The sequence below is a fragment of the Pinus tabuliformis genome, chromosome 9 (genome assembly GCF_031772625.1).
Source record: "Pinus tabuliformis cultivar Carrire ecotype Pingquan chromosome 9, CPIR1, whole genome shotgun sequence".
NCBI classification, from domain to species: Eukaryota; Viridiplantae; Streptophyta; class Pinopsida; order Pinales; family Pinaceae; genus Pinus; species Pinus tabuliformis.
In genome coordinates, this window is record NC_142307.1 from 722,108,463 (window position 1) to 722,252,641 (window position 144,179).

Consider the following 144,179-nt stretch of genomic DNA (forward strand, 5'->3'; position numbering starts at 1 on the left):
TCCATTCATTTACAAGTAAAAACATGATGAGAGCCATGCATAGCCATTGTCATAAAACACATACATAACCAACAAAACAGTAGCAGGAATACCAATGAAATCACAACCATATGATCAACATATTAACCAATATAATACTCATAGAAATACAAGAAGAAATTACATTTCATTAATGATGCAAAATCCAAACCCGGGATGGGACTACAAAGTCTCACCCAACCATAGAATGGTTGAGCCAAATCTCTCTTCAGTATTTCACCCTCATGCTATATTCCAAGCATGAATGTGGGAATCAAACCAAATGAGCCAACTAGGGCGTACCGACAATAAACTGGGCTTTACTGTAATCAATTTGCGATAACTAGACCAAAACAATAAACATGTCATAACATGTTTTACCTTGATCTCCACCTGATCACTAGGCCAAACAAGCATGGATGCCACCAGATTTATCCACCTACATTGTGAGGAATTTTCCTATTTCCTAGTCTCTCAGGCTTTACCACAATCGAAACATGGATCACTAGGCCCTAAAATGAGACCCACTATGTAGGCCCTAAACTGAACCTGATATTTCTAGGCCCAACAAAGAGAAAACATCCTCTTGGATTTAGCACATATCCCGCCATTTACTGGAAAGGATTCCTAGGCACACCAAGGAAAAACAATCCTAGTTTTACTACAATCCACAATCTTATTCGATGGTCACAAAGCCAATGGCTTTACCGTGATACACAGTCCCATTCAGGGACCACCAAGACATGTTCTCTATCATTGAAAGATCTGCCTCACTCAACTTCTAATACATTAAAAAATCTAGCTCAACCAAAACATGAGAACCCCCATCACAGCATGGCTAACAGGAAATGGCAAGCTAGGCTTAAAACACTATTACACCTGGTAAAACCCATGCCATAACAACAAAATAACCACATGTAGTACCATACATTCCAAATATAGTAAGGAAAATACACATGCAAATCGATACCTACAAAGAATCATGTTGTAACTGCTTGATCCTATGCTTCCATGCCTAATATTTTCTTCCTCTTGCCTTCCTTCCCTTTCTTAATCTAATTCCAAAATGCTCCAAGAAAACTCTAAGTGTCCAAGAGTGAGAGAGAGAGAGAGAATAATGAGAGAACTCCAAAACTAAAATGAAAAAAGGTTACCAGCAGTTCGTCAAAATCCTTTTTATCAATTAGGCCTCTATTTTCTTCAATCTTTTTTATTTTCCTTCAAATTCCTCCTCCCATGAAACTTGTGACCTTTCACATCCCTTTTCTCCTAATTTGCATTATTTTCATCAATAGGTTTGTTAAAAAAATCCATTTTTCCTTTCCAAATCCTTAGTCATTGCCTTTTCTGATTTACTTAGCCATAATAAACTGATGAACACCTACACTAAGATGTCTTTCCCAACGTTTAGTTTGGAATAATTGTCCCATCAAGAGTGATTATTATTTTTTCCTTTATTAACCTTTATTACATGGAATTTTCAACAAGGTTGTTAAAAAACCCTCCCCCTTAGGGGACAACATCCTCGATGTTCAACCACACTTATACCTCAACAAAACCCTTGGAAAACAAACATACCTCCCATGGAGCTTTATAATATAGCTCGATGCAGTATTTACAATGATCACCCTGTTAAAAATAAAACCAACATAACAACATAACCTCATAACGAAATGACACCCATACCTTTTATCAGAGCTTTATAACATAGCTCATGGAGGTATTTACATCCATATACATGTAAATATACCAAAAAGTCATCAACCATGTACCAAAACATATACCAACCTCAATTGAAAAACAAAGAAGGATACATAGCCCGCATCTGAGCCTCCATCTCCCATGTAGCTTCATCAGGCCCAAAGTGCTTACGCTGTAATTTAATTTGCTCAATTTCTCAATTCCAAAGCATGAGCACCTTTTTCTGCAATATACACTAGGCTCCAGCTAGAGTTCGCCATCTAGTTCCTCCTCCAATACAAACCAGTCAATCACCTCATCAACATCTTTAACATACTTCTTAAGAAATGATACATGGAAAACATCATGGAATTTCACTGTTAGAGGAAATGCATGTTGATAGGCTACTGGCTGAATCCTCTCAATGATACTAAAGGGCCCAAAAAATGTGGAGCTATCTTGGCACATGATCCAATGTGTTAGGATCTCTTCTTTGGTTTGATGCACAAGTAAACCTTTTCAACAACTTGGAACTCCCTTAAAAACATGTGTTGATCTAGATAGATCTTCTGCATATCTTTTGTTGCATTTGGATTCTTCTTTATAACCTAAATTTCATGTTCCATGTCTGCCAACATTTATAGTGCAATGAACAGCCTATTAATAGGAACATTTTAACCCATGGGAGTATTGCAACTGTGCCCATACAATGCCTCAAATGGACTCATCCTCAAATATTCTTGAAAGCCATTGCTTTAAGCGAACTCTACCAGTGAGAGATACTATTCCCACTTTCAGTACTGATGCATCACATACATCCTCAACCTCTCCTCCAATATCCTATTGACCCTCTCTGTCTGTCAATCTATCTATGAATAATAAGCTATATTGAAGGCCAAATGTATGCCCAAACCTATGAACAACTCCTTCCAAAACTTGGAAGTGAACATTGCATTAGTGTCTGACACAATATTCTTTGGAACACAATGAAATCGAACCACATCTCTAATGAATACTTATGCCACATGGCAAGTTGAGAATGTAGACTTTGCTAGAATGAAGTGTGCAACCTTTGTTACGCTGTCCACCACTACCATGACAGAATCGTGTTCTCTCATTTTCCTCAGTAAACATGTGATGAAGTCCATGGAAATGACCTCCCATTTCCACTCTGGAATTGAAATCGGCTATAGGAGTCCACCTGGATGCTTACACTTTGCCTTTACATGCTGACAATTGAAACACCTAGCCACAAAGTCTGCTACATCATTCCTGATATTCGGCCAGTAATAAAAATTATTTACTACAGTCAATGTTTTCTGATAACCTAGATGACCTGAACATGGTTTCGTGTGGAACTCTCTCAACATCACCTTTTTGAGCTCACTACTATTTGGCACATATATCTTGTCTCTACATCTAACCAATCCATCCATTGTAAGACAATAATGCACATCTTGTGCACCTGCAGTTGTACTTGTACCTGTCCTACTACGTGTACCTATACTACTACATGTACCTGTAATGCTACCTGTACCTGTACCACCACACGTACTCATACATGTACTCTGCTACAACCTATGCATACTCTCCATATACCTAACATCCTGCTGACCTTCCTGCAAGATCCTATCCTGTAAGTCTGTCCCATAGGATCTCAGAGTTGCTAAGTGATTTTCCTGTATCCACCTACTGAGAGGATTTTCCACCTTGTTCACTTTATCTTTGATGCATATGATCTTGAAATTCGAACTCACTCATCATGGAAAACCATCTAGCTTTCCTTGTGTTTAGATTCAGTTGTTCAAAGAAGTACCTCAGGCCAATGTGATCACTCATTAGTACAAACCTCCTGCCAAGACGATAGTGCCTCCACATCTCCAATGCATGTATGGTTGTTGCTAAATCCAAATCATGTGTCGGGTAGTTATTCTTGTTCTCATATAGTTTTCATGACTCATAGAATACCACCTTCCCATACTTCTTAATGGTTCCATCGAGTCCTCTCTTCTAAGCATCTATGTATACCACAAATTCATTTAATGGATATGCAATCTATAGCACTCGTGCATGTGTCAACAACTGCTTAAGTTTCTCAAAACTAGCCTCACACTCCTCTGTCCATTCGAACTTCTTACCTTTCCTCTGCAATGAAGTAGTCGAATAAGTGATCTATGAGAAGTTCCTAATGAACCGCCTATAATAGCCTTCTAACCCGATGAAAGATCTCATCTCATCTACATTTATGGGAGCTAGCCACTTCATGATGGCCCTTATCTATTCTAGATCTACTATAATGCTTTCCTTGGTGAAAACATGTCCCAACCAATGTACATCAATCTAAAAGAGACTACAGTTGTTGGGTTTAGCATACAACTAATTCTCTCTCAACATCCTCATCACTACTGCTAAATTCTCGACATGCTCTTCCTCATTTTTAGAATATACCAATATATCATGAATGAACATAACAAAAAATTTATCCAAATAAGGACGCATGACACTATTCATCAAAAACATAAATGTAGCCGGAGCATTAGTCAAACTGAATGGAACTACAACAAACTCATAATCCCCATACGTGGTCTGGAAAGTTGTCTTGTAAATGTCCTCCTCTTTGATGTATACTTGATGGTATCCAAATCTCAAGTCGATCTTAGAGAACATTGCTTCTCCCTTCAGCTGATCAAACAAATCATTAATCCTTGGTAATGGGTACATGTTCTTAATGGTCACTTTATTCAACTAACTATATTTAATGCATAATCTTATCATTCCATGTTTGTTCATCACAAACAATACTAGTGTGCCCCAAGCTTACACACTTGGTTTCATGTATCCCTTGTCCAACATTTCCTTTGACTACAACTTCAAATCAACCAACTCAATTGTGATCATCCTGTAAGTTTTTTTTATACTAGAGATACCCCTAGAACGAACTCAATATAAACGTCTACCTCCCTGTGAGATGGAAACTTTGAAATGTCCTCAGGAAATACATCCTTTATCTGTTGTACAACTGGGTACCTGCTCAAAACAACTCCATCCTAAACTTTTTTACCCTTATCGCTAGAAATTCCCTTTAAATAACTTATACCATTTCTTGTGACTACCCTTTTCCTACGTAGCTATCACCATCCTAACTGATGTGGCTTTCTTCTTTCCCTGTAAAAATCTTGGTTCCCCATTATCATCAACCCACTAAATGGCTTTGTCATAACAATCTACCTTGGTTCTATGGATACAACTAATCCACGCCCAACAACATATTGTATGATCTGAACGGTAATATATTAAAATGTGTTGTGGTAGGAATACCATTCAAAACAAATGCACAAGCTCCTACCCAATAGTGAACTCACTTCTTTGTATCTATAGGCAACTGCACTAACCAAGATTCTACATGAAATTCCTTACTCAAACCACACTTATCCACCAAGTTAGGACTAACATAGCTACAAGTATATCTAGGGTAAATAAAAATAGAAATAACTTGATAAAAATGCTTACCATCCATCTCAATGATAGATTCTTAATGGTCTGCCTATTTATTATCCAATGCTGCATAAATACAAGGAAAACTCTAACCAGCATCCTCAACCATATGTGCCTCTTACGCAATATATATTTGAGGCATGCCACTCTGATTCTATGGAAAAAATCTCCCTTAAAGTGCTCCTTACCGCATGTACAACACTCTAACTGAGTAGTACCCTCACTTCTATGTTGGTGTTATCACCCATGTCCCTATCTTGGTGCATTGAACCTCTTTTGTGGTGCCACATTTTCTTTCTCATCTGCATGCTGAGGCCTTTTGGTTTTCAGCTACCTTTTAACTTTACCTTTGTATTTCCCTTTTCATCCTTGCTAAGGTTCATTCTTATGCCTTTACTATTCATAACAATGTTTTGATTTCCCAATAACTTCCTCAAGTGACTAAGGCTCATCATACGCAATTTGATCTCTAAATTATAATGGAAACCCATTAACAAATCGTTGAACCTTGGCCTTCTGATCTTTAAGATAAAGTACATACCTCAATAGCTCTAAGAACTTAGTTGTGTCCTCTTCATTTGTCATTGATCCCATATTTAGCTCATAGAATTCTTTAGCCTTACTATTGTAGTACCTTTCTGACAAGTATCTCATCCTGAAAATCCTCTTGAACTTGTACTAACTCAAGTCATCTGTCCTGATGTCTCTAACTCGCTTCACATCTTGCCATCAAATGTCTGCTTTACCTTTCAAGATGAAAATAACTACTATGGCCTTCATGTTTTTTGTGTACTTGTGCAATTACAAGAATTTTTTCATCCCAAGTATCCAAGCCTCTGCATCTTCTGTGTTATTCAAGTCTCTATTAGAAGTAGGTGGCTTTGATTTCTTAATCTCATTTTCCAAGTGTCCCCTATCACTCCTCCTATAAGGATGATAACGATGATGATCATGATGTCTATCCAAACCAGAATTATAATAGTACTTATATCCATCACCTCTCCTATTAGGAGTATCCAACAACCTTCCATCTCTAATAGTTTCATCTTTATCTGAAATATGACCACCATGAGACCAACTCCCATATGTCGCATTAGTTATGTCCTCCTCTCCATGGTTGATCTGAGGTGAGACTTGTTGCTGCAAGTTTGAAAAAACCTAAAGAAGTATAGCATTAACCTCTACTTGTTTCTCTTGTGCCTGTATGATCTTGTCATGGTCCGTCTTACAACCCCTTATTTCTTCCTTGAAGATTCTCAATTTGTCAGCTAAATCATAAGAGTGTTCAACACCATGCTTCTCATCTAACTCATAGGGAGAGTCATTATAATCTACCATCTTTCTAGCCATTTGATCTCTTTCCTGAAAGGCATACTATGTCATTTAAACTAAGTCACGATAAACCAACATACCTTAGCATAATCCAGGGACAATACCTCATCTGCAAGATCATCGAGTTAGTGTGGCACATGTATAACATAAACATAACATCATATAAACATATAACAAATAAGTGCATCAACACATAAACATCATTCCAGCTAGAGTCCACTGATCAATACATGACCATATCACCCACACATACCATCACCTCATGCATGACAACAACCTTTACATCACTATACACTTGATCACATGCAAACATTAGCATCCATAAGAAATATGTAATCAAGTAGATGCATACATAAACACATATAATCAAACATAAACAAACCATACCTGAAACCAAACGTACAAGAATGATACATGTAATCAAACATACAATAATGTAAACAAGGATACAAGAATCATACATTTAAGTGACAAATAACAACACGTAACCATTCATACACCCATGATGATGCATCTGACAACAACAACAACAACTTCCACAAGGCGATATCACTGCAACCATGATCAACACCATGCAATGAAACAAGCACATGCAATGCAAGCATAAGAGATGCACATGCAACTGAAATGAATGCATGAACAACAAACACAACCCATATAGTCTAAGGAGTGAACCATGTTCTAGTACCACTCTGTAACACCCTCCTCTGGCATGTACCCACATAACTAGACAATGGGGGTAAACATGCAATGATACATGTAACCAAACATACAATAATGTAAACAAGGATACAAGAATCATACATTTAAGTGACATATAACAACATGTAACCATTCATACACTCATGATGATGCATCCGAAAATAACAACATCAACTTCCACAAGGTGACATCACTGCAACCATGATCAACACCATGCAATGCAACAAGCACATGGAATACAAGCATAAGATATGCACATGCAACTGAAATGAATGCATGAACAACCAACACAACCAGTATAGTCTAAGGAGTGAACGATGTTCTAATACCACTCTGTAACACCCTCCTCTGGCATGTACCCACATAACTCGACAATGGGGGTAAACATGGAATGAGAGACTAAGAGACTACTATGATTAGATTCAACCTCCTATGTGACCTTAAGGAAATTGAATCAATGGAAACACAACATACAAACCTTCCACATCAGCTAGAGGACCCCTGAGAACCATCCCAAGACTTCAGGAAGCTATCCCCTGGGTCCCACTGATTTTTTTTATCACTTGACCTATGGACAATCTCATACTATAAGCTTGCTAGTGTCTACGAGGCTTTGTATGCTCTCATGCCATAGGTATGTCAGTGCCGAGGGACTATTTTGTCTAGTTCTATGCCAGTGTCCTCAGGATTTAAGCAACTTTTTCAGGATGAGAGCCCAGGTCACTGCCAAAAATGGAATGAAATATCGAGAACAGTAAAGTAATAGTGAAATAATGATGAAAAATAAAATAGTTGAACAAGCCCTTATGCGGACCCCTACTAGCCATAATAGGCATTTCATCAAACATATCACAAATATGTAATCTACAAGTGTAAACGATAGATTTAAGCATAAGGATCTCATACTTATATGAGAATCCCTAAGAACTATTGTTCCCTCATATCATTTGTTGCATTATCGTCTATTAGGTCATCTATTAGGCCGTTCATTTACAGGTAAAAACATGTTGAGAGCCATACATAGCCACTGTCATAAAACACATACATAACCAAAACAATAGCAACATAAATACCAATGAAATCATAGCCATATCATCCATATATAAACCAATATAATGCTCATAGAAATACAAGGATAAATAACCTTTCATTAATGATGAAAAGTCCAAACCTGAGATGGGACTACCAGGTTCCACTCGACCATGGGATTAAGTTTAGAGAAATGCAACTTAATATGGTCAACTCAACAATAATATTTCCATTATTCATTTACTTCATCCAAATTATCATTATTCATCTTATCATCACTAGTCGCAACATCATCATCTCCATCATCAAGTTGTGTCTTCTTAACTTCAAATAAATTGCATGCAACTAGAAATTGTGATTAGGAAACCATGTTTCGGTGAATGTTTAGCTGTGGAGTAGATAAGAATATGAAGGAATTCAAACTCATCCTTTTCACAACCCAAGCCATGTTCATTACTCTTGAACTGCAACTCCTACCGATGTATAATGATGCCAATTTCCATACCCTCAAATGTATACTTAGTTTTTATTTCAATTCATCCATGCCATCCTTAATTTTGTGTTGCTTGAATTATTCTTATTCATTGTCAATAATTGTAAATATTAAGGAGTTGGATCAAATAATTGAATTATATCATGATTCCAAAGATATATTGATTCATCTATTATAACCGACTTTGAGTTTCGAAGTAGACCAATCATTTTTCACATTATGTATAGACATATAGCCACATTACTTGTTTAAGTTTTACTAATTTGAATAGGTGATCCTATTGTAGTGTGACTTAATGTTTGTAGAAGACTTAATAAGCCTATGATACTATCCATCCTAATCCAAGAAAGTGCTCAAATCTCGCAATGCCAAAAATAATGTGCCATAATGAAAAGGTACCAAGTGTCACAAATAAGAAAAAATTCCAAGCATCATAGAAAGTAAAATATCATGAGATGCTTTTGATACATTTGTTAAATTTTAGGATAAATTAAATGACACAAACTACAATTTTTGGTGCTTAAATATGGAAATCGATTTGTGGAAATTATGGAAGTCCCATTTCCAAATCCACTTGTATGCATATTGTTGCATAAAATTATAATTTCCTTTTTGGCAATGCTTTGTTTAAATATTGGCCAAATTTGTTTCGAAACTCCTTGAAGGGGAATTTTCCCCAAAAATCAATGTAACATGAGGTAATTTGACCCACACTTGTGTTGTTGAAATATCTAGTTTTTGGTTCAAAACCAAGCATCCATAGAAAGGGATACATTCCTTTGGAACCTATGAAGTATGGGCCATATATAAATATTATACCTCTCTCTTACTTGTTTTGAAATATAAAAGTATAGAACCTGCAATGAAAGGTGAAAGGTATTCACTCTCCATTTTTCTTGGATGATTAATTCTTTTCCAACCACCCTTCCAAAACTTTTGGAACATGCCAAAGATGTATAAATGTTCCAACGAAAGGCCACTTGGATAGAATGAGGGCATTCTTTCTGTTGAAAAATGTGCAACAAGAAATGCTAAATTTAGAATGTGCTAAAAATAGCATGTCTAAAAATAGTAGTTTGGCCAGTGAGGTCATTGGCCACATTGGGTGAGAGGTGAAACCGCTAAAAATAGAAAGTTCTAAAATTAGCATTTCTGGGTCCCTTCCTATTTATAGCAGTCGCTAGTCTATCTATAGGAAGTAAAATTAATTTTGGTCTTGACAGCAGTTGGAAATATTAATTAATTAATTCTCCATGAGTTAATTAGTTAAGGAAAAGCAAACTTAAAGTCTTTGTGAGAACATGCAATTATTTCTCCACTAATTGGGGAATGTGTCCTTGATTTGCTCCACTGATTGAGGAATTAAGGATGAGTTCTATAACGAGAGAATCAGTTGACCTAGTTCTATCTAGTCAAGTCCAGTTAGATTATCTTAACAAGTTGTTAAAATAATAAAATATATTTTGTTAATGCTTGCATGCATGTGACAACTATTATTTTAGATAACTGAGGATTCACTCATGGATAACTATTGCATGTCAGTTCTGTCAGAGACCTAGTTGAGATCAGATGTGAGACAGTGTACTATCAGATGCTTAACTATTTGTAGTAAGTAGTTTTTGCATGGTTGAGGAACTAGTTTTCTCAAGGAATAAGTAGTTGGACCATTGGTTGTTTTTGGTATATTGGAATTAATACCATATGCTTTTTCTATTATTTCCTAAGAAAACTACATAAGGACCATAGGGAAAGCCTATATAAATAGGGCTTGGGTGGTTCATGAGACATATCTTCATATCTTCATAGTTCATTGAGAACTAAATAGCTTGAGAGCTAATTCTTTTTGTATTGGGAAGAGGATTTCCACTTGATTGATAATACATGGTTGGAGTTTTATGCTGGTGCTGTACCCTGGATATTTCTTGTGTTATGTGTGATTAATTTTCTTGATTAGTTATGCATGTTTCTACTTGATGTTGCTCATGATTTTTATTATGCTTCCACTTAATTTTTTGTAGAAGTAGAACAAGTATTATGCTTTAGGACATTGCATATATTGGTTTGTTCTATAGGTGAAATTTCTACATGGTATCAGAGCTAGCTGACTTGTAGAGAAATTCTACAAAAATCTACATGGTATCAGAGCACATGTGATCAAGCAAGAACAATATACTAGTAGGATAAATTCAAAGATTTTTATTCGGGATATAGATCTCAAGTTCTTATCACATCTATTTCATCGATGGCATTCTATGGTTTGAGGCTTGAGTATGCCCTTGATGGTAGCTCAAACTATATAGCTTGGAAGGATCGCATGGAGACAGTTTTGGAAGATAATTGCCTAAAGAATTTCACTGATCAAGAAATACCTAAGCCTACTTACAAGACTAAGCAGGTGGAATGGAGGAAGTGCGTGGATAGAGCTAGGAGAATTCTCTTGGAGGGAGTGTGAGATGACATTGTCTCAAGCCTCCATGGGAAGGAGTCTCCATTTGCAATGTGGAAAACATTGAAAGATTTATATCATAATAGCAGTGATCAGAGGAAGCTGGCATTGAATGAAAAACTTTGAAAGATCAAGTGTGAAAGGGATGAGACGATCTCTATGTATCTGACCAAGCTCATCACATGCAAGGATGAGCTTGCAAGTGTAGGGGTCGTGACATCGGATGAGGATATGGTCTAGCACTCCTTGGCCTTCTTAAGAGCTAGCATAGCTACCAGGACTCTATGAATGGAAGGTAGAAACTACCAGATTGGGAACAACTATGGTCATATTTGATGCAGGAGGAGATCAAACGAAGCACCAGAGACAATTCTTCATCCATGCATGATGAGGAAAATTGTGCCTTAGTGAGTAAGGCGAAGAAGGGAAAGGAGAAGGTTTCTCTTTCCGAATCTAGTTCTTCCAATGATGGGAAGAAGGCTGACAAATCAAAAGTGTGATGCTTTCATTGTCAAGAGGTGGGCCATTATGCTACAAATTGTACACGAAGGAAATCCAAGAAGGGATCTGGGGAAGGATCTAAAGGTGAGGCACTTTCTTAACAATTTAAGTTCGATTTCACACTCTTCACATGCATGGTTTCATCCATGGTGGGAAGTGGTTGGTTTCTTGACAATGGAGATTCTTTCCACATGACCGGCGGAAATAGTTTGTTTAGTGCTTTGGAGGATAAATATCTCCAGATACTCATAGCGATGGGTAATGATGAGAAGTATAGTGTCTCAGATGTACGCACATTTATATTTAGAGGGAGCATGGATCTCTCATTACCTTGACTGATGTCAAGTATGTATTGAGACTAAAGAGAAACTTGATGTCAATCACGATACTAGAAGACAGAGGCTATGATGTAGTCTTTAGTAAGGGAAAGGTTTTCCTTAGACACATCATCACTAGACAGGTGAAGCAAATTGGTTCACGGGTCAAGAACTTGTATGCCCTTGAGGTTCAAGATTCATGCAAATCCTTGAGTAGCAAGGCAGCTGATGGAGATTTGGTGGTTGAGAGGGAGGGTATATTACCTTTTAACATGTAGAGCCAGAAGAAGTCTCAGATGATTATGGAGGAGCCACGATTGGTGTAGCAGCTTCAGGAGGTTGTGGAGGAGCCACAATAGGGGAAGCTGAGTGGTGATTGTGTAGAGACATCTACTCATGCAGAGACGTCCAGTAGGGGGAAGCATCGATCCAGGTGGGCTGACAGATCACATGTAGCCATACCTCCAGGTAAGAGGTGGGGCGATATAGAGTGATCGTCCCAAGGAGGAGGGGTAGGATCCTTAAGGTACCCAACCTCTTGGATGAGACCTTGCTACAGGAGGCCCGATGTGGAGTAGCAGGAATTGACTAATTGGGTAGATACAAATGCAGATTGAGCGGCAAAGAGAGCAACAGTGTGGGGAATCCCAGGATATCACATAGCTAGCAGGCTACATCAATGTGAGAGGCACAAGTGTTTTGCATAGTGCTAGGTGGCACGGAGAGGTGTGCAATGGTGCGAGATGCATGGAGATGTTGCAGTAGCGCAGATGTCTGAGAGGGAGCACTTGTCAGTAGTAAGTAGAGCTTTAGCATCAGAGTATGTTATAGCCCAACACAGTGGTGAGTTGGGAGTGTTTTTGTTCCCTATGGTACTGGAGCAAGTGGACCAAATAGATGTGTTGCATGAAGAACATTCCAGAGTTACAGGATTGGGTTCGAGAGAAAGCCTTTGTTGTTGAGAGGGAGTGTTGAAAAATGTGCAGCAAGAAATGCTATATTTAGAATGTGCTAAAAATAACATGTCTAAAAATAGCAGTTTGGCCAGTGAGGTCATTGGCACATTGGGTGAGATGGGAAACTGCTAAAAATAGAAATTTCTAAAAATAACATTTTTGGGTCACTTCCTATTTATAGCAGTCCCTAGTCTATCTATAGGAAGTAAAATTAATTTTGGTCTTAACAGCAATTGGAAATATTAATTAATTAATTCTCCATGAGTTAATTAGTTAAGGAAAAACAAACTTGAAGTCTTTGTGAGAACATGCAATTATTTATCCACTAATTGGGGAATGTGTCCTTGATTTTCTCCACTGATTGAGGAATTAAGGATGAGTTATATAATGAGAGAATCAGTTGACTTAGTTCTATCTAGTCAAGTCCAGTTAGATTATTTTAACAAGTTGTTAAAACAATAAAATATAGTTTGTTAATGCTTGCATGCATGTGACAACTATTATTTTAGATAACTAAGGATTCACTCATGGATAACTGTTGCATGTCAGTTCTGTCAGAGACCTAGTTGAGATCAGATGTGGGATAGTGTACTATCAGATGCTTAACTATTTCTAGTAAGTAGTTTTTGCATGGTTGAGGAACTAGTGTTCTCAAGGAATACGTAGTTGGACCATTGGTTGTTTTTGGTATGTTGGAATTAATACCATATGCTTTTTCTATTATTTCCTAAGAAAACTATGTAAGGGCCATAGGGAGAGCCTATATAAATAGGGCTTTGGTGGTTCATGAGACGTATCTTTATATCTTCATAGTTCATTGAGAACTGAATAGCTTGAGAGCTAATTGTTTTTATAATGTGAAGAGGATTTCCACTTGATTGATAATACATGGTTGGGGTTTTATGCTGATGCTTTCCCCTGGATATTTCTTGTGTTATGTGTGATTAATTCTCTTGATTAGTTATGCATGTTTCTACTTGATGTTGCTCATGATTTCGATTATGCTTCCACTTAATTTTTTGTAGAAGTAGAAAAAATATTATGCTTTAGGACATTGCATATATTGGTTTGTTCTACATGTGAAATTTCTACATGGTATCAGAGCACATGTGATCAAGCAAGAACAATATACTAGTAGGAGAAATTGGAAGTTTATTATTTGGGATATGGATCTCAAGTTCTTATCACATCTATTTCATCGATGGCATTCTATGGTTTGAGGCTAGAGTATGCCCTTGATGGAAACTCAAACTATATAGCTTGGAAGGATAGCATGGAGGCAGTTTTGGAAGATAGTGGCCTTAAGGATTTCATTGATCAAGAAATTCCTAAGCCTACTGACAAGACTGAGTAAGTGGAAGGGAGGAAGTGTGTGGCTAGAGCTAGGAGAATTCTCTTGGAGGGACTGCGAGATGACATTGTCTTAAGCCTCCATGGGAAGGAGTCTCCATCTGTAGTGTTGAAAACATTGAAAGATTTATATCAAAATGGCAGTGATCAGAGGAAGCTGGCACAAAAGGAAAAACTTCGAAAGATCAAGTGTGAAATGGATGAGACGATCTCTATGTATCTGACCTAGCTCATCACATGCAGGGATGAGCTTGCAAGTGTAGGGTTTGTGACATCAGATGAGGATATGGTGAGTCTAGCACTCCTTGGCCTTCCTAAGAGCTAGCATAGCTACCAAGACTCTGTGAATGGAAGGGAGAAACTGCTAGATTGGGGACGACTATGGTCGGATTTGATGCAGGAGGAGATCAGACAGAGCACCAGAGAGGGTTCTTCATCCATGCATGATGAGGAGAAGTGTGCCTTAGTGAGTAAGGTGAAGAAGGGGAAGGAGAAGGTTTCTCTTTTTCAATCCAGTTCTTCCAATAATGGGAAGAAGGTTGACAAATCAAAAGTGCGATGCTTTCATTGTCAAGAGGTGGGCGATTATGCTGCAAATTGTCCACGGAGGAAATCCAAGAAGGGATATGTGGAAGAATCTAAAGGTGAGGCACTACCTTCAAAATTTTAGTTGGATTTCACACTCTTCACATGAATGGTTTCATCCATGATGGGAAGTCATTAGTTTTTTGATAGTGGAGCTTCTTTCCACATGACCGACGATAAGAGTTTGTTCAGTACCTTGGAGGAGAAAGATCTCCAGATACTCATAGCGATGGGTAATGATGAGAAGTATAGTGTCTCAGGTGTAGGCACGATTATTTTTCATAGGGAGCATGGATCTCGCATTACCTTGATCGATGTCAAGTATGTACCAGGACTGAAGAGAAACTTGGTGTCAATCGCGATACCGGAAGACAGAGGGTATGATGTAGTCTTCAGTAAGGGAAAGGTTTTCCTTGGACACATCATCACTTGACACGTGAAGCAGATTGTTTCACAGGTCAAGAACTTGTATGTTATTGAGATTCAAGATGCATGCAATGCCTTGAGCAGCAAGGCAAATGATGGAGACTTGGTGGTTGAGAAGGAGGGTATATTACCTTTCAACATGAAGAGCCAGAAGAAGTCCCAAACGATTGTGGAGGGGCCACGATTTGTGCAGTAGCTTGAGGAGGTTGTGGATCAGCCATAACAGGGGAAGCTGAGTGGAGATTGAGTAGACATCTACTCATGCAGAGACCTCTAGGAGGGGGAAACTTCGAGCTAGGTGGGCTGAGGGATCACATGCAGCCATACCTCTAGGTAGGAGGTGGGGGGATATAGAGTGATTGTCCCAAGGAGGAGGGGTAAGATCCTTGAGGTATCGAACCTCTTGGATTAGACCTTGATACAAGAGTCCCGATGTGGAGTAGTGGGAACTAGCTAATTCGGTAGAGATAGATGTGGATGGAGTGGCAGGGAGAGCGATAGTGTAGGCAATCCTAGCACAGTGCATAGCTAGCAGGCCACAACAATGCAAGAGGCACAAGTGTTTTGCACAATTCTAGGTGGCACAGAGAGGTTTGCAATGGTGTGAGATGCATGGAGATGTTGCAGTAGCACAGATGTCAGAGAGGGAGCACTTGTTAGCACCAGGTAGAGCTTCAACACCAGAGTATGTTTCTCGCCCAATAGAGTGGTCAGTTGGGAGTGTTTTTGTTCCAAGTGTTGTTGGAGAAAGTGGACGGGGTAGATGTCTAGGATGCAGAACATTCTAGAGTTATAGGATCGGGTTCGAGAGAAAGCCTTTCTTGTTGAAGTGGAGTGTTGAAAAATGGGAAAAAAATGATTGTGCTAAAAATAGCATGTCTAAAAATAGCAGTTTGGCCAATGAGGTCATTGGCCACATTGGGTGAGAGGTGAAACTTCTAAAAATAACATTTATGGGTCCCTTCCTATTTATAGCAGTCCCTAGTCTATCTATAGGAAGTAAAATTAATTTTGGTCTTAACAGCAGTTGGAAATATTAATTAATTAATTCTCCATGAGTTAATTAGTTAAGGAAAAGCAAACTTGAAGTCTTTGTGAGAACATGCAATTATTTCTCCACAATTGGGGAATGTGTCCTTGATTTGCTCCACTGATTAAGGAATTAAGGATGAGTTCTATAATGAGAGAATCAGTTGACTTAGTTCTATCTAGTCAAGTCCAGTTAGATTATTTTAACAAGTTTTTAAAATAATAAAATATAGTTTGTTAATGCTTGCATGCATGTGACAACTATTATTTTAGATAAATGAGGATTCACTCATGGATAACTGTTGTATGTCAGTTATGTCAAAGACCCAGTTGAGATCAGATGTGAGATTGTGTACTATCAGATGCTTAACTATTTCTAGTAAGTAGTTTTTGCATGGTTGAGGAACTAGTGTTCTCAAGGAATACGTAGTTGTACCATTGGTTGTTTTTGGTTTGTTGTAATTAATAGCATATGCTTTTGCTATTATTTCCTAAGAAAAATACGTAAGGATCAAAAGGAAGGCCTATATAAATAGGGCTTGGGTGGTTCATGAGACATATCTTCATATCTTCATTGTTCATTGAGAACTGAATAGCTTGAGAGCTAATTCTTTTTGTATTGTGAAGAGGATTTCCACTTGATTGATAATACATGGTTGGGGTTTTATGCTGGTGCTTTCCCTTGGATATATCTTGTTTTATGTGTGATTAATTATCTTGATTCGTTATGCATGTTTCTACTTGATGTTGCTCATGATTTTGATTATGCTTCCGCTTAATGTTTTGTAGAAGTAGAACAAGTACTATGCTTTAGGACATTGCATATATCGGTTTGTTCTACAGGTGAAATTTCTACACTTTCTTGGGTTCAAGGAGGGAAGGTGCAAGTGAAGGATGTGTATTATATTTAAAAAAACATTCAGGTTGGATTTGTTTCCTTTGAGTCAAGGACCAAACCAAGGATCTAATGGCTTTAAGAAAACATCTTCCATAGATTCCAACTTCCGTAGAAGGTTACTAGCGATCTCCTTTCATAAGTCTACACAAAAGGTAAGCTAACTAAGTTCTGGATTCTTCCAATTGGTGCATTGTCCTAATCCTACTCACCTTTTTGGCTCGCATGCAGTGAATATGCTCCAATAAATAAGTTTCCCCAACTCAAAAAGTCAACCTTCATATTTGGAACAAGTTTAAAATGATAGTTAGAAAGTGGCAGTGATAGTGCAGAATGAGCTTAGTTATACCTCCATTCTTGCATTTTTTCTGACATACTGAAATATGCTTACAAATAGAAATGGAGATAAACCAGCTATGGAAATGATAGATCATCTCTGAGAAGAGATGTGGTGGATACATGCCTTTGAACTGTCTTACAATGAGGCTTGAAGTCCTATTTATTGTTGAGAAACAATGGAAAACCCTAAACAACCAAAAACCTAACCCTAGAAGATGAAACTCCAAATTGTGGGCCCCATTTGCGTAAATTTGTACATCAACTTCTCGGGGTCGTAAATTTGGCATACGATTTCTATTTGATGCACACAAGATCTCATTAGAAAGAGCTATCTGAGAACTACAATCTTGGATAGAGCCTAGTTTTCCCAAAAAACGTCGCTTAGAGCCTCAAAATGGCTCCTCAATTTTAGGACCTGAAAAACTTCTAAAAATAGTAAACTGTGCTACAATTAAGGAAACTGAACAGTTGAAAGAAACAATGGTGGGGGTCCAAGTGGACTTGGTGGGTGGCCGCCAATATCCACTTGGATAATTCCTCCCCCCTTAGGAAGCAATGGTCCCCATTGCATTGAGTTCCTCCACGAGATGAGGAAATTTCTGCTCAAGTTGGTCTCTGGTGAGCCACTTGCTTCGGAATCGTAGATCTAAGGTTTCACTTATTCTATTTAAACTTTTGCTCAACCTTGACGGCATATCGGAATGCCATGCCAAGAGAGGAGATGTTCAGGAATTCTATTTCTTTGTGAATGTACTTGTGTAGGCAGCCACAATATTTGAGTACCAAATGCTACTCCAAATACTTGTTACCCGACATTGTGCTAAGGGTATGGAAAATATTGGTAAACTCTAGCACATCTTCGTCCCTTCCCTACCGCAGTGTGGTCCACTTTATGTATTGATCTTCATAGCTTCCCACAAGGTAGTACTTCTCCTTGATGGCATCTCGGAATGAGTTCCAAGTGGGTGCGATTGAAAATAGTGAGCCTGTACTTTCATCATTCTACTCACAGTATCTTTCCCACCAGTCCTTGACGTGGGGGGTTGCTTTGAGAAGAGTGAAAATAATCTTTTCTCGACTAAAAAAATCATGAACAAAAAAATAACCCTCTACTAGATTTAACCATTTATCGATGACATCTACATCTATCTGACCCTCGAATATGGGGATTTCAAAATTAACTTGTACCTTAAATGGTGTGGCACTTCTAGAGTAGTTGTTGGAAGCCAATGCATCGCCCTTGGGCAGCCGCTGAAGGATCTAGGAAAAGTTGTCCATCATCACATTACTTTGTCTCTCGAGGGCTTCTTCGAGCAATATTTTGATAGGATCTCCTACCCCCTCGTCTTCCTTTCAACCTCCATGGGAGGCCATCAAGATTTGTGAGGTTGGTCTTGTAAAGGTTTGACCAGTTCAAGCCCTAACCCCTTATATCCTGACGTCGTTGGCGACATGGAAAGAAAAATAGAGAAAAAGAAAACTGCTTTGATACCACTGATCCAGAAGGAGGAACCTAAAGATCCGGAGGAGGATGAGGATCTCTTGCACTCCCAGATGTGAGTAAAGGGCTCCCCGCTATAGTTCATTATCAACAGTGGGAGCCAAAAGAACCTCATTTCAGTAGAGGCCATGAAGCGACTGGCCTTGCCGACCACAACACATCCACAACTGTACACCATCGGGTGGCTACACCAAGGACGAGATCTTCGCGTGAGCTAGCATTGTCACCTTCGATACAACCTCAAACCCTACACGGATGAGGTATTGTGTGACTTTTCTCCCCTTGAAGTTTGTGATGTATTATTAGGAAACCATACTTGTGTAAGCAACATGTTGTGTATGAATCAAGGCCCCATGATGTTATTGTTACTTTTGGAAATAGGTTGTACAGGATACCAGAGGTAGCATCACCTACCGCCATCTTTTTGGTTACTACAAAACAATGCAGTAAGCTCATTTCGAAAACTGGGAAATTTGTTTTCTTGATGATACGCCCTTAAGGAAAGAAGAAGACGATGGCCACGACCTCGAGACAGGGCCCCTCTACACGACAACTATAGATGGACACGGTCATGGAGTAGTATGAGGACATCTTCACCTCCCCCACAGGGGTTCCTCTGCTTTGTTAGGTCAAGCACACCATCGATCTAACCCCAAGTGCACTGCTACCTAATCGATCAATATATCGATGCTCCATTCTAGAGAATGATGAAATCAAGAGAAAGATTCAGGAGCTTCTACAGAAAGGTCACATCCATCTGAGTTCATCACTCTGTGGGAGCCTGGTTGTGTTGGTACAGAAGAAGGATGGGACTTGGAGACTATGTATTGACTATCGGGTGTTGAACAGGATCACTGTCCATAATAGGTACCCGATCCCATGGATTGTGGACATCCTGGACCAACTGAAGGGGGAAAAATATTCAGCAAGATGGGGTTGAAGTTAGGATATCACCAAGTACTAATCGAACACTCTGATGTGTGGAAGATTGCCTTCAAAGCCAAGGAGGGCCTTTTCAAATGGTTGGTTATGCCTTCCGGATCAACAAATTCTCTTGCAACCTTCATGGGGCCAATGAATGAAATCTTGCGGCCATTCAGTAACTCATTTGTAGTGGTATACCTGGATGACATCCTGATCTTCAACCAGAGTCGGGAAGAGCACCTCCACCACATCCGACAGGTTCTCCAAACACTACAGAAACAAAAGTTATGTGCCAATTTGGAGAAATTCACTTTTGGCATGACCCAGGTTCAATATCTGGGATACATTTTTGATGAATAGGGGGTGGATGTGGATCCCGCCAAGATCCAAGTCATTCAGGATTGGCCATCTCCAACCACTCTAATAGAGTTCTGCAGCTTTCTAGGTCTTGCCAACTTCTACTGCAGGTTCGTGTTGGCATTTTCTCATATCACTTAGCCCTTCAGTCAAGTCACCAAGGGAGGAGAGAACGAAAAACTCTTTTGGTCTAAATCTCAACAGAACGCATTTACAAAGTTGAAAGATCCCCTTTGCTCGGCACCAGTTCTCACATTACCAGACTTGCAACAACAATTTGAGGTCAAGATAGATGCCTCTAACTATGCTATTGGGGCAGTCCTTACTCAACACAGCCATCCACTGGCATATCACAGTGCGACACTTTCAGACACAATCTGCAATTATCCCACTTATGACAAAGAGATGTATTCCATTATGTAGGCCTGCTAACAATGGAAGCATTACATTTTGGCGAAGGAAACAGTCATCCACATAAACCACCGACCCCTGTAGTTCATACAGACCCAAGGGAAATTGTAGAATGATTGCCATCGGAAGTGGTCCACATACCTGCAACAATTCCATTTGAATATCTAGCAGAAGAAGGGCAGCACCAATAATGTTGCAGATTGCCTTAGTCAACCACCGATCATGGTGTTAACCACCATGCTCAACTGTTGCGGGCACAAGACTTCTGATTGACCACTTCTCTATAAAAGTGACCCAGAATTTAGCCACACATACTAGACACTCTTGGAGGGTTAGCTTGTTCTAGATTTTCACCTCTAGGATGCCCTATTATGCCACCTAGGTCACCTTTCTATTCCTTCAAGCGAGCATGCCAAAATGATTTGCAAAGCACACTACAATCGAGCTGTTGGACATTTTGGGGTCAAGAAAACGGTGGCAGTAGTAGAGAAGTATTTCTTTGGTCGAATCTTCCACAGGATGTTGGGAAGTACATCAGATCATGCACTTCCTACGCCATTGCCAAACCAACCATCAAGAAGCAAGACCTCTATACCCTGCTACCTATCCCTAATGGACCTTGGGAATCCATCTACATGGATTACATGTCAGGCCTTCCTTCCACTAAGCATGGAAATGACTGTGTTTTTCTGGTCGTCGACAGGTCCTTTTAGATGGCCATTATGGCAGCCCTCAAGAAGAATATCACGGTAGAAGCCACTGCTAAAATCTTCTTTGAACGAGTGTGGGTACACTTCGGAAATCCATAGTGTATCATCTCAGATCGGGACAATAGGTTCCTCAGTATATTTTGGTCCAGTCTTTGGTCGATGTTGGACACCAAACTCACTAAGTCGACGACCTTCCATCCTCAAACTGATGGCTAGACAAAGGTTGTCAACAAGATGATCATATGCATTCTGCGCATGTACAACTCCAAGAATCCACACACATGGGATGAGAGCCTCCCCTATGTTTAGCACAACTACAATCAGGCTCTCCATAGCTTGACTGGCCACAACCCTTTTCAGGTGGGCTTGGGATTCCAACCACTATGTCCCATTGATGTGGCCATGCCATTTGCAACTAGTCATGCAGATTTGACTCATGTCTAGTCCGAAACAGATAAGGCAAACAACTACAATAAATAGATCCAACATATTCACCAATAGGTCTATGACATTCTAGAGAAATCAAATGCCAAGTACAAGCAGTGAGATGATCAACATCGGGTGCCACAGAAAATTCAGGCGGGTGACAAAGTTTAGTTGTATTTGCAAAAGGAATGCCTTACCGGAGCCTATCGAAAGCTCAGACTACTCTTATATGGTCCTTACACCATTACCAACACTGTGGGAGATAATGCATTTGAGCTCAGCACTCCCCCATTCCTTGGCCTGCACCCAGTGTTCAATGTGGACCGCCTTTGGCCATACTTTCCACCATTACTAGACACATCTAACATTGTAGAACAACTCACACCCACATAGTTAAATTTAGATTGCATGGAACAAGCTAAACTGATCGGATAATGGAAAAACAGATCAAGCAAACTCGCTAGTAGAATATCCAACTGTATCGAGTTGTCAAAGAAGGCCAACTCCTTCACAAGTGTAAGTGGCTCACCAGAGGGCAAGTGGCTCACCATAGACCAAGTTCAACCGAAGTTTCCTCATCTCATGGAGGAACTCAATGCAATGGGGACCATTGCTTCCTAAGGGGGGAGGAATGATCCAAGTGGGTATTGGTGGCCACCCGCCAAGTCCACTTGGACCCCCACCATTGTTTCTTTCAACTTTTCAATTTCCTTAATTGTAGCACAATTTACTATTTTTAGCAGTTTTTTGGGTCCTGAACTTCCGGAACCGTTTTGAGGCCATAAACAACGTTTTTTGGGAAAACTGAGAGTAGCATGGGTCTATGCGGATTTGGCAGGTGGCCACCAATATCCACCTGGATCATGAAGGCAAAAAACAAAGTATCTCTTACAGATGATGACAATGTATTTACGTTAAGATAGAGTGAGAGGGATGAATAGATCAAGGATGAATGATGAATGAGATGTCAATGATCAAATCAATAATGTCCATAATACATGAATTCAACCGGGGATTCAATAAGGCATGTTGTCCACAATTTTTTTTAAGTTTTTATTAAGTTTTTATAATTTTGGATATACCAATATGATAGTAGGATGATATAGGCTTTTGTTATATGAGGGATTTAATATTATGGAAGGGTTCACTATACGACTAAATAGATAAGAGCCAATGAACTCAAAATGATTTAATCTTTAAATGTCAAATGCAACTAGTAGTTGCGAAATTCTTACTATTAATCATGAAACACTTTTATCCTTATTTAATATTGATAGGAGGTTTGAACCTCAAATAGCAAGGAATATAGCACACACTTTATTATCAAGAAGATCACCAATTGAAATATAGCATTTTATTATCAAGATGATCACCAATTGGAATATAACACTTATTATCAAGATGATCACCAATTACAATATAGCAGTTTATTATCAAAATGATTACTAATTAAACTACATTTTGTGGGCTAAACCATTAAAACTTATTAAGTTAAAACACCTACAAATATTAAAATAATAACGTTTTGATATGTTTTAGGAGAAAGATTTCTATAAAAAAAATTACAGAGACATCTGTATTTAATAAATTATAAACTACAAGTCCCCACCAAGGTAGATAAATCCTATGTTCAATCTACCCATTGTGAGTTATAGGCAGGTTTGAAAAGCCCGTATTTAGGTAAATCCCATGTCGAGTCTACCCATTTTGAATTATATTTCTAATAATACATGTTTGAATCCCTCGCAAGCGTTCGATTCTAGTTCACCTGACGGAACCTCCCATGTTTATCGGTGGCGAACCCCACCTATATATTTTCATTTTATATCGATTGTGTTACGGCCCAAAACTAATCGATTTCGTTGGCGGTTTTCCTGAAGTTTCCACAGAGAGCCGCAATCCAATCGCAGTCGTAAATAGACAGCCAACCCATTGCGGAAATAGAAGGAAGAAAGCTCGCTAACGTATAAAACATCGGCAAGAGAAAATGTCGACACCGGTTGTAACTACCTACCCTCTGGAAAACTACAGATTGGGTTCCAAAGATCCCAATATGGAGAAAGACACCTCTGTTCCAGACAGGCTTGCTAGAATGAAGGTCAAGTAAGTAAATGCTTCAATTCCGACTCTCTTGTTTTGACTAAAAGTGAAAAGTGATCATGATTACCTCGATAGTTGGTTTTAACATAATCTAAACTCTTTTTTCTGGACATTGATCTGTTATGGTTCCCACGCACGGTTACCAAACCAGAAAAATTATATCCTCCTAATTAGCCCTCCTGAACCGTAACTGGCTTGGACTAGGGTTTACGGTTTTATTTTTAACAGGTTGTTATACTTTGTTGTTTTATTATGTTGATGTATATGAAATTCCGTTTGCACACTCTATTCATGTACCTTTTTTTATAGCCACCAGTGGCGGCTCTTATATATTGAATTAAATTTAAAATATTGAATGGCGAAGGCCGAACAGGTCAATGATGACCCAAAAGTGTTGAAGATATTGGAAGGCGTTGTGCACCCGAAGTCTTCCCCTGGTTCCCCTCTCTATAAAGATATTTACCCAAACAGCCAGCAATCTCGGCTTCTTATGTGAAAAAGATATATACGCGACTGCACGCAACAACCTTTCTCATCCCTCTACTCCGCTGTAAAAGTCTCCCATGATATTCTTTTTTGTTTGCTTGCATTATTATATCATCTACCTGATGATAGACGGGTTATTTTAATTAGACTTCAAATTGGTTTGCCATGTTTTTTTCAGTGGTCCATCTCGATATGATTAATATTGTATCTATCAATTTCACATATTAAATATCGACCAGATAAAAAGAGTCCGTCGAATTTTATTAAATAATGGCGCTACCTTTGTATGAGCAGGCAGAATCCCCACTAAAATCTATTTACTATCGACCAATGATTATTGATGGGTTTGATTTTAAAAAAAAATAACACACCTTAAATTATAATTATTATAAAACATTGGTACAACTTAACACACAAGTGGGCTCCACTCCAAGTCTCTGAGGCGCCACTTTTGCGATGATATCTGGGTTTTTTCAGAGCGCGATGATGTCTGGGTTACAGGGGTTTCGGAGCGCTTAATTGTGGGATCCTTTAATTTTTTCCGCAGCTACAGGTTAGTGGCACTGTGGGATCCTTTAATTTTTTTCGCAGATACATGTCACTGGAGGAGGCCTTTAATTTTTTTTTTGTAGCTAGAGGTTCGACTGTTTACACGTATGGTTATTTGAAGCTTTTTATGCTTACTTGGAAGCGTCCTCATTTTGGGTTGCTGTCCCCACAGTGGACAAATCATTCCCATCACACTGTTATAATTTTAATAGTCGTTTCATTTAAGCAAGTATATCCTTACATGAGAATAGGGCTACTACTCCGTGCGAACCATGAGAATACGGCTACTACTCTGTACGAATCAAGCTGTCCATATCACCATGTCCCTAAAGATAAATATCTTGATATTTTGGATGTCATGGCTGTTGTGGTTTTCAAATTGGAAATTTCAAAAAAATGTGATGATAAAAGTATATATTATTATTCAGATTAGCCAAAATTAATTTTTGAATCTTAATCAGGAGAGTCAATCAGAACTTGTGGAACATACATCAAAATACTATGTGAGAGGCTAATGTGCTTTCCTTTTTAGTGGAAGGTTAATGAAAGAATATGAAATAGATATGATGCGAAAGAAATAATATTAATATAGAGATTGAGATTTAGGTGTCATTCACAATGTTGCTCACGGACCAGATGTAATCTTGAGAAGTATTTAGGATACCCTCTATTTGTATGGTGTAGAACTCGAGATAGATAATTTAGAGATGTGTAAGTTGTCTTAAACCCTTTGTCCCATTAAGGGTGCATGTAGAATTATATTATTCTTTAGATCAACCAAAAATAAATTTGAATAGTATGGGAGTCAACTAGAATTTGTGGAACACACGAAAACAGTATGTTGAAATGTTGAAAGGGAGTTGTCATTCACAAAGTTGCTAAAGGACTATGTAATTTTGAGATTCCTTTAGGATACCCACTACTTGTATGGTGTAGAACTAGTAATATAGTCAACCTATGAATGCATGGAGTTGTCTTTAACCCTTTGTCTCACTAAGTGGACATGTAGGACTACAGAAACATTTAATTGTCTAAGATGTTCCGACATTGAACATAATTTGGCATTTCCATGGAGGATGTGAAGATGGCTCTATGGTTAACCAAATATATCAATTCAATTACGTTGAGAGTCTCAGTATTATGGATACCTCAACATGTACAGGTGGTCTTGAAACCAACCCACAAGAATCCTTTATGATACTTGATAGGTAATAAGAATATCCGTAATATTTCAATAGGGATTCTATCTCCATTTTGTAGCTATGCCATATATAAATCAATGGGTATCAGAAATGTTTTTGTTGTTGTGTGTGCATAGAAGTACATAGGAATGAATATTCTCCAAGGTTGGATCGAATGAAGTCCACTTTTCATTGAAATTAGCAAAAGAAATGTTATTTTTAGATAAATAAAGTCTCGAGAGCCATTGTGTCCTATGTCACCTATAATAGTGAGCGGGTTGGTTTTCGTTAATAGAGATTCTTGAGCACATTGTCACCTTCGTAGTTAGGCTATTAAATTCATTTTACCACATTTAATGTATCATTTTGAATTAAATCTCTAAGTGAATTATATCCATACAATGCTAAAAGTATTCTTCATACACAAGCATAAAGATTAAACTTTAAAAAGAGCACAAAAAGAAAGGGAAAAAATTTCAACACATAATATTCTATTCGACATTCCCTTCCACTTCAAGGGCATGCTCATATAATGTTCATGAATGACCAAGAAATGGTAGTTCTTTGGGAATCAAAGGACGATCCAGTAGTAGCAAAATTTTGGGAGTGCCAAAGCAACTCATATAACCTAAAAGTAACTCAAGAAAAAGTCATGCTTCATATTCTTAGTAGTCTTAATTGCGAATCCAATAACTAGTTGAGTAGAATTAGGGATGTGCTCCATTGAGACTCTCTACGAGCACGTAGACTTTCATTCATTAGTGTAAACGTCTTGGAATAAATTTGTAAGCTTGTAAATTATGAAATTTTCCAAAATTCTAATAGAAGTGTGCCAAAGGGTTGGAGTATTAAGGCATCCAATAGGGTTCAGTTCTTGTTGTGGTTTGCCTGATGCCAATGAAAATTTTAAAGGAGGGATGAGGTTGTTGATGTTAATAGGTCAAGAAGGTACGTTTTTATACACCTAAGTGTTTAGGCATGTAGAAGTTTCCTTAGTAACCCTTAAACTTAGTAATTATTTTAATAATTAAATTGATTAAATTTTATATGAAGGAGTGAGTTAATTTAATGAAATTTGAAGGTTTTTTGCATTAGTGAATTCAGTGAACCTCAATTGTTGGTATAAAGTGATGTTGAAATCTAATCTCAACCATTAATCACTTTGGAGATTATAATTATGGATATGATCAATAGCTCAAACTTATAAAAAGAAGGGTATGCTAAGGGTTAAATCACATCTCAAGCACAAGACATAGTCTGAGTGAGATCTCAATGATTGGGGGGAGACATAATTTAATTAAAGTTTGCTTATTCCTTTTGTACTTTAAAATCCTTCTCGTGTGATTTTCACATATATCTATAATCCATAGTGGATCTTTCACATATGTGAACTAAATGTGAGCATGGTGCACAACTTCAAAATAATATGATAAATAAGTTATATAATAACTTTTTAAATAATAGAAGAACCTCCCTCAAATCGCTCAATGCATTCATGTATCCAATTCACATCTACCCTTAATAACACCTACATGACCTCTATATATGCCTATTCACTCATTACACGTGTTCTTTCATTCGATCAATCACTAGTACATGTATTTACCCCATTACATATACATTTAACCACATATATGCTTTCATTGGGTATATATTGTGTATTCTTCAGCCCCTAATATATGCCTCTCTTGGGGTCATATAATAGTATCTTCATTCAAAACTATTTGTTTGGAAAGTTTTCTAGTAAAGTAACTTACATGTAATGAAACCAAGTAATAGGATTTCCTTAAATTCATGTTTTCATGCTGCCATGAATGCTGATCCATCCATTCAAATTCAATTCTTTTCAATGTTAATACTTGATCACTAGTAGTTGCATGGTTTTATTTCCTTTCATTCCACATGTAATTGTTATGGCTTCTCCAAATTGTTGTAGTAGGTATTCAATCATATTAATTTTTTGTATAATGGTTTTGTCATGTTTTCTATGAATATTGTTGATTATTCCATCCTCTTCCTTGATAATGTTGATGTCAATTTTTTTGTCTTCCTTGAAAAATTTCTTGGTAATAAGGGTGTTGATATGGTTTCACCCATGATGGTTTCTTTTTTTCATTTTTCACATCCATGTCATCCATATTATTTTTAGAGGCATGAAATTGTCTATCTTTTTCACTTGGTATTTAGTACTACCTACCTTTGAAATAATCACATTATATTTTATTTTCATATTTTCAACTTGATATCAACTTGAATTATTTTCTACTCACCTTACAAAATTTTGTCTTTTTTCTCTTTTTTTTGAAGTTAAAATGCAATGCCATTAATCGAATCCTTATGTATTTCCTTAATTTTGGATTTCATTTCTATTTTTATCTCAATGATATTTTGGGTTTCTTTAACTTGTCAAGTATTTTGCTAGTATTCCCTTCAATTGTTTTGTTATTATCTCTATCCCTATTCTTTTATTAAAACTCATGTAGACACTTTTTCGTAATTTTAACATCATTTATAAGTTCTTGATTATGCTTATGAAACCTTTTGATTTTACCATTTCTTTTTAATTTTTAGTTCTTCCCATAATGAATTCTTTCCCCACTTTCCTTTGTCAATATTTTCTTGCCTCAATTTATGAACCTCCTTTACCAGTGATTCATTAAAGGCTTGTACCTTGTACATCTTAACATATTTACTTTTGGTTTCTTATTTCTTAATTTTGAATTTATGCATCTCTTGCAGTGTTGTATTGTTGATTCATTTAGCAAAGAGGAGATAATATAATTCTTCCCATTAGTATTTTCATCAAGACTAGCCTCTTACATAGAAACCCCATCCCAAAAACAACTTTGTACCAAAAGGAAGTTGAGAATTATAATTCTATTTTTAGAAAATTAATTGTATTTTGTGAAATCCAATGCATGATTGAGACTAAGAGAAATATTAAAAATAGATCCTTGCTAAAAGTGTAATGAAAAGAAAGTTTTAATTATTTTCTAATTTAGGAGTTTGTGCAATAGATCTCAGAGAGGGCAGCTGGAGGATATATTTAATGGTGTCTTCAATTTATTATTATAGGAGGTGAGGGTTTCACTCTTAGTAAAGATTAATGATCTCAAAGATATTCTCAAGAATGTTGCAAATTTGTCCACAGATATATAAGACTTGGAAACTAACAACAGAAAGTATGTCAAGGCTAAGCTAATGATATTGTATGTCATGAGAGACCATTTGACCCCTTATCTATTTGAGACGAATACGAAAATAAAGACGTTTGATTCCTTGGTTAGTTTTCTCAATCATAATATAAATATGAAGATAAGTGTTATCACTTAAGAAACAATTTCTAAATTGTTCACATCGGCTTGATTGTAAAGGTTAGGTGTTAGTCCGAGTTCAGTTTTTTTTCCCATCTTTACTTTAGTGTCTAAGTCCTAGGAGTCTTGGTGGTATGGTTAAATAAAGGTCAACAATCCGTTCTCATTCATCACAGGTCCCATAACTCACGTAGATCCCATGTATCAAATTTGTTTCTAGGTTCTTATGCGCTACGAAACTATTTAGGAGTTTTCGTAGCGCACAAACCAAGTCTAGGTGTTTTTGTAGTGCAAAATCCAGATTTTGCACTGGCTGCACTACGAAATCGGGAATTCATGCAGATCCATTACAAATCTCATCTAGTTTTCATATCTGTCAAAATCCGTTATTGTTACATCATCAGTTTTCATTCCACACACTTTGCCTATTACATTCAACCGCTTATCATCATCATTAAGGTCGTTAAATGTCTTGGTACGCTCAGATTGCAAGTTTCAAAAAGAGGCCAAATATTCACAGTCATAATTATGATTGTGTTCATTGCATGAGGAACAAAATGGAAAACATTCAAGTTGAATTTTTTGAACATCAAGCGAGGCAACTATCAAGCGAAGCAGTGATCGAAGATTGAGATAGTACCAGTCTTTCAAATTTTCATTCCGCTGAAGTTTCATGGAGGGGTCTGCAGGAAGAAAGGATCACAGGTCAGGAAAATGTCTAAGGAATGAACTTGAGGGTTTAGATATCCTCCTAAAGAAAGATGAAGTCAAACACGCCTTCAAATAGGTTGGCTGCTGGAGGTTTTGCAAAAAAGTTCAAGGAGGCCATATGCAAGTCACCAAGGAATTTGCTTTAAATTTCACGGGACTGAATTCGAAAGTTGGGGTGCTCGAATTTCCCATCTCTCCAGAAGTTATATCTGTAGTCACTGAGATTCAAAGGTGACAGGAAAGATGGTTTAAAAATTTCAAGTTTGATATGACCCCTTATAAAGAATTTCTGAAGTTGGAGTTCATCGATTCAGACTTAAACAAGTCTGTGCCCAGGAGTTTTGTCAAAGACTCATATGCCAATTTAATTACTTGCATACAGAGGTACTTCACCTGTGAGGGAAGGTATCATAAGGGGTATTCATATCACTTCAAGCTTCTGCTGCATTTCACAGGAAAGATATCTCTTGATTTGCCTTTCTACTTATTTCGTAGCCTAGGCAAAATGTGCGATAAAGTTTAGTTAAAGAAGGAAGCCTGTGAGACCTCATTGTTTCATCAAGGCTTAGTCAAATTGATCATTTTGCATGAGCTCTAGAAAGTAGATAGGGAATGGTCTATGTTTATGTTTATGTCTAGTTTCAAAAATGAAACTGGCGTCAGCCCTCAGGCTACAAAGAGTTCTCCACTGGCAGTTAGTAATCGTGCAGAAACGAGATCGAGGAGATTCGTAAAACTGAAAGCTAGGAAACAGGTAAAGGAGCCCACCAGACCATTATTAATTCAAGGCACACCTCTAAAGTCATAGAAAGAGAAAGCTCAAAGCAAAGAAGGAATACACGAGCAGTCTTCAGGTGATGCAGTTCAAAGAAGAATAACCAGGAGCCAGTTAACTAAAGAAAAAGGCAAGACAGTGGTGATTGAGGAAAGCCCAGTTTCAAAGGGAAGTCTGAATGACTTGCTTCAAGCTATTGATATTGAGGAGTCTCCTCTGGTTCAAGCAGACTTGATAGAATCAGGTAAAGACAAAACCCAGAAGACCAAAGCCTTTAAAAAGCTCAAATTTGATAATCAGGTTTCTAAATTTGTCTTTATGCCAAGAAGACCTGTGACGAGGCATTCAAAAGAGGTACCTCTAGATTTATGTGAAACAGAGGAGGTAGCAAAAACCCATGAAGAACCTCAAGAGGAATATAGTGTTGAAGAGTTGAAGAAGAAGCTGGAATTAACAAACCTTGAAATTGCTAAACTGAAAAAAGCCTCAAGGAAACATGCAATCAAGGAAGCCCATTTTAATAAAATGGAGGCTCTGTGGGAAGACAAAACAATTTCAATACCTGAGGTGGTCAACTGTCATGCACAATACCATACCTAGTCAATCCCTGCAATAAAGGAAGCAAAATTCATCAGAAAGGTTAATATGAGACTGAGAGCTGGGATCAGAATTATGAAGAGGCAAATCGAGGATTTGAAGATACAACTAGGACAGCGGGAAGGATTTCCTTAGCTAAGGAAAATCACACAGCAAGTAAGGTTAAGTCCTAAATTTTGATGATTTACCTTTTTGAAGTTTTCCTTGAAGAATGGTGCCTCTACATTCAGTTTTGAACAATTTTAGGGCAGATGAAAAGGACATTTCAAAATAAAGAAGCTCAAGACAATCAAATTTTGGCATTAAAAACTATGTTTTTGTGATTACAGAGTAGTTTTGTAGCGCGCTGCGAAACCGCTGAAGATGATGCCTAATACACAGCAGTTTCGTAGCGCTTTACGAAACTGCTGTAGCTGCATATTTTGATGAAGTTGACCAAATTTTAGGGACAAAAGGGAAATGTTTTTGAAAAGGAGTTTTTGGAGAAAGATCATTTACACAATACAAGCATCCAGCAAGGGCAAAACGAGCAAAGGAAAAGCATATATGAACCATAAGCCATTTGTTATAAAAGTGATCAAAGCTAGTATTGTTCATCATACTTCAGGCAGCATTAAAGAGGTTTTATCTTCATACAGGTGCATGGGAAAGGTCTACAGTGCATTGAAAACATGATAGTCCAAAACATTTTTGTGTAATCAAAGAAGAATAGTAGGGATAATTGATTTCAAATATCCTTGTGGAGACCAAAAGCAGAAAAATAGGGGCAGTTTCCTACTTTCCAGGAGCAATTAAGAGATGAGACATTGAGGGCCAACAAGCAGTTTCAAACATCCACCAAAGCTAAACTGAAGAAGGCCATCTGTCAGAGAACGAATTTGGATTGTATTTAATGCTACTACCAACATGATGAAGAGTTAGAATCCTAATTGTTTTAGGTATCTAAAAACTGCTAGTTAGCAGTCAGTTGCATTTATTAGTTAGTTTTAAGTGTTAATAGGTGTCATCATAGGAATAATTTAAGTTCCCCTCATGCTGGAGGAGGAATCTCAGTCATGTAAAAAAATCTATATATAGTAGAAGAGCTAATGTACAAAGGGTTGGAAAATTATTCAGAAAAGCTCTCATATTTGGCTTTATGTAAAGACTCTGTTTTTAGTAATGCAGTACTTTGGCTTTGCTTCTCAGGAATCAAAAGGAATTTGATGCTTTGAATGCCTTGTATTGTTCTCTTCCTATTATCTACAGTGGTATGAATGTGCGATTACTTAGAAATCACTAACAGTGCTCTAATTTCCTTCATGCATTTGTAAATTGTGTTGGTCCTTTGTGTTTCTGGTGTATTCTACATGCATTGAGTTCTAAATGCCCTGAATTCTATGTAGAGCTAACCTTATTGTCAATACTAAAGCATATCTGACTCCGTAAACCCAATGGATACTTTCTAATTGTGTTTCCACCACTCACATTTTTACATGTGTTTCGCAAGAGTTAGCCATCTTACTCGCAATCAAGAATCATTAATCCTTTGAGAGATCCCTCTCAGGTTGAGGAGGCTAAGCCTCAGCCAAAAGAAGGTTTGAAATAGTTACTTAAGGTCTACCTGATCAGCAACCTATCAGGAACTGATTTTGAGATAACAATAAGATTGTGTAAAAAACTCATATCCATGCAAGTTATTAGGTTAGACACAATCATCAATTACCTTGTGAAGGTCAACAAATTCTTAATCATTTTGCAATCATTTGTAATAACGTTGTAGATTCATATTTATTGAAACGACACCCAATGGTCTTTTACCTTAATGGGAAAATTTTATAGGTATTTTCCCTTGGGAAAAACGTTTTGACTTGATAGGCTTTGGGATGATAGTTTGTATAAGGATACTGAGATGGAGTCAAATAAAAACAAGAAGGGTGTTAACGAGAACCTAGCTCTAATTTATTAGTCAAATAAGGGTACAAGTAAATGACCCAATCAGGGTAAGGAAAAGAGTGAGGAGTTAGGAAAGGAATTGATCAAAATATAGTGTCTTATTTATTGTAAGAAAAATCCTTATACATCACAGTGTTTAGGGAAGGGTAAAAAAAATTAACAACAAATGAAGATAGTGGTATTTATAAAAATTCAGATGAATGAGTTCATTACAAAAATCGAGAAGGATTCTCGATGATATCTTGCCTTTCTACTAGCATAATTCCAAGGGACATGTGGTATGCGGGAAACGGGGCATCTCAACATATTACATCAACCTAGAAATTATTTTCTAGTTTGAAGAAAAAAGGCTTAGCAGTACAGGTTGAGGTTGGTGATGATTCCAAGTATCCAGCAAATAGAGTTGGCACTATTCCCTTCTAGCTCAAATTAGGAAATCACAGTATTCATATTGAAACGTCACATCATAGCCATTGTCACACATCTAACTAACACTGAGCATATTTTGATTGACACCTTCCACATAGAACACATTTTATGCTTTTGTCCTTTGATCAATACTGACCACTCCTTTTCCCTTGATTGTTGCAAGATCGTTGTTTCCAAAAGTGACATTGCCTCCACTGTCTTTTTCTTTCAGTGACAAAAAATTGCTTTTGTCCCCAATCATATGTTTGGAACAACCACTATTCATATACCATTTGTTCTTCTTATTATGAGCCGATATGGCGAGCCAACATGGCATGCTATTTTTTGTCTTTGGTTTCTAGCTTCCTTTATCCTTTTGGATATGCTTGTGTCCGTCATTTTGATACTCAGACAAGTATTCAAACTTGCTTCTACACTCAATGGACTTGTGCCCAAAATTATTACACTTGAAGCATTCGACTTCACTTAGTAGGGGAGAGAACACATTATGATTCCTAAGTGAGGCATCATGAGAATTAGGAGTCTGTGTGATATCTGAGATTTCCATCGCTTTTAACTTTGACTCTTCTATAATCAATAGATTTGTGTCCGAAGATATGACACTTATAACAATGACCATAAATAAAATAGGGATTCCTATTGTTAAAATAATTATGAGATTGAGCAGGAAAATACCTTCGTCGATTGAATAATTGGTTCATTTTCCATTTACGGTATCCTCTTTGTTTAGTTGATCTCTTGTCTGCATGAAGCCTTTCATGATGTCTTTTTCCTAAGACTTTGTGGTTCTTGAACTCTTGCGAACTTGAATTTTATCTTCTTCCCAATAGAATATTCTTGTGTCTTAGAGTATCCCACTCAAGTTCTGATTCCTAAGGACCTTTGAAAATTAAGGATATGATTTAGTCTTCTTGTCCCTTCAACAAATTTCTCATTTAGACCATTTTTGGTCTTTTATTCATGAAAATTACTTCTTAGGGGTATAACCTTTGCTTCAAGACACTGACAATTTTCTTCCCATTCTTGAATCATATCTTGAAGCACCTCTTCCTTTCTTTTGGAATCCTCCAGCGCAAATTTCAAAGACAAAAATCATCTTTGCATACTTTTGAGGTCGTTTCCCTTTTTATGTTGAGCAACCCTTATTTCAGTTTCTTGTTTTCATCTTCTAGTATCTCATGGTTTCCTTGTTCTCCTTTCAGCAGAATGGCTCAACTATCCTTTCTCTTGATAACTTCTTCAAGATTTTCTTTCTGATAGGTGAACTCCTCATTATCATAGTTATATATTCCTTCTTCTGCAAACTACGGCTATTCCTTTAGCTGCTTATTTTTCTTCCTTTCTTTCTTCAACTCATTAAGGGAACTCATGAGTTCCCCATCAATACATACCACTCCTTCCTCTTCTCCTCTTCAGATTCCATAATACCTTAATGTCTCATTTTCTGATGAGTCTTCAAAGTCTAATTCTGGTGTTGAGTTATCCTCTTTGGAATAAAAGTCCTTCTTGTAGGGTTTCTTCTTTTGATATGTCTCACACATATTTCTAAATTTTAGGTCTTCTTCTCTTTCGACCTTTTTTTTGTAAGGGAATTTGGAAGAGAAATGTCATACTCTTCCACAATCAAAAGACTTAAAGGGAAACTTCCGTTTATATTTTCCTGAGCCACGCTTCAATTTTTTGACTGTTGAGCCACCTCCTGATCATACTCATTGTTGGAGATGTCTTGATGAACATTGTGCTACTTTCCATTACTGGATACTTTGAATGTCTCTTCCTTCAATTTATATTTCTCCATTGCTACTTTCATATCCTAGGTTTTCAGAGTACCATGTAGCTGATCCATTTTGAGATCTTAGAAATTTCATCAATAAATGATAATTTAGCATTAAATCTCATAGGTAGAGACCTCAATACTTTCTGAACTATCATCTCTTCCTTGACTTCTTCACCAAGTCCTGTAATCATGTTAACCACTTCATCAACTTTGATGAAGTATTATGCTATTCTTTCATTACTTATCCTCAACTTCTCAAACCGCATTATGAAAGTCGAAAGTTTCGGTTGCTTGAATTTATCATCTCCTTCATGGCATTGGTTAAGCTTTTCCAACATTTCATAAGGAAACTTACAATGTATAACTTGCATAAGTTCTGATTGACTAAGACCAACAAGAATGGCATACTTAGATTTACCATTTCTTAGTTACAATTTCTTGCCATCTTCATCAGTGGGTGTAATATCAAGGATATTGTAGTTTACTAGTATTGAGGTACAAACATCTACCCCCAGGGACATAAGATATGCCTCCATTCCTACTTTCCTAAAATCATAGTTGACCCCATCAAAGACCGGTACCCTACTTCAATAAACTTCTTGACTCTTTCCTATTCATAATTCCTTATGGATATACCTTCCAGTGTTTAAACTGTTGCTGAAGGAACTTGGCTCTGATACCAGATGTTGGAATAAGGAATTGCTGAGAGGGGGTATGAGTCAATAATTCAAGAAAATGGTAATTTTCTTTCTCTTACACATGTTCCTGGTTCCTTCTTATGTTCTTTCACATGTGAGATAATTCATTCATGAAATAGTGAATCAATAAATTTTTAGACATACATAATCAAGTGATAATCTCATGAGCAACATGCCTTTGACATAGTTTTTTCATCTAGAAACTTAGAGGGAAAAAACCACCAATTTTTTGTTTGTTTTATGATGTAAATTAAGCACTATCTTAATTACATCTGTTTGTTTGTAAGAACCCACCCACTGGAGGCACCGACCCCCTTTTTTTAGAAAGAACCAACTTTCCAAGAGGCGCCTACCTCTTAAGTATGAAGGAACCAACCTACCACAGCCATTGTTCTACTATTTCATACAATTTCCAAACTGAAAATAGAGGCATACAATTTTACAAGTAAAATACCAACTAATGGTTGTCTGCAAATTCAACTTCTGCACTCTGCATTTTATGCTCACTTGTAGTATATCTCCTCATTTTTCTCATAGAAACACTTCCTTTGTACTCTTCCTTCACTATCCAGGGCTCTCCAATGAATGCTCCTTAGCAATACCCTTGCAACATACTGCTTAGATGCACACACTCACTGATTTTCTCTCTCACATATATGTTGACTATTCCCTCTCAGTTCAATGGAGGTTCTACATTTTTTTCCAGTGTTTCACTTTTCTTGATGTATCCAGTGTCACCATAAACACTTCTAAACCATGTACCCCTAGCCTGGCACTCAATTCTTTTATTGTTTCATACTTTCTTTAGTTTTGTCGCTGCATTAAATCATGAGGATGGGCATTGATCACTTCTTTGTCTCACTGCATGACTCTCCATGTTGTATTTAATTTCAGTCCCCTTACACATTTCAAAAGACTCCTCGTGCATATTTATGGCACATAGATATCTAGTTGTACATGCTCATGGTGTCATTATTCTTATTTTACATTTACAATGTCTAAACTTGGGGTCTTCAACCAAAAAATCTACTCCTTCGCATTTAATACCATAACTGTTGATTGATACATCTTTAATGGGTCGATGTACCATCATATCAAATATTTTCCATCATAGTATTGTGTAGTGGTGTAACACTAAGAAACAACTGATTTCCTACCTTTGACTATGTCTAACACCTTTTGATTTATCATTTATAAAACTTCCACCATAGGACAGAGGACAGTAACCGAGGGCTTATCCTTAAGGCGCTAAGACTTTCAGACCCCCGTCCGGGTCTATATTTCCTTTGTTATGCCCTATGCATTTGATTTTGTGTTTGTTCCATAACCAAGTGCTAACACTATCAGAGCCCTTATATTAGGATTTTCACTTATTTCCCATATTCCAGCAACCACAAATCGTCGATCATCAATAATTGATAGGCCCCTCTGTTAAGCCCTAGCCCTTGGTTCCTTAATGCTTCATGACGATGTGATATCCCTCATATCAAAGCCCTCTAATCAATGATTTCCAAGTGTGGCTAACGTGAAAACCATCGCAAACCTTTGATCGTTTATTGCTGATGTCACATCATCGCATGCCATGTGGCACTTTGTGATTGGTGACATGTGTGACTCGAATATGGCCCATTAGTTCATCCAAAACAATTGAAAACACCTTCCATGTGTCCTTCCATACTGCCACATCATGATGTCATCAACAACCACTTGGCCTTACCAAAACCAATTAGATCCTGCTATATGTCCACATCAGAGATCATCTGAGACTATCATCTATCCTTATTGGATACAATGAGATTCCCCCATGTGTCCTGCCTAGAGGAGAGAGAAAGAGGCCTTGCCTTCCTTGGTTTTTCAAAGAATTACTTTATAAATTCCTTTTTGGCCTCCTTAGCAATTTTAATAAAGAAACCTCAATATTGACCATTTAACTCAATCGACGTTCACAGATTACAACATCCCAATGCTTGTCACTTTTGAGAGTGTCGAACACCGATCACCAATAACCATGTTGTTGATCATCGAATATTAAATTGTTGACATCACATAAGACTTATGATATTGAGATATCACTAATAGCTAATCAATGAATTTCTTCGACTGTGCACTGCACCTTGGAACCTTTAATTGCTGATATGCAATATGCTGAGACCTCTGATATTACGATATCAGTAATCATTAATCGACTAATTTCTTCTACTATGCATTGCACCTTGGAACCTCCAATCACCAATATGTGATATGACAGGACCTCCGATCACCGATTAGACACGTGTCTGAAGGACACCAACTCGAACTTGGAATTTCACAAGTTTTTCTTTTGTTTTCTGGTTTGGAGAGGAAAAACATCAACTGGCTCTAACTTTTTTCCCAGAAGTCCCTTCTAGGACTTACACATTTGATTGGAAATATTATTGGAGCACTATCCAATGGATGGGGTCTAATTAGTCATTCATCCCATTGTCTAGCTTAGAGAGGGCTCCAAAGTCTCTTCAGAACTTGAATCAAAACCACCAAGACATGAAGCTTGCAACTACCATGAACTTCCTTTTGGACACCCAATCATCATGTTGAGCCTTGTTTGACATCAATGCCAACACTTGTACAACTAAACACCTAAATGCCATCAAATGTCCAATAGACAATATCTTTATGTTGATTCTAATCATGGATTTGATTCCATTTTGAAGGATAAATATGATGAGCATGGTTTCATGAGAATTTGAGCACTTGCTATTTTCTTTAGTGGTTCCATGTCATGTCTAGTAATATATTTCAATTCCCCATTGAATTCCTAGTGTGCATTAGTGTCCTATTTTATTTCATACTCTCTCATATTTTCCCTACTTTTCTCACATTGCTTTTTCCTCAACACAAAAAAGCATATATATATATTTTTGGCCTAATTCAAATTTTCCAATTTTTCTCAAGGACAATTTTATCCAATTTTGATCTATCCAAATTTATTCAATATTGTTTTTATTTTAGTTTGAAAATTTAAAATTTACCTAAGGATAATTTTGTCACAAGTTGAGTTAATTGAAAATACTCCAAGATGCTTTTACCCAAATCAAATTGGCTATAATTATGCTCAAGGATATTTTTATCACATAATAACTTAGGAATATTTTAGTTAAACTAAAGAATGTTCCACTTCACTCAAATTTTCAGCTTTAATTTAGTTCGTTAGATGGCAACCTAACTCTACATGTTTTTCTGAAGTGCCACTTTTGGGTAATTTGATCTCCTACCTTCCCTATGAACATTAGAGGAATTATAGGGGGGGAGACTCTTAAAAATAGGTAGAAGAGTGCAAGTGATAAGGAAATGGAGTTGTTATACATGTTACAAATCAGCCTCAGCTTGCTCATTTTTATGACTGAAAACTACACTAAAATGCTAGAAGTGGCATACTTTAGCATTGTCATGGAATTCAGGTTATGTTAATTTAGAAAAAATTAGGTTTATTGTACCAAATATTAACATAACAATAATAAGAATAAGACGGGATAATATCCCCATATTTCTTTATTAAAATTGTTCATTAATTGTTTCTTTGATCCATGGTCGACAATGCCACAACATCTGGATAAAATCCTTTCAAGCAGAACTTGACTTCATCCAAAAATAGGATATATATTACATTATAAAGTCTGTAATAGAGGAAATACAACTAAAAATAGGCATGTTGACTTAGTCAAAATGGAATATTTTTACAAGAATTCAGCCTCTAAGAATGGATGCATGTAAAATATAATAAAGTAATGTCCAACCATGAGAATATGCTTAAGGGTTCACTTAGAAGAGCTTGCAAAGTGGTGTCATTCAAGGTGCATGAGAGAAATAATACTCCACATTCTTCCTAGTAAAATGATCCATAATAAACCTCCGAAAATAGCAAGCGGCCCTATTAGCCTAGAAATTTACTCCTTTAGAATCTGAAGATTTTGGTAGATCTATAATAGTCAGCGCAACATCTAGAATAATTTGGTTTGTTGTGTCACATTCATACTTTATTTTTTTGTTTTAGGTGGTTCTTTCCATCCACATCGATGTGTCGCTATTCTTGGATGCAATTTTTTCCTTGTAAATCTACAGAATAAACACCCAAAACAAGAATGCAATGGTTTTCTTTGACCATCAATTTACCGACCAAAATGGTTATAACCAATTTATGGATAAAGTGGTGGAAGTGTCTCCAATGTTAGATTCAGCTGGAGAAAATAAATATATAGAGAGAGAAATTCAAATGATAGACCAAGAAAAATTCTTAGAACTTATAAAGTATTGGACAAGAAATCATCAAAATTCTCACAATCTCAAAATCGATATTTCATTTAAAATCTGGGAGGTTGGTTGCGCTGCAAAGAAAATTACAAAATTGATACAATGATGTTCCTACATAAGAGAATATAATAAATAAATGAGAAAAATCAACAAAGAAATAGAAGAATTTGTTGTTGTTGAAGAGGATCCCTTGTAGTCCAAGAGAAACCTCTCCCTTTTAAAAATGAAGGTGGTAAAATTTCCCACGCAAAACTCTCCCTAAACAAATGTAAAATGATATGAGAAGAGAGTTGAAATGTTCATGCACTTAGGTGAAATAAAATTGATGAAACCTTATCTAATTTGAGGGAAAAGTGGAGTAGATAATTCATATTCTTTTTGGACTAGAGGAAAGGTGGAGTGAAGTGAGGATAGGGTGGAGAGAGAAACTAGTTCACACTAGTCAACTGAGGACGAAGGGGAGTGAAGTAGTAATGCACGAGAAATGAATTGGTAAAGTGATAGGGTGAGTTGGAGATGGAGTAGACATATGCATGGGAAAAGAGGAGATGGTTCTAGTCCAATTTAAATTGAGAGAGAGAGGCAGAGAGTAGATAATGTGGAGCAAAGAGTGAATCCCATAATCATGGATTAGTCTACATACCACCACTTATGACCAAGCTACCATGTGTCACAACTACTCTAATATTATTTTACCCTAAGAATTAATTGAAAATACTCTAAGATGCTTTTACCCAAGTCATTTTAGATATAATTATGCTGAAGGATATTTTTATATCATAATAACATAGGAATACTTTACTTAAACTAAAGAATGTGCGACTTCACTCTGTTTTTCTTCTCCAATTAATTTCATTAGAAGGGAAGCTAAGTCCACATGTTTTTCTTAAGTTCCATGTTTTTGGTAATTTTATCTCCTACCTTGTGAGGACCCTATAATAATAGTGATTCCCCCATTACTATTGTCATTGTATCCCTTACTGTTATTATTATGCCCCTATTGTCCCCATATCGTTATTAGTATGCCCCATAGAAACCCACTATTGTTATTTTTGTGCCTTTCTGTTATTACTGTTATGTCGGCTTGATTATATTGTGACCCCTTAGACTCCTATATATATAAGGGTTGTTTAGTCATTTGTATCATCCAAGAATTTTTCATTTGTGCAATGTAAAGGAGGTTGACCACTCGAAGAGGATGAATTGTAAGGGGTTGATTTATCTTTTCTATCTTTTTGTGAGTTGGTTTCCTAACATAATTTGGCTAAGAAAATTATAAGAATTATAGGGGGAATACTCTTATAAATAGGTAGAAGAGTGCATGTGATTGAAGATGTAGGGAAATGAAAATGTTATACATGCTACAATTCAACCTTAGATTGCTCATTTTTATGGCATAAAACTACACTAGAATGATAGAAGTGACATACTTTACCATTGACATGGAATTCAAGTTATGTTAATTTAAAAGAAATTGGGTTGATTGTACCAAAGGTTAAAATAACAATAATAAGAATAAGATAATTTAAAAGAAATTGGGTTGATTGTACCAAAGGTTAAAATAACAATAATAAGAATAAGACATGATAATATCCTCATATTTCTTTCTCAAAATTTTTCATTAATTGTTTCTTTGATCCATGGTTGACCATGCCACAACATATGGATAAAATCATTTCAACGAGAACTTGAGCTCATCCAAAAATAGGAAATATATTACATTCTCAAGTCTCTAATGGGGATGTGCAACTAAAAATAGGCATGCTTACTTAGTCAAAATGCATTATGTTCACAAGAATTCACCTGCTAAGAATGGATGCATGTAAAGTATAATAAAATAATGCTTAACCTTGGGGAATATGATTAAAGGTCCACTTATAAGAGCTTGCAAAGTGGTATCATTCAAGGTGCATTAGAGAAATAATAATTTACATTCCTCCTAGTAAACTGCTCCATAAGAAACCTTCAAAAATAGAAAGGGATCCTACTAACATAGAAATTTACCCCTTTAGAATGTGAAAAACATGGTAGATTTGTAATAGTCAGTGCAACATCTAGAAGAAGTTGATCTATTGTGTCACATTCATTTTTTTTAAGGTTGTTCTTTTAAACCACAATGGTGTGTCCCTAGCCTAGGATGCAATTTTTTCCTTGTAAATCTACAAAATAAACACCCAAAACAAACATGCAATGGTTTTCTTTGACCATCAATTTAGGTGGCAAAGAGGTTATAACATATTTATGGATAAAGTGGTGTCCAACATTATATTCAAATGGAGAAAACAAATATATAGAGAGGGCACTTCAAATGATAGACCAAGAAAGATTATTAGAACTTATAAAGTATTGCACAAGAAATCATCAAAATGATGAAAAACTCAAAATCGATCTTTCTTTTCAAATCCGACAGGTTTGTTACGCTATGAAGAAAATTACAAAATTGATTCACATATGTTCCTACATAATATAATATAGTAAATAAAAGAGAAAAATCAAGAGGGAAAGAGAACAATTTGTTTTCGTTGAAGAAGATCCCCTATAGTCCAAGATGAACCTCTCCCTTTTCACAATGAAGGAGGTAAAATTACGCATGCAAAATTCTCCCTAAACAAATGAAAAATGATGTTATGAGAAAGTTGAAATGTTCATGTGCTTAGGTCAAACACAAATGAAGAAACCTTATCTAATTCGAGGGAAAAGTGGAATAGATATTTCATATGCTTCGTTGACTGAGGAAAGGAGTGAAGTGAGGATAAGGTGGAGAGAGAAACTAATACACACTAGTCAACTAAGAATAGAGGGGAGTGATGTATTAATGCATGAGAAATAAATTGGTGAAGAGATAGGGTGATGTTGACGGTGCTGGACCCTCCAACATGTCAAGGGGATCTCCCCAGTAAGAAGTCCCAATTAGACCTCAGACCATTTGGTGTAGGAATCCCAACAGTGGGTTGTAAGGTAATGCCTTGACCGTGTTGTCGCACACAGGAAAGTAAGAAAACTTTATCAGTAGCAAGGGTGTGGCTAATGTAGTGACTCAAGGAATGAGTATGAGAGGTTCTGACACATCAAAAGGGGAGGAAGGTGAAGGTGAGTTCCAAGTTGAAAGCGATTGGTCCCAACTCAGCTAGGAACACACAACACAATGGACATGCATGGTATCCGGCAGAGAAGTCGACACAGTTGTGGCATTCCCAACATACAAGGTAAGATAACATGAACAACACTCACGGATCAGTCCGCGACGAGTGTGACGATTGATATAATAAGGTTCAGAGAAAGGTTTGTCTGGTGTCTGGCAGAGTAGTCGACATGGACAGTCACAACATTAACAACTTATGCAACACATTAACAGCAAGATTCATATAATTTCATGTGAATCAGTTTAGATACAAGTACGTAAGTTAAATAACATATATCATTAAGGCAACCGAAGCAGTCCAACTACAATAACAACATATGCATCAAAATTTGTTGGCTTTCATTATAAAAAGAAGCATAAGTCACAATCATACAATACACCATGTAAAGCTACTATCCCTATCAGTAGTACATTACAGCCACATCTTCCTACTCCTCCAAAGAGATGTACTAGCTACATGCAGTGGAGAAGCTAAGACGTATTACAATATTGTCCAAGCCTTCTTCAAGATAGTCTTAGTAGAAGCTTGGTTGACCAAAAGCCTATACAATGAGTTGTGAGAGACTATTTATAGCAAAGGGTGGGGTGACCCTTTACATCCTCCTTTGTGACAATTCAACTACCCTCATGACTCTTCACCTACTCTATGATTGTTACATTCAACTGTTGACACTCAACTTATACTTGACATGACTCAACATTACAATGCATATGTGCTCATGTCAGACAACATGGCTTGAAAAAGCCTTGCAAGGCATCACTAACACTCATTCTACTGTGGTGAGAACAACTCTTTGACATTCTTGTGATGGTGAAGCTGGTGAGCTGATGCAAAGCGTGGTCATTCATGATTTTTTGCATGCACCTCATGGTGACATCTTGCTAAACCAAAGCCTTCGTTGCAACCAGTGTGTTGGTTCAGCCCCTTCATCCAACTCGTCTGCTAACATGCACATGGTCTTCTTGGGTATGATTGAACTGGAAACACACTAATGCATAGTGCCCGCGTTGAACTCAAACTGTGTGTTGGTGATCATACACATCAACTTGACGAAGTACATATTCAGCCCCAATTAGACTTTCTTCTTGTCTTCTACTTGGTGAGTGTGTTGAATGGGTTGGATTGCATGCGTGCACTCAAATACATGCATGTTTTGGATCCTTTGCAAGTGATCAACAACATTGCTCACCATGATTGCTCTATGTCAGCTACTAGGATGGATCCTTAACTTGTGCTGGCACAATTTCATTCGTGATTTCATGTTCTGCCCATTGTTGCTCCTGTTCCTGCTACAATTCATTTTATTATCTGTGCAACTTCATGTTCTTCCTGATTTGTTGCTTCAGCACATGCAACTCCTTCTTTGTTCCATATTCTACCTTCGCGCGATCTTCATGTCGCACCGTGATTCAGATTTAAATAGGAACGCAACAAATTACAGATATAACCATAAATACAAAGATGCAGTAGAAATAACACTTCATTTCATTAATATCAAATACTGAAATATACTTACAAACAAAATGGAAATAAGACTAGCTCAGGTGATGGTAGCTTATCTCTGAGAAGAGTTGTGACAGCTACATGCCTCTGAACTGTGTTACAATGAGGCTCAAGGGCCTTATTATTATTGAACAATGAGAGAAAACACTAAACAACCAAAACCCTAACCCAAGGAGATGTAACACCAAGAGTTTATGGGCCCCATTGGGGTTAGTTCGATAGACAATTTCCTGGGGTCACGACTTGGTCATATTACCTCCATTTGACATGCATGATACCTCGTTGGAAAGATATCTCCAAGGAATGTGAAGGAGAAGATGATTTTAGATACAAGATTGTTGGCAGTAGATTGAAAGAAAAAAAATATTGTTTAGGGCCTCAAAACGACTCCGAATGTTTAGAAACTGAAAAAATGCTAAAAATAACAAATTGTGCTACAATTAAGGAAACTAAAAAATCGAAAGAAAAAATGGTGTGGGTATAAGTGGAATTAGTGGGAAGCATTGTTTAGGACCTCGAAATGACCCCAAAAGTTTAGGACCCAAAAAGGTTCTAATAATAGTAAACTGTGCTATAATTAAGGAAACTAAAAAACTGAAAGAAACAATGGTGGGGGTCCAAGTGGAATTGGTGGGTGGCCACCAATATCCCCTTGGATCATTCCTTCCCCCTCAAGAAGAAATGGTCCCCAATCCATTGATTTCCTCCATAAGATGACAAAAATTCTGTTGAACTTGATCCCTGGTGAGCCACTTGCCTTGGTAAAGGAGTTGGATCTTCTGCTGGAAAGTGTGCTTGATTTGTGTGTCCATGATCTTATTAGTTGTGGCTTGTTCCTTGCAATATGGATTTAAATCTATAGGTGTGAGTTGTTCTCTAATGTCTGAAATATCTAGCAATGGTGGGAAGTATGGTGGAAGAAGGTCCACATTGAACACTGGCTGTAGGCCAAGGAGTGGGGGAATGTTGTGTTCAAATGCATTGTCTCCCACAACCTTGTTAATGGCATAAGGATCATATCGGAGTGGTTTGAGTTTCTGATAGGCTTCGGTAAGGCATTCCTTTTGCAAACGCAACCAGACATTGTTGCCCACCTGAAAACTGTGTGGCACCCAATGTTGATCATGTCACTGCTTGTACTTGGCATTTGATTTCTCAAGAATGTCGTGGACCTACTCATGGATATGTTGGATGTGCTCAATGAAGTTGTTTTCCTTATTAGTTTTGGACTGGACATGAGCCGAATCTACCTAAGTAACTGCAAATGGCATGGCCATATCAATGGGACATAGTCGCTAGAATCCCAAGCCCACCTAAAAAAGCTTGTGTCTAGTCTAGCTATGGAGAGCCCTATTATAGTTGTGATGGACATAGGGATGGCTCTCAACCTATGGGAGTGGATGCTATGAGATGTACATGCATAGAATGTGTATGATCATCCTGTTGATGACCTTTGTTTGGCCATCAGCTTGTGGAGTGAAATCTGTGGACTTAGTGAGCTTGGTGTCCAACATCGACTAGAGACTACACAAAAATGTACTGAGGAACATGCTGTCCCTATCTGAGATGATATACTATGGGATCTTAATGTGTACCCACACTCGTTCAAAGAAGAGTTTAGTAAAGGCTTCCGCTGTGATATTCTTCTTGTAGACAACCATAATGGCCATCTTCGAGAATCTGTCAACGACTACAAAAACCTAGTCGTTTCCCCACTTAGTAGAAGGAAGGCCTGGCATGTAATCCATGGTGATGGATTCCCAAGGTCGACTAGGGGTAGGTAGCGGAGTATAAAGGCCTTGCTTCTTGATGGTCGGCTTTGCAATGGTGCGGGCCGTGCAGGATCTGATGTACTTCTCGACATCTTGTTGAAGATTCGACCAATAGAAATACTTTTGTGGTACTGCCACTGTCTTCTTGACCTCGAAATGCCTAGTGGCCTAATTGTAGTACGCTTCCTAAATCATCTTAGCATGCTCACTTGAAGGAAACCAAAGGTGTCCCATGTATCATAATAACACATCCTGGAGGTGAAAATTGCAAACATGCTAACCCTCTAAGCGCATCTGGCATGTGTGGTCGAATTATGGTTCCCACTTGTAGAGAAGTGGCCAATCAGAAGTCCCATTCCCATAAGAGTTGAGAACAATGGTTAATGCCATGATTGGTGGTCGATTGAGGAAAATTGCAACATTATTGGTGCTACCCTTCTTATACTTCATATTCAAATGTAACTGTTGTAGGCATGTGCGCCACTTCTAATGGTGATCATTCTGCAACTTCCCTTGCATCTATATGAACTGCAGGGGCTAATGGTCTGTGTGGATGACTATTTCCTTCCCCAAAATGTAATGCTTCCATTGATTGTAGGCTTGCATAATGGAATACATCTCTTTGTCATAAGTGGGATACTTTTGAACTGTGTCTCAAAGTGTCCCATTGTGATATGCCATTGGATTCCCCTATTGAGTAAGGACTGCCCTAATAACATAGTCAGAGGCATATGTCTCGATCTCAAATGGTTGTTGCAAGTCTGGTAATGTGAGTACTGGTGCAAAGGAGAGGCCATGTTTCAACTCTGCAAATGCCTTCTATTGAGATTCAGACCAAAAGATTTTTCTTTCGCTCCTCCCTTGGTGACTTGACTCAAGGGCCAAGTGATATGAGAGAATCCCAACATGAAGCTGTGGTAGAAATTTGCAAGACACAGAGAGCAGCAGAGCTTTATTAGAGTACTTGGAGCTGACCAATACCGAATGAATTGGATCTCGGCTGGATCCACATGCACCCCCCGTTCATCAATAATGTATTCCAGATACTGAACTTGGGTCATGCCAAAAGTGCATTTCTCCAAATTAGCACATAGCTTGTGTTGTTGTAGTGTTTGGAGAACGTGTTAGATGTGGTGGAGGTGCTCTTCCTAACTCTGGCTAAAGACCAGGATGTCATCTAAGTATACCACTACAAATGAGTTGGTAAATGGCCACAAGATGTCATCCATCAGCCTCATGAAGGATGCAGGAGCATTCGTTAACCCGAAAGGCATAACCAATCATTTGAAAAGGCCCTCCTTAGCTTTGAATGTAGTCTTCCACACATAGGAGGGTTTGATTGGTACCTGGTGGTATCTTGATTTAAAATCAATCTTGATGAAATATTTGTCCCCCTTCAGTTGGTCCAGAAAGTCATTAATTCATAGGGTTGTGTACCTATTCTGGACAGTGATCTTTTTTAGTGCCTGATAGCCAATACAGAGTCTCCAAGTCCCATTCTTCTTCTATACCAACATGATCAAGCTCCCACAGGGCGATGAACTCGGATGGATGTGACCTCTCTGTAGTAGCTCCTAAATTTGCCTCTTGATTTCATCGTTCTCCAGAGTGGAGCACCGATATATTGGTCCATTGGGCAATGGTGCAACTGGGGTCAGATCAACAGAGTGCTTGACCTAAAAATGCAAAGGAACCCCTGCGGGAAAGGTTAAGATGTCCTCGTACTCCTCCATGACCTTGCCCATCCATTGTTGTCATGTGGAGGGGCCGTGTCTAGAGGTCATGGCCACTGTCTTATTCCTTACCTAGGGCGTATCATCAGGAAATTTTTTTTCCAAGTTTGGAAATGAGCTTACTACATTGTTTTGCAGTCACAAAAGAGATGGCGGTAGTCGATGCTACCTCTGGTATCATATACAACTTATTTACCAAAGTAACAATAACAACATGAGGCTTTGACTCATACACATGTCACTTCTATAAGTATGGTTGGCCTAATAATACATCACAAACATCAAGGGGAGCAATGTCACATAATACTTCATCCATGAAGGGATTGATGTGGTATGGAAGGTGACACTGCTGGCTCATGTGAAGATCCTGTCCTTGGTGAAGCCGCCCAATGGTGTACAGCTATGGATGTGTTGTGGTCAGTAAGCCTAGCTCCTTCATTACCTTTGTCAAAATCAGGTTCTTTTTGCTCCTGCTATCAATAATGAATTGTAGCGGGGAACCCTTTACACACATCAGGGAGAGGAAGAGGCACTCCTTCTCCTCTGGATCTTCTGGTTCCTCCTTCTAGATCTTTGTGGTGGCAACGATGGTGTTGGGCTCCACATCGATAATCTTCCCTTTGTCATTCCCCTTATCAGGTTCTGACTTGGAGTTGGAACATGCATCTGATTTCAAAGCCTTTAGCTCAACCACCAGTCACTGCTTGGCTTGATACTCACTTATGTTCGGAGTGGAGCTCTTATGGAACTCACACCACTTTCCCATGTCCTTCTTCGGATTCACGATGTTGTTCTTTGCTTGTGGCTTTGGCAGGCTGTCTTGGTCTGCCCTGTCTCAGCTTTGTCCTTTGTTCTGTGGTTTGGGGTCACCTTTCCCTTACTTCGAATTCGTAGATCCAAAGTATCGCTTCTTTTGTTTAAACTTTTTCTTGATCTTCACGGCATATCGTTATGTTGTGCCAAGCGAGGACATGTCCAAGAATTCCATCTCGTCCTAGATGTACTTGTGTAGGTAGCCATGGTAGTTGAGAACCTAATGATTCTCAGAATCCTTGATACCCAACTTCATGCGAAGGGTATGAAAAACATTGGTAAAATCTAGCACATCTTCGTTCCCTCCCTGTCGCATCATTGTCCACTTTATGTATTTATCCTCATAGCTCCTGACAGGGTCGTACTGCTCCTTGATGGCATCTTGGAATGAATTCCAAGTGGGTGCGGCTAAAAATAGTGAGTTTTTACTTTCATCCTTTTGCTCACAGTAGGTTTCCCACCAGTCTTTGACATGGCGGTCTGTTTTTAGAAGTGCAAAAGTGATCTTTTCTCAGCTGGAAAAATCATGAATGGAAAAATATCCTTCTAGTAGATTTAGGCATTTATCTATAACATCTGCATCCAGAGTAGTTGCCGGAAGTAGATGCATCACCCTTTGGTATCTGCTGAAGGATGTGGCCAAAGTTGTCCATCATCACGTTCCTTTATCACTCAAGGGCTTTGTCGAGCAAGATTTTGATAGTTTCTCCTACCCCCTTGTCTTTATTTTCATCTACCATGGGAGGTCATCAGGATTTGCAGGGCTAGTCTTGCAAAGGTTCGACCAGTTCAAGCCCTAACTCCTTATATCCCGACCTCATCGGGGACATGCAAAGAAAAAACAAAGAAAGAGAAAATTGCTCTGATACCACTGATCCAGATATAAACAGGAATGCAATAAATTATAGATATAACCATAAATACAAAGATGCAGTAGAAATAACACTTCATTTCATTAATATCAAATACTAAAATATGCTTACAAATAGAATGGAAATGAGACTAGCTCAAGAGATGGTAGCTTATACCTGAGAAGAGATGTGCCAGCTACATGCCTTTGAACTATGTTACAATGAGGCTGAAGGGCCTTATTATTATTGAAAATTAAGAGAAAACCCTAAAAAACCAAAACCCTAACCCGAGGAGATGTAACACTAAGAGTTTATGGGCCCTATTGGGGTTAGTTGGATAACCAAATTCCCTGGCTCACGACTTGGTCATATTATCTCTATTTGACATGCATGATACCTAGTTGGAAAGATCTGTCCAAGGACTACGATGAAAAGGACAAATTTAGCTAGAAAATCATTGGGTAGATTGCCAAAAAAATATCGGTTAAGGCCTCAAGAAGGCTCCAGAAGTTTAGGACCCGAAAAACTGCTAAAAATAGTAAACCATGCTACAATTAAGGAAACTGAAAAATGAAAGAAACAACGGTCAGGGTCCAATTGGAATTGTTGCGTGGCCACCAATATCCACCTAGATCATGTCGTCACTTAATAGCAACTTTGCTTCACCTCTATGTTTTCAAGAACCTTCCTCCTGCATTCACTACGTTTTTTGCATTGGGTGTGTTACCTTCTATAGTTGTTCATGATGATGCTCATTATGATGATGTTACTTGATTTCTTGGTCAATGAACAACTTGATGTCTTCGTGAGTAGGTAAGCCCATGGACACTTAATCGACTACATCCCCAAGCGTTCTTTGAATGATGCCTTCGTCTCTGCTCTCTTGGAGACCATTGTACCTATACTACCCAGAGGCAGAGGAACACCTGTGATACCTAGAGACATGGAAACACTCATAGCAAGCAATCTATCAGTTGAACACAAAAATGAACATGAGAACTGACTTGCAACATACCTTGGGTGAATGATCATGAAGGTTGCACAATTTCATTTGGGAGGTTGAGAGACCAACTACCAAGACTGCACAAGGCACATTTCGGGCTGCCAGGAGACTAATTGATGTTGGAACTACAAAATGTGCAATCTAATTGGGCAGTTGGCTACTGAGATTGAAAAATGCACGATTCCAGTAGGGAAAGACTACCGACACAGGGACTGATTTGTGCAAATTTTTGGTCCAAACAGCCACTGACCTCCAGAAATGCACAATCCATTCTAGGAGGCCAATGCTGGGCCAGAATGCACAAATCTGAATGGGAAGGTGAGCCTTCCTTATCCAGATTGCATAATACAGCCTTGGTGGAGACAGAGACTGGGCCAAGGTTGGCCCAACTAACTGACGGGCAACTGAAAGCAAGTAATTCGATGAAGTTCATGGAGACACTAAGTGATTACAGAAGTGATAAACAACTTATTGAAAGAATGAATGGAGGATTGAGAAAATATATCGACATGCATGTGGGTGAGGCAGTTCGTCGGTTGGACGAACGTCCATGAAAAACAGTTTCATGCATGTGACAACAGTGAGATAGCAACAGAAATTGAAACATAGCTACGAAAAGCTAGAATATATGTAAATGACAACAAGCGTTCAAATAAATAAGGAAAAAAATACTCACACAAGTGAATACACAAAAAGCAACAAAAATGTTGAAAAAGACAAGTTCGGGCCACTTACCCATGAATAGCTTAGACGAATGTGTCAAAGAGTCTTGTATGTGCTATGGAATGTCAGAGCTCAAAGATCGATGTGAATGAATGAGCCTTGAATTGTCATATCACTAATTTTGGTCTCAATACGGGCATGCCAAAAATCTGGGAAAAAGCGACACTTGGAGAGATACTTGGAAAACAACTTTGTATGTAACCCCCGATTGCTAAAAAGAACTCCCTAAATCATGGGATGCCTTTGACATGTTGCCTCTTGCTATTCCCGAAGGATCAAGTCATGCACGCATGCAATTCAAGTTTCCTCGGTCCCAGGTGGTACACTAAGGATTCACTAGCAGAGCAATACCATACCACCTGGGTTCATATTGGGGGATATATATTGAGGAAAATTTGACTTAATATATAGGGGGTAACAGGTTTTTATATTGGCAAGTATAAAAAATGGAATTTAAAGTTAATGAAATAATATAAAGGGGTATAAAAAATATTAATGAAAAAATGGATACTTACAATATCTTGTGAAAGTAGGCATTTTTTAAATTGGGGAGGTGTATTAGGTTCATATTGGTAGGGGGTTAAATAATGTGAATTTTAGAGGTACTTTCCAATATGTAGTCAAATTAGGGGTATTGTTTAATATTCCATGAACATGTGTGATATGTAATAGGTTCATTGAGTGAAGCCCTCTTGGGGTGGAACTGGTCAACAGATTTTCCATGCATGTTAGTGCTACACTCCTTGGAAGAATGTACATTAATGACTGTAAGCTATGCTGACTACCCAAGGGAGTTGCAGAAATTCTGGGCCCAATAGCTAACTACTACCTAGATTTGGCAAATGCTTGGTTGAACTACTTGTTGATGGGAAAAATTATGCAATTCATGCTGGGAGGGTTGGCTGGCAAGATTGCACAATCTTGGAGCCCGACATGTTGTCAGAGGGAATTATGAAATTCTTGGAGGGAAAGGTTGGTTTCCCTTCAGAAATGTGCAAGTTTCTCTAGAAAGCTACTTAGCCTGCAGCTTGACCAAGTCCGGGTGAGTAGCCTATGAAGGGAAGAGATCAAACTATGATCAATAGGCTTCCTTTGAGCAAGAAAGACATTTAAGCTTGAGGACTTGACGAAGCAAAGCAAGCTATTGTGTAAGCTTCATAGGGAGGCTCCAAAATGGGCTAAGGCAAAATTTTGGAGGGTGGTTATAGATGCTACAACACTTGGTGATAGATTGGTAAAACTCCAACCCTTTGTATAGAACTTGTTTGTTAAAAGCAAGTCTAACGCCTTCGGAAGTATTGTTTATTTCTTAGCTCATCTTGGTTTCACACTAACTTGTTTGTAAGATGTAGCATTTGCCAAGCCCTTGGTCAATTGACACACCTTCTAAGCCAAGACAACATAGTTGTTTCAATTGAGGTTGAGGGTATATTGGTGCACAAGTAGTATAGTCATTAGAGTCTTAGTTTCATCTGTGGTATTGCTCCACTGCCAACAGGCGTAGACAATACCTGGTGGAGTCACATAGGAACACAAGCATCGCTCCACTGCCATTGAGCCTGGTCAGTACCCCGATGGAGTTACTTTCATCACCTCCCTGCGCAGGAAGCCTTTCTCTTCTTTCGCCTTATTCATTTTTCATTTTGAATTTTTTGATTTTTGATTTTTTTGATTTTCCATTTTCACTGTGCATAACACTTATTCATTTCAGAGGTGGAAGAGGGATCCTGACTTATTAAGAGTAGAGGAGATTGTTCCAGCAAAGAATCAATTTACTATATCTTTGACTTGCTTCTTAAGGTTTCCCCCCTCCCATTACTCTACTTGACTGAGATGACAAGGGTTAACCAAAAAACAATCAACTAGAGAAGGTGACACTAGTTAGCATGCAAGTGTTTTCTTTTCACTAAGGTTCACTTTGAACAGTACATATTTTCCTTCGATTTATCATGGACTTATGAGTAACAAGCTCATCATACAGATGAAAGATTATAGATAACCAAGTAGTCATAGTTTTACAATCCCTCTTGTACTTTACCCAACTCATTTCATGAGTCACGGATGGTTTCATGCAAACTAACCCACGAACGAACAAAACAAACAACAAATAAAAGCAAGAGCAAAAGCAAAAATGAAATTGAAACAAGTAAATGAACAAACAAGCAAACAAATAAGCAAACAAAGCATGCAATCAAACACTATTCCTACTCCTACACTAGCAGTGCATGGGCTTGATCATGTGAAGTGATACTTCCAATGTAGCCATCGACACATTGGTAGACCCATGTGAGTGAAGGTTTGGTCCGTGAGTAACCCAGTTGTGCGAACCAACATACAAGAAAGATATTATAGTGAAGACAACCACACTTTTTGTTTCAAATGCCCACAGGTCATAAGATAGTGCATGTGCATGATGGAAAGTCTGTTGACTTATCATGGTGTTGTGTGACACTACATGCAAATTTGAAGCAAGAGAAAACTCTTGACAGAGACATTCAAGAAAACGAAAGAAACAAAGATAACTTGTGTCGCACATGAGTGTTTGCAATGTAAGACTCCTCCAATGCATGAGCAATGGGATCATAAAGTTCGAGTGGAGGAAGTGTGGTTTGTGTGTGAGGTGGATTATCAATGCATACAAATGAGTGCAGAGGAGCCTTGGGTGATTGAATAGTTTCATGATCAGAAGTGAGACTAACCCCAAGAGAGTGAGGACCTGACATAACCATTAGCTCGTGTTGAAGTGCCTTGACAGTCTTGGGTGTCTCAAATTCATCATCGGGTAGATCATCATAAACCAATGGCTTCGAAAGATCAAATGTGATAGATTCATGATCATGATAAAAAATGGAAGCAAATGGATCATCACTGCCACGATTAGAAAAATCCATATATTCTTTGACATCCACATGATTAGATATATTCTGTGTTTCCAGAAAGGACAGATGAAGGATCAAGTGGACCTTCAATGAATAAATTATCCTCCTCAATGTCGAATGATGGACTAGCAACCGGTGAGTCTTGCAAGTGATCAAATATGGTTGCATCTGTAGATCAAGACACACTTACAAAATCATGAATGGAAGGTTCACCAAAGAAGCTAGGAAGGAACGGAGGGGGTTCAAACAAAAGGGAAGCATGCTTCGTCGAGTGTTGATGTTCAAGCTCCCACTCATACTCTTCATGAATGACAACACATGTTGGTTGTGCAACACCAACTCCGTCAGTGGGTTGTTCCTTGTTCACAACAAGTGAAGAGTTTGGAATGGACGAACACAAGACAACATCATCTAGAGGAACAACTAGGTGCGAAGATAGAGGTCGAAGAAAATAATACACATGGGGACTCGAAGGACTCACAACCAAATCAACACGAAAATAAAGTGGAGTGATGTCGGGAGGGTGTGAAGAATGAACAGATATGCGAGCATGATCATCATCATCATGGGGTGATGGTGGAAATGTTGAATCAAATCTAGGCAGACAATCCATTGAGACAATGCTTGCTCCCACATGGGATTACACAGCTCCATCAAGGAAGAAGGTTAAGAGAGGCTTGACATCAAGCTTTCTCTAGGGACGAGAAATTTTTTGAAGACAGTCCTCGAACTAGTCCCAGAGATAAGAAAACTTCATCTGCCTCTTCAAAGCTTGAAATTGTAAGTCATGAAAGCGTTGCCAAAAGTCAATAACAGATTCATGCAGGGCCCTCCATTGCTATAATAGTTTCCGGTCAAGATGGTTTGGATCAAAATGATGGAATGTGTCTTCAATAATATCATAGAAGTGCTTACATGATTGCATGGTGTCAACCGATAGGCTGAGCACCCAATGAAATGTGGATTCACGAAGTGTGAATGCAAGAAACAGACCAGCCTGTTCGTCAGTAAACTCATCTTCCTCATAAATCATGGAAAGGAAGTTATGTAAGTGCTCAGGCTAGGCCACTTTGCCTTCTCCATCATATGTGTGAGTGCATAAGAGATTGAAAAGCTTTCTCGAGATGGATATATCTTCACAATTCGAAAAACACCTTAGGGGAAGAACAATGTAAGATTCCATGAAGTACATGTAAAGGTTCAAAACTAGATGAGAGGATAGTGCTTGTCATCGAGCCCTCCTTCTAGCACCAGAAATGTTGATGGTGCTGGACCTGCCAACATGTCAAGGGGATCTACTCGGTAAGAATTCCCAATTAGACCTCAGACTATTTGGTGTAGGGGTCCCAGTAGTGGGTCATAAGGTAATGCTTTGACTGCTATGTCACATAGAGGCAAGTAAGATAACTCAGTTAGTAGCAAGGGTGTGACTGATGGAGTGAGTAAAGGAATGAGTATGAGAGGTTCTGATACTTCAAAGGGGGAGGAAGGTGAAGGTGAGTTCCAGGTTGATATGGATTAGGGCCAACTCATCTAGGAATACACAACACAAACGACATGCACATGTTCTGACACAACAGTCGACATGGATGTGACAGTCCAAACATACAAGCTAAGACAACACAAATGACACTCACAGAATAGTATGACACAGCTGTGATGGTTGATATTACAAGGTTTAGAGAAAGGTCTGTCTGGTGTCTGACAGAGCATTCGACATGACATCATTAACAACATATGCAACACATTAACAATAAGATTCATATAATTCCATGTGAATCAGTTCATATACAAGTATGTAAGTTAAATAAGATATATCATTAAGGCAATCGAATCAGTCTAACTATAATAATACCATATTCATGAAAATGTGTTCGCTTTCACTATATAAAGAAGTGTAAGTCACAATCATACAATACACCACATAAACCTGCTAACCTAATCAGTAGAACAATACAACCACATCTGCCTACTCCTACAAAGAGATATACTAGCTCTAGGCAATGGAGAAGCCAATGTGCATTACAATACTGTCGAAGCCTTCTTCAAGATAGTCATAGTAGAAGCTTAGTTGACCAAAATCCTAAATAATGAGTTATGATAGACTATTTATAGCAAAGGGTGGGGTGACCCTTGACATTCCCCTTTGTGACAGTTCAACTATCCTCATGACTCTTCACCTACTCTATGACAAATTACATTCAACTATTGACACTCTACTTACACTTGACATGACTCAACATTACAATGCACATGTTCTCATGTGAGATGACATGGCTTGAGTAATCCTTGCAAGACATCACTGACACTTGGTCTACTTTGGTGAGACCAACTCTTTGACATGCTTGTGATGGTGAAGGTGGTAAGCTGATGCCAAGCTTGGTAGTCCATGATGGTGTGCATGCATTTCATGGTGACATATTTCTGAAGTGAACTCTTGCCTCTGTTGCAACCGGTGCATTGGTTCGGCCCCTTCATCCAACTCATCTACTAACATGTGCACGGTCTTCTTGGGTATAGTTGAACCGGTAGCACACTGATGCATAGTGCCCGTGCTGATCTCCAAGTGTGTACTGGTGATCATGCGCATCAACTTGCCGATGTACATGTTCATCCCTAGTTGGACTTTCTTCTTCTCTTCACCTTGGTGAGTGTGTTGAATGGGTGGGATTTCATGCATGCACTCAAGGGCATGCATGTTGTTGGATCCTTTTCATGCGATCAAAAAAATTGTTCACCATGTTTGCTCTATGTCAGCGGCTGGGATGGCCTTAACTTGTATTGGTGCAGTTTCATCCGTGAGTGCATTTTGCACCAACTATTGTTCGTATTCCTGCTACAATTCATTGGACTATTTCTGCAACTTCATGTTCTTCCTGAGTTTCTTCTTTAGCACATGTAACTCCTTTGTTCCATCTTCTACCTTCGTGCGATCTTAATGTCGCGTCATCACTTCATAGCCCAAGTCTCCAAGGTTTCTTTCATTATCAGTGGATCTTCTTAATCTTGCAACTTTTATTTGCCTCTATGTTGTCAACAACCTTCTTCTTACATTCGCTACGTTCGGTATGTTGCCTTCAACTACTATTCATGGTGCTTTTCACTGTGATCCTACTTCTTGATGTCCCGGTCCACAAACAACTTGATGTCTTCATGAGTAGGTAAGCTCATGAACACTTGATTGACTACATCCCCAAGCATGCTTTGAACAGTGTCTTCTACTTTGCTCTCTTCGAAACCATTGTACCTTTACTATTGAGAGGTAGTTGAACACATGTGATACCTAGAGACATGGAAACACTCATAACAAGCAATTTGTCAGTTGAAAACCAAAATGAACATGAGAAGTGACTTGCAACATACCTTGGGTGAATGATCATCAAGGTGGTGCAATTTCGGCCGGGAGGTAGGGAGACTGACTACCAAGACTGCACAAGGCACAATCGAGGCTACTGGGAGACTAACTAACTGTTAGAACTAAGAGATGCACAATCCATTTGGGCAGTTAGCTATTGGGATTGTAAAATGCATGATTCTAGCTAGGAAAGACTATTGGCCCATGGACAGATTTGCACAAAGTTTTTAGTCTTCCTTATCTAGATTGTGCAATGCAGCCTTGGTGAAGGCAGAGACTAGGCCAATATTGGCCCAACTCGCCAACGGGCAATTGAAAGCAAGTAATTCGATGAAATCTATGGAAAAGCTATGTGATAGCAGAAGTGATAAAGAGTGCATGCAAATCATGAATGGAGGATTGAGAAAATAGATCAACATGCATGTGGGTGAGGTAGCTCGCCGGTTGGGAGAACATCCATGAAAAATAGTTTCATGCATTCGACAACAGTGAGATAGAAATGGAAATTGTAACAGAGCGAGGACAAGATAGAATATATGTAAATGACAACATGCATTCAAACAAATCAATCAAACAACACTCAAACAAGAGAATACACAAAAAGCAACAGAAATGATTAAAAAGACAAGTTGAGGCCACTTACCCATGAATATATTATCCGAATGTGTCAAAGAGTCTTGGATGTGTTGTGGGATGTTAGAACTCCGAGATTGATGTGAATGAATGAGCTTTGATGCATTGAATAACTAATTTTTGTCTCAAGATGGGCATGCCACAAATCTAGGAAGAAATGACACTTGGAGGGAAACATCTAAAGAAATATTGCATGTTACCCTTGGCTGCTAAAAATAGCTCCATGAATCATGGGATGCCTTTTGCATGTTGCCTCTTGCTATTCCACGAAGATCATGTCATGCATGCATTTAAGTCATGTTTCCCTGGTCCGAGGTGGAACTGGTCATCTGGACTGTCCATGCATGCCAGTGCTCAACTTTATGGAAAAATGCACATTCCTAACTATAAGTTGGGCTAACAGCCCAAGGAGATTGCATAATTTTTGAGCCTAGCAGCTGACTCCTGCCCAAATAAATGTTTCTCTAAATATATCTTTTAATCTCCAACCCAAATGAAATGTGTTGGCATTATGTTGAAGAATGTAACGAGTGTCGGTCTTCATAATTGTATTTGGCAAAGAAAGAAAAATTAATTTTTAGTTTTAAAGATAATAGACTTATTAAGGCATGTGTTTCATGCTTGGTCTATTGTTCAATAGGTCTTGCCTTCATTGAAGGCTTCTAGGCTTGTATCTTGAGTCAAAAACTGAAAATGTACTAGAATCTTCTTGGGAGAAGAATGTTATTTTAATGTCCTATGCTCGTCCATCAAGTCAACCTCCACATCTTTCAAGTTGGACTCAAACAAATATTAAGTTATCCTATTTGAAGGGTCACATCCTCACACAAGAAGAATATATATATATACACTAGTTCTATTTGACCTATTAAGCAATGAATATCATTGATCTGGAATTCATACATCAAGGAAGAAGTTATGTGAAGGTGTCTAAATAGTATCATTTTGTAATATTTATGAAAGAATTAGCACATTGAATGAAGGATAGGTTATTGAAGTTGAAATTTTGTCTCAAATGCAAAGGGAATAATGAAACTAAAATGTCATAGGTACATATTAAGCTTGATAAGTATGGATCATACCAGTACTCTTGTCGACTTATTTAGGAGAAACAAACCTTTGTTGCCTTGTGAAGAAAAGGGAAGGATAGTTTCTTGACTAGGCTACCTGGAAGTTCACTTGGTGGATGTAGAATATATGGTCTGGTTTGTCTCAATTTAACTTGAATCTACTAGTGGAAGAGTTTGAATGGGTATTCCCATTCATAGGTGTCCCTAGCTGAGTTCCTACATCTTGTGTCCTATTTTATTTTCTTCATGTTTTTGGTATTTATTTGATGATAAAAAACACTAATATAATCAAAATAAGAAAGATATAATATCACAAGTAAATTTCATGAAAGAGAAATCAAAATAAAATTTCCCTAATGTTTCCCTAATGGACTTCTCAACATGCTATCAGAGCTAATATCAATGAATAAAGAAACTAAAGATCATTTTTATGTGAAAAGATGAAGGTTTCTAGCTTACTTTTTAAGTAAGAGTTGATTAGAAGGAGGAACAATTTAAAAAATACACATTTTTGGGCACATACCTCTATAATTAGGGCTACAAATCATGACTTAATGACTGAGGAATCAAACTGCCTCATCTCGAAATTTAAATGACTAGACCTCTAGCCTCATCAAATTCCAGTCCTTTGAAATAAAGAACAAAACGTTGGGCATAAATATTAAGATATGAAATGAAAATTAAAATATGGACTTTGTATTATCTCAAAGATACAAAAAAATTCTCAAATCTGATCATCATAGCAAATAATCAATTCAACAAGGAAAGTGTGTGATTGTGAACTAGATGAAGCCTTCTCAAGCCTACATAAAGTTTAGTTCTTGAGTAAGTCAAGGCTGAATTTATTGTAAAACTTATTAGCCTAACTAGAAAGCCAAAATTTGAAGCTACAATCACTTGGGAAAAGGTACGAAAACTTCAATTGAGAAAGGTCAAGAATCTATGCACATATATGTATAAGATATTGGCATCAGTAATCACATAAAAGAAAGTTGAGTCACCAAAATAACTAACCTTCTAGAAAAAGATAGACATTGTTAAGAAATTCATACTGACCTTATTCTGAAAAGCTATATGAGTAGTTTCGTCACACATTAATTAAGAGCAATTAAATCATTTCTATTTTAAGTCTCTTTGAAGGATCTCTTGAAGAAAGATGTTAATATGAAGTGTATTTTAAAACATGTAGCAAACTCATCCTAACTATAATCAAGAGAGAGCATCAACCTTGAAGTCCCCATCTAACTCGAGTAAGTATTGATATTTATCATTTTTTTTTAAAGCCATCTAACGATATGTATTCAGATTGCAAGAGAAGGCCTCAAGGTCTAATGGTATGTTGATCCTTCAATCATCAAATAAAAAAGGTATGTATTTGACACCAATAGAAATCAAAATATCTCATCCTTGGTGTTGGGAGAGATTCCACATTGAATGGGCCACCATGTGAGGTTGTAGGTGTTAGGGAACATATTGGAGGTTGTTGGTGTTCAAGTTCATCAACATGAAGGATGTCATGGTTTTTATGCGTCTTGTTGCCCTTTTTCTCCCTGCTTGTCAGTCTCTCTTGTCATCAGTGTGTGGTTCTCACTGGCTTCAGAGGGGTCATTGGTTTTTATTGATTGGGCTTCATGGCCATTTCAGTTATCAGATCCACTTTGGGCTATGCTTCCATGGTTGTTCTGTTGGTGACCTTGTGCCATTTTCTTAAGTTTATATATTAGGGTTTTTACTCATTTTGTAATGTTGTGATGTCTTTTTTGGGGCTTCCGACTTGTGGTATCTAGGGGTTGTTTTATGTAGGCCTGTGTGCCTAGTTTTTTTTATGAGCTTGTTAGAGCATCTCCAAGCTTTTCCTGCCAATCAAAGCATCTTTGAGTGATTATATGTTTTAGTTGGTCAACATATCTTCTAGAGTTTTTTTACAGTGGGTTAGAGTATCTTCTAGTGTGTCAACTTGTTGGTTACTGATCTGTAAAGTTTCATGGATATTCTACTCGATAGTTCATCACAAGGGATTTGATAATATTATATTAAAAATATGAGATTCTACACTATTACAGTTTTATTTAATTTCTAGATCTGTAAAATTAATTGTAATTAGTGCATGCATTTAAAAGTAAATCAAGAAGAAAAGTAGAAAATGAAAAAATAATATCACACACCCATAATACAAAAGATGTGCTCTTTGGGAAACCCTTTCAGGAGAAAACCCAGCAGGAAGGTGAGGCCACTTTGTTCTCTTTCTATGTCTAGAAATATGGTTGCAGACACAAAGAAATAATGTTTGTGGTCCGTGGGCTGTTAGAGTCCACAGATCCTCTCTGTATGCTCTACCTCCTATCTCTCTTAGCTAACTTTTCTCAACTATAGAGAATACTCTCGAAAGAATTGAATGCCTCTTCCTCCAAGTGGCCTTGTTATAACACAACCCGATAGCCTACTAGTTGTTAAATTTGACTACATGAACACTTAGCTAGAGTTACAATATAGACACTTCTAGGGTGTTTTACATCACAAATACATAGCTAGCGCCTTTTCCATGAATAATGGTATCTGACACAACATCTTCCCGACCTATAGGTGTGAAAACAGGAAGGTCAACTTCTCAGTGGCATAATTTTTGCATATGGACTCCGATTGGCATTATTCTTGTGCCATTGGAAAGATTTTTGTGTGTTAAATAGCATGAAAATGTTTTGCACTTTGGCAGCAAATCTTCACCAAAGGATGTTGTTTGATGCCTCAAAATGCTCCCAAAAGGTTTCAGATCCCATTTTGCCAAACTGGGTCCTGCTAGTAGAAACGGTCCCATGAGCTGATTCCTCCACTTTCCACTCCAAATGCATCGAGATGGATGACAAACAATATAATGATCCAATTCGGATAAGTTAAAGTACTTTCTACTGTTGTTAGTTTACTGAGTGATTGCCCATTGTTTAAGCTATATCCTTATGTGTTTTCATTGAGTGGCATGTATGCCCCTAAGTCATATGTATTTTCAAAGTTATTCAGGTGTGCCTATGCTATATCCATAATCATGTAAACATCTTTTTATACTAGTAGAAAGTCGTTTTTTCTTTCCTGAAAAAAAAAAACATTAAAGAAATCTATCTAGATTACAATATTATATTGACTGAAATAAATGAAAGATTATAAAAGATAATAGAATTGCAATGAGGTGCCAAATAAATACCTAAGCATGTATCTTTGTGTCATGTGCCTTCTCACAAAAAAACAGTCTCTTCATTCAGATGTCTCTTCATTAATGATTAATTATTATTATTATTTTTATTACTAGTACTTATTAGGATGGCTTCCTTCTCACTCATTGCTCCATTCCTCCGAGACCGTAGGTATTTACTACAGCACAACCTTCACACGCTGGGCCAGGGATGCTTCTGTCCGATTTGTTGGAGAGCCACCTCCGTCATTTGCTTTCTCTTTTTCTTTAATATTTGTGATCAGCAGGCATTTTCCTGACATATTGCAGGCAATGTAATTTATAGTCACAGTGGCTCTTATTTTGCAATTTGGACATCATTGTAGTTTATTTCCTTGTAGTTTAAAGATGTCGTAGTTTATATAGTGTTTTATGATTTTTTGTAATTTCTCTTTATTAGGTTTTATTTACTAAACATTGAGGAATCATAACACTTCTTGATGCGAAGTTACCTTTTCGTTAGTTGACCCGGAAAAATAAAATATTTACATCGATATTCAATTCAATAAAATTCAAAGTCATCCCTTTTGACATTAGTAATTTGTAATTCTTATTATGTTCAAACTGGATTACTGGATTATTCATTAGTAACTGCCACTATAGACTTCTAGTAAAAGTTAAAACAGTAACCTTGTAACTCAGGGATTTTTATTATAACATTGAATTGTTGCATAACATCTTGAATTAAGAAACATACCAGAAACACGAACCGTCTTACTTGTAAAAACAAATTATATTTTACCGATTTTGTTCTCACAATAACAATTGACTTGTTGGCTTTTTCTCCAGTTATATGAAAGAAGGCATACGGACAAGCGTGGAAGCTATCCTTGTGGTTAGTTGTCAATGTTGTCGTTGTTTTGTAATTGCAGTTGAATTGGATTAGCATTGGCATCGTTGACGTAGAATAACTAGCTGAGTGATCCCTCTTTCTACATTATAAAAGTTGTCCAGGTTTATTATTCTTGTTTCTTTTTAATATTTATCATTCACCTTTGGGATGTCGAAGTGGTGCTCTCTGGTGCTGCATGTGATTTTTTGCTCCCTTTTTAATGCCTATTGAAAAGCCATTGAAAGCAGAAGAATAGTGTTTTGGTCCATCTTCACTATCAGCAACATGTCGCAACCTTCTATCAAGGTGTGGCAGGTTTAGTTTTAGGTTTGGTTGGGTCTTATTGTTATCAAATAAGGATGCATACTGATTTAAAAGAAAGAACAGAAAGAACACGGCTGAGATTTTTGTAAATGGATTTCGAATCCAAAATTTTAAAAAATTAAGTTGGTGATGGGATTTGCGTTCTTATAACTTGTATCTTCCTATGGACCCTCCATCTTCCTACACTATGGACCCTCCAGGAAAAAGTCAATATTAGATGTAACACTTATACTCTAAATAAATCAAACAAAATTGTGCCTTTCATAGAAGTGGTCTAGGGTAAGTGATCATATTTCTGTGTTTTGATTGCACGTAATTAGCATCAATCTTATCACTAACTATATGGTCCAGATTTTGTAATGGAATCAATCGACCATATGAAATTAGGTGATGCCAATATTTATGAGGTTTTGTCTGCGGATTTTACTAGTCGTGATTTATTCTAATTTTAAGGAAAGCAGGTACATCAGCACAACCATCCGCATATACTATTACTGAAAATAGGAACCTTCTATAAGCTTCCTCGAGGACGCTTAAAGCCTGGTGAAAATGGTAAGAGCCTTAAGCTAACCGACTTATTGTATTTCCAATAAGTAATTGAAATGAAATTGTGAAACAAACTTGCTTTCCTTTTCTAAAGAAACTATAAAATTTAAGTATTGAATTTTTTCATCTCATCATTGAGTTGAGATGGTCTGTTTGGGATTCTTCAGAAATTGAAGGCTTGAAGCGCAAACTTTCGAGCAAACTTTCTTTAAATTCAAGTACTCTTCAACAAGAGTGGCAGGTATGATATGAACTTACAAAGTTTGTGCTAGTTTCTTACGTCGTGCAGTTTATGTTTCTCATTTGCTCAGGATGCTTACATTTTCCTCGGAATGCAATTTATGACTAGTTGATTTATTTTTTCCATGCGTTAAACATGAAAACTTAGTAATACGTTCTTCCTAACTCGAACGAAACATTGGTGACTTCTATGTTTAACGCATGATAAATTTTCATGCTTGTGCAACATTATCAAATACCTGGTATGAATAAAATGTAAAAGCAACGCCTATAAATATTGCAATAGAGTTTTATACGGACATAGATATTATAAGAATAGTCTTGCTATACGTTGGAGATTTTAAACTTAGCAAAATGTTCTTTCTAAGTCGAACCAAACAATGGTTCATCTACCATTGTATCCTTCAAATCTTCTTGAGTCAAGTACACTAGTCTAAATTTACTGATTTCATTGGGACGTTATCCACAAATGTGAGAGACCTCTGATTTAATAGGGACGTTATCCACAAATGTGAGAGACCTTGTGCTTCTCCTGGAGGTTTGTTTATTTATTTATATGGGGAGCCGGGGGCTGGTCTGCGCTGTGGGAAATCAGCTGTATTAGAGAGGAAAATGTGTATTGTTGTTGTGTAGTAATTATATGTTTACTATGTGAGGTTGAAATAATTTTTGAATTTATTTATGGTCTTTCCTTTTTTTCAGTTACTCTTGACCTTTTTTGTTTAGTGATGGAATCATTTCTATGCACCATTTGCACTATGCATGGGTGGTGGTTTTTTTTGGTTATTTCATTCATATTAGCAATTTTTCTACCTCTTCCTTATCTAGAGAGGACAAGTCAAGAACGAATTATTTTCATGACAGATTGGACCGTGTGTTGGTGTATGGTGGAGACCTAATTTTGAGACAGTGATGTATCCTTATTGTCCACCGCACATTACAAAACCAAAGGTAAGGAAATGTTGCAAGTGAATTATTATCTCCTTCACTACTGCCTTGCACTTTACAGCGTTCATACCAAATTGGTTGAATCACCTTTCCTGCAGGAACGCAAGAAGCTTTTCCTTGTTCATCTACCGGAAAAAGAATATTTTGCAGTCCCCAGAAATCTGGATCTGGTCGATGTTCCACTGTTCGAGCTCTACGATAATGTGCAGGTACATCGCTTTGTCATAATCGGTGCCCAAATATGAATGCTTACAAGGTCTACAATTCTTACAGTGTGTTCATTGTTCTGGAATTAAACAAAATTGGATACTTGCAAGCTGACCATGTAAAGCTTACATTTGCTGCCTTTTAGTTCCTAATACAAATACTAATGCTACAGTACCTTCTTGCAGAATTACGGTCCTGTTATCTCAACTATTGCGCTGCAGTTGTCAAGGTTCACGTTTAACATGGTTAAGGATGAACTCCAATGACGGCTTGTTCTGTGAATAAATTATTGAGGACTGCTTTGTTGACGGAAAACAGACTTTGTAATATGGTTTAATTACAAAGGGTCAAAAAAAAATTGGGACACCAATAGAGCCGGGAACTTTGCAATTGGTTGGGAACATAAGGTTTTGCCTGCGTATTATTTATAACTTATGGCCATCAGCATTGTTAATTTTTGGACCGTGTTCTGCTTATTCAATGTTATAATTTTCACTTTTGTTATTCATTATGGCTCTTACTAGTGAGATTTCTAGGGTAGCAATGTTTAAACATTATGACAACAGTATACAGTATAAAGGTGATAACATTATTTGTCACAGATGGAAGTTGTGTTTGGGGGTGTTGGAAGAATCACCATACCTCTATAAAATCCGTAATTTCCACCCTCGAGATCCTAGTTTGGAATGTTTACTAAAACCTGGAGGTTTTGGTGTAATGGAAAACCTCCACAATGGTATGTTGTTATTGGCTACTTTCCTTTCCCCTTGGTATGTTGTTATTGGCTACTTTCCTTTCCCCTTGGTTGACTCTTGCAATAAAAATTCATCCTACATAAGAATTTAGGAAAAGTATCTTCTTGTTTATAATTTGGCTTCGAAATAATTCATTTTGACTCCTATGTTACCAGAAACTGGACGGTTGTCCCGGTAAAAAATGTGTAACGGTCGTTTTAGTTAACCAGTGCATATATTTTACGGGAAATCTTTTACAAGTAGTAGTTGGCTCTTTTGCAGGTCGTTCTCAGCTCTATATTTTCACTCTTTATTGTAGATTTCATGCATGTATTCATTCAATAACCTAGAGGCCTATGCGAAGTATACAGAAAGTTGATTATTTTTGTACTATTGTCCCTTTTTTAGTTGATTTGTTTTCCTTTAACATGTATAGTGTTAAAATTCATAGTTTAAACACTATTCTATATGTGGCTCAAGAAGTTCACATTTAATTGCAAATCTATTTATTGTTTATATATATATATATATATATATATTATTTGGTTTTTTTTTTAAGGAAACAATAATTAGCCGAAGGCCCAAAATGCATAAGAATGTATACACTTAATTGAGGAAGCATAAGAATGTATATATTTAATAGTCAATTTGCTAAGCATAAGTTTAGTATTCAAATTATTTAGTTTTTAAATAAAATTTGGGCTAGAAAATTAGTAGAAACTATATTGAAAATTGAAACTAACTCTGCATTTTTCATTTTTATTTTCATTTTCTCTCTCGTTTCTTGAGTGCAAAACCTCTGAACTCTGTTTCTCGTACCGTTGTCGTTTCTCGTTTCTGGTAACGTAGTTTGACTCCTTAGCTACTGTTGATTTGTATGCTTCTGTTGGTAGAAAACATGTAAAGCTATTTTGTTTTAGATTAACTACTTTGGAATAAGAGGATGAGTTCATTTATTCAGTTTGTTCAAAGCATATTTGTTTTAGATAACTACTTCAAAATTGGAGTATGGGTTCCTTTATTAAACTTCTTGAAGCGTCCTCGTAATATTTCTATTTTAGGCAGTTCACATGGAATCCGCAGTTGGACACTTCAAAATTTGTGTAGCATGCGATTAGATTGTTGGTCGGAGCTTATAGCATTTGCTGCAACGATTTTATAGCTCTACGAGCTTTCAAATATTATCCAGGTGTCTTTTCATATAATTGAAAAACTGCAACTTAACCTTGATTTTTAAGTTGATCAAATGCTATCTTTCTATTTTTGAACTTCACAGGATCACGAAAAAGCATGTTTTCCTGGATCAGGCTGGCATCTCCATATTAGTCTGGCATATCTTGAAACATGGTGTTCTACTATGTATAGCATGGTACTCGGAATAATTTAAAATATGAATGTATTACATTAGAGTATCTATTACTAGTAATTATGTTTTAATTTTGATTGTTCATCTGTAGAGGCTATGGTATTCTCAATAATTTAAAATATGAACGTATTATTTTAGAGTATCTATTACTAGTAATTATATTTTAATTTTGATTGTTGATCTCTAGAGAGGTTAGATCTAATTTAGACAATCAATCACTTTGAGGCTTAGGGATACGGATTTAGCTCAATGAGACGTTATAAAAGCAATGCTAAGGAGACTAGGATGACACACTATATAACAAAACATGACATTGAGAGAATCGTCTTAGGGGTGAGTGGAGAAGGCCTTCCATTCTAGTGTGTCAGCTACGAGGAAGGTGCAAAAGTGTAGCATAGGAGATCCATATCAACGAAGAAGATGAAGAACAAATCTAGGGCTTGATAAGGTGGATCAAATCTAGGATATGTTGTAGTTGTAAATTTCTGCGTTGGCTGATTATCTCAAGAGGAGAGCCCAAGTAAGTTCCGATTTATGAATAATTGATTTTATTGATGTCGTTGAGATTGTTTGTAATTTTTCTTCTATTGAATAATTATGTTAAGAACTTAGTTGTGCATTTATGTAAATAATTTTCCTTGTGCTAGGTTCATGAAATTAGTAGTCCTAGTGTTGTAGCTAGATTCTTGGACATGGGAACCATGGTGGTGGATGGGTGGCATCTCAACATGTTTTTCATCCTCCATTGTTTTCCAATACCAGATTTTATTTAATACTTTCAATAACATTTTTTATACCAAGAAAATTACATTCACTCAATAAATTATTTTTCTCAAAACAGTTGAATAAAAATATACCCATATTTAAATTAAACAATTTGCAATACATATTAAAATAGAAAATCACTCACAAAACATAATAGGAATTGAACCTCAAAATTCTCCTTAACCTTTTTATTACTTAGGAGAATTAGTGTTCCCTTAATAGGGAACATTACCCTCATAGAATACACAAAAAAATATAGCTAAATATCACTTTGATTTTCCACCCCGAAATTTTGGCCTCCTTAAGAATTTGGCCTAGTAGAAATTCTTAGGCTTGGGAAATATTTGCTTCTCCACCTTCGAATAGGCCTTTTCTTACTTGCAATTTTTGACCCCTTGCGCACTCGAGGAAATTATCCTTTTACCCATATGCAAGCCTAGTTGAAAATCTCAACTTTATTCACAAGTGTCATCCTTCAAAATTCTCAGTCTCTCCATTAACCTGGCTCCTTCTAATCCTTCTCCCAAAACATCATTTTTGCACAAATTTGTCTTCTATTGGTTCTTTGAGTCTCTAACTCCCTTGAGATAATTGTTATCCTAAACATTTGACGTGTCTTCCACCTATGCCATAGATCTATTTTATAATTTCTCATTGAGATAGATATTTAACCATATATCTCCAAAATTTTCTTCGGATTAAATCCTAACCCCCTTAGACTAAACTCACTAAAGTAGATTAATTTACTTTTCATTAAAAACATTAGTGGAATAGGCAACATTAATAATGTAATCAATCAATGTGTTTTTCCTAGGTTAGCAAAGAATCATAAAATCACTTAATAAATTAAGGAAGTACCTAAAGATACTTTTGTACCTCATCTACATGCTTCACACCTAGTCTTTGTAGAAAAATAGCCATGAACAACAACATCCATACGGGAATTTTCTAATTATTGTAAAACCAATACTCCATCCCACAAATTATCCCCCTCTAGATTGGGATTATCCAATTTCTCTAAAGCCAATACTCCATCCTCCAAATTATCCTCTATATTATACTCCATCCTCCCAATTATCCCATCAATCTTAAAAGGTGTAAAACTATGAACTCCACTAAATTTTGAATGGGATATGAAATTCTACTTTGTCCATGTGAATTTTGATGTGGTTGGAACTATTCTCAAACATCTTGAAATAATTAATGATAATGCTAAAAATTGAAATAAAAAATAAAAAGGAAAGATAAATATTTAAAATTTAACATTACTATTAGCGAGCACCCATGGATCGCTTACGGAGAATCCAAGGATTTCCTTGGGAGCAAGCATTTATGATCTAGGAGTATAATATGAAGTTACCCATTGTTAAATGAGTAGAAATCATTTCAAATTCATCTAGAATGCGACTTGGGTCGGGTGATGGGGTGTTGGGATGGGGGTTGTATTGTTAGCATTTCCTTGTGTCGCAATAATAAATTCCTAGAAACACATGATTCCTAAACTTTGATACAACTCCAATGGTCACAATGTATAAGTATAAGTTCTAAGTACATATGAACACTAAATCACTATGTCGTAGGCTGCCAACAAAAGCCCTATTGTAATCTAGTATATTGTGCTAATATTTAATCTTCCGAAAGGGAAGAAAGGCTCACCCAAGGTGTAGCAAGACATATTTATGATTTTTAGGGTTTAGATGGTGAGAATATAATTTACATCAATTAAAACATTCATTACAACCATTAACCTTTGAAAAAAATATAAAAATACGCAGTACACAAAGCTTAAGATAGAATCTCAAAAAATTTTATGTGGGCATATGCACACAAACAAATCCATTCATAAATCATAAAAATAAAACAATGTTCCATATAAGATATCCATTTATTATATCATATGGGAGAAAAATTTCATAATATATATCCAACATTTGGGTCCAGAATAAATAAGATATTACAATGGATCTCAATTGATGATCACAATCAACCACAACTGAATGAAAATATATTACTTTTAAATTTTCACAATAACATATCTTTTGAAATATTTCATGTCATGAAATATTGAGGACATTAAGGAAATATATATAGGTACATATGGGAAAATATTTAAATTTTTGTTCGCTACAATTTCATAGATACTCCCTGTGGATGTTATAGTTTTTGAAGTCATAAAGTCAACATCAAACAAGTTAATTTAGAATTTTTGGTATAACTTATTTTCTCTGGAAATTTTAGATACATATGGAGACATATTGGAATACCTAAGGTAAAAAAAAATTACTTTGTTTCATTATATAAGAGATATGCCTTATAGAAGTTAAGTTTTTTGAATGATCTCATGATTGATTTCTAACAGGTCAGCTTGGAATTTTTGTTATAACTTATTTTTTAGGAACTAGAATGTGAAATTTTCAAAGATATGAGAAGACATATGTAAGTAGCTTTAATAAAAAATTCTAAATCATATTTAAAAATTTGGATACATGGGATGTTCTACAAGTTTTTTCTTAGGAAGATGTAAAAAACAAAAAGTTTGGGAAAACAAAACTTGGTGGAGGTGGAAGAAATCAATGGACCTAGTGAAGGTAGAAGAAATGAGTAGACCTGGTGAAGGAAGAAGTAGAGGAAGACTTAGTTAAGTAGGTTGGTTCCTATGAATATTTGTAGCAGTGGGGTTTTGTGTCTTAGTTAGGTTGCTACATATGGATAATTGCAGTGGTGGGGATTTATGCCACTAGTAGGTTAGTTCCTACAAATATTTACAACATTAGGGATTGATGTCTCTATTAGGTTGGTTCCTACAAAGGATTATGAAAAGAAATTTTGTGGTTGTCTCCTGAAAATGATTCTACGTAAATGTTGTATTCCATGTTCTTCAACTGATAGATATCATATATGTGATTATTTTATTATGGTACAAAAATGTTTGAATAAGTAAAATTGTATCATATTGATTCACCCCCTCCCCCCCTTTGAGTTAGCTGGTTCCTTTAAAACTAGTCTAACTTTTGGAAAGTAGATTGTGGGATCATCCATAGCTAGTGAAGAAGATTTCTCCAAAGAAAGAACCCAATATTTTGTGGAAAAAATGATGCATTATGGAGGATAATATGCAAAATTAGTTAATGACTTTTGTGTTCGATATTTGGGAATTAGTTATGACTTCTTATACAATCTAGGAAAATAAATGAATTTCAAAAATAAATATAGGAAAAACTTTAAATTTTTATGAAGGAAACAATAATGCAAAGAAGGTGAAGCTCCAAACTCATAGAAGATAGTTGAATAGTTTGAAAATGAAAGAAATGAAAATGTTGCAACCTATTTTCTCTATGTTGATGAAATTTTCAACATTATCAATGCACATTGTGAGAATGTAGAAGATTGTGAAAGAGGTGCTAAGGTCATGCCCCTAAATATTTGATTACATGTTCTCCACCTTTAACCAAATGAAGGATATAGGGAAACTAACAATGGATGAGTTGTATGGGATTCTATTTGCATATGAAACCACGAAAGAAAAACAAAATACATCATAAGAGTAAGCATTTTTCAAAACATAAAATAAGAAAAAATGACACAAATCCTGTGATTGCTCTACTTTTTATCAAAGTATAAGAATCAATGATTATGAAATAAGTGCTAATGTCATGACCCTAAAGATTTGATTACATGTTCTCCACCATTAGTGAAATGAAGGATCTAGAGAAACTAACAATGGATGAGTTGTATGGGGTTCTCTTTGCATATGAAATGAGGAAAGGAAAACAAAATACATCATAAAAGTAAGCATTTTTCAACGCATGAAATAAGAAAAAATGACACAAATCCTATGATCATTCTTGCCATGAATCATATAAAAAAGAAGCAAAAGTTGTGAAAAAGCTAAAACGAGGATCTAACAAATACAAAGGTAAGCCACTGCTCAATGTTTTAATTATGGTTATTAGACGTCATTTTGTCACATCCAACAAAATGACCCTGAACCCAGATATATCATCATCCATTTACACTCTACAATCAACCTCTACAAATCCAAAGATTCACTTTCCAAAAGTTACAAAATCCTAGATTAGATTGGCTAAAAACCATAATTTTGTGGATCATTGCACCTACTTTTAAGACAAACTGTGATGACTCATGTTGCACACATAGAAACTCTACTGGGAAGCACATGTTTCTTTCCAAAAAAGTGTAATGATAACTAGAAATGAGTAAAAATAAAAATAAAAATTTGGAGTTTCTCTCTCTAGAAACTTCGGAAGTGGTTTTAACCATTTACTATTTGATCATATATCAAACTCCTAATATTGAGGTCTTATCTCTTATCTCCTAGAAATTACCTTGCCCTTATGTGGATCTAATCCCTAGAATGGTAAATCCAAAACCACCTCATTTTTCCTATAAATTCATTGCCTCCCATAAAGTCTGGGTTGGGTTTTGGAGACTCCAAATTATCCCTTATATTTCTCATTTTTGCCTAGAGGTCGATAATCAATCCGTGTGATTGAGGTGTGATTGAAGGCTTATCATTGTGGAAAATAAAGGACAAGGTAGCTAGGAGAGATTCACAATGTCAAGGCCTATAAGGGTTATAGTCATTTCTTACTTTTATTAATACAAACGTGAATTGTTTCTCCTATACTGATGTCTTATTTATGCATATTTAGAACTTGAATCATTGGCTTCTTGTTCATAGTTGTTTGTATATGTGATTTGTATGTTTTGGTTCTCACTTATTTTGGATTATTTGAAAGTTCCACTTATAGAAATTAGAGTTGGAGATGGAGCTAACAAGCTAGGAGAAGGAGTAAGCTTGTATTGGATTCCAAGTAGGTTTTCTTGCCATATTTCAAACATATTTAAGGAAAGCATTGTATTTTTGTGTCTGTTGCTTCTACATTAAGACATTTGGTCTAGGGAGATTACCTTTTTCCACAAAAGGAACTTATCCATAGAACAACTCGGTGACTCTGTTAGGTAACATGATGTTATTTAGTGGTTTTATTTGCCTAGCATTTTAGCACCTTTAAAATTGACTCTATTTGTCTTGTTCAAACTGTCATTAGACCAAGGGAAACCTGATTTCGATCTTGGTTAGGGTTTGATTTGCATCTTTTGAGAAAAAATAACCCCATTACACTTTTTATTCTGAGATAGAGCATCCCAGTGCATTTGCCCAATTCGGTAAGTGTGATTTATCACACTGGTTTCCATACACTACATGAGATGATCCCGTAAGTGCAAAAAAATTGCATTTTCCCTGCCTTGCTTTGAATTATGTTTTGTTTACAATGTCTTCCTAAGTCTATGGTATTTCCAAGGTCTCTGTAAAGTCAATTAGAATAGTAGATTTGGAGATCTTGTTTAGAAGTTATTTTTTTCCACATCATTGTTTGAAAATCCTCACCTTCTTTAGTTAGATATTCATTGAATGAAAAGGTTTTCTTCTCATGCTAGTTTCACTTTAGGAGTTCAAGTGAATTAATTTTGATCCTTAAAATTGAAACCTTAATCAAGATCAACATTAGAATTTATCAAATATTCTAAGGGGCATTAGTAGCATTAAAGACACATTTATTGGTCTAGGCTAGGAGATGTGTTCCAACGTCTCAAAACGTAGGAACAATATTTACCTATTAACGTTACATCCAAGGGATGGTCAGTTTTCCACGTACAATGAGTATATAGGAATTCCCCCACTGTATGGTTACACACTATACAACACTACTGAAGACTACACTTCAAGTACCTTAGGGTATATTTTGGAATTCCCCACTAGGTTACAAACCTACCATAGGTAACTAAGTCGGATGCCTTTTTAACTGTGATACATTGAACACAACATTCTGGGAGATTATCTGCACGTAATTAAATAAATATTGAAATTCACAGTGAATCGATAATCCTTATGTGTGTAGTTAGGCCTATTTACTTTTATTTGTGTTTTTTCTATTCAAAATTAATTAATTAACAGTGGAACAACATCCTCATGGTTTGTGTAGAATGAAAATATTTCACCCATTACCTATTGAGGCAACAACTCGATGTCGTAAAAATAAGAAAAGGAAAGCTACATCCAAAATTAATCAACTAGAATCATCACTTTATATTAGTGTTGAACCTGAAGATACATCTTTGGAAACTAGAGAGTTTGTGACAGTTGAAACTTCTCAACTAGAAATTGATGAGACATCAGACTCTAAAGTTATAGAACTTGAAATTGTAGACTCAAAAACATTACAACCAGAGGTACTTCAACCTGAGGAACCACAAGTTATCCAAATAATCACTTCAAGAACTTATTCTTACACTCTTCCTTTCTCTCATCCGCAACCTTTATCTTCGAGTGCTAAAGAGGAAAAAATTCCACCTGGTTTATTAAGTTGTTGTAGCAGCTACAACCATCCTCCAAAATTTTTCCTTAGCTTCGTTTTGGAGCCTCCCTACCAACCATGCCCATCAACATGTCTTGCACTGTCAAGTACATGATATTTAGTGGTTTTCTAGCAGATTGTCAGCTTATGCAAGATAGCATATTTCACTCCCCTCACAGATTGTTTCTCTGGACTTGATCCAATTGCAAGTTAGGCATCTGCATCAAGAAATTGTGCAATTTTGGAGGGGAACCAGTCTTCCATCCAAAAATTGCGTAATCTTGACTAGCATCCTATTGGGCTTAGTAACTATGCAATCCTGTCAGTCAACCTTCCCAATGAAAACTGCGCAATCTGACCCAGCAGGACAACTCAACCCAAAAATTGCACAATCTTGGGCAATAGTCAGTTGCTCCTCCCAGAAATTACATAATTCCTCTGGGCAACCAACCCAACTCCCTCCCAGAACTACACAAATTTCTCCCTTGGGCAAGTAGGTTGTTGCATGTGCCCTCAGGTTAACCGGTTCAACCTGGGACTGAGAAAACTTGACATGCATGCACGGGCTTCTTTTTCCCAAAATATAAAAAACATGCAAAAATAACTCATAGATTTTAGGGAGCTATTTTTAGCAGCTAGAAGTTACATGCAAAGATCATTTTAGAAACTTCCCTCCAAGTGTAATTTTTTCCTAGACTTGTGGCATGCGCATCATGAGCATCAAGCTTATTTATTTGACGCTTTAGAGCTCACTTCTTCACATTGATATTGGAGCTCTGACATCCCACAACACATCTAGGAGTCTTCGGCACATCCATCTTAGTTATTTCTAGGTAAGTTTTCTTAACTTGTATTTTGCAGCATTTTTATTGCTTTTTGTGTTTTGGCTTGTGTGAGTGTCATATGCTTGATTTCTATTAATGCTTATTTTCATTTGGATGCATATTAACTTTTACTAGCACTACTTCAGTTTTCGTTAGCATCTCACTGTTGTCGTATGCATGACACAATTTTCATGAACAGTCGTTGATTCGACGAATCGCTTCACACACATGCATGTTGTTCAATTCCATGAATCTTGCATTCACTATTTTCATGCATGATCATTCACTCCTACCTACACTTAGTATCCCCACGCATTCACTTCTTCATTTTCATTCAGTTTCCTGTCGGCGGGTCTCGGTAGCCTTGGCCGAGACTCAACCTCACCAAGACAATATTATACAATCCTAAGAAGGAAGGCTCTACCTTCCTCCTGGAAAATATGAATTTATGCCCAGCGAATGTACTCTAGTCTTGCATTGCATAATTCTCAGAGGCAGTGACTGCTAGCCCAAAAAATTATACAATGTAGCCACTAGGCCTACAACCCTTTCCAATTGAAATTGTGCATTACGTAATCCCAGCACCTAGCAGGCTAGTCTAGATTGTGCATTGTGCAATTCTAGCAGCCAACCAGCCTCCCAGTAGTTCAGACTTCATTTTGTGCAGTTTCGACAGCTAATCTCTCCGCCTCCCAAGAAAAATTGTGTAATCCTAGTGAGTTAATCCCCATGTATGTTGCATGTCATTCCTCAAGTTTGCTTTGCTTTTAGCTGACATATTTCTTGCCATGCATGTCGCCATGTCTCCATATCTAGTAGGTATTCGTCCGCTTCTTAGTAATTTAGGATCAATGGCCTCCAAGAGAGTAGGATCAAAGGAAACCAATGGAAGTGCAACTCAAGGAGTACTTGAGCAAGTTTCTACAAGTTTTCCGATCTTTGAAGACATCAAGTTGATTGTAGACAAGGAAATCAAGTTTTAATGGAAAGAGGTCAATGATGCATTTGTAGGCACATTTGAGGAAGACCTTGAAGACCACCAAGTCTATGCAAATAGTCACAAGTCTGGCTTGTACCGGATTGCATGCAGGTAGCCCGCGTTCCCATCTGCAGAAATGACACATTGGATCATCTCGCATATTGATCATGCGATGATGGATATTAACTAGTGTCAGTGGAATGACGATTTCTACCTTCAGGGTAGAGGATTATGAGAAGATGTACCATATGTTGAAGCCAATGATCACAATGGAGACACCCCCCAGCATACTCAGCAGCAATTCCAACTCCAGGGATATCTTGAAGAAATAGGTAAAGGAGCTAGCCAAATTTAGGATGAAACCCTACCAGGTTCACAAGATAAAGATACTATGGAAGGCATATCAATAATTGATCATCTTTGCATATCGTTTGGATGGCCAAGAGAGTGAGGAAACCTTCCCATAGAGTTAGGTGATCACGTTAGACCAACTTAGCAGTGAAGGAAAATCATGAAACTAGTATGACATGTTGGCACACAGGATGAAGGAATAGGTAGCAAGAGCTAGCCAGTCGCCCAATGGTCAACAAGCAAAAATCTACATGTCCACTTACAACTTGGATGCAATCTGTGACCGTCAGGAGCTCTAGGGCTTGAAGTGGGCATGGACATCAGTTGAAACCTCAGTGGACACTTATTGCATAATGTTGTTTGAGTGCAGCTTCAGAGGAGTTATCACACAACTATTAGATCATTTTGTCACCTCAGTGTACAAGATGACATTTGAGCAGAATCCACCTTGTATGTCAAAGGAATAAATGGAGGCATTGATCAATATTGTCGATTGGTATGTCTCAATATTCAAAATCTTCATACGGATGTACAAGGTGAAGAAGCCTCCACATGTTTTGCTAAAGTTTTCCATTGATAAGTTCGTCATGCATGACGTATCATACCACATCTCAGCAGGATTGTCAACCAAGCTGCACTAGAAGAAGAAGGCACGTTGGCCCACTCTTCCATTGTGGATTAGGTTATACGAGATACGAAATTTCAAGCATGTGGATGTCAAAGTAGAGGAGATCAATAAATATCCTTTTGATGCCCGAAGCTACAATCCATATGACCGGCATTGTTTTGTAAGAGATAAATCGATGAGAGTACAATTTCAATGGATCCACAAGGCATGTCATTTGGTGGAGGAAGACCCATGGAGATATTTTTACAACTTCTCCAGGCCTAATGAACCGGTTGACATTGTTGTGGAATGGTTAGTGAAGCAGCATCCAAGAGAACACTAGCAACAACAGAGGTAAACATACATGTGCATGTCAAATACAAGAGGAAGATTATCGATAGCACAGAGGTAGAACAAAGTTACAAGTTTAGAGTAGACCCACTTGTGCAAAAAGTAGCGTTTAGAATAGACGCGAAGAGGCAAAAACATGACAAGAAGAATGCACAAAGGCAAAGAGGAAAATGAAGAATGGAGGAAACAGAGAAGGAGTTGCAGATAGGAGAAGGAAGCGCAGCAGGAACACATACAGTACAGGATGCAACTTGTACTAATAGATGAAGCTTCACCTGTATAGGTAATCGACTCATTCAAACAGCTCGAACCAAATAGACAGGGTGAGCAATCATAGGAGCAGGACTTTGCTCAAGAGATTGATCAAGCACTTAAGCATATGGATACGGATATGGAGCAAGAGGACTGAGAGAAATACATCGACCTCATGCATTACCACCAGGAGGTCGACTTACCAACTTCACCAGATCCGAAAGCGGAGCAAGTCCCAAGCAACCAACGAGACACTAAGATCCTTGGAGACAATCCTGAGGGAGAGATGCATAACATCTCATTCGCTAAGAGAAGAAAGGGTGTGACTGAGTTACTTTGTTTAAATGGAGGACAGAGGCGTTGTGGTGTTGGATGGATCACATATCAGAAATGAGCTACCAAATCTCGAGCGAAGGCTTGAAGTGCACCATCCAGATGAAAAAATCACGACTCTAGAATTCTTAGCCCTAGCAGATGCCGAAGCTTCCTCAATTTTTTTCGACCTTGACTTGCCAGAGAATCTCAGGGCCCTCGTGTTGTAGAGACCATAGTTGATGGACATTGGCTCACTGTAATTTGACAAAAAAATTGTCCTTCACAAGCTCCATGATTATCTTCTCACTCTTGCAGATGAGCTCGAAGTTATGGTTTACCAGTCCTCAGAAACCCAATAGGCCACTGACAATCTGGAACACCTAGTCACCACAACACTATGCATCCCAGGATTTGGTGCAGACTCGGTCACACTGAGCTTGGTGGATTGCAAGGGATCACACATCCGGGCCTCCCTCTGGAAACTGCCAAAGGACAACCCTAAGCCCGCAAGAAAGACTAAGAATGGTAGAAGGCTTGAGGAGTTAATCGATCCTCTATATCAGGACTGGACTACACCACAGAATTTGTTGGGTTTGATATCTACGGTTATGTATTTTCCAATACCGTTGACTGAGGATGATTTCCATTCTACTGACTTGGGCATCAAAGGCATATGGGCAGTTGTGTACAACCTTGCAAGAAAGTAGGCAACCGCTTGCCGGAACCAGAAAATAGGGTATGTAAACACAATGGTAGAATGACCTCTACAATGGTCACAAAGGACTTCCCCCCATCGGATTATCGATGCACCCTACAGATCAGGCCAATGGAAAAATGATGTCGGAAGCCCGAAGGCATATCAATTCATACGATGGCCAGATCTAGCCATCTACAGACCAATCTCCCCTATCTAGCACCTACTAGCAGACCTCGCAATAAGAGGGAAAGATGAACCCTCTCCGATGATCATGACAGTGTAGGGGAAGGTATGGGGCACCTGTCTTGGTGCATATTATATATACCTACCACCACATCAAGAATAGGATCTGGCAAAGAGAGAACTAGACAAAGCATAGATATGCTTAGATCTGTCAGATCTGGGCACAGGGGCAACAGATGGAGCCCCTCCTTAGACAGACCCACACTCAAATGTGGAGGATCTGATTCAAATCTTCATTAAAATAGTGGAAGGCAAGACTATTTGTTGGAGGATCTGGAAAGGGAGGAAGATTCATGAGCTAAGAAACAAAATACAGAACCACCTCAGTATATGAGAATGCCAACAAAATCTAATCTGCTCAGGCCACAACTTAGAGGACAACCTCACACTCTAGGATTATGGAATCACCATAGACTCGACCATCATAATTAACCTGCGTCTGAGGGGTGGATGTGCTGGAACTAGCTCAAAAAACACTATATCATTCAACGAATTAGTCAAAGGTAAGGAAAAAGCACAAGATCATTCAATGAAGAAGTCAAAGGTAAGGAAAAAGCACAAACCAAATCTGTAACACTCCTCGAGCTTCTAGGGCCCTACATTGTAGAAAAAAATCTGAAAATCCTGCTATTACCATTGTAATACCTGAGGTAAAAGACTTGTACAAATATCTTTATTCCAAATCAGTTATTTGCATATTTAATGGGTTTTTACCTAAATATGATGTCTTGCACCAATGGGTTTATGACTCCTGGTCACCAAACTGTGAAATATACTTATGCCCCAAAGGATTTTTCATATTCATATTCAGAACAATACAAGAAAGGGAACATATCATCAATAATAGACCATGGTTTTGGGGCAATACAAGACTATTTATGACCACTTGGTTTATAAAATTCAATGCCAACACAATAGTGGTATAAAAGATGCCAGTATGGATTAGGTCGCACAACCTCCTATTACACTTCTGGCATCACAATGTATTAATCTCCATAGGGAATGTATTGGGAAAATTCATAAATATCGATAATATACAGTGGAAAAAACCACTAGATTATGAAAATACAACCTTCTGAGGCCATGGATGTCTACAAATAGGACACTATCACAGTGCCTATCCTAAATCAAAACAAACTCCCAAATGGAACAAGAAGCAATAAAAACAGCAGAACGAATGGCAATATACAACCCCCTTGGAGGAAGAAGCATAAAAAATAGAAACAACAACATACAAGAGGGGGAGGAAGTCCCCAAAAACGCTATGCAGCACCAAGCATCTCAACTAACAGGAATGGAAATAACAGGCATTAAATGAACTCATGGATCAAAAGGATCTGATTATGAAAAAGACACTCCCACTCATGCAAGTGAAAATCAACTTTCCATTGTAACGGCCACTCCAAACACTGGAGGTTATCGAAAGGTGAAAAAAAAGAAAGGGAGATAAGAACAACAGTTTTTTTTTGTCTGTCTTGTTTCCTATGAAAATACGAACAAGCCATATGCATATGCTTTTGAGCATCTACAAAATGTAATTTTGTCTTTTGAATAAAATTACGATTTTTCCAAATGGAAAAAAACACATCTCATTCGACGAGTTGTAGCATAGGGTTGTGCAATCTCGTAGAGTGTGTACTCCAGATGATCAGACATCTCCTCCACAGTTTGAGCAATGAGTGATCGCGTCTGACGTGTGAAAGCACCCAACAGCATTGGCTGATGCTACCAGAACATATTTCAAAGCCACTAGCTCTAGTGTTCACTTCTTGATAGCTAAGAATGAGCGAATGGCTAAGGAGATACAAATGACTGAGCAAGGAGGAGAACTTGTTACAACATCCACCCAACTAGAGTTAAAGAAGGCAATATTGGATGAAGTATTGTCCCTTGAAGCAATCATGTGGGCATTGTATTCCATGTTTGGCACCGTGCATAAGGAAGTTTTCTCTCTCAATGGTTGGCAACAATGATGTGCTAGGAGAGCACGTATCTTGTCAAATGTCCATGCTGCTATTGACTACATGCAAACATGGAAAATGAGATACAATGGAGCCCCATTACAATTTCCCAAGATGATGAAGGCTAGAGTGGTCGAGCTGAAGGCATGTATCTGCAGTCAGATCTAAAACTTTGAAGACCTCCCACATCTCATCACTAGTCTACAGGCTTCCCATGCACAGGTATTGAGGAGTATGGATGTTGTTCTATGTGCACACATGATCCCATCTATTAGGACACTCACCTAAGAAAATATGAAGGCAGATGTTTGATTGGAGCTTAACTCGTACTTTGATGAGTTGATGTGCATAGACACCAGTGTAGACTTGGTGATTTTTGTAGGCAACATGCATCAGTATGTCACTAGTTCAGCCGCAATGAAGACAATGAAGCGAATGTTATCAGATGAGTTGGACATAGGAGCTCAAGCAGTGTACCCGGATGCTATGGAGGCAATAGTTTGTTTCTAGAAAGATGTCACCTAAAAGTACACAGACACCATCGCAGACTATCGAGCTTGGCATCAGTTCACTATTGTCGACCACCATGAGGATGTTGAAAAGCTGGTCTTTCCACATTTGTCTGATTCATAGTGATGTCTTGCATGGCTTTCTCAAGAATATTTTGTCTCAGATGGCTACATGTGAAAATTGTATGTAATGCCTTGTCAAGTGGAAGCTCAAGTGTCAATAGTTGGATGTAACGGTTAAAGTTTAGATGAAGAGTCATGAGGGTAGATGAACTATCACAAGCGGGAATGTCAAGGGTCACCCACCCTCTGATATATATAGTCCCTCATAACTCATTGTAGAGGCTTTTGGTAAGCCAGGCTTCCAATAGGAGTATCTTAGAGAAAGCTTGGAGAGTATTGTAACGAGCCATGGCTTCTCCACTGTGCAGAGCTAGTATATCTCTTTAGACAAGTAGGTGGAAGCTATTGTAATGTTCCACTGCAAGAACTAGTGGTTGGTCATGGTTGTATTGTCTGATTGGAGCTTACAGTTCTTAATATAATAGAGCCAACACATTTCATGAATATGTCGTATTTTATTTTATCTATCTTGTTTACTCTAAATGATATATGTATCTGTTTACTTACGCATGCATGTGTAGCTATTTTCTGTATATGTATGTATGAATCTTACTAAAATGTGAAGTTGGTTTAATCATCACTTTGGATTGCTAGCTTACTTTCCTTCCATGTTGTGATATATATTTGCTCATGTGTTCCCTTCTTAACTCTGTTCTTTCATAGATTTCGAAGGGGCGCGCTTGCCTTACCCTCCATGTGTTAGAACCACTCATGCACCTTCCTTGACTTGCTGCGTATGTCACACCCTTGCTACCAGCAGGGACATCTTACTTGCCTCTGTGTGAAACTATTGTCAAGGCGATACCGTACGACACACTGTTGGGAATCCTACACCAAACGACCTGAGGTCTAGTTGGGACTTCTTATTGGGGACATCTCCTGACATGTTCGTGGATCTAGCACCGTAAACATAAGTAGAGATGACATTATAGAGGAACAGCCTTCTCGACCTGAAACTCATGTTCACATTATATTAACCCCTCTCTATCAAGATTTTCCTTTGGTTAACCTTGATACTGAAATACAAGCTCCTTTACATCAAACTCTTTGATTTAATTCATTTCTTAACTCCCCTCGACAAACTCATCAATGCACTCCTTTGAGAATTCTAGCTGTGACAAAATGAATGACAATCACCCAACCTGTATCTTCCACTATGAGTGAATCTACTGAAGTTGTAGTGACTTCTATGTTTATGAATTCACTAGAAACTCACCTATGTAGTGGTCCATCAGTGCCACCTAGATATCGGTCGATGTTAGGAACCTTTTCTATTGTGTCTGCTAGTCCTTGGACTTCTCCTTTACCTTCATCATTTGGAATACCATCTAGTTTATCTTTACTGATCACCCCAAAACCTATTCCACTTGTTTCACCTAAAAATACTTTGGTTTAGTATTATGGTGTGTTTCTTAGTGTATTAGGACGCCCAAAACAAGCCACCCCACCTTATATTAGATACCCTATTATTGGGGGTAGTAGTCTTCTTTCACTCATCCTTGAGTTGGGGGGAAACATGTTGATGTAATTTCCCCACTAGTTGATCAGATGTTATAAGTTGGTGTTATGCCTATCACAAATCCTCTTCCTACTATTTCTCTATTTCTATGAATCATTACCACTCCTTGGAATTCTAGCATTCTTGTGTCTGGTCAACCTAGTTATGTCTTAACTCAAGTTCCAACCTCTCAACCTGTCTAGGCTATGCGTCAAGTTCCTACTCGTCGACTTGTCCAATATACATTTCAAACAATTCAACTTGTTCAGACTATATCTCAAATACAAATTATTCAAATAGTCAAAGGGACTTTTCAAATAATTTCTACCCAATGTGTCCAGGGTGTATTACAAACCTCACCTAACCCACTTGGTCATACTGTACAACATGTACACGTTTTCCAACTTGTTCAAGACATGCCACAGTTACAAACTAGTTGGCCTAGTCTAGGAATGATGTAAATTCAATTTGGACAACCTTTACAAGGTATACCATTAATCCATATTGGCTAAACAACAACCATACCATAAACACCTTACCAAGGTCAGTAAATCCAAAGTAAACCTTTCCAACCTTATCAAGTTTTTCCTGGAATTGGGCCACCTGGTATGGGTTATCCTGCTTTTCAAACTCATCTTAACCTGATTGAATGTAAATTCCAGTGGCTTAACCCATTCCATATTATCTATGATATCCCTCACCAGCAGTTAACCTTTATCCACAAGGTTGCCAACAGCCACAAAGAAACTTCAATAGGAAGTTTTCATTTATCATGACATTAATGTAGATTTTTAGTTGTAGATTCAACAACTTATGTGATATGCTAAAAAAATAAGACAAGAATCTACTCTATTCTTCAGTGGAAACCAAAATTGATTGATGAAAACAATAATAAGAAAAGGAAGAGTATCAATCACACATAACATAATATTTCTCTGGGGAAAGCAAGCGCTAAACACCCTGAATATCTATATTTCATTAACCATAATATATGAGAACAAAATACAATTTTTTTTTAACCCAAACAATTCCTGCACAAGTACAATCTAGCTTTCTGCTTCCTATGCTAAATTTTGCCAACACTTAGCCAGTTCACTAGCCTTCTAAGCCCCTACTTGCCTTAAGCACACAATATCCATGCACAAACTTGTGCTCCTAATTACTTGGTCTAACCAACGTGTGCTCACCAAAACAATGATTAAATGTGTGCCTTCATTCCTCCTTTTAAAGGAAATTTCTCTCATTAAGGAATGATTTATTTTAGGCTTTCTCCTGATTTCATGCACCATCTGTGCAACTTGAAAATATATACAACTGATAGTAGACTATCCCTAAACTCTAATATCAACCGGGCCTTCCTCTAAACTGACACATGTGAGTTAATTTGAGTGATCACTACATGTGAATTAATTACAATTTAATTCACTTGACCAGTCACTACTTCCTCCAATAGTTACAACTACTTTAACTGAGTTTAACTTATTTAAATTGAATTAAAAAATTAAAACTCAATAATAACTCAACTTGGGCCCCTAAAATTTTGTGGTCACTCTACATGACTCTAGATAGACTTCCAACTCAAATTTCCTAATTCAATTAAGTCAATTTAACTTAATTAGCTATTACAAGTTGCTATGAAAATAGAACTACAACTTAATTCTCAATTTAATTCAAGGACAAATTAAATTTGAATTTATATAAGCTATTTTTAATATTTCTTCTTGTTATTTTCAACACTCCCTCTCAACAAGAAAGGAATTCAACTCTATCCCAATCTTTTACCTTTGTAATTTTCTGAATGAAACTCTTGCCACTGTTGCATTAAAGAAAAACAAAAGTGCATGAAAAAATACATCATTATATCTCTATTCCTAGGAGTAACTTGAAATTTCACAACTTAAATAACTGTAATCACATCACCAGTAGATCCATCTGCTCCTCAAAATTTTGACTATAAACATGACTCACTTCTAGAAGGTGCATTTTTGTTGCTTAGATGCAAAATCAATACTCCACCATTACAATCCTTATAAGATTTTGGTTGAAATTAGTGTAAAGTCATTCACATGAGGGAATAGCTTAGATTCCTCACAACATCAAAATGGAATATTCTCATAAAATATTCTACCTTTGGAACCCCACTCTGAAGGTTTCGTGTTCAGGGTTCCCTTAACTTTGATTTCTATTGTTTTGTGAACGTTTCATGCCTTTTACATTTCATGCTCCTTTGGCCTCTGCATGTCATTGGTCGAATATAAGGCGTTCCTTTATAATATGACAGGGCCCACATTATTTACAAGGCCAACGCTTGTGGCGTAATGATTGGCATGATTTAAATAATTTGTTTGTTCTCTGATGGGTGGCAGGTTTGAACCCCACTCGCCTATATTTTGTATATAACAATGAGATTCTTTTTACCACTAGATGAGCCATTTGGATGGAACTATTTTGACATAAAAATGTTTCCTCCAATTTAAATGATCTTCCAACATTGGCCATCGATTACTAAAAACAAACCCTTATGATATATATTAATCCCATTCTATGGATAGACAACCATGTTATGTGTTGAACATTGTTCAATAAAAACACCACCCATATGTAATTGTCCCCTCCCACATCTACCCAACTAACTGTCTAACCAGGGTAAACACACGACAATAGGCTACTGTGATTAGATTCAACATCCTATGTGACCTTCAGGAAATGGAATCACCAGAAACACAACTAAAAGACCTTCCACATGAGCTACAGGACCCCTAAAAACCATCACAACACTTTAAGAAGATAGCCCCTGGGTCCCACTGAAGTTTTTGATCATTTGAGCTCTAGACGCTCTCATAGTACAGGCATGCTAGCACCGAGTAGGATCTAGACATTGTGATGCTATAGTCATGCTAGCGTCCATGGACAATTTTCTCCAGTTATGTGCCAGTGTCCCTGGGATTTAAGCCACTTTTTTAGACCTAGAGCCCAAGTCAGTACCGAGAATGGAATGACATCTCTAGAATAGTAAAGTAATAGGGAAACAATGATGAAAATGTAAATATTTTAACAAGCCCTTAGCCGGAACACTAGTAGCCGTAATAGGAATTTCATCAAAATTATCTCAAATATGTAATCTACATGTTTAAATGACATATTTAATCATAGAGATCTCATACTTATCTGAGAAATGCTAGGAACCATTGTTCCCTCATATTATTTGTTGCATTATCATCTATTAGGTCATAGATACATTGTCCATTCATTTACAAGTAAAAACATGATGAGAGCCATGCATAGCCACTTTCATAAAACACATACATAACCAACAAAATAGTAGCAAAAATACCAATTAAATGACAACCATATGATCAACATATAAACCAATATAATACTCATAGAAATATAAGAAGAAGTAACATTTCATTAATGATGCAAAATCCAAACCTAGGATGGGACTACCAAGTCCCACCCAAGCATTGAATGGTTGAGCCAAATATCTCTTCAGTCATTCTCCCTCATGCCATATTCCAAGCATGAATGTGGGAATCAAACCAAAAGAACCAACCAGGGCATACCGATGCTAAACTGGGCTTTAATGTAATCAATTCTTGATAACTAGGCCAACACAATAAACATGTCATAATAGTCTTTACCATGATCTCCACCCGATCACTAGGCCAAACAAGCATGGATGCCACCAGATTTATACACCTACATTGTGAGGAATTTTCCTGTCTCCTAGTCTCTCAGGCTTTACCATAATCGAAACCTGGATCACTAGGTCCTAAACTGAGACCCACTCTCTAGGCTTTATTGCATATCATGAATCCGGTATTTCTAGGCCCAACAGAGAGAAAACCTCCTCTTAGACTTACTACATATCCTGCCATTCACCGGAAAGCATTCCTAGTCCCACCAAGGAAACACAATCCTAGTTTTACCGCAAGCCACAATCATGTTCAAGGGTCACTAAGCCAATGGATTTACCATGATACACAGTCCCACTCAAGGACCAATAAGACATGTTCTCTATCATTCAAAGATGTGCCTCACTCAACTTCTAATCCAGTCAAAAATCCAGCTCAACCAAAACATGAGAATCCCGTTACAACATGGCTAATAGGAAATGGCAAGCTACGCTTAAAACACTATCACACCTGGCAAAATCCATGCTATAACAACAAAATAACCACATGAAATACCATACATTCCAACTATAGTAACGAAAATACACATCCAAATCGATACCTATAAAGAATCATGTTGTAGCTACTTGATCCTACGCTTCCATGCATGATCTTTGCTTCCTCCTGCCTTCTTTCCCTTTCTTAATCTAATTCCAAAATGCTCCAAGAAAACTCTAAGTGTCCAAGAGTGAGATAGAGAGAGAGAGACAATGATGAGAGAACTCCAAAATTGAAATGAAAAAAAGGTTACCAACTGTTCCTAAGAAGCCTTTTTATCAATTAGGCCTCTATTTTCTTGAATCTTTTTTATTTTCCCTCAAATTCCTCCTCGCTTGAAATCTGTGACCTTTCACCTCCCTTTTCTCCTAATTTCCATTATTTTCATAAATAGATTTGCTAAAAAAATCCATTTTGTCTTTCCAAAGCCTTATTCATTGCCTTTGCCAATTTACTTAGCCATAATAAATTGATGAACACCTCCACTAGGATGTCTTTCCCAGCATTCAGTTTGGAATAAGTGTCCCATCAACCGTGGTTATTATTTTTTCTTTTATTAACCTTTATTACATGGAATTTTCACCAGGGTTGTTAAAAAATCCTCGCCCTTAGGGGACACCATCCTCGGTGTTCAACCACACTTATACCTTAGCAAAACCCTTGAAAAGCAAACAACTTCCCATGGAACTTTATAACATAGCTCGATGCAGTATTTACAATGACCACACTATTAAAAAGAAAACCAACATGACAACATAACAAGCATAAAATCATAATGAAATGACACCGATACCTTTTATTGGAGCTTTATAACATAACTCATGGAGGTATTTACATCCATATATATGTAAATATACCAAAACACCATACCAAATCTGCTTTGCCTCAATTGACAAACGAAGACAAATACATAGCCCACATCTGAGCCTCCATCTCCCATGTAGCTTCATCAGGCCCAAATCACTTCCACCGCAATTTAATTTTCTCGATTTCTCAGTTCCGAAGCATCATCATCTTTTCCTACAATATACATTGAGGCTCCAGCTAGAATTCTCCATCTAGTTCCACCAGCAATACAAACCAGTCAATCACCTCATTAACATCTTTAACATACTTCTTTAGAAATGATACATGGAAAACGTCATGGACTTTCACTGTCGGAGGCAGTGCATGTTGATAGACTACTGGCCCAATCCTCTCAATGATACTGAAGGGTCCAAAAAAAGTGCAGCCATATTGGCACATGATCCAATTTTTAAAGATCTCTTCTTTGGTTTGATGCACAAGTAAACCTTTTCCCCAACCTGGAACTCCCTTAAAAACCTATGTTCATCTGGATAGCCATTATGTGTATCTTGTATTTCATTTAGATTCTTATTTATAACCTACATTTCATGTTCCATTTCTGCCAATATTTCTGGTGCAATGAACACCCTATTAATAGGAGCACTCCAACTCATGGGAGTATTGCAACTCTACCCATACAATGCATCAAATTGACTCATCCTCAAATATTCCTGAAAGCCATTGTTGTAAGCAAAGTCAATGATTGAGAGATACTCTTCCTACTTTCACTATTGATGCATCATGTACATCCTCAACCTCTCCTCTAATATCTTGTTGACCCTATCTGTCTGTCAATCTGTCTATAAATGATAAGCTATATTGAAGGCCAACTATATGCCCAAACCTATGAACAACTCCTTCCTAAACTTAGAAGTGAACATTGCACCACTATCTCACACATTACTCTTTGGAACACCATGAAATCTAACCACATATCTAATGAATACGTATGCCACATCACTAGCTGAGAAGGCACACTTCACTCGAATGAAGTGTGCAACCTTTGTCAACCTGTCCACCACTACCATGACAGAATCATGTTGTCTCATTATCCTCAGTAAACATGTGATGAAGTCCATGGAAATTACCTCCCATTTCCAATATAGAATCACAATCGGTTGTAGGAGTCCACCTGTATGCTTACACTTTGCCTTTACACGCTGACAATCGAAACACCTAGCCACAAACGCTACTACATCCTTCTTGAGATTCTGCCAATAATAAAACTTATTTACTGCAGTCAATTTCTTTTGATAACCTAGATGACCTAAATATGATTTCGCGTGTAACTCTCACAACATCACCTTCATGAGCTCACTACTATCTGGCACATATATCTTATCTTTTCATCTAACCAATCCATCCACTGTAAGACAATCATACACATATTATGCACCTACAGTTGTACTTGTACCTGTACTACTAGGTGTACCTATAGTACTACATGTACTTGTACTACTACCTGTACCTGTGCCACCACATGTACTCGTACTTGTACTCTACTGCAACCTATGGCTAATCTCCATGTACCTGACATCCTCCTGACCTGCATACAAGATCCTATCTTGTAAGTTTGTGCCATAGGATCTCACAGTTGCTAAGTGATTCACCTATATCCGCTTTTTGGGTGGATTTTCCACCTTTTTCTCTTTATTTTTGATGTCTCTAATCTCAAAATCCAAAATCACTCATCATGGAAAACCATATAGCCTTCCTTACGCTTAGATTCAGTTGGTCAAAGAAGTACCGCAACCGAATGTGATCACTCATCAATATAAACCTCTTGCTAAGAAGATAATGCCTCCACATCTTCAATGCATGTATGATCATTGCTAACTTCAAATAATGTGTCAGGTAGTTATTCTTGTTCTCATATAGTCTTCATGACACATAGCATACCACCTGTCCATCCTACTTAATGATTCCACCAAGTCCTCTCTTGTAAGCATATATGAATACCACAAATTCATTTAATGGATATGCAATATGTAGCACTCGTGCATGTGTCAAAAATTGCTTAAGCTGCTCACAACTAACCTCACACTCCTTTGTCCATTCAAACCTCTTACCTTTCCTCTGTAATGATGTAGTAGAATAAGTGATCTATGAGAAATTCCTAATGAACCTCCTGTAATAGCCTTCCAACCCCATGAAAGATCTCACCACATCTAAATTTTTTGGAGCTGCCCACTCCATGATGGCCCTTATCTTTTCTGGATCTACTATAATTCCTTCCTTGGAGAAAACATGTCCCAACCAGTGTACCTCATTCTAAACTAAACTATAGTTGTTGAGTTTAGCATACAACTGATTCTCTCTCAATAGCCTCAACATTGCTGCTAAATTCTCGACATGCTCTTCCTCATTTTTAAAATATACCAATATATCATCAATAAATGTAATAAAAAACTTATCCAAATAAGGATGCATCACATCATTCATCAAGAACGTAAATGTAGTTGGAGAATTAGTCAAACTGAATGGAACTACAACAAACTGATAATGCCCATACCTGGTCTAGAAAGTTGTCTTGTAAATGTCCTCTTTAATGCATACCTGATGGTATCCAGATCCCAAGTCGATCTTAGAGAACACTACTTTTCCCTTCAATTGATCAAACAAATCATTAATCCTTGGTAATGTGTACATGTTCTTAGTGGTCACTTTATTCAACTGACTGTAGTTAATGCATAATCTTAGAGTTCCATATTTCTTCATCAAAAACAATACCAATGTGCCCCAATGTGATACACTTGGTCTCATGTATCCCTTGTCCAACATTTCCTTGAACTACAACTTCAACTCAACCAACTTAGGTGTGATCATCCTGTAAGGTTCTTTTGATGCTGGAGATGCCCATAGAACTAACTCAATAGAATCATCTACCTCCCTGTGAGATGGAAACTTTGAAATGTCTTTAGGGAAATACATCCTTTTTCTATTGTACAACTGGGTACCTACTCAAAACAATTCCATCCTCAACTTTCTTACCCTTATCGCTAGAAATGTTCACTATAAATAACTTATACCATTTCCTGTCACTACACTTTTCCTACATAGCGATCACCATCCTAAGTGATGTGGCTTTCTTCTTTCCCTGTGAGAATATTGGTTCCCCATTGTCATCAAGACACTCAATGGCTTTGTCATAACAATCTACCTTGGTTCTATGAAGATACAAATAATCCATGCCCAACAACATATTGTATGAGCCCAATGGTAATATATTAAAATGTGTTGCAGTAGGAATGCCATTCAAATCAAAAGCACAAGCTCCTACCCAATAGTGAACTCACCTCTTTGTACGTATAGCCAACTGCACTAACCAAGATTCTACATGCAATTCCTTACTCAAACCACACTTATCGACCAAGTCAATAAAAATATAAATAACTTGATAAAAACTATTACCATCCATATCAATGATAGATGCTTGATGGTTTGCCTATTTATTATCCAATGATACATAAATACATGGAACACTATGACCAACATCCTCAACCATATGTGCCTCTTGCGCACTATATATTTTAGGCATGCCACTCTCATTCTATGTACAATCTCTCTTAAGGTGCTCCTTACTGCATGTCCAACACTCCAACTGAGTAGTACTCTCACTTCTTATGCTGTTGTTGTGACCCATGTCCCTATCTTAGTGCTTTGAACCTCTTTTGTGGTGCCACATTTTATTTCTCATTTGCATGTTGAGGACTATTTGTTTTCAGCTGCCTTTTAACTTTAACTTTGTATTTCCCTTTCCATCCTTGCGAAGATTCGTTCTTATGCCATGACTATTCAAAACAATGTTTCAATCTCCCAATAACTTTCTCAACTGACTGAGGCTCATCATACTCAATCTGATCTCTAAATTCTAATGGAGGTCCACAGATAAATCATTGAATTTTAGCTTTTTCATCTTTAAGATATGATACATACCTCAATAGCTCAAGGAAATTAGTCATGTCCTCTTCATTTATGATCGATCCCATATTTAACTCATACAATTATTTGGCCTTACTGTCATAGTACCTTTCTGACAAGTATTTCATCCTGAAAATCCTCTTAAACTTGTGCCAACTCAAGTCATCTGCCTTGATGTCTCTAACTCGCTTCACATCTTCCCACCAAATTTCTGCTTTACCTTTCAAGATGAAAATAGCTACTATGGCCTTCATGTTTTCTGTGTACTCATGCAAGTCAAAGAATTTTTTCATCCCAAGTATCCAAGCCTCTGCATATTTTGTATTCTTCAAGTCTCCATTAAAACTAGGTGGCTTTATTTTCTTAATCTCATTTTCCAAGTGTCCCCTATCACTCCTCCTATAGGGACGATAACTATGACAATCATGCTATCTATCTAGACCAAAACTAGAATAGTACCTATATCCATCACCTCTCCTATTGGGAATATCCAACAACCTTCCATCTCTAATAGTTGTGATCTCTGTCTAAAATATGACAACTGTGGGACCTAATCCCATATGCCCCATTAGTTATGTCCTCCTGTCCACGGTTGATCTAAGGTGGCCCTTGTCACTATAAGTTTGAAAAAATCTAAAGAAGTATAGCATTAACCTCTACTTGTTTCTCTTATGCTTGTATGATCTTGTCATTGTCTGTCTTACAACTCCTTATTTCTTCCTTCAAGCTTCTCAATTTGTCTACAAAATCATAAGTGTTCAACGCCACACTTCTCATCTGATTCATAGGGAGAGTCATTATAATCTACCATCCTGCTAGCTATTTGATCTCTTACCTACAATGCATACTATGTCATCTAAACTAAGTCACAATAAACCAATGTACCTTAGCATAATTCGGGGAGAATACCTCATCTGCAAGATCACCAAGTCAACATGATGCATGTATAACATAATCGTAACATCATATAGACATATAACAAATAAGTGCATCAACACATAAACATCATTCTAGCTAGACTTCATTGATCAATACATGACCATATCACCTACATAGACCATGACCTCATGCATGACAACAACCATTGCATCACTATACACTTGATCACATGCAAACATTAACATCCATAAGAAATGCCTAATCAAATAGACGAATCCATAAAAGCATATAATCAAGCATAAATGAACCATACCTGAAACCAGACCTACAATAATGATACATGTAACTAAACATACAATAATGTAAAAAGGATACAAGAATCATAAATGTAAGTGACATATAACAACATGTAACCAATCATACACTCATGAAAATGCATACCACAACAACATCAACTTCCACATGGTGACATCACTACAACCATGATCAACACCATGAAATGAAACAAGCACATGGAATGAAAGCATAAGAGACACACATGCAACCGAAATGAATGCATGAACAGAAAACACAACCCATATAGTCTAAGGGGTGAACCATGTTCTAATACCACTCTGTAACACCCTCCTCCCACACATACCCAAGTAACTGGATAATGGGGGTAAACATGCAACAAGATACCGAGAGACTACTATTATTAGATTCAATGTCCTATGTCACCTTAAGGAAATGGAATCAATGGAAACATGACATACAAACCTTCCACATCAACTAGAGGACCCTTGAGAACCATCCCAACAATACAGGAAGCTAGCCCCTGGGTCCCATTGATGCTTTTTTATCTCCTGACCTCTAGATGTTCTCATACTATAAGCTTGCTAGTGTCTAGGAGGCTTTGGACGCTCTCATGCTATAGGCATGTCAGCGTCCAGGGACTATTTTGTCCAGTTCTATGCCAACATCCTCAGGATTTAAGCCACTTTTTCAGGACAAGAGCCCAGGTCACTGCCAAAAATGGAATGACATCTCGAGAACAGTAAAGTAACAGTGAAACAATGCTGAAAAATAAAATAGTTGAACAAGCCCTTATGCGGACCCCTACTAGCCATAATAGGCAGTTTGTCAACCATATCAAAAATATGTAATCTACATGTGTAAACAACAGATTTAAGCATAGGGATCTCATACTTATCTGAGAATTCCTAAGAACTATTGTTCCCCCATATCATTTGTTGCATTATCATCTATTATGTCATCTACTAGGCCATTCATTTACATGTAAAAACATGTTGAGAGCCATACATAGCCACTATCATAAAACACATACATAACCAAAATAATAGCAATAGAAATACCAATTAAATCATAGCCATATGATCCATATATAAACCAGTATAATTCTCATAGAAATACAAGGATAAATAACCTTTTATTAATGATGAAAAATCAAAACCCAAGATGGGACTACCAGGTTCCACTTAACCATCAAATCATTGAGCCAACTATCTCTTCAGCCATCCACCCCGATGCCATATTCCAAGTATAATTGTGGGACTAAAACCAAAAGAACCAACCAAGGCATACTGAGGTGAAGCCACCTCACCCTCATCAATAAAAACCAATATTACTGTAAATCCATCCCAGATAACTAGGACAATATAATAAACATGTCATAACATGCTTTACCATGATCTCACCCAATCTCTAAGCCAAACAAGCATGGATGCCAAAAGATTTCTCCACCTAAACTATGAGCAATTTTCTTATCTCCTTGTCTCTTGGGCTTTATTGCAATCTAAACCAGGATCAATAGGCCCTAAACTGATATGCACTCTCCAGGCTTTACCACATATCCCAAATCCAGGATTACCAGGCCCAATTGAGAGCAAACCACCTCTTGGCTTTACCTTATATCCTTCCATTCATCAGCAATGATTCTTAGGCCCACTAAGGAAACACAATATCGGCTTTACCGCAACCCATAGTCTGGGTCATGGGTCACTATTCTAGTGGTTTTATAGTGAGAAACAGTCTAGTTCAGGGAACACTAGGCCATGTTATCTATCATTTAGATATCCACCTCACTCATTTTGGAATCCATCCAGAGATCCAGATCAACCAAAACATGAGAACCCCATTACACCATGGATATCTGGAAATGGAAAGGCTAGGCTAAAAATACTGTTACACCTGGAAAAACCCATACCATAATAGAAAAAGAACCACATGAAATAGCATGCATGCCAAATCTAGCAATGAAAATACACATGTAAATTGATACTGCAAAGAATCCTATTGTAGTTGCTTGATCCTACTCTTCTGTGCTTGATCTTTGCTTCATCTTGCCTTCTTTTCATTTCTTGATCCAACCTCAAAATGATCCAAGAAAAATCTAAGTGTCCTAGAGTGTCGTTGACCCAACATTTAACCACCAATGAACCGTTACCACATTTGTCTTTGAGTTTGACTATCTAAACCATTAAGTTGCATCTTTTTAACAAGTTGGTTGGGGGTTCAACTGACTGCAAACCTAATGCCACGTGGTACATTCCAATTGGGCCCCATGGCCCCACACCATTGGGCCTCCAACTTGCCTCCAAACCTAGTGGGTTGTTGTTATACTTTGGTCTTCTACTAAATTTAATGGTGTTTCTATGATTATTTAGTGGTCTTGCTAATTTTAGCTAAACCTGGCCAAATTTGGCTGGATTTCGAAATTTTTCGAAGCTCCTAATCTGTCCCGCGCCATGGTAAATTTATCCATTTTTCCAATTTTCACCAAAACATTGACTGAGCATAACTCCATAATACAATGTTAGATTGAGGCATCATCTGTGATATTGGAAAGCTTGCGATGAGCTTGTCGATTTAGACCTACATTCATAGCAATACAAGGACTTTGATTTTTGGGCCATTAGGGGTCCACCTGGATCACTTATTTTATTTGTGACACCTTTGTAAAAGGTGGTTTGTTTTCCCACAAATACCTTGTCGATTAAGTTCAGAGAAATGCAACTCAATATGGTCAGCGCAATGATAATATTTCCATTATTCATTTACTTCATCCAAATTATCATTATTCATCTTATCATCACTAGTCGCAACATCACCATCCCCGTCATCAAGTTGTGTCTTCTTAACTTCAAATAAATTCCGTGCAACTAGAAATTGTGATCAGCAAACCATGTTTTCGTGAATGTTTACGTGTGGAGTAGATAGGAATATTAAGGTATTCAAACTCATCCTTTTCACAACCCAAGCCATTTTCATTACTCTTGAACCACAACTCTTACCAATGTATAATTATGCCAATTTCCTTACCCTCAAATGTATACTTAGTTTTTCTTTCAATTCATCATGCCATCCTTAATTTTGTGTTGCTTGAATTATTCTTATTCGTTGTCACTAATTGTAAATATATAAGAACCTATGAAGTATTAAGGAATTGGATCAAATAATTGAATTATATCATGATTTTAAAGATATCTTGATTCATCTATTATAACCGAGTTTGAGTTTCAAAGTAGACCAATCATTCTATTATAACCGAGTTTGAGCTTCAAAGTAGACCAATCATTTTTCACATTATGTATAGACATGTAGCCACATTACTTGGTTAAGTTTTACTAATTTCAATAGGTGATCATATTGTAGTGTGACTTAATGTTTGTAGAAGACTTAATAAGCCTATGATACTATCCATCTTAACCTAAATAAGTGCTCAAGTGTCGCAATGGAAAAAATAATGTGCCATAATGAAAATGGTACCAAGTGTCACAAATAAGAAAAATTTCTGAGCATCATAGAAAGTACAATATCATGAGATGCTTTTGATACATTTGTTAAATTTTAGGAGAAATTAAATGACACAAACTACAATTTTTGGTGCTTAAAGATGGAAATTGATTTGTGGACATTATGGAAGTCCCATTTCCAAATCCACTTGTACGGATATTCTTGCGTAAAAGTATGATTTCATTTTTGGCTATGCTTTGTTTAAATATTGGCCAAATTTGTTTCCAAACTCCATGAAGGGGAATTTGCCCCAAAAATCAATGTAACATGAGGTAATTTGATCCACACTTATGTTTTTGAAATATCTGGTTTTGTTTCAAAAAGCAAGGGTCCATAAAAAGAGATGCATTCCTTTGGAACCTATGAAGTATGGGCCATACATAAATATTATACCTCTATCTTCCTTGGTTTGAAATATAAAAGTATAGAAACTACAATCAAAGGTGAAAGGTATTCCCTGTCCATTTTCCTTGGATGACTAATGCCTTTCCAACCATGCTTCCAAAAATTTCGGACTAAGCCAAAGACGTATAAATCTTCCAATGAAAGGCCACTCATATAGAATGAGGGCATTCTTTCTTGGCTTCAAGGAGGGAAGGTGCAAGTGAAGGATGTGTATTATATTAAAAAAAACATTGAGGTTGGCTTTGTTTCCTTTGAATCAAGGACCAAACCGAGGAGCTAATGGCTTTAATAAAACATATTCCATAGCTTCCAACTTCCATAGAAGGTTACTAGAGATCTTCTTTCATAAGTCTACACAAAAGCTATGCCCACTAAGTTCTAGATTCTTTCAATTGGCGCATTGTCCTAATCCTACTCACCTTTTTGGCTTGCATGCAGTGAATATACTCCAATAAATAGGTTTCTCCAACTCATAAATTCAGCCTTCATGTTTGGAACAAGTTTAAAATGATAGTTAGAAAGCGACAATGGTTAGTGTGGAATGAGCTTAGTTATACCTCCATTCTTACATTTTTTTTAAACTTTATTACCTGAAGATATCTTCCATTCTCTTTACAATATTATTAGTGAGCCACACATTTGTAATTAGCATTACTACAAGTTGTCAATGCCATGGTTACTTATGTTGGGGTTTTGCATAACCAAGAGTTGAGGCAAAAATCAAAATATCTCTTAGATGATGACAATGTATTTAAATTAAGATAGAGTGAGAGGGATGAATAGATCAAGGATGAATGATGAATGAGATGTCAATGATCAAATCAATAATGTTCATAATACATGAACTCAAGCCAAGATTCAATAAGGCATGTTGCCCACAATTTTTTTTTAAGTTTTTATTAAATAAGTTTTTAAAATTTTGGATATACCAATATGATAATAGGATGACATAGGCTTTTGTTATATGAGGGATTTAATATTATCGAAGGGTTCACTATGGAAGGGTTCACTATACGACTACATAGATAAGATCCAATGAACTCAAAATGATTTAAACTTTAAATGTCAAATGCAACTAGTAGTTGCGAAATTCTTACTATTAATCATGAAACACCTTTATCTTTATTTAATATTGATAGGAAGTTTGAACCTCAAATCGCAAGAAATATAGCATGCACTTTATTATCAAGATGATCACCAATTGGAATATAGTACTTTATTGTGAAGATAATTACCAATTAAACTACATGCTAGGTTAAACCATTATAACTTTTTAAGTTAAAACACCCACCGATATTAAAATAATAACCTTTTGATATGTTTTAGGGGTAAGATTTCTTAAAAAAAAATAATTGCAGGGACATCCATATTTAATAAATTATAAATTTCCAATTCCCACCAAGGTAGATAAATCCTATGTCCAATCTACCAATTGCAGGTAATAGGCAGGTTTCAACCCCTTGCAAGCGCGTCTTTAGGTGAATCCCATGTCGAGTCTACCCATTTTGAATTACATTTCTAATAATACATGTTTGAATCTCTCGCAAGCGTTCCATTTTAATTCACCTGACAGAACCTACTATGTTTAGCGGCGAACCCCACCTATATCTTTTCATTTTAAACCTATATGAAAAGATTTTGGATGTAGGTTTGGTTGGCGGTTTTCCTGATGTTTCCACAGAGAGCCGCTACCCAATCGCAATCGTAAACAGCCAGCCGATTGCGGAAATAGGAGGAAGAAATATGAAAGCTCACTAACGTATAAAACACCGGCAAGAGAAGATGTCGGGACCAGTTGTAACTACCTGCCCAATTGTTGGGTATTTTTGATGGGAGAAAATACCAAAAACCAAGATTCAAACACACAGAGGCAATGCTCTTGACTGAGAAACAGAGTATTTCACCACAATAAAAACATTCAACAAAAAACATTCACTCTGTCTCCACATGAGAATTTACACTGCTGGAAAAATTCCCATTAACATTTACTGCTGTAAAAACATTTACATTCACTGGTGTAAAACCTTCTTTTACATACTGCTGTAAAAACAAAATTTACACAGGCTTACAAAACACGCTCCACCATTTTCTTTATGCACTGCTGTGCAAAACCACACATGGTTTTTGCTACTCCTCTGTTTTTACAATACCACACAAAAACATTACAACCTGTTCCTTATCATTTCTTCGCACTGCTGTGCGTTCAATACATACCACACATGGTTTTTTTTTCGCTGCACCACAAGCTCTCACATATTACTAAAAAGTCAACCAACAAAAAATATACGAGCTCCTTTTTTTAAGTATTACATTACATACGAAAAAAAACTGACCATACCTATGTTTAAATGCACCATACCTTTTCATAAAAAAAACTTACGTGCTCAAAAACAAACTTCAATATTCTACCTACCACTATGACATTTCATTAATTAAAACGTATGGTCAACCATGCTTTTAATTTACTCCACGCAATAGTTTTAATTTGATGCAGGTTCGTGTGCAGCTCCAGGTGATCAACGGCGGAGAACATTCAAGCGAATCGGACGGTGGACAACAATATCGGAAGGTCGTTTGTCACCTAACTTTATCGCCCGAGAAATTACGTTGGCTGATGTCAGGGGAGAGCCACGCGTCTGCTCCAGATTTTCTCGGGTTCAAGAGTACGGAGATTCCCTTCGCCGGAAAATGGCCCGAGAACTCTCCGGTGGGTTTGCTCGACGGTTTCTGGTGATATACAATCAGCGTTGAAATTAGATTTCAACACTCCCCTTTAATTTCAACAGCTGGGCATTCGGTCATACCCAGACACTTTCTCAAAAATTCAAAGCTTTTCTGATCCAGTGGCTTTGTCAAGATGTCTGCTACCTGTTCTTGAGTCCTGCAATGTTCTAGGACAATTTCTCCATTGTTCACCAATTCTCTGATGTAGTGAAACCTTGTATCAATGTGTTTCGTTCTCTTATGAAACACTGAATTCTTTGACAATGCAATAGCTGAGCTATTGTCACAAAAAATCACTGTCGCTTTTGCCTACTCTTGGCCTAAGCTTCTCAACATTCTTCTCATCCACACTGATTGACATGCTGCTGCTGTAGCTGCCACATATTCAGCCTCTGCTGTAGACAATGCTACAATGGACTACTTCTTAGAAGCCCATGAAATGGCTCCTGAACCCATATGAAATACAAAACCGGAAGTGCTCTTCCGATCATCTACACTTCCAGCCCAATCACTGTCAGTGTATCCAACCAAATCTGAATGTTCTGAGGCATGATATAGAATTCCAAACATTTTGGTACCTTTGACATACCTCAAAATTCTCTTTGCTGCCTGCCAATGTGCTTCCTTCGGCCTCTCCATGAACCTGGAAATTAAACTAACAGCATACATAATGTCAGGCCTAGTAGCTGTTAAATACATAAGGCTGCCCACAATGCTTTTGTACAGGCTAGGATCAAAGTTCTTGTTGTTGTCCTCTCTGTTGAGTTTTAATCCCATCACTGTGGGAGTGATGGCAGCCTTGCATTCTTGCATGTTAAATCTGCCCAAAACTTGATTTACATATCTTGCTTAAGATATAAAAATTCCTTTTTCATTTTGATCTACTTCTATGCCTAAGAAGTATCTCAACAAACCCATGTCAGTCATTTCAAATTCATACTTCATGACTGATTTAAAATTCTCAATAAGATAAATATCATTTCCAGTGAAAATAACATCATCTACATACAAGACAACAATTAAAATTTTACCATCCTTTTCCTTGATGTAGACTGTGGGTTCTCCTTCACATTTGTCAAATTCATTATCCAATAGATATGAATCTATCCTGCTGTACCATGCTCTTGGCGCTTGCTTCAGCCCATAAAGAGCTTTCTTCAATTTGCACACTTTGTGCTCTTCACCTTTCTTCTCATATTCGAGAGGCTGTTCCACATAGACCTCTTCCATTAACACTCCATTTAGGAATGCTGATTTCACATCCATTCGGTAGACTTTCCATTTGTTTTGTGCTGCTATGGACATCACTGCTCTCACTGTTTCCATTCTTGCAACCGGTGCGAAAGGCTCCTCATAATCTCTCCCATACTGCTGCTTGTACCCTTTGACAACCAGCCTTGCCTTGTGCCTTTCTATCTTGCCTTCAGCATTGCTCTTGGTCTTGTAAACCCATTTCACTCCAATAACTTCTTTGCCTTTGGGTAGCTCAACCAAATCCCATGTTTTGTTTCTCTCTATGGCATTCATCTCCTCATCCATAGCTTCTATTCATTTCCTATCTTTAATAGCTTCTTCAAAATGAATAGGATCATCAACATGACAATACAAGGCAAATAAGGAATTCATTCCTTCTTCATAAATTTCACTTAGATTTCTAAACTTCTTACCTCGTTCACTTGGTGTGCAAGTGCTTGAAGATGCACTTGAATTTCCTCCTTGTGGTGTGCTTGGAGAAGCACTCTCATTGATCCTCAATGATGTACCTTGCTGTCCTTGTGTTCGCACTGCTGTTTGGGGATGTACTTCAGCCACTTCCTCTTCATCTTCATCATGAGACAAACAGTTCTTGACATTCACTGTTTTCTCTATGCTTCCATCCCAAGCTTCCTCTTCAATGAATTGAACATCCCTGCTGACAAAAAACTTCTTGGTAGATGGGATATATAACCAGTAGGCTTTGGATTCTTCACTGTATCCAACAAGGATACACTTCTCCCCTTTGCTGTCCAACTTCCTCCTTAGCTGATCCGGAATGTGTGCATAGGCCACACACCCAAAAACTCTCATGTGGGTGACCCCTTGCTTTCTCCCACTCCATGCCTCTTCTGGCACTTTGTTCAAGACTGCTTTTGTAGGACACCTGTTCAATATATAAACTGCACAATGTACAGCTTCAGCCCAATACTCATTTGGCAAATGCTTTGCCTTCAACATGCTCCTTGCCATCTCCATGATGGTTCTGTTTTTCCTTTCAGCAACTCCATTTTGCTGCGGAGTGTACCGAGTTGTGAACTGTTTATGTATTCCATTTTCTCTACAAAACTTTAGGAATTCATTTGAGATATACTCACCTCCTCTATCAGTTCTCAATACTTTTATGTGCAGCCCGCTTTGGTTCTCCACAAGTGCTTTGAAATTTTGGAATTTCTCAAAGACTTCACTTTTGTTCTTGAGGAAATATATCCAAGTCTTTCTTGTAAAATCATCAATGAATGTCAAGAAATATAGGCTGCCAGCTAATGATGGAGCTTGCATTGGTCCACACAAATCTGGGTGGATAATCTCTAAGGGTGTCTTTGCCCTTATGCTTTTCCCTGATGGAAAACTTTCTCTATGTTGTTTTCCCAAAATGCAGCCTTCACATAGGCTGTCCGGTTTCTCTATCAATGGTAATCCCTTTACCATTCCTTTTTTGCTCAATAAGTTTAGACCTCCAAAATTGAGATGTCCAAATCTCAAGTGCCATAACAAGTTCTCATCCTTTGGCACGCTTTGGAAGGCCTCTTGGGTGACTACTGCCATTTCCCTTTTGTTCTTCATGTCTGCCCTGATCCGGAGAGGGAACATCCTGTTCCTTGTCATCTTCACTTCAACAATGCATCTTTTGTTGGGTGGTATATCCATGATGGTGCATACGTCATTTTTAAAGAAAACATTGTACCCCTTATGGACAAGCTATCCAATACTCAAGAGATTACATCTCATTCCGGGGACATAGTATACATCTGCTATGGTTTTCCTTTCTCCTTGCTTTGAAAATATTTTTACTTCTCCTTTTCCCATAACAGACACTTTACTATCAGTTCCTAGTGTGACTTCTGATTTCACATTTTTATCTAGGGCAGAGAAGAAGGTTATGTTTCCGGTCATATGGTTGCTGCAACTTGAGTCTAAAAACCATATGTCCTCACTATGTGTTTTAGCCATGTTACAAGCTAACAGGACATTTTCTTGACTGATGTTTTCTCTTGTAACATTTGCATTTTGTCTGCTGTTCATATCATGCTGTTTCTTTCTACAATCACTAGCATAATGTCCATATTTTTTGCAATAATAGAATTGAACATTAGATTTATCATACCTTTGTCCTTGAGCCTGATACTGATCTCTTTGTTGGCTGCTGCCTTGACCTTGGTTCTGATTTGGATTGCTGCCTCTTCCTTGTGCATTTGATGGGTTGTTCCTTCCACCTCTGTTCTGGCTTCTGCCTCTTCCTCTTCGGTTTCCTCTTCCTTGACCTCTTCCTCTTCCAAAAGACATCTGGGTCTTGAAGGCTTGCTCAAGAGATGAGTTTTCATTCCTACTCAACCTCTGCTCATGTGTTATCAGTGATGCATGTAGCTCATCAACTGAATAGTTTGAGAGATCCTTTGTCTCTTCAATGGTGGTGACTATGGCATCGAACCTTGAGGGTAAGACCCTCAATATTTTCTCCACAATCCTTCTATCTTCAATGGTTTCTCCATGAGTTCTCATTTGTGTGATTACACCAATCACATGAGTGAAGAATGAGTCAATGTTATCTGACTCCTTCATGTTCAAGTTCTCAAAATTCTTTCTCAGCAATTGTAGTTTTGCTGTCTTCACTCTCTCCATGCCTTGATAGGCTGTCTTAAGGGTTTCCCATGCTTCATTTGCTGTCTTAGATGCTGCTAACCTTGGAAATATACTCCGGTCTACTGCTAGATACAATAACACACGGGCTTTTGAATCCTTCTTCCTATTGCTCTTCAGCAGATCCTTCTCTCCTTGAGTTAATGCATTGAACTCAGTTTCATCTGCTGGTTCTTCAAAACCATCTTCAACTATTTCCCATAAGTCTTGGGAAGCAAGCAAGGCTTTCATAGTTATTGACCAGTAGTCATAGTTCTTCCCATTAAACTGTGGGAGCTGGGTATTAAACATACCCATACCAGTGCTTGTGCTAGCCATTCGTTGACTGTGTATTTTAAAAACTGACTGTCTCTTCAGTAACAAACAAGATAGCTATGAAGAATACCTGAATCCTTCGTTGTCTGAGTCTTCTAACTGCCTGAGAAGTTTTGCTGCAGCAACAACCTTCTCCCTTCAGCTTCTTTAACTTCTTTAAAGAGCCTGAGCCTGCTCTGATACCACTGTTGGGTCTTTTTGATGGGAGAAAAGACCAAAAACAAAGATTCAAACACACAGAGGCAATGCTCTGTTTTACCTCCACAGGATCTTTTTGTGCACAGGGAAGCTTAAAAAAAATTTGACTGAGAAACAGAGTATTTCACCACAATAAAAACATTCAACAAAAAACATTCACTCTGTCTCCACATGAGAATTTACACTGCTGGAAAAATTCCCATTAACATTTACTGCTGTAAAACCTCCATTTACATTCACTGGTGTAAAACCTTCTTTTACATACTGCTGTAAAAACAAAATTTACACAGGCTTACAAAACACGCTCCACCATTTTCTTTATGCACTGCTGTGCAAAACCACACATGGCTTTTGCTACTCCTTTTTACAATACCACACAAAAACATTACAACCTGTTCCTTATCATTTCTTCGCACTGCTCTGCATTCAATACATACCACACATGGTTTTTTTTCGCTGCACCACAAGCTCTCACATATTACTAAAAAGTCAACCAACAAAAAATATACGAGCTCCTTTTTTTAAGTATTACATTACATACGAAAAAAAACTGACCATACCTATGTTTAAATGCACCATACCTTTTCATAAAAAAAGCTTACGTGCTCAAAAAAAACTTCAATATTCTACCTACCACTATGACATTTCATTAATTAAAACGTATGGTCAACCATGCTTTTAATTTACTCGACGCAATAGTTTTAATTTGATGCAGGTTCGTGTGCAGCTCCAGGTGATCAACGGCGGAGAACATTCAAGCGAATTGGACGGTGGACAACAATATCGGAAGGTCGTTTGTCACCTAACTTTATAACCCGAGAAATTACGTTGGCTGATGTCAGGGGAGAGCCACGTGTCTGCTCCAGATTTTCTTGGGTTCAAAAGTACGAAGATTCCCTTCGCCGGAAAATGGCCCGAGAACTCTCCGGCGGGTTTGCTCGACGGTTTCTGGTGATATACAATCAGCGTTGAAATTAGATTTCAACACCAATATGGAGAAAGACACCTCTGTTCCAGACAAGCTTGCTAGAATGAAGTAAATGCTTCAATGCCGACTCTCTTGTTTTGACTAAAATGAAAAGTGATCATGATTACCTTGATAATTTGTTATAAGATAATCTGTTATTCCGACGCTACCAAACCGGAAAAATTATATCCTCCTGATTAGCCCTCATGAACCCTAACTGGCTTGGACTAGGGTTTACGGTTTTATTTTTCGCAGGTTGTTATACTTTGATGTTTTATTAGGTTGATGTATATGAAATTCCGTTTGCACATTCTATTCATGTACCTTTATTATAGCGACCAGTGCCGGCTCTTATATATTGAATTAAACTTAAAATAGTGAATGGCTAAGCCCGAACATGTCAATGATGACCCAAAAGTATTGAGGATATTGGAAGGCGTTGTGCAACCCAGGTCTTCCCTCGGTTCCCCTCTCTATACCCAAACAGCCAGCAATCTCGGCTTCTTATGGGAAAAAGATATATACACGACTGCACGCAACAACCGTTCTCGTCCCTCTACTCCGCTGTAAAAGTCTCGCATGAGATTTTTTTTTGTTTGCTTGCATTATTATACCTCAGGATAGATGGGTTATTTTAATTTTATTCTAATTGCTTTGAATTCAAATAGGTTTTTCAGTGGTATTGTATCTATCGATTTCACATACTAAATATCGACCAGATAAAAAGAATCAGTCGAATTTTATTAATGGCGCCACCCTTTGTATGAGCAGCCAGAATCCCCACTAAAATTTATTTACTATCGACCAATGATTATTAATGGGTTTGATTTTAAAAAAATTTAACACACCTTAAATTATAATTATTATAAAACATTGGTACAACTTAACACACGCGTGGGCTCAAGTTCAAGTTTCTGAGGCGGCACTTTTGCGATGATTACAGGGGTTTTGGAGAGCTTAACTGTGGGATCCTTTAATTTTTTCAGCAGCTACAGGTTAGTGGAACAAGTATTCAATTTTTTCGACAGTCCCAGGTTCAATTGTTTATAAGTATGTTTATTTGAAGCTTTGTTCACAAAAGGGTTTCGCAGCTATACAAGAGACTCGAGGAGGCATTAAAATTTTTTCACACATACATATTACTGGAGGAGGCCTTTAAATTTCTTTCGCAGATACATGTCACTGGAGGAGGCCTTTAATTTTTTTGTAGCTACATGTTCGACTGTTTACACGTAGGGTTATTTGAAGCTTTTTATGGTTATCTGGAAGCGTCGTCATTTTGGTTGCTGTACCTACAGTGCACAAATCATTCCCATCACACTGTTAGAATTTTAATAGTCGTTTCATTTAAGCAAGTATATCCTTACATGAGAATACGACTACTACTCCGTACAAATCATGAGAATACGGCTACTACTCTGTGCGAATCATGCTGCCTATTTTCTTTAAAAATATATCACCATGTCCCTGAAGATAAATATCTTCATATTTTGGCTACCATGGCTGTTGTGGTTTTCAAATTGGAAATTTCAAAAAAATGTGATGAAAAAAAACTGCTAAAAGTATATATTATTATTCAGATTAACCAAAACTAATTTTTGAATCTTAATCATGAGAGTCAACCAGAACTTGTGGAACATACATCAAAATACTATGTGAGAGGCCAGCATGCTTTCCCTTTTAGTGGAACGTTAACGAGAGAATATAAAATAGATATGATGTGAAAGAAATAATATTAATATAGAGATTGAGATTTAGTTTCTCATTAACAAAGTTGCTCACGGACGAGATGTAATCCTGAGAGGCATTTAGGATACGCTCTACTCGTGTGGTGTAGAACTCAAGAGATAGATAACTTAGAGATGTGTAAGTTGTCTTAAACTCTTTCTCCCTCTAAGGGTGCTTGGAGAATTATATTATTTTTTAGATCAACAAAAAGTAAATTTGAATAGTATGGGAGTCAACCAGAATTTGTGGAACACATGAAAACAATATGTTAAAATGTTGAAAGTGAGTTGTCATTTACAAAGTTGCTTAAGGACTGTAATTTTGAGAAGCCTTTAGGATACCCACTACCTGTATGGTGTAGAACTAGTAATATAGCCAACTTATGAATGCATGGGGTTGTCTCATGCATGGGATTGTCTTCAACCCTTTGTCTCACTAAGTGCACATGTAGGACTATAGAAACATTTAATTCTCTAAGATATTCCGACATTGAACATAATTTGGCATTTCCATGGAGGATGTGAAGTTGGTTCTATGATTAACCAAATGTATCAATTCAATTACGTTGAGAGTCTCGGGGTTATGGATACCTCCACATATACAGGTGGTCTTGAAACCAACCCACAAGAAACCTTTATGATACTTGATAGGTAAGAAGAATATTCATAATATTTCAATAGGGATTCTATCTTTATTTTTGTAGCTATGACATATATAAATCAGTGGGTATCGAAAATATTGTTGTTGTTGTGTGTGTATGGAGGTACATAGGAATGAATATTCTCCAAGGTTGGATCGAACAAAGTCCACTTTTCATTGACAATAGCAGAAGAAATGTTAGATTTACATAAATAGCGTCTCGAGAGCCATTGTGTCCTATGTCATCTATAATAGTAAGCAAGTTCGTTTTCGTTAATAAAGATTCTCGAGCACATTGTCACCTTCGTAGTTAGGCTATTAAATTCATTTTACCACATTCAGTGTATCATTTTGAATTAAATCTCTAAGTGAATTATGTGCATACAATGCTAAAATTATTCTTCATACACAAGCATAAAGATTAAACTTTAAAAGGAGCACAAAAAGAAAGGGAAAAAATTTCAACACATAATATTCTATTCAACATTCCCTTCCATTGCTTCAAGGGCATGCTCATATAATGTTCATGAATGACCAAGAAATGGTAGTTCTTTGGGACTCAAAGGATGATCTAGTGATAGCAAAATTTTGGGAGTGCCAAAGCAACTCATATAACCTAAAAGTAATTCAAGAAAAAGTCGTGGTTCATATTCTTATTAGTCTTAATTGCAAATCCAATAGCTAGTTGAATAGAATTAGGGATGTGTTCCATTGAGACTCTCTATGAGCATGTAGACTCTGATTCATTAGTGTAAAGGTCTTGGAACAAATCTGTAAGCTTGAAAATTATGAAATTTTCAGAAATTCTAATAGAAGTGTGCCAATAGGTTGGAGTATTAAGGCATCCAATAGGGTTCAGTTCTTGTTGTGGTTTTCCTGATCCGAATGAAATGGTTAAAGGAGGGATGACGATGTTGATTTTAATAGGTCAAGAAGTTATGTTTGTATACACCTAATTGTTTAGGCTTGCAGACGTAGCCTTACTAACCCTTAAACTTAGTAATTATTTCAATAATTAATCTAATTAAATTTTATATGAAGGAGTGAGTTAATTTAATGAAATTTGAAGGTTATTTGCATTAGTGAATTCGGTGAACCTCAATTGTTGATATAAAGTGATGTTGAAATCTAATCTCAACCATTAATCACTTTGGAGATTATCATTATGGATATGATAAATAGCTCAAACTTATAAAAATAAGGGTATGCTAAGGTTTAAATCACACCTCAAGCACAAGACATAGTGAGAGTGAGATCTCAATGATGGGGGGGGGAAGGAATCTAATTAAAGTTTGCTTATTCCTTTTGTACTTTAAAATCTTTCTCGTGTGCTTTTCACATATATTTATAATCCATAGTGGATCTTTCACATATGTGAACTAAATGTGAGCATGGAGCACAACTTCAAAATAATATGATAAATAAGTTATATAATAACTTTTTAAATAATATAAGAACCTCCCTCAACTCGCTAAATGCATTAATATATCCAAATCACATCTAGCCTTAATAACACCTACATGACCTCTATATATGCCCATTCACTTATTACACATGTGGCCTTTCATTCGATCAATCACTAGTACATATATTTACTCAATTACATATACATTTAACCACGTATATTCTTTCATTGGGGACATATTGTGTATTCATCAACCCCCAATATATGCCTCCCTTGCGGTCATATAGTAGTATCTTCTTTCAAGAATATTTGTTTGCAAAGTTTTGTAGTAAAGGAATTTACATGTAATGAAACCACGTGATAGGATTTCCTTAAATTCATGTTTTCATGCTGCGATGAATGGTGATCCATCCATTCAAATTCAATTCTTTTCAATGTTAATACTTGATCACTAGTTGTTGCATTGTTTTCTTTCTTTTCATTCCACATGTAACTATTATGGCTTTTCCAAATTGTTGTAGTAGCTATTCATTCATATTAATTTTTTGTATAACGGTTTTGTCAGGTTTTCTATGAATATTATTGATTATTCCATCTTCTTCCTTGATAATGTTGATGTCAATTTTTTTGTCTTCCTTGAAAGATTTCTTGGTAATAAGGGCGTTGATATGGTTTCACCCATGATTTTTTTTCTTTCATTTTTCACGTCCATGTCATCCATATTATTTTTAGAGGCATGACATTGTCTATTGTTTTCACTTGGTATTTAGTACTACCTACCTTTGAAATAATCCCATTATATTTTGTTGGAAATAATACTGAGAGGGGGGGTGAATCAGTATTATCAGATCAATAAAACCTTTTCAATTTCATACTCAGAAACATATACGCGACTTCAGTTAAGTGAATCCGCGTGTACACGCGACTGTGTCTAAAGCAACTAGCGTATATGCGGATATCTTATGATTCAGTTAATCTTATCTTCAGTAAATGCATCAGAACATTATTAAGCAATTTAACAGTAAACAGGTGCAGTGTAACAGAACAGAACATCACACAAGAGCCACACACATGAACACCATGATATAAGGTGGAAACCCAATGTGGGTGAAAACCACCTGCTGCAATTCGTCTCTTTCTTCTTTAATGAGAAACTTCTTTTACAATATACTGGTGCAGTCCTTTACCAGTATGCAGGCTACAACCTGCAGAGGGCTACAACCCTCTCTTTCATTTTCCAACTACTTCTGGAAGGGAGCTACAACTCCCTCAGCTCTTGTACTAGCTGATCCATTTACTAGTACGTAGGTGCTGACCCTACAACCTTCAGGGACCACGTTTCATCAATTTTCAGACTGGATCCAAGAGTACAAAGCAAACATTACCGCAATACAATCATCAACTTATACTTGCATCATAATTCATTAAACAACCCAATACCGAATCACTGAAACCCTGTCATCAAGAACACAGAACCCAAACCAGAATCTAGAACTCTGCAACAACCACCAGAATCAGCAACAACCTGAAATATCAACCCTTATCATGCATACGCTACTTCACTGTACCAAAACCGCGTGTATACGCGCTTTCTCCAAAGGCAGCCCGCGTGCAGATCTAGAAATGATTACTTCTGCCTTTGCTGTCAGATCCGACCCTTGCCAAGCGTCCCGAACAGATAACCAGCAATACCAGATCCTCTCACTGCGTCAGACACCCACACACATATCTTTGCCTAGTGATCTTCTCCTTATATAGCCTTAGGCCTTGTTCAATACCAAGAGCCAAAACCATAGAAACACAATACCATCAACTTCAAAACTAGGGATCGATACGCCCGTCGAGACACAATGGTCCGAAACCATAGGCACAACTTCCAAGGACTAACCGCCATGGACCAAAGGTACTTTTCCACATACACGCGCTTTTTCTGAAGCCAACCTGCGTGTACACGCGACTTGGGCTTAACAAACCTGCGTGTATGAACTTCCTTGGTAAGCTGTACTAGGATCTGTCTTCTGATTAAGTTGCCATTACCTGTACCAACTTCTGAGCATCTGTACCAATCTCTGAGTGAGTTGCCATCAAGGACAACACTTGAATCATAATGCCAACAATCTCCCCCTTTGGACTTGATGGCAACCACTACACCAAGTCACTCTCCCCCTTTGACATCAAGGGCAAAGGGCGGACCAAGATATTCTCTTCTTTGGTATACCTTCTGCTGTCCATACTCCCCCTGAGTACTTGCTGAAATCTCCAACTGTGCTCCCCCTTTGTGTATGCCAAAGTGTACCAATCTATCCATCCTGCTCTTGCTGAATTGTGCTGTTCATGCTCCCCTTGACTGTAGGCAAGATCTGCAAAAGATGTTCTTCAAGAAGAACAAGGTCTTATACATCATAGAAGACCTTCCTATCACCAAAAGACTCAACATACATTCATCATTCATCCCAGGCATAGTGGGGAAACCAACATAGGCCGTTACATGACCTTGACACCATAAAAAGAGATATCACAAGAGATACATGACATAGAGACGAAATATCTAGACCAAGACTTATGAAAGCCACCAACAGCATCATGATCTGTACCATAAGCATCAGCCTGCAATCCCATTCCTAAACAGTAAGATGTATCATTTAGCTTCATAGACTTTATCAACAACTTCTAACCATAATGCCAACAATGCATTATTTGAAGAATATTCTCCCCCTGAGTGTGAGCCAACCATGTCTGAACCATTTCCTGAGTCTGTTCTGCTCCCCCTGAGCCTGAGCCAACCATGACTGAACCTGGGTCTATTCTGCTGCCCTTTCTCCATATACGCGACTTTTCAGCCTGTAACTCGCGTATATACGCGACTTGTCTTCATTATTTCAGCGTATGCAGGATGGAATACTGAATCTCATCACTTTCAGATTCCCCTGTGTCTGTTATGTCAGCTGATTGAGTTGTCCCACACCTTTCTGTCTCTGTCTTCTTCAATTCCTGCAACTGTGATGATGTATGGTCCCCTTGTCTTGAATTTTGAAATCTGCTCCTGCATTCCCTTGCTTTATGCCCATAGTTGTTGCATGTATAACACCTTATATTTTTCATGTTCCTTCTATCACAATCAATTGCTTTGTGTCCATATGCATTGCAGGCAAAGCAATACCCTCTGAAATACTTGGGATGCGATGATCTTTCTTGAACCATTCTACTTCTGCATCTGGCTGCAACATGTCCAAGATTATGACATACATAACATTCAACATTATTCAGCGGAGGAAATAATCGTCTATCAGGTCCATAGTTAGGAGTAAAGGATCTTCCTTGAGGAATTTCTTTCCTTGGTTGTTCCTTGAGCATTTCAGATTTCTCATTAGAGTTTCTTGCCTCACCTTGTGAACTAGATTCACCTTCACCATATTCATGAAAACCAAGACCAGTCTTGATAGCAGGAGATCTTTGACTATTAAGAATATCATCCAAGACTTTAGAACTATCTTGAAATCGTAAGAGCTTATCCTTTTCTTCTAGTTTACCTTTCAAGATATTTACCTCAACCTGATGTTGTTCTTCCTTTTTCAGATACTGCTTCCTTAGGTCTTCTTCAACTTTTCTCCCTTCTTCCACTTGTCGCTTTAGTTTGATCACTTCATGTTCTTGATCTTCAAGATCTTCTTTTAGAGAGAGGATCTTTGATTCAAGTCTCTGAATAGTTGTGCTCTGATCTTTTGCTATATCCTGCAATCTCTCCCTTACCCTGGTTTCTGTTTCCAATAGTTCTTTTAATTTGGCAGCTTCTTCAGTTTCTGCATTCTTCTCTTCATGTGCCATGAGACTTTTAATATCCTCGCTATTATTGGATGAAGCATTCTTCTTCTTGTGCGCCATGAGACTTCTAATATCTTCACTATCATTTAATGAACTTTTAATATGGGAATAATAGCTTCTACCATCTTCTTCATATATCCTTTCTTTGTTATGAGGACATCTAGCAGCATAGTGACCAACTCTACCACATAGAAAACATTTGAAAGGCAGCTTATCTTTGAACCGTCCAGTTCCCCGTTCAAGATTCTTGACAAAATTTACCTCATCTTCTTCCTCTGACACTTCGAATGCGGCCTCTGGTGGTACCTCTTGTCGCATTTCAAAAGCAGTTAAGATCCCGTGAAGCTGTGACATGGTAATTTTCCGCACATTCTCCTTTTCTTCTATGGCAGATACTTTAGAATCAAATTTAGTAGACAGAGATCTCAAAACCTTTTGAACTAAGACAACTTCCTCAAATTCTTCACCCAGATCCCTCATACAATTCACAATCTCATCCATACGCAGGAAATAATTAGCTACGCTTTCATTACTTCGCATCTTAAGAGTTTCATACCGGATTCTGAGAGTTTGAAGCTTCACTATTTTTACCTGATCATCTCCTTCGTAGCTTGTAACGATTTTGTCCCATATTTCCTTAGCTGATTTGAGATGCATGATCTTCATAAATTCTGATTGAGTCAAAGTACTCAATAGGACATTAACTACTTTGGCATTGAGCTCATATTGCTTTTTCTCTGCTGGATCTGTAGGAGTTGCTGATGGGAATTTGTATCCTCCTTCTACGAGTCCCCAAACTTCTGCTCCAAGAGACTGTAGATATGCAGTGGTTATTATCTTCCAGTGAGTAAAATTGTTCCTGTCAAAGACTGGTGGCCTGATGTGTGCCTCTCTTTCTGGATTAGCCATTTTGATGGATCTTTTCCTTCAAGCGATCAAGCTTCCTCTGAAGGACCTCCTCTGATACCAATTGTTGGAAATAATACAGAGAGGGGGTGAATCAGTATTATCAGATCAATAAAACCTTTTCAATTTCATACTCAGAAACATATACGCGACTTCAGTTAAGTGAATCCGCGTGTACACGCGACTGTGTCTAAAGCAACTAGCGTATATGCAGATATCTTATGATTCAGTTAATCTTATCTTCAGTAAATGCACCAGAACATTATTAAGCAATTTAACAGTAAACAGGTGCAGTATAACAGAACAGAACATCACACAAGAGCCACACACATGAACACCATGATATAAGGTGGAAACCCAATGTGGGTGAAAACCACCTGCTGCAATTCGTCTCTTTCTTCTTTAATGAGAAACTTCTTTTACAATATACTGGTGCAGTCCTTTACCAGTATGCAGGCTACAACCTGCAGAGGGCTACAACCCTCTCTTTCGTTTTCCAACTACTTCTGGAAGGGAGCTACAACTCCCTCAGCTCTTGTACTAGCTGATCCATTTACTAGTACGTAGGTGCTGACCCTACAACCTTCAGGGACCACGTTTCATCAATTTTCAGACTGGATCCAAGAGTACAAAGCAAACATTACCGCAATACAATCATCAACTTATACTTGCATCATAATTCATTAAACAACCCAATACCGAATCACTGAAACCCTGTCATCAAGAACACAGAACCCAAGCCAGAATCTAGAACTCTGCAACAACCACCAGAATCAGCAACAACCTGAAATATCAACCCTTATCATGCATACGCTACTTCACTGTACCAAAACCGCGTGTATACGCGCTTTCTCCAAAGGCAACCCGCGTGCAGATCTAGAAATGATTACTTCTGCCTTTGCTGTCAGATCCGACCCTTGCCAAGCGTCCCGAACAGATAACCAGCAATACCAGATCCTCTCACTGCGTCAGACACCCACACACATATCTTTGCCTAGTGATCTTCTCCTTATATAGCCTTAGGCCTTGTTCAATACCAAGAGCCAAAACCATAGAAACACAATACCATCAACTTCAAAACTAGGGATCGATACGCCCGTCGAGACACAATGGTACGAAACCATAGGCACAACTTCCAAGGACTAACCGCCATGGACCAAAGGTACTTTTCCACATACACGCGCTTTTTCTGAAGCCAACCTGCGTGTACACGCGACTTGGGCTTAACAAACCTGCGTGTATGAACTTCCTTGGTAAGCTGTACTAGGATCTGTCTTCTGATTAAGTTGCCATTACCTGTACCAACTTCTGAGCATCTGTACCAATCTCTGAGTGAGTTGCCATCAAGGACAACACTTGAATCATAATGCCAACATATTTTATTTCATATTTTCAACTTGATATCAACTTGAATTATTTTCTACTGACCTTACAGAATTTTGTCTTTTTTCTCCTTTTTCGAAGTTAAAATGCAATGCCATTCTTTGAATCCTTATGTATTTCCTTAACTTTGGATTTCATTTCTAATTTTATCTCAATGATATTTTGGGTTTCTTGAACTTGTCAATTTCATCTTCAAGTATTTTTCTAGTATTCCCTTGAATTGCTTTGTTAGTATCTCTAACCCTATTTTTTGATTAAAACTCGTGTATATGCTTTTTCGTCATTTTAACATCATTTATAAGTTCTTGATTATGCTTATGGAACCTTTTGATTTTACCATTTCTTTTTAATTTTTAGTTCTTCCCATAATGAATCCTTTTCCCACTTTCCTTTGTCAAAATTTTATTTCCTCAATTTATGAACCTCGTTAATCAGTGATTCATTAAAGGCTTGTACCTTGTACATCCTAACATATTTACTTTTGATTTCTTATTTCTTAATTTTGAATTTATGCATCTCTTGCAGTGTTGTATTCTTGATTCATTTGTCAAAGAGGAGATTATATAATTCTTCCCATTAGTATTTTCATGAAGACTAGCCTCTTACTTAGAAACCCCATCCAAAAAACAACTTTGTACCAAAAGGAAGTTGAGAATTATAATTCTATTTTTAGAAAATTAATTGTATTCTGTGAAATCCCATGCATGATTGGGACTATGAGAAATATTAAAAATAGATTCTTTTCTAAAAGTGTAATGAAAAGGCATGGTAAAGGCCTTTACCATACATGAGCAGTTCAGTACATTGAGTGATCGAAAGAACACAATCTGTGGAAGTAGTTATGAAAGAGAATTTTCCAAGAAGTGTGTAGTATCATATAATGTACATATAGAGTACACTACAAATCAATGCAATATGGATATATGGTAGCTATAGTGTTCTTCCATAGTGTATATCTAAAATTAATTTTATTTTTTCCACTATTTAATTTTTATCTATTGCGTGATTGATGCTATGATCTAGAATTTGTTTTCAACATCAATTAAATTCAATAATATAGTGGTTCGATTGAGATCATAAGGACATAATTTCCTAGGGCTTGAAATTTTTTCATATTATGAGAGCTTGATATCTGATTGAGATTCTCAATAATTTGAAGTCGTCGTTATATTGCAGGGAAGGAGGACCAACAATAAGAGAATTATGAAGTTTTAATTATTTCTAATTTAGGAGTTTGTGCAATAGATCTCAGAGAGGGTAGTTGGAGGATATATTCAATGGTGTCTTCAATTTATTGTTATAGTAGGTGAGGGTTTCACTCTTAGTAAATATTAATGATCTCAAAGATATTGTCAAGAATGTTGCAAATTTGTCCACAGATATATAAGACTTCAAAACTAACAACAAAATGTATGTCAAGGCTAAGCTAATGATATTGGATATCATGACAGACCATTCAACCTATCGTTTATTTGAGAAGAATACGAAAATCAAGACGTTTGATTCCTTTGTTAGTTTTTTCAATCATAACATAAATATGAAGATAATATCGTGTAAAAAACTCATATCCATGCAAGTTATTAGGTTAGACACAATCACCAATTACCTTGTGAAGATCAACAAATTCATAATCATTTTGCAATCATTTGTAAGAAGGTTGTAGATTCATATTTATTGAAAATTGCACCCAATGGGTTTTTACCTTCATGAGAACATTTTATAGGTATTTTCACTTGGGAAAAACGTTTTGACTTGATAGGCTTCCTGGAAACCATTGTACATTTATTGTTGAGAGGTAGATGAACACCTATGATAGTTGGAGACATGGAAACACTCATAGCAGGGAATTTTTTCAGTTGAAAACCAAAATGAACATGAAAATTGACTTGCAACATACCTTGGGTGAATGATCATGAAGGTTGCAAAATTTCAGCCAGGAGGTCAGGGGACCGACTGCCAACACTGCACAAGGCACACTCCAGGCTACTGGGAAACTAACTAACTGTTGGAATTGAAAAATGCGCAATCCAGTTGGGCAGTTGGCTGCTAGGATTATAAAATGCATGATTCCAGTTGGGAAAGACTATTGGCTGAGGGACAGATTTGCACAAATTTTTTAGTCTTCCTTATCTAGATTGTTCAATGCAGCCTTGGCGAAGGTTGAGATTAGGCCAAGATTGGCCTGACTTGCCGATGGGCAACAGAAAGCAAGTAATTCGATGAAATGTATGGAAACAGTAAATGATAGAAGAAGTGATAAACACTACATAGAAATAATGGATGGAGGATTGAGCAAATAGATCAACATGAATGTGGGTGAGGCAGTTCACCGATTGGGTGAACATCCATGAAAAATAGTTTCGTGCATCTGGTAGCAGTGACATAGCAATAGAAATTGAAACATAGCTAGGACAGGATAGAATATATGTAAATGACAACAGGCCTTCAAATAAAGCAATCAAACAACACTCAAACAAGAGAATAAATAAAAAGTGACAGAAATGATGAAAAATATAGGTTGAGGCCACTTACCCATGAATAGCAGATCCAGATGTATCGAACAGTCTTGGATGTGTTGTGGGATGTTAGAGCTCCAAGATCGATGTGAATGAATGAGATTTGATGCATCAAAGAACTATGTTTGGTCTCAAGATGGGCATGCCACAAATCTAGGAAGAAATGACACTTGCAGGGAAACTTCTAAAGAAACATTGCATGTAACCCCCAACTACTAAAATAGCTCCATGAATCATGGAATTCCTTTTGCATGTTGCCTCTTGCTATTCCAGGAAGATCATGTCATGCATGCATGTAAGTCATGTTTCCTTGTTCCCAGGTGGAATTGGTCAACTTAACTGTCCATGAATGCCAATGCTGAACTTCTTGGAAAAATGCGCATTCCTGACTGTAAACTGGGCTGACTTCCCAAGGAGATTGCATAATTTTTTTGTCCAACAGCTGGCTCCTACCCAAATAAATGTTTCTCTAAATATATCTTTTAATTTCCAGCCCAAATGAAATGTGTTAGCATTATGTTGAAGAATGTAACTAGTGTCGGTATTCATAACTATATTTGGCAAAAGAATGAGTTTATTTTTTTATTTTTTAAATATAATAGACTTATTAAGGCATGTGTTTCATGCTTGGTCTATTGGTTAATAGGACTTGCCTCCATTGAAGGCTTCTAGGCTTGCATCTTGAGTGAAAAACTGAAAATGTATTAGAATCTTCTTGGGAAAAGAAAGTTATTTTTATGTCCTATGCTCCTCCATCAATTCAACCTCCACATATTCGGAGTTGGCCTCACACAAATATTAAGCCGGCCTATTTGAAGGGTTACATCCTCACACAAGAAGAATATATATATATATATATATATATATATATATATACACTAGTTCTATTTGACCTATTGAGCAATGAATAGCATTGATCTGGAATTCATACATCAAGAAATAAGTTGTGTGAAGGTGTCTAAATAGTATTATTTTGTAATATTTATGAAAGAATTATCACATTGAATGAAGGATAGGTTATTGAAGTTGAAATTTTGTCTCAAATGCAAAGGGAACAATGAAACTAAAAGGTCAGAGGTACATATTAAGCTTGATAAGTATGGATCGTACCAGTAGTCTTGTTGACTTATTTAGGAGAAACAAACCTTTGCTTCCTTGTGAAGAAAAGGGAAGGATAGATTCTTGACTAGGCTACATGGAGGTTCACTTGGTGGATGCAGAATATGTATCGTCTTATTTGTCTCAATTTGACTTGAATCTACTAGTGGAAGAGTTTGAATGAGTATTCCCATTCATAGGGGTCCCTAGCTAGGCTCCTACATCTTGTGTCCTATTTTGTGTTCTTCATGTTTTTGTTATTTATTTGGTGATAAAAAATGCTAATATAATAAAAAAAATAGATATAATATCACAAGTAAATTTCATGAAAGAGAAATCAAAATAAAATTTCCCTAATATTTCCCTAATGGACTTCTCAACATGGTATCAGAGCTAATGTCAGTGAATAAGGAAACTTATGATCATTTTTATGTGCAAAAGATGAAGGTTTCTAGCTTATTTTTTTAGTAAGAGTTGATTAGAAGGAGGAACAAATTATAAAATACATATTTTTGGGCACATACCTCTGCAATTAGGGCTACTAATCATGACTTAACGACTGAGGAACCAAACTGCCTCATCTGGAAATTTAAATGACTAGACCTCAAACCTCATCAAAGTCGAGTCATTTGAAATAAAGAACAAAATGTTGGGCATAAATATTAAGATATGAAATGAACATTGAAATATGGACTTTGTATTATCTCAAAGATACGAAAAAATTCTCAAATCTGATCATCATAGTGGATAATCAATTCAACTTGAGTAAGTATTGATATTTATCATTTTGTTTTAAAGCCATCTAACAATATGTATTCACATTGCAAGAGAAGGCTGCAAGGTCTAATGGTATGTTGATCCTTCAATAATCAAATAAAAAAGGTATGTAAGCTTTGAGGTATGTATAACTTGTTCATTGGTTAAGAATCTGATGTCTTAAGGTTAGTTTATTGTATGTCCTAAGATTAACAAGTCCTCATTAATGATTGGTAATGACTAATATTTGTAAACCTTAGATAACACATATGAAAGACTTATGCTGATTCACTCATCTCACAAATGTATAGAGTGTGTAAAATATTAGAGATATACATCAATCCTTGAGTAAGAATGGAATTAACTAATGTCTAGATTCTCTATTCAAAATCTTATGAATTCATCTTCTAAACTTGATTGGAAACAATAGATTATATCCTTGTTCTTGCTTACTTTTGAGGTGCTTGTCAAGAAAATTTTGCAGGTATATTCTATAATGACTAAGCTTCAAAATATAAAAGATCGCAACTATACTCATAGGGACATTTCAAGGATAATACTTAGGAAATCATGATAGGTTTGTAAAAGGAGGAATTCTAGTTATGCTTAAGACCACAAGATTTGGAGCTAATATTCTTCTTTATAAGGTAAATTCAATTTCTAATTTTATTTGTATTACTAACTTCGTTAAGTATAGGGATTTGAATCATAAATATCATTGTTAGGGTGATTAATTTCTATATTGAATCTAACCTTGTCACATCATTTTTGTTCATTTTTGTAAAACCCTAACATCTAGGGTTCACTATAAAATTCTAACCTTTTGATGCTTACGATATGTTGAAAACAATGATGAAACCCTAGTCTACTGAGGGTTTGTTGATCAAATCTAAAACACATATTGATATCCTACTCTCTTGATGTTTATGATTTTGGTAATGTTATGGTAAAACCATATTCTTCTACATATTGTTATTGATGTTTACGGTATATGATGAAACCCTAGATTTTTAGGGTTTATGAATAAAACCCCTTTTTTAATAATTAAAATATGATCCTATGAATGAAAGCCTAGTTGTATGTGATTCTGTAAGACTGAAATGATATCTTGGTAAAAACTGTTGAAGTCTTGATGTACGTATCTAGGGTTTATGAAAAAAACCATAGTAGAGTTTGATATGAAATTCTAGGGCATAATATGAAGACCCTATATGTAAAATGGTTTTTCCATTGCTAACTTCACTTAGTTACTGATATATGAGAATTTGAGTCTCATTGAAATGATCTTGGGTTTTGTAACAAAACCCTAGAATTTTTTTGTAAGAATCTAAGGAATCAAATTGAAACCCTAAATGATTGCTCACTAAATTTAGGGTTTGGATATCTAAAGTTGGATTATTTGTGATAACCTTAGAAACTTCCATTATAATGACATTTTAACCCTATAGATGACTTTATTCTCGTATATAAATATATTTGTGCTTGGTTCTACTTGTTATGAAGGAATTGTAGGTATATGGTCTTCAATATGGTGAAGAAGTTCGTCTAATTCATACTTGATGATGACTTGATGATAATGTTGTACAAGATTAAAATAGGGAGTTATAACGATCTTGGTATAAGAATAAAATAAATTATGTTCTGAAGGTTGTAGTTCTATGATGATATGATGATGTGAGAGAAAAATATAGTGTGACGTAGTTGTTGATAGACTTGTCCCCTAAGAGATAATAATCCTAGATAAAGGTGTATCTTTCCCCAGTTAACAAGGAGGGCATAATGTGGAAACTATAGTAAAGACCTTGAATATAGAATGAGATTGAAGAGTGGATAAAACAATAAAATTGGATGTTCTTGATTCAAGAAGTTGCAATCAAATACATGGTTGTGTTGAGAAGTGTTGAGGTTGAATTTGGTGTTGCTAGAGAACTTAATGAAGAGAGGTTCTGATGAGATGTGCTTGGATAATAGGATGATGATATAAGAAAAATAATAATGATTAACAACCTACTTTTTTGAAGAGGGTTAAAATGAATGGGAGGTAGGGAGGCAACTTAAACCCTAGATTGAATAAGACCATCATCATCTCGGGGATTTCAAAAAGAGAAATGAAAATTGTTTCCTTGAGGTCAAAACATTGGTGAGACGAACTTTGGTGCCTCTCACACCTACTAACTCATGATAAAAACCCCTTTCATAAGTTCTTTTTGACATACTTAATATTGAAAAGCTAATCCTACTCAGGAATTGGAGGTGGGGAGATTGACAGTGAGAAAGTAATAACCTAGTAGTATAGGGAACAAAGGGTTATGTTGGGATTTCAATCTTGGCACAAAGGTGACGATTGTTGTCGAGAAAAAGGTGCAAAACAACCAACAAGGAAACTAGTTAGAAAATGAGATTGAAATCTTGTGGATAGGTGTATTTAATTTAGAAATACGTTGATAAATATAGATAGACACTCATCATGATTTCAATCAAATAGGAATATATATTCTCTAATATCGACGCAACATCCCATCCATCGGGCCTAACAAGTGGGTTAAATTTGTCACATGTTTGTGCCTGATGCTCTTATAAACCACTGCTTACGTAAATGATAGATGGTAAAATATCATCAGGTTGAGGGGGGCATGTTAACGCCTTCACTCCTTCCTACCCGATGGGAATCAGAGCTGTCAGATGAGAAAAAATATAATAGATACAAATTATTGGGGGGGGGGGGGGGGGGGGGCAAGAATGAGCTATTTACCTATTGAGCATGTTCGTCCTAATGCCATGTATCGACCACTAATTTGAAACAAGAGGGAAAATATTTGCGTATTAAGCTCGTAGGATAAATAATCAAACAATTGTGAAGATTCTAAGGGGCAATCTTTATCGCAAAAATATAAGAGGGAGTCATATGGTAAGGGAGGCACAGGGAAAATCTAACAAAATGAGACAAGATCTAATTGGGGTGAAATTGGCAGCAACATAGGGTGTTGAAGAGAAGAGTAGTCAAAGAGGACTAAGATTCTTTGAGGATTTTGGGAATCTAAGATTAGAATAGTCTAAAAAGGACATACCTTGTGAACAGATGAATGGGGTATGTTTGTTGAGAGGTTGAGGTGTCCATGTGTGTGTGCCTCCCTAAATTGTGCTCTATGTTGCTATTTGACAATGCTAGCTATGGTATTTATTTTTAAATATATGGGTTATCAATCCGACTCTTCTTATGAGAAATTTTAAATTTGAGAATTCATGTACCTTGTTGTGGAATTATGAATACCTCGTTAGTTAAGAGGTAGTTTTAGGAAAATGTAAATAGGTTCGGACTTCATAATTGTATTTGAAATTTTATCAATGTAAATTCTATGAATAAAGAAAAGAAAAGAGAAAAACAAAAATTATTATTATTATTATTATTATTATTCTAGATAAACATGTTATTCATGCTTATATGCTCTCTTGAGTCAAGCATCTTGAGTCAAGGAATTTTTTCATTAGTCAAAGTCCCTTTAGGGAACTTTGTAATCAAAAGAAATATTCTTTTTAAGTCTAGAAAATTCTATTTCACTCAAAGACCAAGTGAGCCCTACCAAGGTGAAGTTGGCCTAAAGGAGGCCTAATTTGACCACATAGAAGGCTATATAAAGAAGAGAGTTTGAATTCATTTGGACACACAATCAAAATCTCGACGTCTAAGAAAGAGAGGTAAAATGGAATTTTTAGTTCAAGGAGAATAAGAGCAAGGAAAGTCAGAAGAGGAATGTTTATTCTTTTGGCATATTTTTCGTTACATATTTGAGATTCTATGTCATATTTATAAGTTGTTGGGCTGAAATATTCTGAAGTTGTAGCACCAAAAATTTTGTGAAGCTACAAAGATGAAAATTTTTGAATCTGGGTTCATTTGAAGCTATTGATATTGAGAACTTTGAATTATTTTACGAAGGGTTTTTCGGGAGGGTTGACTTGCTCCTTGAAAAGGTCTTGATCTTAGTCTTTCGGTCTTAAATGTCTCACTTTTAATTGATTGTATAAGAAGAGAATATTTTTTCTGAGTTTTCCCCTTGCGGGAACTTTGAGCCTATATCTTTTGAACATTTTTCTGTGATCTTCATACACTCTATGGTTTTGGTAATAGCTTGATGAAGAATATATATAAAAAAAACTAAACACAAATAAATCTCACAAGAAATTATTAAGTTAAAAGTTAGCAAACCCTATTTAGAAATACCTTTGATTTCTCAACACCAATAAGTGTTTTGTTATGGAAATAAGTCACATCCCCTTCCAAGGACCACCATGATAATAACACAATGAATAAAAAGAAGATATACTTAGATTTGAACCTCAAGCATGTTGTTAAGAATTAACAGGAGCGAGACAAGGCAAGAAAATGATGCAAAAGGCTTTATATCATCTTACATTTTATTGATCTTAGGATATAAATTGATAGTACATCAATTGAACAATTTTATATATTTACGTCACTAAAAATGCATCAGTGGATGATGAAAAAATTTGATTAAAAAATAAGGTTTACAACTCATATCTATGCAGGCTTATATTTGGTGAATGTCTAGGGACATTCAGTTTAACATTCCCCCATCCTTCAATCACAAGTCTGGATAATTTTATGAAACAAATTTTGTCATATTCAATATAAAACTATTTAACTATGAGTCTTGATGAAGATATCCTTGAGAAAATCTCAATATCGAGGAGTAAACAACTACTATGTTTAAATTTTGAACATTCCCATTATTTTTTATTAGAAGTGTTTTTTATTAATTTGACAAGACCAGTTTCTATGTTGGAATTTCCAAATGCTAATTGAATTTTGATTGACTTTATATCTTGAAGCTCGATTTCTAATATTTCCCCTATTAGGTGCAAGTTGATCTATGATATTTTCCTTGTAGATGCAACCCTTTACCACCTTGAACTACCATCACAATTTATTTTTTGTGTCAACTTAAGATTTGGTAATTAGAAACTATAGGTATTTATATGTAGGTGGTTTGTTTGTTGATTCTAACTCCACAAAAGATACAAAAAGTACTTGCCAACTGAGAGATGAAAAAATAATTGGCAGTTGGATGAGGCAACTTCAAACATTTCCCTTTATTATTTCATTGCCTCCAAATATGAATATTTAGTTTCACTATTGTTTTTTTGTAGTGGATCTATTTAATACTTTTGCCTTAGTAGTTCGCTAGGTTCATTTTATTTGATTTTCCAATAATTTTGATAATATTGGGAAACATAAATAATTCCTCATAGGATTTCTATTAATGAAAATTTGAATTTAGATGGCCAAAAGCCAATGTAAGGTTAAATACCCAAACCATAGAAACCACGAAAATTTATGCTACCAAAAGTTGGATTAGGGTAACTTTTAGACCAAATGAAAAGGATCAATCTAGTTCATATCACAAATATTAAAAATGGATGGTATCCTATAAAGGAATCCATAAAGGAGCAAGTGTGGCTATTGTTGCTAAACCAAGTAAATTCCCAACTAAAATATATCATGTTTTCATTGATGCAAAAATTTAGGAAATTTGGGTTTAAAGTAATTAAGATGTTGGGTGAAGTGGGAGAATTTCCTGTGAGGGTCATAGGATTCTATGGTTTGAAATATTTATCAAAATGGCAGCACAAGGAGGTGCTTCCAAATGCACAACAGATAAGGGAGGTTGATTCGGATGTATTTTTGGTCAAGGCTATGGTGTCAGAGGTTGCAGGGTCCATTGTGGTCGCCGATGAGGAGCCCAAACAGGAAGAAGGAAAATGGTACCTATGTAGCCACTTGGTAAAATAAGGGTCTATAAGCAGAGGCGAAACAAGAAATGATAACAACAACAACAATTCTATATTGAGGAGGAGCAGACCAGACACCTCTTCAACAGTGGGAGCTCTACATGACACGAGGGCATTAGAGATTGCGTTTAAGCAAATTTACACTAATGGAAATAAAAATATCTCATCCTTAGTGTTGGGATAAATTCCACATTGAATGGGCTAACATGTGAGGTCGTAGGTGTTAGGGAACATGATGGAGGTTTTTCATGTTTGGGTTCATCAACATGAAGGATGTCATAGTTTCTATGCGTCTTGTGGCCCTTTTTCTCCCTGCTTGTCGGTCTCTCTTGTCATCGGTGTGTGGTTTTCACTCACTTCAGAGGGGTCATCGGTTTTTATTGATGGGGCTTCATGACAATTTCGGTTATCAGATCCACTTTGGGCTACGCTTCCATGGTTGTTCTATTGGTGGCCTTATGCCATTTTCTAAAGTTTATATACTAGGGTTTTTATGCATTTTGTAATGTTGTGATGCTTTTTTTGGGGCTTCTGACAGATGCCTTGTTTATGGTATCTAGGGGTTATTTTATGTAGGCCTGTGTGCTTGGTTTATTTATGAGCTTGTCAGAGCATCTCCAAGCTTTTCATGCCAATCAGAGCATCTTTGAGTGATTATATGTTTATGTTTGTCAGCATATCTTCTAGCTTGTCAACTTGTTGGTTAGTGATCTGTAAATTGTCGTGGATATTCTACTTGACAGTTCGTAATAATGGACCTGATAATATTATATTAAAAATGTGAGATTCTACACTATTACAGTTTTATTTAATTTCTAGATCTGTAAAATTAATTGTAATGAGTGCATGCATTTAAAAGTAAATCAAGAAGAAAAGTAGAGAACGAAAAAATAATATCACACACCCATAATACAAAAGGTATGCTCTCTCAGAAACCCTTTAGAGATAAAACCCAGCAGGAAGGTGAGGCCACTTTTCTCTCTTTCCATGTTTGGGAATATGGCTGCAGATACAAAGAATTAATGTTTGTGGCCCGTGGGCTGCTAGAGTCTATAGAACCTCTCTATGTTCTCTACCTCCTATCTCTCTTAGCTAACTTTTCTCAACTATAGAAAATACTCTCGAAAGAATTGAATGCCTCTTTCTCCAAGTGGCCTGGTTATAACACAACCTGATAGCCTACTAGTGGTTAAATTTGACTACATGAACTCTTAACTAGAGTTACAATATAGACAGTTCTAGGTTCTTTTACATCACAAACACATAGCTAGCCCCTTTCCATGAATAATGGTAGGTGACGCGACATCCTCCCGACCTATAGGTGTGAAAATAGGAAGGTCAACTTCTCAGTGGCATAATTTTTGCATACAGACTCCAATTGACATGATTCTTCCGCCATTGGAAAGATTTTTGTGTGTTGAATAGCATGAAAAGGTTCCGCACTTTCGCAGCAAATCTTTACCCCCAAATAATTTTGTTTGATGCCTAAAAATGCTCCCAGAAGGTTCCAGACCCCATTTTGCCAAACTGGGTCCTACCAGTAAAAACAGTCTCATCACCTGATTCCTTCATTTTCTCCACTCCAAATGCATCAAGATGGATGAAAAACAATATAACGATCCAATTCGGATAAGTTAAAGTAGTTTCTACCATTGTTAGTTTACTAGGTGGTTGCCCATTGTTTGAGCTATATCTTGTTGCCCGTATGTGTTTTTATTGAGTGGCATTGTTGGGTCCCTATAATACTAGTGATTACCCATTACTATTGTAGTTGTACCCCTTATTAATATTGTTGTGCATGTATTATCCCAATATTGTTATTACTATGCCCCATAGAATCCATCTATTGTTATTTTTGTGGCTTTATATTATTATTGTTAGGTCGGCTCGGTTATATTGTGATTCCTTAGACTCCTATATATAGAAGGGAGGTTTTGTCATTTGAATCATTCAAGAATTATTCATTTATGTAATGTAAAGGAGGTTGACCTCTCGAAGAGGCTGAATTCTAAGACGTTGATCTATCTTTTCTATCTTTCTTGAAGCTGGTTTCATAACATTTGGTATCAGAGCTTTGGATTCTAGGGTTTCGCTGCTCCAAACAGGTCATTATGGAATTTTCGCTATTTTTTTTCTGCGACGTTTCAGAAGTTGAAAAAAAACCCATTTGAGAAGAAATCGCATGGAACCTTGGGTAAGAATTTCAGAGCTGTTCGCGCTATATTTGCGGAGATATGATCTAAGGAAGTTGGTCTTTTTGCAGACTCCTGAATTACATTCCAAACAGGTGACCTGGGGAAAAGCATCATAACTTTCTCTCTAGGGATCGGATTGAAATTTAGTAAGAAGGTACAGAAAGAGGACAGACTGTAGTTTCTTGTATACATTTTTCAGATCCAAAGGTCTAAATAGTGACTCATGGCACGTCATACAAGTTCGCTCTACTGAACTAGTCTATAATCAAGTCACTGTGGGAGATTTCACATAACTCTTCCTTGGAGAATCCAATTTGGGTCAGACTTCTGGCATTGGAAAGAGGACACAGAGAGCTACTGCAGGTCACAAATTTAGATCTAGATGATTGGAAAGTACATAGATACATCAAAGGCAATATCGAGCTCCTACAAAGTGAAAAAAGGTGTGTAGATTTTCTTAAATTTTTGCTTAAGCTTGGTTTGAAAATTTATTTTGAAGGAATTCAAAGGGCATAATAGCGAATTATTATTGGTAACTGATGCCTTGAGGAAAAAAAATGCAAACACTTAGTAAGGAACCTGAAAGCTCTAGCATGACTCATGAAGAAGAGGAAGAAATGCAACATGATATATCAAAATTACAAGACCAAGTGCAACAACTCTCCCTTGCACAAAAAGGAATAGAATCTAAGATGGATGGTTTAAAGAAAGGCGTAGAAGCTAAGATGGATTGTTTAAAGAAAGGTGTAGAAGCTAAGATGAATGACATGGAAGCTAAGATGGATGATTTGAAGATAGATTTGAAGACAAACATGGAAGAATTGAAGATAAATATGAATAAGTTGCTACAAGAAAGGGTCACTAATGGTGAAAGGGTAGTAAAGGAAACTCATGATGAGAAAAAAAGAAATGTTAATCATGATTCCATGGACTCTAATGTTGGATCAAAGACCCACCATATTCCAAAAATCGATATGAGGAAGTTTGATGGCAAGGATCCCACAACATGGATATTACAAATGGAGCAATTTTTCGATCTCAATAATGTGCAAAACACACAAAAGGTACGTATTGCAACTTTATATTTGGAACCAAATTAGTTTGTATAGTATCAATGGCTTTTCTCTCGTAAACAATTTATCACTCGGGAAATTTTTACGGAAGAATTGATAGCACATTATGAGGATACAAAAAGCAACAATTTTTTTAGCCAATTGATAAGTCTAAAAAAAAGGGGTTCAATAATGGAGCACATTGAGGAGTTCCAAAAATTGAACGTAAGGGTAAATGATATTCCAGAGGAGCATAGGATTGATGTGTTCATAGGGTCTTTAAAGGATAATATCCAACATGATGTTCACCTTTGGGAACCTGATTCATTAGAGAAGGCATTCAGGTTAGCAAGAAAAATGGAAAGCAAAATTATGGCAACCAGGAAACACAACACTCACAACTATAAAGACGGAAGTGTTGTTGCCGCTAATCTTCCACAACCTATAAGGTTGACACCACAACAATTGGAAGAAAAAAGAGCAAAAGGGCTTTGTTACAGTTTTGATAGCAAATACACTAAAGGTCATAAGTGTGCTGAGAAGAAATTATTCTACATAGATTGTGAAGAGGAAGAAGAAAAGGAGCAAGAAAGGTCAAAAGAAGAGGATATACTCCAGGAACAAAGCCTAGATAAAGAAGAAATGAATCCGACCATATCTTGTAATGCATTAGTGGGAATTACCACTCCTCAAACCATCAAGATAGAAGGACAAATCAAGAAGAAAAAGGTAATAGTGTTTATTGATTCAGGAAGTACCCACAATTTTATTCATTGTAAGGTAGCAAGAGAATTGAATTGCTTCTTATATCCAGCACCAGAGTGTCAAGTGATGGTTGCAAATGGAGGAACAATAAATTGTTCGGGAAAGTGCCATAATATCAAGCTATCCATGGGAGAATATGTATTGACTAGCCCAATGCTTTCCATTCCAATGGGAGGTGCTAATGTTGTACTAGGAGTCCAATGGCTACAATCCTTGGGTACAATAGCTTTTAATTTTCAAGAACTTTTCATGAAATTTTCTGTGGAAGGAAAGGAAGTTGAATTAAGAGGTATTGCAAGGAAACCAGGAAAGGTAATCAGCTCTAACAGTATGACAAAGATTCTAAAAAAGGAACAAAGAGGTGTAATTACACAATTATGTTCGCTAGATGTGTCCACAGCGGAATCATCTATTTCTCCAGATCTCCAAAAACTCCTGGACAATCATTCCAAGGTATTTGAGACTCCTAAAGGTCTCCCACATATTCGTGATCATGATCATGCTATTCATCTAATTCCAGGAAGTGTTCCTCCAAACATCAGGCCGTACAGATATCCCTATGTCCAATATAGTGAAATTGAACGTATAGTTGCAGAAATGCTAGAGGCTGGTATAATTCAACCAAGTCAAAGTTATTTCTCTGCTCCAGTCGTATTGGTGCACAAGAAGGATGGATCATGGCGCATGTGTCCCGATTATAGGGAGCTCAACAAGCTCACTATTAAAGATAAGTTTCCCATTCGTTTCATTGATGAATTACTGGATGAATTCCATGGATCAATTTACTTCACCAAGTTGGATCTTCATTCAGGATATCATCAAATCAGAATGAAAATCGAAGACATTCCGAAAACAGCACTTAGAACTCATGAGGGTCATTATGAATTTTTGGTCATGCCTTTTGGCCTTACCAATGCACCTTCAACATTTCAAGGTTTGATGAATTCAATTTTCAAACCATTCCTTCGAAAATTTGTGTTAGTATTTTTTTATGATATACTAATCTACAACAAGTCTTGGAAGGATCATGTTGAACATGTTGACAGGGTGCTACAACTCTTTGAGGAGAAACAATTATATGCAAAAAGATCCAAATGTTTCTTTGGAGTACAAGAGGTGGAATATCTGGGTCATATTGTATCTCGTGAAGGAGTTAAGGTAGACCTTAGCAAAATTAAAGCCATTAAGGAATGGAAAATTCCCACATCCATAAAGCATCTGCGAGGATTTCTCCGGTTTACATGGTATTATCGCATGTTTGTTAAGAATTATGGGAGAATTGCAGCACCTCTAACAACATTAATGAAGAAGGATGCATTTTCATGGACTCCAGAAGAAACAAAGGCATTCGAACATCTTAAAGAGGCAATGTTCCAAGCACCGATCTTAGCTACACCAGACTTCAAAAAAACCTTTATTGTGGAATGTGATGCTTCAGGAAATGGAATTGGTGCTCTTTTAATGCAAGATGAAAGACCCATTGCTTTTGAAAGTCGTCCAATCAAGGGAAAGCTTTTACACAAAGCTATTTATGAGAAGGAAATGTTGGCAATACTCCATGCACTTAAGAAATGGCAACCCTACCTAATGGGAAGACACTTCAAGGTAAAAACGGATCATGATAGCCTTAAATACTTTTTAGAACAAAGATTATCCTCTGAAGAGCAATAAAAGTGGGTCACAAAGATTTTGGGTTATGACTTTGAAATCATCTACAAAAAAGGCAAGCAAAATGTGGTGGCAGATGCACTCTCAACAAAGGATGAGGATGTGGAAGCATTGTTGTGTGCCATTTCTATTATCCAACCAGATTGGATAAACAAAGCAAGGGAGGAATGGAAGAATGACGAAGAAGTGTGGGCACTTATGCGACAGTCACAACAAGATTCTAGTATGTCTGATACATTTAACTGGCAAAATGATTCGTTATGGTACAAAGATCGCTTATACCTCTGTAAGGATTCCCAGCTAAAACAAAATATTCTTATGGAATTGCACACTTCTCCCTTAGGAGGGCACTCAAGATTTTTAAAAACTTACCACATGTTAAGAAGGAATTTTTTTGGGATGGCCTTAAATCAGATATTCAAAAGTTTGTGGCGGAATGTTTGGTTTGCAAACAAAATAAAGTTGAAACAATTAAGACACCGGGTCTATTACAACCTTTATCCATTCCAAGCAACGATGGGAGGACGTTTCAATGGATTTTATCACAGGTTTACCCAAGTCAGAGGGAAAGAGTGTCATCATCGTGGTAGTTGACAGACTTACCAAGTATGCACACTTTTGTGCATTATCACATCCATTTAAAGCCAATACAGTTTCTACTGCATTTATGGAAACAATTCAAAAGCTACATGGAAACCCAAAGATTATTGTAAGTGACAGAGATCACATTTTCACTGGAAATTTTTGGACAGAATTATTTTCTTGTCTTGGTACTCAGTTGTGGAGCGATAAAAATGTGTCTTTTTAACTCCTAATTACCTTCACATTAATTATCAACCCATGGACGACTTTTTATTTCAAGAGTGTACTCAGTCTGAGGCGGCTATTTACTCAAGAGTAATGTTTTGTAGTATAGTGCTTAAAAGCTACAAAAGTAAATGGTTGCATGTCTATAACTTAACTACTTCAAAAGGCTAAATCACACCAAGCATTGCATCAGTCGAAGGTTCGGTAGCAATAACCCATCCTTTTCATAACTGATGAGAACAAATCCGAGGTCTGGGAGCTAGGTAGCAGATGCTAGGGCTCACTACAGCCTGAGATCGTCTTTGATGAATATAAATGAAATGGCAAGTAAAGGAAATAACGATGAAATAGAACATCAAATCAGTCAAGGGTTTGGTGGCAATAACCTATCCATTTCATAACTGATGGGAGCAGATCAGAGGTCTGGGAGCCAAATAGCAGAAGCTGACACTCACTACAGCCTGAGTCTGTCCTTAAGAAATGGCAAGTAAATGAAACAACAAATCAGCAATCTTGAAATAGACCAGCAATTGAAATGGAACAGCAACTAAATATGAATGTACAACAATCCAAATCAAGCACGCAACACACTTATCATTAAAAGGGACAGTAATCCGAGCTTCGATACAATATACATGAATCACAGTTATAAAGTAACAGCAATTGTAACGGAAGGGCAATCCTGAATAAACAACAGTCACAATTTAAGAATACATCATACAGTTGTACCGATTTAGGAACATACATCCCGGTTAATCTGTAATCGAATGACAATCTGTAAAGAACAGCAATGTTATATCAATTATCAACAGGAATAGCAATGCGATACAAAGTTAAAATGATAACATAGCATTCCTGTTGCAGATAACGATAGTATCCAATCAAGTATATCTAATAGCCCTGATATGTAAAACAGTAAAGTGTGTCAGATTACTGAACAGAGTAAAAGAAAGAAATCAAACCACACATGAAGCATAAAGATATAATACAGCAGCAGGGTACTCCACCAGAGGCTGGGCCCTTAGCCGCCAGCGGATGCTGCTAGGTTACTTCAGGATCAAAGATGGAATTGCAACTAGATTTATATTAAAATATCAAAGCAGAGTTACAGTGGATTACAACAAGAAATATCTCAATCTCTCAGCCATTATCCATTCTCTCTGCCATCCTCAATTCTGAATCTCTAATTCATCCTCAATTCGATCATTCGAATCCCTCTGAAATCACCCCAAAATCATCCCATCTCTGATCTCTGTTCTGATTTAAATAAAGAGAGATCATAGAGCAGTTACAATAAAGATAAGTACAACATGATTTCTATTACAAAATTGGATTGTTTCCAACCAATTGATAAATAAGAAGATATATTTCCATCCAGTTTTTAACAAGAGCAAGACGAATTTGGCTTTTGCAGCTGAGATTTGGAAAACGGCCACACAACGAATCTGAGAAAATCGTGCTCAAAGAACCCTGCTTTTCTATCAGTACAAGCCGAATTTAGGCAAACCATTCTTTCATAAAGTTAATTCGATCCGTTCTGGACAAAACCCATGTTCCGGATTTTCCAGATTCTGCTTCATTTGCTTAGAATCTCAACCGCAAAACTGTCACTTCTTATTCCAACGAATTTCTGAGTTGGCACTTTTAATGATCAAATCTTCAATCTGGAAATTATCTTGGAGGCTAAAAATGGTGAATAATGTTACAACTGATTTATTAAAACTATCATTGATAAAATCATGCATAATCATCAATTTCTTAGAAAAAAAGGAGAATAAATAATATTCATCCATAGAAGCATAAATCATCATAAAATGGATTTATGTAATAAATTATAATAAATGACATGATGAAGAATAGTAGAAATGGGTGGAATAAGTGTTCAAAAGTGATAATAATAATGGCATATTAACGGCCCAACATACCCCCACACTCAATATGTTGCATGTCCTCATGCAACGAAAACTGAATATATTGCATGTTCTCATGCAACCCAAAGACAAAAACCCATGTGTTAACCAAGTAATAAAAAATATGTTCATCTCAGCTCATGAAATGGATAGAACAAATGAATTCTTCCTTAATTAATGAATATTCACTTTTAGTAATCTTGATGGAGGCATAACAATTTTTACATTGACATTCAACTATATGTATATATGAAGTTGCAACAAAATATGATATAAGTAACAACAAACTTCATTAACCATTTTCTCAAAAAGTACAAACCAGCTTTTGTTGAAATTTGGCAAGTAAATTTATAATATATGAATTCCTTTATGATCCAAAAAATCAGACTGTTTTGATGCACGGATCATGAGATATAAACAAAATGGCTGTAGGTGAGAGTGCATGATTTCCGAAATTTTATGAACCAGTTTATCTTGAAATTATCTAGGTATGTGTATTTTAATAGTACATCTGTGTTTCCTAGAGATCACAAGAATTGAGTTCATAGTTTTAAAAATATTATGGAAATCAATTTCTACACCGAAATTGTATGCCTTAAATGAGAAATAAAATAGAAAACATCCATCATGCGTAGAAATTCCTCCCCCTCTTTGAAAAATTAGCATGCCCTCATGCAATGCTAGAAAACAAATAGAGGTGGTTGCTACTATCTGTTGAATTCTATGTTTGGTGTAAAACAACATGGAATAAGGGAGGTGTTGAGAATGAATAAGAATAGCAATGGATGATAAAGAATATGAATGACATTGTCATAAGAAAGAAATGAATGAAAGCAACACTCCCCCAAATTGAAAGATGATATGTCGGTGAAAAATGGGAAGTGGTACATATGTGGAGTGAAGGATGATAAATAATGCTCAAAATGGATTTTTATGAAATTCTCCTAAATTCGTAATAAATCAGAAAATTATGTGATTTTACCTCAAGTTTTACCACCAAAGATGTGGAATGACATATATGGACTGGCAGTTGTTGAAGCTGATGTAGGCAGAGTTGGCACTGAAAGTGATGCAAAAGGTGGAATCCAGGTAAGCACATCATGTCTGAAGAATTGTTCACGTTCACGAGTTGCTCGAGCCTCTTTTGTTATGTGCAATAGTGTGGTCATGCTATGAATAGAATTATGCCCATACTTGTTGTTTTCCTGCAAACAAATCACTATTTTGCATACAATGTTCTGGAACCCATAGTGTAAGCAATAGATAAGATGCATGCAAAAATTTCAATCAGAAAAACTTATGTATACATGCAATACTAATATTTTGGCAAATCAACAAGTGATGGCAGAGTGCAGTAATCATATAGCATGCAATCCCATAATGCATACATTCCCCCTTCCAATTGGAAAATGAATTCCATGACCATAAATCATATGAGAGGTGTTGTGCTGATGGCAAGGCAAGGGAATGAACAATACAGCAGTAGAGTACACATATCAATAATAGGACGACGAGAGTTATGGTTATAATGAGAGCAGAGTGTGTAAAGATAGTTATGAATAAGAGATAGGACGCTTTGAATTGATGATAAGTGATGAAAAAGAGAAAAAGAACAACAATATGCCAATAAGATGCTTTACTGATAGTATGATAGCTGAAAATGATGCGATTGATCGTAAAACAATTTCTCATGCATAAAGGTTCAAAACAGGGAAAAAGTTAAGGAAATAACTTCTCTGATAAAAAGAAAAATAAGAAAAGGGTATTATAATAATAATTGACGACAAGATATAACTTCAATACCATAAGCAGAGCCGCTGCTGCCAGCAGGCGTCCATAGCCTCGGCAGGGTTGCTTTTTAACCCATATGAGCTAGGATCCTCAATTTATAAATGGAGAGTTACAGTGTTGTTCTATAGAAGAGATCAATGTGCTGGCATGGTAACCAGATAATCACACTGCCATTCACTGGGATGTAGCAATAGTGATCAGGTCGGCTCGTGATGAGACCTCCTGTTCCAAGGATAATTTGGCTATCCAATGGATCATAACCCTGGTGTGGTGGCCATAATGGGAATGTTACTTTCTTACAACCTTATGAACATGGTAGGCTGGCTCGTAATGAGACCCCCTATCCTCCATCTGCGAACAAAATTTTGTTGTTATTACATATTTTTATGATAAAAAGAGGGAGGCTCAGTACTCCTTAAGAGCAGGGATGGTGGAAGAAGTTGAACATGTCAATAGAAAAAAATATACCCATAATCTCATTTATTACAGATAGAGAAGATTATAACCAGGGAGGATGGAACCAGCATGGTATTAAGATGATCAATCAGTATCATGTACAACAGAAAACAATGCAGTAAAGTAATATATAAATAATTGTGTCCCTTTTGAAAAAAAAATCTATTATCAAGGAGTTGTCCTGTTAAAGATCATAACGTGAATGATATTAACTCGCTTCAAAAGAATCCATAATTCTTGTCCTCATAAAAGTAGTGTACTTCATGCCATAAAATGGAATCAGTTAAAATGTGGTTGAGATGAATTAGGAATAATCCCACAAGAGGAAGGAAGGGTTGCTCTCGAAAATAATCCCAAAGTGTTGCTCTTTTGAATGAACAACAAAAACACTCAAAAAGTGGTGTTCCTTAATGGAAATGCACAAAAAAAAAACAAAAATACACACAAAAAAAGTGTGAAAATGAAAATGTCGTTCCTTTGGAAAAATGAACAGCAAAAACTAAAAGTGTCGTTCCTTTGGAAAAGGAACAGCAAAAACGCAAGTGTCGTTCCTTTGGAAAAGGAACAACAAAAACACAAGTGCCGTTCCTTTGGAAAAGGAACAGCAAAAATGAAAAGTGCAGAAGTGTTGTTCCATTCGGAAAGGAACAACAAATCGTGAAAGTGCAAAAGTGTTGTTCCATTCAGAAAGGAACAGTAAAATGTGAAAGTGTAGAAGCGTTGTTCCATTCGGAAAGGAACAACAAAAAGTGAAAGTGCAGAAGTGTTGTTCCATTCGGAAAGGAACAACAAAACGTGAAAGTGTAGAAGTGTTGTTCCATTCGGAAAGGAACAACAAAAAGTGAAAGTGCAGAAGTGTTGTTCCATTCGGAAAGGAACAACAAAATGTGAAAGTGTAAAAGTGTTGTTTCATTCAGAAAGGAACAGCAAAAAGTGAAAGTGTAGAAGTGTTGTTCCATTCGGAAAGAAACAGCAAAACGTGAAAGTGTAAAAATGTTATTCCATTTGGAAATGAACAGCAAAAAGTGAAAGTGCAGAAGTGCTGTTCCATTCGGAAAGGAATAACAAAAAGTGAAAAAGGAACAGCAAAATGAGTCGTGGAAAAGGAACGGCAAAATGGACCGTGAAAAAGGAACAACAAAATGAATTGCTGACCAAAAAGGTGTTGTTCCTTTGGAAAAGGAACAGTAAGATGAAATTGTTGTCCCTTTGAAAAAAGAACAGCAGAAACGACAAAAGTGCACAGAAACGCTGTCCCTTCAGAAAAATAACAGCAAAATGCACAAGCATGAAATGCAAGCACGCAAAGAATGAATTAGTTGTTCACTGTATTGATGCTGAGGATGGGTCACAGTTTGAATGAAGCAACACCTGAAACACAAAATATAAGAAATATCATAAAAAAAACAACGTTTCATTTAAAAAACAATATGTAAATAACTAAATTAAGTTACAACAGCTATGATGTTATGTCAAAAAAATGATCTCTTTGAAAAGTGTTTTGGCAGCAGTGATAAGACATGAATCTTCAAATTGAAATCAATTCTTCATTTGTTCTATTATGAATCTGTTGGGTAATGACTTGGATAAAATTCCTTTGTTTTATAAAAATTTCTTTGAAAAATCACTCGTCCATAAATTGACCTTGTTTATTTTCCCAGGACCTGCAAAAAACGAGTGTCTACCTGCAATAAAACATTAAATCATGGAGAAAGAGAGGTGATCGGGCTCCCCTAATCCAAGAATTATGTAAAAAACAACAAGTAGTTACCTGTATAACAAATCCATTGAAAAAATAACAAAGTAAAATTTATCTATCACTTGCGGGAGAGCAGTGGCCAATCATGCTAACCTGCAGTGTTTTAATCACAACTTCTTTGTTTTTCATCGAAATTGAGTGATTCCAAAGCAAAATGAGAGTTAATTCAAAGGGTTATCTCCAGTAGCAATAGTTTTTAAAAATTAAATGCTATGATATGTCAAATTTGTCTAGAACAGCCTGCATAATAGAGTCATTTTCGATTACCCAATCTAGACCAATGATTGATATTTCAAGCATAGATTCTTCGTTTGATGTCGGATTCAAATGATTCAAATTGGAAATGAAAGTAGATTCATTTATTTATTTCTAATAGAAACAGGTTTTGAAGAAAAGAAGAATTGATAGGTCAAATACTGAAAGGAACAACCAGAAAGACATAGTTTTAAGGGTGTTGATTTACTATAGACAATCAGTATTTTGATCATAACTTCCCCATACGATATCAAAAATGAGTGATTCCAATTGTATTGTAAACTAGATTCATAGGGGAATCTACCATAGTAACAGGTTTTAAAATTTCAAACATTTATGCCTCCAAAACCTGACTGTCCCAACTCTGTTCCTGAGCTGCCCGCTAGACACCCTATCAATGTTTTGTTTCTAACTTTTTCGTTTCAAATCCAAATTGAGTGGTTCAAATTGAGTTAGAAAGTAGACATCAAGGGCCACCTAGGGTAGAAACAGGTTTTAAAAATATTCAGTTTTGGTCCCTCAGAACATGACTGTCCTGACTGTTTTTCCTGAAATCTCATAAAGCTCGAAAGCCAAAAAAATGATATTTAACCATTTTTTCATATTGATGATAAAAATGAATATAAGTGTTTGTAGAACTATTATTTTCATTATAAGTCATCTACATACAAAAATAAATTTAAAAAAAATTATCATCGATGTTGATTTCCATAGCATGTTGCAACAAAAAACAACTAACTTTACAAAAAAAAAAAAAAAGATGTGTTTGTTTTATTTGTTTATTTATTTTATTTTATCCACTATCCTACTCTTCTTTGAGAATCGAATATGTTTATGTATAATAGTACTTCCAGTGGAACCATTTTATAATTAAGGCTTGACGTATGCAGATACCCAAATTTGAAAAATGCATGTTGATAAAAATTAGGGTATGAGAAGCCAACTTCCCTTGAAAAGATGGTATCAAAAATTGTTGAAGTATGGAGTGATGATGCAAACACGTGATGGAGTGAAACCAATCTTCAATATATCCGTTACTTTCTTGATTTCCCATCATACCATGAAGTTCTTAAGCTTTTAAAATGGTTTGTTGGTGCAACCTACAAGAAACCTCATTTTCTTCCATAGCTTCTACAATTTTTGAATTTAAAACATTTTGAATCTCATTGTCAATTTTCTCTAATGGAACATGTGAGATAGAATGGGTGGGAAGGTTGGGTAAATTTGGCAGTCCAACATTGTAAGCATGTTGTACTGGTTTATTGTGGTGAGGGTGTGGAATTAGTTGAGCAGGAAATTCAAAAAAAATGTTGGGCAGTTTCTTACCATAACAGAAGATGTTCTTCATGTGTTCCTTTGAAGCTCCTTCTTCCAATGTTCCTGTCAATTAGTTAGTGAAATGGGTGGTTCTTACATCACCACTTGAGTGAAATCATGTGATTTATTTCTCAAAATTTCTATTTTTTCCTAGTCATTCACACAAAAATTCAAACATCTATTTCTACACAACAAAGCAACAACAAATCTGTTAGGAAAGCGGACAGTGGAGCAGGGCTTTTACATGCTCCGCACGCAGGTTCTTACCTTCCGTTTTTAAGATCCAACTCTTTCCTAGCAGGCACTCATCAGATTCACACTACTCTTTAGAAATGGCTAAACTCTCCCCGGCAACAGCGCCAAAATGTGGAGTGATAAAAAGGTGTCTTTTTAACTCCTAATTACCTTCACATTAATTATCAACCCAGGGACGAATTTTTATTTCAAGAGTGTACTCAGTCTGAGGCGGCTATTTACTCAAGAGTAATGTTTTGTAGTATAGTGCTTAAGAGCTACAAAAGTAAATGGCTGCATGTCTATAACTTAACTACTTGAAAAGGCTAAATCACACCAAGCATTGCACCAGTCAAAGGTTCGGTAGCAATAACCCATCCTTTTCATAACTGATGAGAACAAATCCGAGGTCTGGGAGCTAGGTAGCAGATGCTGGGGCTAACTATAGCCTGAGATCGTCCTTGATGAATATAAATGAAATGGTAAGTAAAGGAAATAACGATGAAATAAAACAACACATCAGCCAAGGGTTTGGTGGCAATAACCTATCCCTTTCATAACTGATGGGAGCAAATCAGAGGTCATGGAGCCAAATAGCAGAAGCTGACACTCACTACAGCCTGAGTCTGTCCTTAAGAAATGGCAAGTAAATGAAACAACAAATCAACAATCTTGAAATAGACCAGCAATTGAAATGGAACAGCAACTAAATATGAATGTACAACAATCCAAATCAAGCACGCAGCACACTTATCATTAAAAGGTACAGTAATTCGAGCTTCGATACAATATGCATGAATCACAGTTATAAAGTAACATCAATTGTAACGGAAGAGCAATCGCGAATAAACAACAGTCACAATTTAAGAATACATCATACAATTGTACCGATTTAGGAACATACAGCGCGGTTAATCTGTAATCGAATGACAATCTGTAAGAAACAGCAATGTTATATCAATTATCAACAGGAACAACAATGCGATACAAAGTTAAAATGATAACATAGCATTCCTGTTGCAGATAACGATAGTATCCAATCAAGTATATCTAATAGCGTTGATATGTAAAACAGTAAAGTGTGTCAGATTACTGAACAGAGTAAAAGAAAGAAATCAAACCACACATGAAGCATAAAGATATAATACAGCAGCAGCATACTCCACCAGAGGCTGGGCTCTTAGCCGCCAGTGGATGCTGCTGGGTTACTTCGGGATCAAAGATGGAATGGCAACTAGATTTATATTAAAATATCAAAGCAGAGTTACAGTGGATTACAAAAAGAAATATCTCAATCTCTCAGCCATTATCCATTCTCTCTGCCATCCTCAATTCTGAACCTCTAATTCATCCTCAATTCGATCATTCGAATCCCTCTGAAATCACCCCAAAATCATCCCATCTCTGATCTCTGTTTTGATTTAAATAAAGAGAGATCAGAGAGCAGTTACAATAAAGATAAGTACAGCATGATTTCTATTACAAAATTGGATTGTTTCCAACCAATTGATAAATAAGAAGATATATTTCCATCCAGATTTCAACAAGAGCAAGACGAATTTGGATTTTGCAGCTGAGATTTGGAAAACGACTCCACAACGAATCTGAGAAAATCGTTCTCAAAGAACCCTGCGTTTATCTCAGCAAAAGCCGAATTTTGGCAAACCGTTCCTCTTTAAAGTTAATTCGATCTTTTCTGGACAAAACCCATGTTCCGGATTTTCCAGATTCTGCTTCATTTGCTCAGAATCTCAACCACAAAACCGTCACTTCTTATTCCAGCGAATTTCTGAGTTGGCACTTTTAATGATCAAATCTTCAATCCGGAAATTATCTTGGAGGCTAAAAATGGTGAATAATGTTACAACTGATTTATTAAAACTATCATTGATAAAATCATGCATAATCATCAATTTATTAGAAATAAAGGAGAATAAATAATATTCATCCATAGAAGCATAAATCATCATAAAATGGATTTATATAATAAATTATAATAAATGACATGATGAAGAATAGTAGAAATGGGTGGAATAAGTGCTCAAAAGTAATAATAATAATGGCATATTAACGGCCCAACATCAGTTAGCTCATAGCTCATCTTATCATCCTCAATCTGATGGGCAAACTGAGATAGTAAATAAATGTTTGGAATGATATCTTTGTTGCTTTATATCTGATAAACAGACACAATGGGTCAAATGGTTGGCTCTGGCTGAATGGTGTTATAACACTTCCTTCCATACAACAACAAAAATGACCCCGTTTATGGCACTTTTTGGTTATCAGCCACCATCCATCACATCATATTTAAGAGAAAATTCTAAGGTTCAAGCAGTGGAACATCACATTGAACATCAACAACAAGTCCTCCAACTCTTAAAGGATAACCTCGTTTTGGCACAGAATAGAATGAAACAACAGGCATATCAACATCGTAGCAAAAGAAGTTTTGATATAGGTGATTGGGTATTCCTATGGCTACAACCATATAAGCAAATGTCCCTCCAGCAAGCTACGAAGGATAATAAATTATCACCAAAGTATTATGGTCCATATAAGGTGTTGCAAAAGATTGGTACTATGGCATACAACTTAGAGCTTCCTGCAGCTTCTCGATTGCACCCAGTTTTCCATGTTTCATGTTTAAAAAGGTTATAGGTGACAAGCTCCCAGTTCAAACAATATTGCTAGAACTTGACGAGGAAGGAAAAATTATATTGGAACCGGAAGCATTCACAGAAACAAGAACTCGACAGCTACGAAATCGATCAATTTCGGAGTATCTTATCAAGTGGAAGAACTTATCCGCGTAAGATTCCACACGGGAGGATGAGAATTTTATACAAAAGCATCCAGAACTTTTCAAGCGTTGAGGACAACACTTTTTTGAATGAGAGGGGCATGTTGGGTCCCTATAATACTAGTGATTACCCCATTACTTTTGTAGTTGTACCCCTTATTAATATTGTTGTGCCCTATTATTCCCATATTGTTATTACTGTGCCCCATAGAATCCCTCGATTATTATTATTTTTGTGGCTTTATATTATTATTGTTAGGTCGGCTAGGTTATATTGTGACTCCTTAGACTCCTATATATAGCAGGGAGGTTTCATCATTTGAATCATCCAAGAAGTGTTCATTTATGTAATGTAAAGGAGGTTGTCCCCTCGAAGAGGCTGAATTCTAAGGCGTTGATCTATCTTTTCTATCTTTCTTAAAGCTAGTTTTATAACAAGCATGTGTGCCCCCAAGTCATATTTATTTTCAAAT

General features: G+C 36.9%; 1 protein-coding gene and 1 pseudogene across 1 annotated transcript; both read left to right on the forward strand.

Moving 5' to 3' along the window:
- The first annotated feature begins 23,909 nt into the window (after window positions 1–23,909).
- Window positions 23,910–66,825, forward strand: LOC149150718 (pre-mRNA cleavage factor Im 25 kDa subunit 2-like). The gene is made up of 7 exons (XM_089442917.1): window positions 23,910–24,025; window positions 64,252–64,297; window positions 65,080–65,170; window positions 65,332–65,405; window positions 66,269–66,355; window positions 66,451–66,561; window positions 66,745–66,825. Exons 1-7 carry the CDS (start codon window positions 23,910–23,912, stop codon window positions 66,823–66,825), a joined length of 606 nt encoding a protein of 201 aa, XP_089299043.1.
- Window positions 66,826–136,685: 69,860 nt separating this feature from the next.
- LOC149150719 (pre-mRNA cleavage factor Im 25 kDa subunit 2-like) overlaps window positions 136,686–144,179 on the forward strand; it is a 10,008-nt pseudogene continuing 2,514 nt past the window's right edge.

Coding starts and splice junctions, on each gene's coding strand:
- LOC149150718 (XM_089442917.1), top strand. CDS start 23,910: ATGTCGACACCGGTTGTAACTACCTACCCTCTGGAAAACTACAGATTG. Junction 64,298..65,079: donor GCGTGGAAGCTATCCTTGTG/GTTAGTTGTCAA, acceptor TAAGGAAAGCAG/GTACATCAGCACAACCATCC. Junction 66,562..66,744: donor AGCTCTACGATAATGTGCAG/GTACATCGCTTT, acceptor ACCTTCTTGCAG/AATTACGGTCCTGTTATCTC.